Source organism: Dermacentor albipictus, chromosome 5 (genome assembly GCF_038994185.2).
Source record: "Dermacentor albipictus isolate Rhodes 1998 colony chromosome 5, USDA_Dalb.pri_finalv2, whole genome shotgun sequence".
NCBI lineage: Eukaryota > Metazoa > Arthropoda > Arachnida > Ixodida > Ixodidae > Dermacentor > Dermacentor albipictus.
Window position 1 is genome coordinate 76,362,784 of NC_091825.1, and position 144,179 is coordinate 76,506,962.

The 144,179-nt window shown below is 45.5% G+C and overlaps 2 long non-coding RNA genes across 2 annotated transcripts; one reads left to right on the forward strand and one right to left on the reverse strand.

Moving 5' to 3' along the window:
• The first annotated feature begins 25,198 nt into the window (after nucleotides 1–25,198).
• On the forward strand, nucleotides 25,199–96,998 carry LOC139059900 (uncharacterized). Its single transcript, XR_011514492.1, has 5 exons — nucleotides 25,199–25,330; nucleotides 47,033–47,169; nucleotides 66,033–66,124; nucleotides 76,247–76,333; nucleotides 96,793–96,998. It is a non-coding gene; the product is annotated as an uncharacterized lncRNA (long non-coding RNA).
• Nucleotides 96,999–102,003: 5,005 nt separating this feature from the next.
• LOC139060491 (uncharacterized) lies at nucleotides 102,004–105,147 on the reverse strand. The gene is made up of 3 exons (XR_011514871.1): nucleotides 104,661–105,147; nucleotides 103,047–103,260; nucleotides 102,004–102,215 (listed from the first exon to the last, which is right to left on the reverse strand). It is a non-coding gene; the product is annotated as an uncharacterized lncRNA (long non-coding RNA).
• Nucleotides 105,148–144,179: the final 39,032 nt, after the last annotated feature.

A 144,179-nucleotide genomic window follows, 5' to 3' on the forward strand; every position in this document is an offset into this window, starting at 1 on the left:
AGAAAGGGGTTAACCGAGGGGCCCGAAATTCGAAGGTTGTGGGTTCGGTTCCCACCTGCGGCAAGTTGTTTTTTCATCCACTTTTATTTCCATTAATTTATCGTTTCATTATGTAATTTACTAAGCACACGTAATATCCCCCATGTTGTCCTTGGTGCCAGTGTTTGTTGGCTTCTTATGATATGACTATACATTATTGGAAAAGCGGCGGGGTGAATAACGGCGAGCGTCGGCGTATGAGCGAGGAGCAGGGAATGAGCTCCAGTATGGCGGCATCCAGGTGGTGCGGCAGTGGCGGGATACATCACCAATGCAGTGGCAGTGGAAGCAGATCGGTTTGCCGTCTGGGGTTCACAATTCATCAGGATTGTGTTTTCTGGGAGGGAAATACTGGTCATCACAGGTTCTGGACATGGGAATAGATGCCGAAGCAGGTTGGGAGACAGAACAGGCGGTAGGCATGCCAAAGTGTGCAACTTTTTGCCGCAAACTGTTTGAATAACGGCAATAATGGGGCCCGCTTGGTAAAAGGTACCGTCAGGTGGTCGTGGATGAAGGGGGTCCAGACTCGCCCCTTCAATCATACGGCGAACGATACGTGTGACGTTCTCTTGAAATGATCGTGTGACATTGAGAACGGAGCAAGAAGAAGTGGCAGGGGTGTTTGGAAGCTGGGAAAACAGGCTGACAATGCGGCGGTTTTTGCCTACCACGAAGTGCAGCATTCTTTGACAATGGCGTCGACGGTAGAAACGTCGTTATAGTCGAGCAAGTTGAAGGCGCCGTCGGTGATGCCTTTTAGGATATGGCCCACCTTGTCAACCTCGGTCATGTGTTTGTCGACTTTCTGGCAAAAGCACGAGCATTTCCTGTATGTAGGAGATATACGATTCGGTCGACGACTGGAGACGGGTAGCAAGCTCTTTTCGCACAGCCTGTTGGCCGCTTGACGGGTTGCCAAATAGATCGCGAAGCCGCTCTTAGGAAATGTCCCAGCTGGAGACATCGATGTCATGGGTGCAAAACGAAACACGCGGTGTCCCGTCCATATAAAAGATCACAATGGCAAGCATGATGGTAGGGTCCCAGTGGTGGCTTTGGCTAATATGCTCATACATGCTGAGCCAGTCGTCCACGTCAACGTCATTTCGGGCGGAGAATGTTTCAGTGCCCCGGAGACTAGGAACCGTAACGTACGTTGTGCTTGGCGCCGTAGGTGTGGGTGGCGATGAGGTGGTTCCATCGGAAGCCATGGCTCCGTGGCGGAGCTCCGTGGCGAGGACGGGGAACGTTGAACCTCCACCAAAATGTTACGCGAAGCGGATTTTTAACGCTGGCTTAAGTTAGTTGGGACACCCATATATATATATATATATATATATATATATATATATATATATATATATATATATATATATACTATGCACACTATAGTTACACCATTAGGAATTCAAAGGCAGTGGTCACTCGTAGGAACCACCAAGTTTACTTCCAAATGTTTCGGCTGGCGCACTGCCGCATGCATTATACAAATACAAATAAAATACAAAGGCGTCATCAACAGGCAGAGTTTATAAATTGCTTTTTATGACTCCTCTTATTATCCCTGTAAAAATATGCTTCGTTGCTTATAACAAAAGCTATTCCTCCTATTAGGTCACGTGTTAGATCACATTAGATCACGTGTTTACATCAACAAGATTTTTGAGCCCTAGCCGTACGAACTGAAATACTTGCTTGTAATTAGCAAACACACCACAAACCGAAGGACATAGGGCTCACACCAAATTCACATAAGTTACCCTCGAACAATCAAAGTGGGCACGCCTGGTCTACTCAACAATGTACTTTGGAATCCAAGGGAACATATCATGAAGTTATCTGTGCAGAATGAGACTACGACAGAAGAGCGGCAGTTCTCTTTCCGAAAATTACAACAGAATAACTTGTAAACTCGAATGTAAAAAAATGAAGTGAAGGATGTGTCACCATTGAAATCAGTGGCGTTCTTTCTTGGAAATCTACATAACATTCCCGGTACTTTCAATTGTGCACATATCGACAGTGTTGTATACGATTGAATAATTCGCAGTCCTGGTGTGTTCTACTCGTAGCTTCGGTTGCTCGAAAGGCGAGACCTGACGTTTCACCCACAAAGAAAGAAATTCAACAAGATGGGACCCTCGATGAAAAGTGGCAACCGGAAATAAGTTACACTGGTAATAATACCATCCATTAACTACTGAGACCCTTGGAAAATAAGAATGTGAAATGAAGCTAACACATTTTGATTAATTTTTATTCTTCTCCGCTAAACGTGAAAAGTTTCGCATGTAAATGAGCTCATACCTTGTGACATTTCTTGGGTGTCACCTAGTAACAAGCTAACGGCCGGACGTGCCAAATGCATGCCTCATACGCCATACACGCCGCAGAAGCCAGCGAGGTCAGCTGCGCTTGTGAAGTGCGCTGGTTCGGCAACCCATATCTATCTATCTATCTATCTATCTATCTATCTATCTATCTATCTATCTATCTATCTATCTATCTATCTATCTATCTATCTATCTATCTATCTATCTATCTATCTATCTATCTATCTATCTATCTATCTATCTATCTATCTATCTATCTATCTATCTATCTATCTATCTATCTATCTATCTATCTATCTATCTATCTATCTATCTATCTATCTATCTATCCATCCATCTATCTATCTATCTATCTATCTATCTATCTATCTATCTATCTATCTATCTATCTATCTATCAATCTATCTAATCTATCTATCTATCTATGCATCCATCCATCCATCCATCCATCCATACATCGATCCATCCAAGCTGTGCATGGTCTTGGGCCACTACGTATGTGCTCCTTATTCTAATGCCGTCGTGGCCGTCCTACTATTTTCAATCCAGTTTCGTGATCGTACTCTCGTTTTGCAGTTATTATGGCTTCTACTCTGACCTAATTGTCCAAGTTGTGTAATAGCTTGGACCACAAGGCCGAAGTCGTGGTGCAGTCCTAGTTGCTGCATAGTTGTCCCTCAAGCTTTGTCATCCGACTTTTGTCATACCGTCATTATCACGCCATCGTCCTCAAACAGTCGTCGTCATTCCGTCCTCGTCAGGCTGCCATATAATCATTTTCGTTACTTTAATATCACCATACGAACGCGCTATGCATATGTTTTCCTACTGCCTTCATCCGATTAACGTCAATCTTTATTGGCCATTCCATTGTAAACCCACTTTGGTCATAATATCTGGGTTATGCACCCCTTGTCATACCTTCATTGTCAGACAGTCGCTACCATGCCTCGACTGTGAGACCGTCGTCCTATTACTGTAGTGGTCGTGCCATCATCGTCAGCCCCGCTTTGTCACTGAACTCCCGCCCTGCTGTCCCCTTCGCGCCATCATCGTCATACAGGTTACGTAATGCCCTCATTACAGCAGCGTCATTGCCATCATTAACTCGTCGCATTGCCTTCATGAAATCGTCATGCCATTATCGTAACTGTATCATCGTCATACAGTCATAGTGATTTCTTCGTTGCCATACTATCGTCGGGATGCGTCACGGTCATTCAATTGTCTTAATTTCGGCATCCGACTCTCGTCATGCCGTTGTTGTTATACCGTTGTCGCCATGCGTCATGTCTCACACTGTGATTTCGCCATCGTCATCGCTTTAGTATCATCTTCAAATTTTCGCCATACCATCGTCGTCATGTCGTCGTTGATATATTGCGTTCATCAATCCATGGACTTCATATCTTGTCCGTCATTGGATCGTGATTATGCTGTGACCGTCCATTTTGAATTATGCCACTGTTTTCATGCTATCATGATCCTCCAGTCATCATCACATTACCGCTGCCATGCATCCGTTGTCAGACCATCGTAGAAATAGTGTCTTGGTTTTACCATCAGCCTCATTTATGCGTCTTCATCCTGTTGAGTTCATACCATTGTCGTCACATCCTCATCGTCATACAGTTGTCATCCCATTGTCCTCATGTTGCGTCACGTTGTTATGGCTGTGTCATCGTCATAATTAGGAATATACATCATTGTCGTTATGCCGTCATTGTTATATATCTGTAGTTTCATCAGACACTTCTTTTTTTGTCATTTCATGGTAACGGCGTCAGCGCCACACAGTCCTCGTAATTTCCCCATGATAATGGGCCACCTTGGAAAGCAAGTGCTAAAGCAACTTGCTAGTTTACCACTACATTAGCTGTTTCAATTGAAAAGCATCTACGTTGCATATATGGCATGTATTACTATATCGCATACATCTACCTTAATTTATGAGAAACTTCAATGCAACGCGTCGAAAGATCATTGGAGTGTTCATATGCTGGTTATCGCAATAAAATGACCCACGAGGCAAAGGAAATGGACGTATAAATGACTCCTACTGAAAATTTACATATATTTGTGAACCAACAAAATATCCCTAATTCGCACAGCAAACAACAATGACTCTACCTTTAGGCGTGTCTTCTGCTCTTGAAACATTTTACCAGATGTACTCAATTTCCTTTTCATTGGTTCTCTTTTTACCTATTCTACGAAGGATACCTTTAAAACGAAAGACAGTCAAGTGCATTTTGTCGCAACAAGTCTCCGATCATACAAATATATTCCCATCTCTACAATGCCATTGCAATGTGAATATCTGTCGAGCTCATTGCAATTTTTATCTTACTTTGCACCATCTCGCTTCTTGAAAATCCCAACACCGATACTGCGCTACCTCTAGTGGACAAGCCACACTGCTATCGAACTTAATGGGCCACCCACATTTAAGGACGGGCCGTCGGTTTCTCATCTGAGCAGTATCTTCTGTAGAAACGCGCAGCCCTAATTACCTTGTAACAACCTTGACCAGAGTGTTCCAGTATCATGAAGCGTAAAAAATCAGGCAGAACTCATTTGACTGTATTCATCTATCTGTATTGAGCTTAATATGATTACAATTCAAGCAATGTAACGATACAGCTGTATTCCCGAAGATACCTCTATTTAAAAGGTGTCGTCGTCATTCTGAAATATCGGTTGCTACGGCAATATGTGACAAAATCTGTCTCCATGATCGGCACATTTTGCTATTTCATTTGCTCGCCAGCGTGAGCAGTGGCTGTGGTGGAGCGGACGTCACTTCGTCATGGTATTTCAATATATTCTCACCTCGTGCGTCAATGTCAAATAGCACATTTTCTTGCTTATTTTTATCGCTTCCTGACATTCTGATATGTTTATCGCTAAACTTATAGTATTTAGAGCGTGTCATGCTTGTTTGCTATGATTTTTGCAATTACTTGTATCTGTGTTGAGCATTTAAATAAGTATGTAGTTGAGAGTTCGCGCTCATCCTGTTTTCTAGTACTCGTCTGTGTCCCTTAGCGCTGCAAACCAATAATATATTAGCGTACGAACTCGCCGAACTGTCCATCCTTTTACACTTGTGTATATTGCCCTCTTATATACCAAATAGGTAAAGAAGTATGGCAACTCCAATCATGACCAACAGTCACATCTACCGTCACCACAGAGAATGTTCCCCTACGCCAAGCTGGCGGAACGCCCTCCTAGAAAGCAAAGAACCATCACCGTTTTCCTCTTTGTCGCACATATCTCCCTATTGAGTTCCATATTGTTTTGGTGGCTTCACAAGGTTATATTTTTGAACGGACCTATAGGGACGGTTGCTTGTACTTGTCTATTGTATTTTGTTGTATTTTTTTCTATTTAGGCCACGTATCCATGCTCGTCAAGAAAACCTGGCCTTGCAAGACCTTTCTTAATGTCGTGAGGTTGGAATGTATGACGTCTGCTGAACATGACGTCTGCTTCCTTGGGCCGAGTCGAATGCTGATGTTTGACGGCAACGGGGACGTACAACGAATCACCAAGAGGACCCGTCTTCCACGTAGACAAAGGGCAATGACAATAGCTAAGTGTTTGTCAGGAAAACAGCACGGATACGCCCGTCTTAAAATTATGCTTATCTATTACAAAAACTGCGAACAGTCTTCAAGAAGTAGTAAATCAATACCTATATGTAACTGTCATTGCGGTCTTGTAGTTGTAATTTATGTTCCTTGCTCCTCTATATTACTTGAGATAGTTTTTTTTTCCAGATGGAAAATCTTCATGTTGGCCATCTTCGCCGATAGGAGTAAACCCTTTTCTCCCCTTTGTCAAGTGGTATACAATGCGATTCCCGAAGTGAAAATAAAGCAACTCGTTTTTTAAGGAGAAAGCCTTAAGTGGCTCATACTCCCGATCGTTTGCTAAGCGCGGCGTGCGGTACAGAAAGTGATGTGAGCTCGCCTCGTGCAGACGCGTGCTCATGTCACTGTTCGCGCGTTAGTCATCACCCTCTTCCATGTCTAGCTCCGACGACATGTCATTATGTCAAAAAAAGGTAAAGGTAATTAAGATATAGGTAATTCTCGCACTCCAACCCATGACTTGTCGATGATTAATGTACAGTTAATTTAGGTACTCGAACGCAAGACCATTGGTGGTGTTCATTAGGGCGAAGTTAATGAAGTCACAGGTGATTAAGGTAGCGCCAATTATGACACTCGAATTCCCAACCTTTGGTGGGAGAAAACAAATAATAAAAAGTAAGAACCGATTCTACTGAGAATGTCAAGGAACCTAATGAATGTCTCTTAAGCCCGCAGGCTTTCGCTTTCACCCTCTTTGGCGTATACTAAAATAACAAATTTGTTGTATGCCTCCAAAACACTAAATTTCGAAAATTGTCCGGGGGGTTGTAATGTTCTTTAATTGCGCGTATTTATTTCTCTTCTTTATTTGCGCGTATCTCTCTATCTATTGCTGGCTTTCATCGTACACGCATTGAATGTAATCTTATGAGTCTGGCTGTGAAGGAAATAAACAAGTTCTTGTTTGTGAGGGAACCATGTGCGGAATCATGACGTATCCTGTAAGGATGCTAAAAGTATCTCTCTGTGTATTGGTGTTGGATAAGTATCAAGCCACGCTATAATTTGGCATCCGCTATATGCGATAAGTTCAACGGTACTGATGATCATTGTATAGAAAAATGCTTAGGAGACACTGATGAAGTGTTACGGCTATGTCTAGCAAACTGCATTTTATATAAATTGAAACGCTTGGCGTAATTGACAAAATCTGCAAAAAAATGGCAACCGCAGTGGTTGCTTAGTGGCTACGGCGTTGGGCTGCTAAGAACGAGGTTCCCGTATCAAACCCCACCCACGGCGGCTGCTCTTCGATGGGGGCGAAATGCGAAAACACCCGTTTACTTGGATTTAGGTGCACGTTAAAGAACCTCAGGTGGTCTATCTTTCCGAAGACCCCTGCAACTTGCCTCATAATCAGGTCGTGGTTCTGACACGTCCAACCCGATAAGTATTTTAACCTTTACCCTGCCACGAAAACAGTAGAAAAATGTACCAAATTTGCCAGTTTATGGAGTTTTCTTCTCTGAATCAAACGGCAATATTATTTTAGTTCAAAGGGGTTCCTTTATTTTACAAATGTTTTTACAAATTGCATAAAAAAGATAGGCTAAAGAAGGCTTCAATGGATGGCCCTAGTGTCTTGCAAGAAGGCGTTTCGCAGGGCTAGATGTACTATGAAAAAAAAAAACAGAATACGAAGAAAAAAATAACCTAAACATTGTAAAAGCATGCATATGAACAGCGGCTACTTGGCGCAGCTTCGCAAGCAGTTAGCAGGAAACCTTCATATGGTATACTCACAGGCAGCCGCGAGGACCTCCGGGCCATCCATACAATATTCGTCATCAGACTCATCAGATCAAAACAGGTCACTTTCCGCTTTTGAGAAAAACTCTACAGAGTTGTGGTCCTATGTGGAGGCGTCAAAATAATTTATTTTACGTGCGCTTTCAATGCCTCGTTTCGGGAACGCAGCCATGCGTTGCGCGGGGGTTTCAGATGCGGCAATATGATAAAAGACGAGACGCAAATGGAGCAACAAGGACAAGTGTGCCCCCCTACTGTCAGGAATCGCAAATAGATGCAATAGAACGCGCAATAGGTTCAATAGGTGACAAATGTTTGCTAATGAGAACTATAATCGCCATTGGTTACATCGGTAAGAAATTAATGACGACTATACTCGTCAACAGAAGGTAAATGGCTAAATGCAGTGACAATCTATCTTTTAAGAAAGCTTCAATTCATTGCCTCTGCGTAACATAATTACGAGTGCGAGTGGCAACGTGTGTGCCTCACTCAATGCAGCGATATTGTTACCTACAGCTTTTCGAACTCCTGGGCGAATGATGCATTTTTTCTTCTGTTTTCCAGTTCATTGGTTGCTCATGTCCAGCTGTGGGCGCAGATTTCAAGTCAACAACCTATGACGTCACAGCTTGCATTTCTGACTAAAAAACCTCATACCCCGCTGCGATCAACACAACGCAATGACTAGCGCTCCGAGCGCCTGCGTTTCACTAGCATTTATCTAAATCGTTTAGCTTTGCTGGTAACGTCATATTCTTTTGCTTTCCCCGTGACAATCCTGCAAAAACAATTCGTTTGTTGCAGCAGATATTTGTAGTCACTGGGTAACAAATATTTTATAGGGACGCTCGAATGAATAATAGAACAAATCTCATTTAGCGCACAGTGATAAAGACGGGACTCCAGTTCGTGGGAGGGCTAGTCTCAAAATATGAAAGTAATAAGCAATTTACATGCATTTTTCAGCTCTGTCAGGCAAAACAATGCTTTCAATCAAGCAAGGCAACAGTACTTATATGTTGCTGAAGGACGTAATCTAAAAATGTGGCACAGAGATTTCATAAGCCAAAGTTGTATTTGATCTAATACTGTATTACTATAGTATATTATTGCTTTACAATGATTGCCGACTGCAACATTACAAAACTTTTTTATGTTTTTCTAAAAGGCTACGAGCGTCGCAAACGGTACATTTTGGCAAATAAGGTATCGTCGATTTGTCCATACGTTATATGAAAATACATCATCGCCAGTTGCATGAGTTCCACAAGATTACTGAAAATTGAGGGATCAACTATCTATTAAGGCTTTGGAGGTAGATGTATAGGTAATAACTTTGGAGCCAATCGCATTTTAAGGCGCTCCCCTTTTTAAAAGATGTTGAAAATAGTACCTTGTACGACATTTAACGCTCACTCGGGGCAATATACTTATTGAGTGGGCCATGAGCTTAGCAGAGGTGGCCCCGGAAATGCAGCTCAGTAAGTGGGACGCCTCGCTCGGCTGCGACAGTTGCGCGCTTCAAGTGCCACCGCTAGCCACCCACCCGCTTATAAAAGCGGTACACGCCAACCCCCCACCAAGTGTCCTGCTTTCGAGGGGCGCATTGCTTTATAGAGGTTCGTACAGACCGCTATGTGTGCTGCCCAAAGAAGCAAGGCAAAACAACACAAGTAGTCGGAGTCTGAGGTTCTCATGCCACGAACTTGCCATCAGGTAGACAGACGTGGCAAGTTGCGATGCGGCATGTTTTATCTTGAAAGCGTTGGCGTCGACTTGCTCATCACTACTTGCCGTGACAATGCCATCGCTTAATTTTTGTGTAAAAATTTGTCACGGGCCGTTTGCACCTGTCGTAGCTGGGGATTGTGCTGGATCTTTATATTGTCGCGTATACCCTGCTGTTGTATACAAGCTGAATGAAGATACAGGTGGTTGCACTTTACGAAAACACAAGCGGCGACGCGCGATGCCGAGATGAACCTCGTTCTCCTCTTCTTCATTCCGTTGCTGCGCCACAAAATGTGGCATTACCCCCTCTTCAAAAAAAAGAAAGAAGGAAAGCATGCATAGGCTTGACCTGAGAGCACCCAGATGGTCTAGGGCGAACACACAGGCTATAGTCACAATCACTATGGTGTGCGATATATTCACAAGGCCCTTGTGGACGAGCAACAGCAAAAACTAACCGAAGCGACTGAAAACGTCGAATATTAGGGGCTATAGTATGGTTTCAACCGAACAACGTGCACAATCTCAAATTGCGGTTGTCGACGTCGGGGAGGCTGGCTTCCCTCAGGAAGTACTTCGTAATTCACGTCACTTATTCGCTGCAACACTCTTAAGGTACGAAGTAGCGACTCAAAAGCTTCTCGGATAGTCCTTTTCGGCGCACGGTAGTTCAGACCAAAACTTGATCCCAAGGTTAGAACTCGATATGTCAATGGCGCATATAGTAACGGTGCGCATCGATGCTCTGTTGTTGCTTTATGTGCGATCGGGCAAGCTGATGGGCTTCTTACGCGCGTCGCACGAAAAGTTCGGCATCTTGGGCGAGGTCGAGATGACCGATGTTATCGCGCGGTAGCATTGCTTCTAACATAGTCTGCACTTCACGGGCGTGAACAAGGTAAAACGCCGTGAAGCGTATTGTTTCTTGCGTAGCAGTAATAAAGGCAAACGTTACGTAAGGGAGTATATCGTCCCAGGTCTTGTGCTGTACGTCTACGTACATAGACAGCATGTCAGTCATTGTTTTGTTCAGTCTTTCGGTCAAGCCATTTGTCTGCGCATGATAGGCAGTTATCCTTCGATGGGTCGTACAGCTGAGTTTAAAAAACGTCTTCAATGAGCTGTGCCGTAAAGGCTTTGCCTCGGTCTGTGATGACGTGTGATGGGGCGCCATGCCGTAGGACAATGCTGTGTGTGAAAAACTGGGCAACCTCGGGAGTTGTGCCTCGAGGCAGCGCCTTTGTCTCTGCATACCGTGTTAAATATTCCATGGCGACGATTATCCACTTGTTGCCAGATGACAATAGAAACGTGCCCAGAAGATCCATGCCGACCTGGTGGAAAGGTTTGCCAGGTGGATCAATCGGATTCAGCAATCCAGCAGGCTTCAGAGCTGGCGACTTTCGGCGCTGGCATTCACGGCAGGCTTGGACGTACCGCTTAACACACTCAGCAAGCTTCGGCCAGTAGTGAGATTTGGGCACTCTATCAAGCGTTCGCGTAAAACCCAAATGGCCAGACGGAGGCTTCATGACAGGTGAAGAAAACTTCGCCACGGAGGTCTGCTGGAACGACCAAAAGGTAGGTTTGTTGGTGGCAGCGGAGTTCTTCTTGTACAAGATGCCATGTCGGAAACAAAAAGACGACAATCCTCCAGCGATATGCCGGGGGTATTAATGGGTTTCGTTCGTCCAGATGTTCGAATATAGGTCGTAGTGCGTCGTCTGCGCGCTGCCGTGTGGACAAATCAGTAACGATTACGGCCCCAAGGAAAGCGCCACCGTCCTCAATGTCGTGGTCGGAAGTGTCGATAGGGGCGCGCGAGAGTGCGTCAGCGTTTTCGTGTATGCGGCCCGATTGGCGCACGATGGTCACGTCGTACTCCTTCAAACGTAGACTCCACCGTGCCAGTCGTCCAGAAGGATCCCAGGGATTTGCAAGCCAGCATAACGAGTGATGATCAGTTGCCACTTTGAATAGGCGGCCGTAAAGGTAATGTTGAAATTTGGCCAGCACCCATACGACGGCTACACACTCTTTCTCCGTGGTGGTGTTGTTGGTCTCTGCGCGCGAAAGTCTGCGACTTACATTGGCGATCACTCTTTCAATACCTTCCTGCCGTTGTACAAGCACCGCACCAAGACCAACGTTACTGGCGTATGTATGAACTTCTGTGTCCGCCTTCTCGTCAAAGTGGGCCAAAACTGGTGCTGACACCAGACGCTGTCGAAGCTCGGTGAAAGCAGTCTCTTGCTCTGAGGAACGGACGAATGATACAACGTCCCTTGTGAGGCGAGTGAGTGGCTCGACCATCTTAAAAAATTTTCGGTTAAACGCCGGTAGTCTGCGCAAAGGAACAGGAAACGTCGGACACCTATCTTGGGGGCGGTGTTGGAAACGAGGCTACAGCGGCAGTTTTCGCGGGATCGGGGCTAACGCCTTCCGCGCTGACCACGCGTTCGAGAAACATCAGCTCCTTGTAGCCGAAATGACACTTCTGAGGTTTAGGGTGAGGTTAGCCGATCCGATGGCTTCGAGAACATGGCGCAGTCGTCTCAGGTGATCAACAAATGTCACTGAAAAAAAAACCACGTCGTCGAGGTAGACGACGTAGCTTTGCCACTTTAGACCAGCGAGAACGGTGTCCATCATTCGCTGGAAGGTTGCTGGTGCTGAACAGAGACCGAAAGGAAGTACGCTGAATTCGTAAAGGCCATCTGGAGTGACGAAAGCAGTTTTTTCGTGGTCTCATTCTGCGACCTCAATTTGCCAGTAACCACTCTTTAGATCGAGAGACGAAAAATACTTAGCTCGCCGCAACCTGTCTAAAGAGTCATCGATACGTGGTAGTGGGTACACGTCCTTCTTGGTAACATCGTTGATGCGTCGATAATCAACACAGAAATGAAGCGTTCGGTCTTTTTTTCTTGACTAGAACGACCGGGGAGGACCGCGGACTATGCGAAGTCTGAATGACACCATCATCTAGTATTTCCTTGACTTGGGCTTGAATTGTCCCACGTTCCTTCGGCGAAACACAATAAGGCTGTTTGATGGGACGCGCGTCGGCGGATGTTGTTATTCGGTGCTTTGTGATTGGCGTTTGACCCACCTTAGTAGCCCGAGCGAAGCACGCGCGGAATTCGTTCAAGAGTCCCTGCAGAGCGCTCTTTTGGTCGTCTTTAAGCTCGGAGTTTACATCGATGTCTCTGAGCGAACCGTCGTCTGTGTCCACTTCAGAAGCAAAGCACTCGACGATGTCCGTTGATGGTTCAGCGTAGGCGATGGCAGTGCCACGAAAAATGTGCTGGTGCTCAAAAGTGAAGTTGGTAACGAGGACCGTTGTCTGGCTATCACGAAGTTCCACAAGGCTTCGCGCTACAGAAATACCTTGTGCCAGCAACACAGAAATGTTGCCTTCTACAATGGCTTCATTGTCTTGTAGCCCATCAGACTTGACCGGAACCATAACACTCGCACGCAGTGGTATCGTGATGCTCTCGTCCAAAACGCGAAGTTTGGATCTGCGTCCAATGGCGTCGGTCTGTGTTGCCCTTTGTGTCAAGAAAGCGATGCAGCGCTCGCGGAGGTCTATAATGGTGCCATATACCCAGAGAAAGTCTATCCGAAGAATTAAATCGCGAGAACACTCGCGTAGAACAAGACAAGTGGCGAGAAAAGCAGCACCGCGAATTTCTACTCTGGCGGTGCATAGGCTAAGCGGTGTGACGACGTGGCCACCTGCCGTACGAACTGGTGCCGCATTCTAGGGCAAGGTAACTTTTTTTCAGAACGTTCGCCAGATTTGCACAGAGCATGAAGTAATCGGCGCCGGTATCTACAAGTGCACTCATTTTTTCAGCCATTGATCAACTCAGGTATGTCCAGTGAAATCTTGGGCGCTATTACGTAAAACTATTCCAAACTATTCTATTCCAATTTTGCAATCAGCCTTCCGGGATTGGACAAAAACTTTTTGGACCATCCCCCTTTCACGTGTCTGTCACGCGACGTCACGAAAATCGCGATAGCTCCCCGTCTGATACAACGTGTACACACGGATTATGCATGCTTTGACCGAACAAAAGAAATAGAGTAATTTCTGATTCGACGCCTCTTCGCCATTAGCCCTCAGACATTCGTCAGAAGTTTTCGGGCTGCGCCCACTTCATCTGGCTCTCACGCGACGTCACAAAACCGCGAAAACTCACCGAGTCAAAGTGACGTGTACGTGATAAAGATGCAATAATATGCCGAACAAAACTGAATTTTCTTCTTAATAGCCGCAGGCTGCCCCGTTCCGAAAGGAATAAAAGATGGCTGCCGCCGATCTCTCAGGCACTGGCTACTCGCACCTGTCGAAGAGCATGGGTTTGTTTGGGTGCAATAAAACTTTCTACGTGGCCGTGTAACATTTTCGAACGCTTTTGCCCCGTTTACGACCTCGTTCTGCCAATTCTCCTTTGTTGAGGATCCGTTTTAGAGTCATTCTTATGCTTCCTTTGCATGCCGCCGTGATTGTCGACGAGCCCCCGCAAGGTAAATAAGGGGAAGCGGACCAATCGCAGACGCCGGCACCACCCTCTTCATCCGGTTAACGATTTACAGAGCAGTGACTCGGCCCTATCGAACCCCTCTTCATTTGAGCGTGCTCCTCGCCTCTTGTGAGCCAATTAGGTAAGGCAAGCCGCTCAGTGTAGGCAATGTTATTCGTTTTTCAAGCAAACAAAAGTTGCTTCCTATGAACGAGGAGAGCGTTTGATTGGCCTGTTCAGAGAACCCGGCGGGTGACCCCCCGTTGCTTGCGTCGGCGGTTACGGATATTTCGCGTCAGGATTAGGAATAAAAACACATTGGAATAGTTTTACGTTATAGGGCCCCTTGTTCGCGGAAACTGGTTCTGGCGTCATCGTGTTTTCGTTGTTCTGTGGTCGGCACGATACGAGGTCTTGAGCGCGTCGAGCATCAGCCGCCCCTCTTCGGAAGGTCACTGACGTCAGTTTTCCCGGCGTGGACTTGGTGATCGCCCTTGCGTCGTCCTCGAGGTGGTATTGCGAGCCGGGAAATATCGCCGCGGTGAGGGTGAGCGTGATTTCCGCTGCGATGGTCCTGGCCTGCGCTGGTGTTCGAGGAATTCTGCGATGTCGTGTGCCCTTTGGCTGAACCTAGGCCGAGCTGAATCGATAGAAAAACCCCGCAGTCCGAGTAGTCGGTAGGGGCACTCCCGATACACATGACCAGCTTCGCCGCAGTGGTAGCACAGCGGTCGTCGATCGCGTGCTCGCCAAGCCTCTGATTTCCTCACGGGTGTTCGGCGATCGTCGAAGTACGGTAGCGGAGTTGTCGGAGCGGCTTGCGCCGATTGCAACGCGGCTGGCGGCGCCACATGAGTAGGTGCGAAAGCTTGGACGGGGCTCAGTAATCTTTCTGCGTAAGTCTTGCGCTGGGATTCGCTTGGCAGAGGTGGTGCTTCACTGCTGGAAAGAGATGCCTGTAGTGACTTCTGTACTTCCTTGCATACGACGCTGGCGAGGGAGCTGACTGGAGGTGGTGACGTACCGTGGCGCTTCTGCAGCTCATCGGGAACCACTGAGCGAATCAGCTCGCAAAGCAAGGCGATGTCGCGCCCGAAGCCTAACGGCGTATCCGGAGTGCAGGCGGCATTTACTTGTCGGTTGTACAAGTTCGACCGTTGCTGAAGGGTCTTATCCATTGCGGTGGCTTCGGTGCGTAACTCCGCAACAGTCTTGGGCGTATTCCGAACAAGACAGCCAAAGAGCTGCTCCTTTACGCCTCTCATCAGATGACGCACCTTCTTCTTTTCCGACATGCTCGGTTCGGCACGCTGAAAGAGACGCGCCATGTCCTCCACTTACATCGTGACGCTCTCGTTGGGCTTTTGAACGCGTGACTGAAGGTCCCGCTCTGCTTTTTCCCGGCGATCGGGGCTGGAGTAGGTCTCCAGTAGCTTGCGCTGGAACTCAGGCCAGGATGACAGGGCACTCTCGCGGTTCATAAACCACGTGCGAGCACCATCCTGAGGGCTGAAGTAGACGTTCCTGAGTTTGGCGTTGTTGTCCCACTCGTTAAACGCAGCCACGCACTCGAACTCCGCCAGCCAGTCTTCCACAGCTTCAAATGTTTCGCCATGAAAAGCCGTCGGCACTTGGGGGTTCAGCAGCGTTAGGTAAGTCGGTGTCACTCGTTCCGTAGAAGTCGCAGTGGTCGCAGTCATCACTATTTCCTGGATGTTTCCAAATTCTGGGGCGAGGCCTCGGATCGCCGGCTTGTGCGGTGAACTGGAGTCAACTCCAACTGTGAGGCGAGGGCCTTGCTGGCCTGTGGGGTCTCCTGCATAAGTTGAACGTACCCAGCAAGCTCCATGGAATTGTAGGGTATATCCTGCTGGAGTATGCAAGCTGAATGACGATACAGGCGGTTGCACTTTACGAAAACGCAAGCGGCGACGCGCGATGCCGACACGAATCTCGTTCTCCTCTTCTTCAGTTCCTTGCTGCGCCACACCATGTGGCAATATTGCTTGGACTGAGTGTTTGAATTAGATGTTGAATTAGACTTTATTTTCAAGATTTAAAGATATAGCCAAAATTAAAATGTGACTGCCTCAAAATTTACCATTAACCAACTGCCTCCAATGGTCTAAAGAAAACGTATGTAACAGTTATTTGAATAATGAGATTAGTGGTACGTTATTAGCTGCAAAGTATGTTCTCCTGACCGAAGAACTAATTTGCAAGAACGCAATATTTGCACCGGTCATTGTCTTTTATATACACCTTCGATAAGATAGACCAGAAAAATCATGAAACAAAATATGTTTAGGAATAACAGACGGGCCTTTTTATCAACGTTTTCTGATACCGATTCACCCAGCCAAGTTTTGTCTATCGCCATGCGAGACTATGCAATCCCATAGGGAAAATGAGAAATAATTGAAATACGTGGCATATACGGGCGTTCTAGTGAATCTGGTTTCATCAATGTGAACAGTGTTTCAATTTGGCTCATTGTTTACTCATTGTGTGCTTACTGCAAGTGCTATCGTTCTGCTTCTTTTCTGTAACAAAGAAACCAAATCTGGCGTCACGTAGTGGAAATATATCCAATAAGGTGGTATCACCGAAACAGAAAATAATTTTTGTTCATTGTTTATTTTCTCAAGCTAAAAATTATATTGCATTAAAGCATTCGCTGTAATAATTTTTACTAGAAAAACTGATCAAAGACCGCAGAGTGTCAGACCACAAGACGCCCCAAAATACCAAAAACTGAAATTTTAGGTAGTGTTGTTCAAACGGATTCAATCAAACAGCGTGCGTTTATCGCCTTTATCTCCTATATTTAGGCAGGGATGGGTAATTGTCGCGACACACTATTTCTTTTATGTCATTATTTTCTATGGTTCTCATATCAGATTAAAAAAATGAATGCTTGAGTAATTTTTGCAATGCTTTAAATCAAGCCGACAACACGAAAGCTTTTCACACATTGCCCGTACCTAGGTCACCAATTTTAACACCCCCGTTGCAAAGCATGAACTTACTCTAGCATAATGTTATCTCAAGAAATTGGGAAGAACAGCTGATAACGACCGTTGGGCCTCGTGAGCAGTTGCTTATGAATTTTTTGTCACAAAGTTGTACTTACTCCACATGCACTTAACTTCCCACACAGATTTGCCATAACGTTCCCCTAAATTTTCATTAATTTGATTTTGTCGCCATTTGCCGTTCTGTCAGCGAAACGCACTGGATTCTGGCTGCACGTAAAACACTTTTAACGCTCCTATTAAGACTCCACATCTAATTTATTGCAAATGCCGCAATTAAGCCACTCCATTGAACTTTGTCTACTTATTACTTATTGCCCAGTCTTACATTGACCAAATATGAACAAGGCGCCTCATTTTGTTCACTGAGCATGGCGCGGGAGTGCTGTATAAGCCATAAAAATACCAAAATATAATTGCTGTATAATTATTTCTAATGCGTTGTAATAAACCATAAAATTAAGTTTTGGTGCCACCTTGCACATAAGATGGGCCCTATTGCTGCTAAATAACTTTTTTGTTATGAAAATTCTCTCGCGTGCTTTGGTAAAGTACGCAGCATTAGAGTGCGCTTGAAAATTTATTTGCAGACAATGTAATAATCCACACGCATATACCTTCGCATAAGTTTTGACAGCGATTCGCCTAAGTTTTCTAAGATTTATCTGGGTCCTTTTTGTAGTTATGGCTGCGTGCTAAATTTTGTACTGATCCTGAGACTCATACATGTGCGCTATGTAGCGCTCCAATACGTTATTTCTTTTACAGGTCCTAATGAGAGCGAGAACATCAGGTTATGCCTATGCCTAACCAATGACGTAACACTGGCTTCCGTAAAACGTGGACGTAGTGTAAGGTAAAGTTCCCTTTGATCCAGGGGAGACATAGCCTAAGTAAGCCATATAACACCTTTCGAATGCTTCCTCACAAGCTGCTAATTATAGTTGCATTTAAGCCGCAGGCTTTTAACTTCGAACGCAAATTTGCCCTAGCGTTTCCCCACATTCAATAAATTTAGTCGCACTCGCATTTGCAGATGCCTCAGAGCAGCGGGTTAAATATCTATCGGGTCATAAAACACACTCTTAATGCAATGGATCACTTGATTACGTATTTATTCCGCAGTGTGTAATTAATGCAAATATTGAAGGCTGTCTACGAATTACCCATAATGCCGCCCTTATTTTCGCTTCATATAAACAAGGTGATTTGTTTAGCTCACGGAATACAATGGGAAAATCAACTGCAAACCTCGTATGAAACATGAACATAAAGAAAAAAGAATGACGGTTCACTAAATACTTGTAACTCTTCTTAATGCAGCAGGAATTTGAATATTTCGCCTGGCATCTTAATTCACATTTCGCCCATGTTCATCTAGTTGGAAATCGGCCTTTTGAACAGCATTTGTAGGAGTCGGAGAAATATTTTAAATAACGGCGGTAAGACAGTCTAGAACAGCTGAATAAACACCTATCTACACATTCACTTTGTTTATCTGCACAGTTTAAAAGTGTATTTTGCCTGACTCACAGCATTCTACTTAATTCAGCTAAATACAAAAAAGTGCCTCGCATACTTTTGTGAGGAGACAGGAGAAAGCAATTACATGCATGTATAATTTATAAAAATTTGAGGAAGACGACCGTTCAATATATATATTGAAGGGAAATATCAAACTTTCACATTTAATACTTTTATTACAGGCCATCCGTAGAGTAGCTGCTAACTTCTCCATATATGAAATCCGAGCCACTTGCGGTCCTCCCACTGAAGTGTGTGTAGGTGTGAAAACATTTATTGTAATGAGGTCCGGAGGCTGGGCTTCTTAAGCCAAGGCGGCCACTCCCACGTTGGCACTGTCAGGCCAAGCCTTTCAGCAACATCATGGACCCTCTGGACGGCCCTTAGTTGGTCCTGAAAGAACGGGCTTTGAATCCTTTTCTCCCACTGTGTCCATTCTTCAACGAGGTTGGAGAGAGTCGCTGTCGCCAGCATATGTCTGATTCCAATGATGCCATTGCAATCTTGCAATCCATCATAATCTCCCTTCTGGATATATTTTATTAATGGTGTACGGTGTGGGATATGTACCTGTTTGCAATAAGTGCAGTGAGAGTGCCTGAGCCCTGTTCAGTTTTGAATGTGGCAATGGGAATTGCCTGCGTCCTAAATAGTAGTGTTTGGTAATGGCATTGTATGTTATTAAATAATATCGAGATTCCCTGGCTTGATGGTGAGCGGCTCGGTTGTGAGTGTCACGGTTAGCAAGTCCTCGTGCAAAGTCATGAGCAACCTCATTGAGGTTTATCCGAGTGTCGTCCACTTTTCCCATATGCGCAGGAAACCATCGGATTTCAGTTCTCATAATCCCAATGTTTTCAAAAAGTTTAGCTCCAACACCAGCTACGTAGCCTTTATCAAAACACTTTATAACGGATTTCGAATCACTGTAAACGCAGGCCCACTTATTACTCCTGCTGGCTCGAGCAATTGCCACTTTTTCCGCCACCATGGGGTCCTTGGTAAAACTAGTGATAGCACCTTGCAACTTCCCATGATAATTTTAGACAATGGCCGTATATGCTTGTTTACCTTTCACCCAGGCTGCATCAACTATAGCTGCCAATTGGTTCTGCTGTTCTATTTCCTGCAAGAGTGCTTGAGCTCTTGCCTTTCTCCTTTCGACATCATATTCTGGATGCATGCTTCTGGGGAGAGGGTTGGTTCTGATCTTGTTCCTAACGTCAGTCCTTAATTCTACTTCAGCCTCTATTGGGCTCCTTGATGTATTCAGTTCTGCACCTATTGCCTGTAATATGTTCCTGCCAGCTCGTGATTTTGTCAATCTTTCGTGTTGCGCTTGCTGCTGGGCTTCTGCGATTTCTTCCATTGTGTTGTGCACCCCTAGACTCATGAGTTTGTCAGTTGCAGTGTTACTGGGTATCCCTAGGGCTACTTTACCGAGCTTCCTGAGCATCGCATTAAGTTTGTTAAGGTATGCCTGCTTCCATTTGACTAATCCAGCCACATAAGTGAAGTGACAAAGAGCAAAGGCGTGTATTAGCCTCAAAGCGCTGTCTTCTCCTAAGCCTCTGTGTCTATTGGTAATTCTCGTTAGTAACCTAATGATTTCATCTGTTTTGTCGAGATTTATTGTATTGTAACTAGACTGACTGCGGATCCTTCATGAGTGTATAAGCACATCCTTGGCTCATCTTCCGGAATGTAACCTCTTGGTTTGCGACCTTTTCTGCGATGTTTATAGACCAAGAGCGCTGATTTGGCTACCGAGCATTTCAACCCCATGTCTTTCAGTGTGTTCTCTACAACATATAAACTTTCCTGTTCTCTGATCTCTGTCTGAACTACATTCTGTCCTTGGCACTCCATATGGTTATGTCGTCGGCATATACTACATAATGTATACCTTCAATTTTCTCCAGATTTCTTGCAACTTTGCACATTCCTTAATTAAATAGCATGAGTGAGAGCACAGCCCCTTGTGGAGCGCCCCTATTTCCCAAATTCTTAGCTTCTCATTTAAGTTCACTCAGCATGAGTTGTGCAGTTCGATTTCTAACAAAGTCCTTAATCATGTTAAAAACTCTCTTACCTAACCCCATATCCGAGAGGACGCGAAGTATTGCCTTATGCTTTATACGGTCAAAAGCTTTTTCCACATCCAATCCCAAAAGAGCTTTCGTATTCGCTGGGCTGGCCTGTATAAGTTGGTGTTTGATCAGCAGCATAGCATCCTGAGTTGACAGCCCGGGACGAAAGCCGATCAAGTTGTATGGGAGGATGTCGTTCTGCTCAATGTATTTAGTGAGTCGATTTGGAATGACATGTTCCATAGCTTTGCCTAGACATGACGTTAAGGAAATAGGACGGAGGTTTTCCATAGTGAGTTGTTTTCCTGGCTTTGGTATGAGGATAGTATCGGCCACCCTCCGTTCCTTTGAGTATGCCCGTTTTTTCTAACATTAATTGAAATGTTCAGTTAGATAAGAAATTGATTCATCATCCAGATTTCTTAATATCTTGTTAGTTATTCCGTCACGTCCAGCCGCCGATCTACTACTAAGACTGTGAAGAGCCGCCCTCATTTCACTCTCAGTGAGGACCCGGTCAAGTTCCTCACATATGCCTCCCGTATATTCGGTGCTCTCGTCTTCTTCGTTTGGTTGTTTAAGTAGGAGATATTTGGCTGCGAGACTATCCATGATATCCTTCTGTGTTTTATCTTGGCTTTCCTGATGAACCAACTTAGATATAGCTGTTCTTTTGCTTGTCCTTGTTTAATTCTCATGGAGCAAGTGCTTGAGGAGTTTCCAGCTACCTCCATGTTTGAGTCTACCTACAGCCGAATTACAGATCGCATCCCACTGTTGTTTCACAAGAGTCTTCAAGTGATCATCAATTTCTCTGTTTAATTGCGCTATTTTTTCCTTAGCCTTCTGTTAAGTCTCTGCGTTTTCTATCTCTGTAATATAGACTGTTTGGCCTGAAGCAGATGCGCCAGCCTGCGGCCCATAGCGTCAATATTTTCACCTGTTCTGATTTCTTTAGTGGCCTCTTTGACGTCCTCTCTGAGCTGGATGACCCACGCCTGAAGGGGACCCTGCTCGGCATCTAGAGGCCTCACTTTCCTTCTGTTCACCCTGATTTTTCTGAACTGATCCCAATCAGTGAATTTGAAGATTCTAGTTTCCTGTCTCGGTATGGGTATGGTTATGTGTATGATATAGTGATCGCTCTCGAGATCCATGTTTGAATTTTCCCAATTGGCTCCTCTTGAATTGTTTACAAAAGTAAGATCTGGTGTGGAGTCCCTGCTTGTGGACGTGCCACAACGGGTGGGATACGCCGGATCAGTAATCAAGCATAACCCCAGATGCATGGCAAGACTCCATTGCTCATCTCCATTCTTTGTGTTCCAAGTGTATCCCCATGTGTGATAGGGAGCAATAAAGTCCCCTCCAATATTGTGCGGGGAGTTTTTGGCAACCGAAAGCACCTTGTTGAAGAGTGCTCTAAACCTCTGCCTCATGTCGTTAGGACTGCCGTAAATATTCAAACAGAAAATGCTTTGCATCTTAACTCTGTTCCGTTTAAGTATTATCTCAATGACAATAAATTCAAACCTGTAATGTCTAAGATGAATAGCATGCTCATTGTATGGCAACTTTTTGGCAATGAGGGTCGCCAGCCCACTCCCCGTTTCTTTGTCTCTACATATAACTTTGTACCCAGTAAGCATAACTTCGTCCGCCAAGGTTTCCTGCAGCATAATTACATTTGCCTGGCCTCAGATGACCTGATCACCTGTCGCAGTGCTTTCTTTGCGTTGGAACCCGCGACAATTTCATTTCCACACGTTAAATTCATGATTACTGTCCATTGTTATTAGGTGAGGCTGCCTTTCTATTACCTGCTACTTTCCTCTTTGTGATGGCCCCCGACAACCCAGGAATGGACTTTATACTATCCACCTCCGATGGCAGATACTCATCGTCATCATCCCCTCGCATCTCAATTTTCCCAAGTCTTTTCTCCGCCGTTAGCACCCATTTCCACAATTTGTCCACTTTAAGGTTGGTCGTTTCCACTGTCTCTCTTATCGGTATAATTGCATCTTTTATTTCACTGAGGGCTGAGAATGACTCATCCTCGGAACTCACCGCCCGCTTTTGGGGGGCAGGATAGCTCCATTCCCCTAGATTACTGGCTTTGCTTACAGGTCTATCTATCTCTACTCTAGCAGGGCTCGACTGCTCTTCTTTACGAAGCTCTGCTACCTGCCTGGTAAATTCTTCATTAGATTTTCTTAAAGAAGTTACTTCTTGAATTAATTGCTCTATTCTGACATCATTGTCATCACCCACAGCAGCCGAGGCGCCCCCAGCAACTCTCGCCATACCTTTTTCTTTGTCAGACCAAGTGGCTCCTGGCGTCGTCTTCTCTCCAGGTGTTAAGTCTCTTTGCACGAAGCGCACCTGCGCTTCCCTTGACTTTGAGTGCCTTCCCTCCCTAGATAGTGAACGATGCCTGGATCTGGTGCGACTCCTGGAGTGTGTGTGCTCCCTGTCCTCGGGGCAATAGTTGGGCGCCAGCTGTTGCGCTTCCGACTGCACTTTTGTTGACGACCGAGTCCTGTTGCGCTCTCTTCGACGAAGTAAGGAGTTTGAAATCTTTGCTTACAAAACATGTTGCTGGTAGCGTGATCGCCTTCCCAAAATTTACACTTAGGTACACACACATGTTCATCTCCTGGGTTGCGAGTTTCGGATCCCCTGCACTGAACAAAGTCATGTGTTGGACACACATCAGAGTGGTGCCAGTCCCTTCCGCAGGTGAAGCAGACGTTGAATTGCTTCCTGTAGAGGTAGCATCTCACTAGTGCGCATCCCTACCTGACAAAATTGGGCACTTTGAGTCCATCGAAAAGTACAATGACTGATCCCGACGTCTTGATGCGCTTCGCAGCCAGCGCAAGCGGGTTCAAGTCATGCACGATGTTTCTTGTTATCATAGCTTGCGAGTCTCTGATGTCCACTCTTCGGATGACGCCTTTGCATGTGGCATGTGGTGCCGCTTCATATGCATTTGCCTCGTATTCCGCTTCCATAATCTTGAATGACTTGATTCTAACGTACTTCGCAGCATGTTCGGGCTTAGGTGTGCTGACTGCGATGATATTTTGAGTGAAGTTCGGGCAGACAACATCTTCACGGGACTCCTCTTCCGTTAGGCCGGACGCCTCGATGACTGCGGTACCAATCGTGGTGGTGCTCACCTCGTTCAAATTGAGCCCTCGTCGAGGTTGTATAATGATCTTTCTGTGCTCCTCGTGCAGTTGAGGCATCCTCGAAGCTTTTATAATCTGATTCTTGACCATTCCACCAACGGCGGTTCCCTTGACTCCATGCTCTCGCTGATTACGTGGCAATGTGCTCTCCTCATCCACAGCCTTTGTGCTAGCTTGTGATCTTCGGCCAGCCACTACTTGCCAGCCGTAATCATCCTGATCATTGTTTCCTTCATTTCCAGCAAAATCTTAATCTCCCATGTTTATACCCACCATGGCTGCGGTCAGGTGGGCTTACTAGGCCCAACAAAGGCCCTACTCCTCACTAAGGAGCAGCAAACGTTCCGTAAAATTGTGAAGAAACAAACCCCACTTCGAATCTTGGTGTCAGTAGATTCGCCATCGCTTCGCGGATCCTGTGGTATGCTTCTTTTCCTTGCACTCCCAAAATTGGCGAGCGGAGCATGGAAAAAGACACGGAGCCGATGCTTCCACGTCTGCACTGCTCGGCGCTTCTGATTCTTCCCCCCACTGAAGTGGATAAACGTTTTATGCGATTCTATGAACTCATCTGAAAATGGTGGCCCAGCAATTTCTTTCAGTCCTTAAATACCACAGGCTTCAATATCGATCCCCAAACCAACCCTAAAATTACCCACGTATCTCATCATACAATCTTCGTGAGTCATCTAGATTTCGAACCCGCCGGCGCTGCCAAGTAGCTCTAGCATTGCACTGCTAAGCCTGAGGTCGTAGGATAAGATAACGGAAGCGGCAGCTGCATTTCGATGGGGCGAAATTCAAAAGCGCCCATGTACCGTGCATTGCGTGCGCGTTAGAGAACTCCCGGCGGTTAAAATGAATCCGAAATATCCCACTACGGCAGGCCCCATAATTGGGGCCTGCCTGATATCATAATTTCGGCACGTAAATGCCCCGTGTTTGTTTCTTCTGCTGGTCCTTTTACAGAAAACCGCGATAGGTAGCATATAACGGCCTTGAGTGCTTCCAGTTTCATTAACAACTTCACTTTAATTATCCAGCATAGTGCCAGAGACGTTAGGGATACAAAAGAAAACATTGTGGTATCAAAAACAACAGAATATCAAAAACAGAGTTCTGACAAGCGAGAAGGGCAAACCTAGCCCCGTTGGAGGCTGTTTCCAAGTGTGGTATTTGATGACGTCTATGAAAATTCATGTTGCAGCCAATGAACTTATAAGTCATGTACTGCGTCGCACCTGTGTATAAAAGGGCGCATGGAGCCTCTTGCACACAATAATATTTCGTTTGTAGACACCTGCGAACCCATAGTACCGCTAAAATGAATACTATTTTATATGGAACCATAGTCCAGCTCTTCGTTGGCGCCCTTGCCCACTACGATCAGCAAACTACCTACCCAAGAGCCGTGGGAGAACTCCTAACTGTAAGATCACTGATGTATTGAGAGGAACATATATTGTACGGTGTTTTATTATTGATCAATTTGTGAAGAATACTAATTCATGAAACATTTTGTTGCTTGTGCTGGTACTATATATACCTCTCCTCTTGGTAGTTACCGCCTGATGAGGAATAGAAACATAATATTCTTCAGTAGACATGGGTACTGCCAATTGTGCACGAGGAGCTCCTTTTCTTGTAGCTGTCCGAGAAGGATATGCAAGAGGCCTTTCCTCTGCTGTGGTTCACTGCCTCGTCTAATCCGCTGCTGAAAATTTGCGGAATTTAAGGTACGGTTAGCTCACTAAAGCATTTCTGCTAGTTCTTCGCGAGTGTTATGTTATCCCACAGGATATAAAGATGTGCCAGCTGGCACTCTATTCCTGCAACTTGTCTTATTCTCTTAAATATAGCGGACGCAGCTGTAATACCATCTTTCTTTTTTCTTTGCAAAATGGTAGGGACACTGTTGCAAAAAGGTATTTGGGCGTTTTTTTTATATTCTTAAGATAAGGGAGCTTCAAAGTGGGAAAAAGTGTATATGTGAAGGCCATGAATCCGTTCACGTGGTAAAGATAAAGAGAGGATGGGAGAGCCTAGAAGATCCTAAAAGAAAAGGCGGAAGTAAGAAAGGTGTTCGGTGGAATGACCACTTGTTGGGAAACTGAGATCCATTCTGACGCAAAGCAGCAGGGTCTTGCAACTGTGCTCGTGCAGCGCGACTGGCATGAAAGGGAACACATCATCGCTTACGATAGCCGGCACCTGAGCCTCTGAGCGTCATTACCACTCTAACGAGCTCGGGTGTCTAGTGGTGGTCTTAAGTGTCGACTAGTTTAGACCTGTGGTCGCATGCAAGTTAACAATTGTCACAAACAATTCAGCAATCACTTAGACGCTTTTGAAGCAACGCCCGAACAACTAATTCTCACGGTGGATCAACCATCTTCAAGAGCACACGTTCGACGTGCGACCAATTGTAGGTGCTCTGAACCACGCCGCTGGCCCTATTTGCCTGCTGTGTTTGACATAATGAATTCTGGTGGACATCGGTTAGAGTAAACAACCACCTCTCGAAGCTCAATCTAATAGAAATAAACAATAATTTTTACTGAAGCTTATTTCTGGGACGAGCCAAAATTCTTGTATTAGGATCATACATCAGGATGCATTTCAATGGTAGAACGATGTCACTACGCAAAACAGGAAGCATCCTGCTGCAGTTCCACTGTAGAGCCTGAATGATCCTCTTTGAGGACAGTGTTGTAGTAGAAATCACATTCTGCAACTTCCTCGTGTGGAAAATTTTACATGGAGGAAACTTTTTGGACCTATTTGGGGAGAGATAGATGAAGCTTGAATAATTGTCGACTGCCTGCCTTGTTGAACCCCTGCATTGGCATCAATGTATGTGGAAACGTGCGAGCATGTTGTCTCCCAGGATTCGATGAATACTCAGAAGGCTGATGGTTATCCTCTAAGGGAAGCGCAAGACCTCATTTGCATAGCTAACTTCTTTATTAGTTGTTAGTATAGAGGTTTCATGATTCAATACGCGTCTTACCTGTAGAACCTGTGCAATCTAGGTAAAAATCACTTGAGATACACATTAAGAAATGCTCACTAGCGACCACTCTATTGCGGTTGCCGTTGCCATTTCGACAGCGCCGCCAATTATCTGCGAAATGAAGCTTGACGTTCTGTAACGCCAGCGTACCTGCGAGCCCTCTTCGCCACAATCGCAATAACTTCTCTCCTAGAGTACCTCCTTATGTCAATAATTTCTCACACAGGCGTTTTTTCACTGTAGCTGGGCAGTTCGAATAGTCCGTGGGCTGTGATTCATTAAAAAGGCAAGAATTTTCACTTAGGGCAGTACAATCACCGTTAGAATGACTCTCACCAGTTGGGCCGCATCACTCGACCCTATGCATGTGTGGCTCACAGCCTTAGTCGCCTTCTATTTTCAATAGGGTTATTGCGGGGCTTACTTGAATAACCTAGTACGCGATGGTCGTACAAGAATATGCCCTGTGTTCATGCGCCTGCCTTAGTTAGTTTCTTAGCTGTGTTCCTCGAGACTGCGTTAACCGTCGTGTCGGCCAAAGCTCCATGTGATTAATAACTTCTTGGAGAGCTTATACCAGGAAAGGCGGAATGGAAGGATTCATACTTTCTTACGCGTATCACTTACATCTAAAACACATAACGATCCCCAAGAGAAGCGATGAGTTTTTTGGCCAGGATAGCAAAGCCGGGGCAAGGTGACGAAACAAAAGAAAGAAGAAAGGATATATAAAGGAGGTGAGCCAATGGTACATACATGAAATTTTTTTTTTTTTTGAGGTGCGTTTCACGGACACTTGCACCTGTATTTTTGACATGTTGCACAGTATACTGTATTGGTCATTTGGCCAAGCGTGTCGATGTTTGCGTTATAGCGAAAGTGCTAATGCTACGAAAGTGCTCGAGATCCGTTATATGCGTATTTCCATGGTGATCTAAAATAAGAAGACCCTTCCACCACTTTATGCTTAAAGGAATGAGCTAGCGCAAGACAGCGGTAATTGGAGAGCGCAGGGACAGGCCATTGCAGGACCAACCTGATGATAATGACGACCATTATGCTGATGATCATGATAGTCATATTTAAAGGAAAGGTAGCGTATCTTCGGCGTGATGTGAAGGGAAAATTAGATTAGAGCGTAAAAATAAATGGAAATAAAGCTTGCTGAATCCTTGTTTCTGCCAGTTTATAGGCGTTAGGTAAAATGTTTACAAACTTCAGTCACCACCGGGAGAGACCCAAACTTGTCCATAAATTTAATATTTAGTGATAATAATGATGACATTAGTCCCAGTTCGTACCGGAATTCTTAGAAGCATAGGGTGATAACGTGTTTCTATAGGTTCTCTGCGTCCTCATTTTTTCTTGTTTTCATGCGTAACACAGAGCGGATAATTGATTTGCCCTGTGTTATCGGCAAATCAAAGGTGGAACATTGTTTATATCTAGTACAAATACTGTGCATAGAGCTGGTACTGTACCGTATAGTTTTCATCGTGTATGTTATTGCACGCTACGTACAATATGGTTCTTAAAACTTTGTGGAGTTTTATAAGGATATTTTACGAACCACAAAAGAAATTTTCCCAGTATCTTGCGAGAAGTCGTCATGCAAGCCAAGATAAAGTGGCGAGAAATTAAGGAGAACGGCATCGGTGATGCGCGAGCAAAGTTTCAAGAGCGTCAGGTAATGAATCATTTGAGAAATATAATCCAAGCGCTCGGAAGCGTTATACAGGCTTGCACAACTTCACGTGACACCGAGGTCACGTTCGGCGGAACCAGGGGCCAATTTAGGGGCAATGTGTCTAGATTATGCTTTGTTGTTTTATGTGTGTAACTCAAACCTCATCCACCTCCACCTATTTCGTCAGTTAGGTTATCTTGGAGTCCATCACTTACTATCTTCATCTTGGCATGAACATGCCATCAACCCTAAACTAGAATCTGCACATTAGTATCATAATAACAATTCTAACGGCACGCTAGATTATCTAAGTCGAAACTTCCCCTCCGGCTCCTTCCTCCCTCAAACTACTTCTCCACAATATACTAGTCAGAACAACACTTCAATACACGTCTTGCAGATGGGATCCTTCTCCTAACGCTTTCATTACTGCACTTGAACTTGTCCAGAATAACGCCGCTACATGTATCCGTGGCAACTATCATCGCATAGCTGGCATCACTGAAATGAAGAACACACTCGAACTCCCTGCACTTGCTTCTCGCCGCTAACATTCTCGCGTATACTTGTTTCCCAAAATCTGTTATCACATTCCACAGCTACGCTCTCACCTAATGAACCCACCATACTACACGTCTTCACGCATCAACCATGTCAACAAGGTCGGAATCGCGTCGTGTCGTACGAAAACATACCTCGATTCTTTCTTACCGCCTATTTCTAGGGAATTGAATGGCCTTCCTGGATCAATCGCCTGCATTCAAGACCCAGTTAGTTTTCGCGCAATTGTAGCATAAATAGTTCTGACCTTAGCTGTGATTTGAACATGTATTGCTACTTTTCTGTATATACCCTATTAGCTATCATTATATAATAAAAATTCCCTTTTTGCATCGCCTATGTTTCTCATGTAATTTACTCTGTTATTTACCACTCCTCTTTGTGATGCCTTCTGGCCCTAAGTGATGGGGTTTTACTTGCCATACCACATTCTAAATATGAGGCGCGCGGTAGTGGGGGACTCTGGAGGTTTGGACCACATGGGGTTATTTAACATTCGCTTTAATCTAAGTATACGGGTGTTTTCCTATATCACCCCCATTGAAATACGGCCACTATGGCCGCGATTCGAAATCACGACCTCGTGCTTAGTAATCCAACACAACAGCCATTTGCCATGGCAGGTACCTCCGGGCCTCGAGGTACTAACAATATCTAACTAATAAATTAATTAATTATTAATTAATTAATAATAACTGAATTATTATTCGTTAGTATTAACTCATTTAAAAGGTTACACAATAAATGAATATTTTCAGCTTTCCAAAAAGTTACGGAAGCACTGTTCTTTTTTCTAACTTCTCGCTCCTTCCGATGTGCATGTAGTAGGTCTCCTCGGTAGGCTAAACAAGTCACCGTGTTTCAACTTGATGAAAACAAAAATCTTCCTCCATTTCACCCTGTCAAAGTGCATGCACAGTGAAGCTGTTGCTGAGGAAACACACCACCACTACAAGTGACTTACGTCACGCCCGCACACACGTGTCCGGAATGGCAGCATGCATACCCGTTCTTCTAGGCGTCAGCAAAATGAGTAAACGATGATACAAATTATTATACCTCAGAAAAATGCGTGAATTACGACTTACAGACAAGCTGCAGACACAAAAGCTTCGGATTGCTATTCGATAGGGGCGGATCCATCAGCACAGCATGAATCCTCATTCTTGTAAGTACTTCGCCTAGCGCATGTGCGTTATTGAACTTGTTGACTTTCTCAAAGTAAACTGCGCCGGAAAATTCGTAGAACACAACTTATGCATAACATGAACACATGATAGCCCAGGATTGTAATTGAAATATACGCAAAAACATAATCTGTCACGTAGAAACTCCAACACAAAGCCTTCCAGCTGCCGTTTGTTTTTCGTGTGAGGAAAATCGCGCACGTGCACACGAAATATCTCGGACAACTAGAGGCTAACAACTCCGCTGCAAAAGTGATAGGTATGGCATGTGTAAGGGAAAGACAAAATCCTCACATGAATTTTGGTCTATGTGGCTAATTGCGAACACAACAGCTCTGGAGAGTTATAGATGTGCTGCACTAGTTGATAAGAAATTATCCCGCTATAGTCTGATAACCAAAACTGCACTCGTTTCAAATTTGCTTATAATTACGGCAGCGTCAGGGCTGATACCCATGCGTGGACAAATATGTGTCAAGTACAGCCTTTGTAACCCACACAATCGTATCTACGTATCGACTTCACAATTGGTAGAAAAAGCATGACGTTTAGTGTAACGTGCCGCGAAACCCTAATCCTTCATAAATAATTATACACTCTAAAAATAACTACTCAGCACTCGTTTTCTTCCAACTTTATGTGTTATATAGGGCAGCTATGGTGTTGTCCTCACTGATCTAAACCAGGCAGCTTGAGTATATATCGTAGGAACAAGTGGCAGGTACGTATTGGTCATATTGGGACAAAGTAACAAGAGTGTGTGTTCATTACGACTTTGGTAGGGAATTACTTATCTAAGCACTTCAACGCGTTATGCGTTTCAAGAGTGGCGTAGAATATTGCTACTTCTGGGGAAATGACCACAGCTGCCACGTCGAAATTTATCCGGAATTAAAAGATATGGCACGTTGAGCGGGACGCCTTAAAATGGTGTGTATAAACATGGTGATTGACAAGAAAATGTCACTCTAAATTGTTCAGAAATGCACTTCTCCAAAGCGTTAAAGTGGCGTTATCTGTAATTTTTGGAAGCGTTCTGGAGGAGTGTATATGACTCATATTTCTTAGAAGTAAGGCCCATGTTAGAGATAATGTGTGGAGAAAGTTTAATGGTATAAATGTAAACAATACAACCAATTATTGAACGGTCATTTATATATCCTAATTCTGTATGCTCGTTCAAGGCACGGGGTACGTACCCCCGGTGTCCTTCATAATCTAAACCGTATACTATGTACAAATTTTGTGAAAATAATGATGAGGATCTTTTGATAGCCATCAAAATTATGTGGGTAAATTACTGCGTTAGCCACAATTTACCAATGCATGCACTCCGCAACAGGAATGTTTTACGAAAGCCGCACAATTTGGCCCACTGTCCAACAAGAAATACAGATGATTTCTTCCCCTCTTCCCCTTCCCTTACGTAGAGTAGCAGGCCAGATGCTCCATTATCCGGCCGACCTCTCTACAGTTTCCAATCATTAAAATACTTCTTCTTGCAGTTCCGTGGCATGGGCGTCCATTGCATCACGCAGGAGCACTATAGCAATAAAGGGCCCTGTGTCTCGACAGGCCAGTCGCGGAACGGCCACATGGCTGAAAACTCAGCAGATCATTTCTGATGTGCAAGGAAACGAACGTCGACGTCACGTACATTGATTAGGTTGTAAAGAAGCAGTTATTCCGTCGCTCGTAATTATCCTTCTTTGCACCGGTTCTTCTTTGCACCGGTTGCACTATGACATCGTCAGTAAGTGCGTATCAGCATTCCATCGAGCTATTTCATTAATAGCGCAGCAGCTTCTGGGCATAGCACGTTAGTTTCTTCTTCAACAAAGCTATGACGGCCCGAAGTTCGTGATGGGCGTCTCCGGCTCACGTCGCGAGATTTTCTGAAAATTAACTGTTTCACCCGCCGCAATACACTAGAGGTCATGGCGCTTCGCTACTAAGCGCGACATCGCAGTTTGAGCGCGGCCGTTGTGACCGCATTTCGATGAAGGTTAAATTCAGAGAATGGACGTGAACTTCGATTTACGTACGCGTTCAAGAACCCTAGGTGGTAAAAACTATTCCGAAGTTCCCCACTACGGCCTGCAAGTGCATCAGATCGCGGTTTTGGTACGTAAAACCCCATATTTACTTTATTTTTTCGTAAGGTATTTCCCTGTCAGATCGTGTAATTTCTATAAGTGTACTTGACTTATACTATAGTACCTGTGCACCTTATGTGCTCATTAGCTGTGACGTTTCAGTAGCTGTCATTCACTGCTCCATTTACACGCGGTTTCGAAGGCTTGTTACCCAGAGGACTTTCGGGTGACACCTCTATATATATGAAAGTATATGAAGAAAACTTGCCTAATGAAACTTATTATAAAACTGTAATTAGGATTTAATTCTTTGGCAACTAAGTCCAGATCAAGCGAGACTTGAATAGTGAGCCTAAATAAACAACTTTGGGCGTGTGCTGGATTGAGCTGTTCAAACTGCTCTCTAGCTAAAGGTAGGCAGCCTAGCCTATGTTTGGGCATACACGAGATTACAAGCATGTGCGCACATTATACTGATTGCAAGCTCGCTGCGGCGTACTAGCCTGACCAGTGATGTGAATTATTCAATCCCCTCCTGAACATAGTTCTGTGACATTGTGCCAAGCGTATATATATGTTACAATTGGTTTAAAGCTGCTAAAAGCATGTTAGTAGGGGCCCACAGACCCCTCGCTCATTTTAGCAGTAAAATTAAAACTTACGCTGCCACAACACCAATCACACTAAACGAAAGTATTTTTATCCGCCTGTCTTCTAAACTTTATAACTGGTTAGCTTCTCGTTCGTATAATTTCTAGCTAAAGAATGCAGCAGACTCAACAGGTCCTGTAGGAACCTTTGTACATTGAAGCTTTCCGTAAACGCAGGAGTGCACTTCCCATTGATCCTCGTCAATCGCTTATGTTGTGCGCTGGGTTTCACGCTCGCAGTTGAATCGGAGTACATGCTGAGGTTGAGCAGCTCGTTTCACAACATACCTAAGTCGTGCTTGCTCGGAACAGCGCTTCGTTTGTTCCACTTTCTGTTTTTCTGTCGGCTTTAATTTAGGTGGTCTCTTGCCGAACAATGCAATGTATCTTAGAACGCAACCAGCGTTGTCGATTTTGAAAGAGGCAACCTGGTTTTCTGTGCCATTTGTTGGCGGTAGCCAAAAAACGAGACATTCATTTAAGGAATCGCCAGACGTCTGTGCGCAGGAGCGAGTAAGAGCGCGCGCGAGAGAGAAAATTTTGGGGCCCCTTTACTCCTTGAATATCTGACTCTGCGCACTACTTAGGAGGTTTCCTAGCGCGCGTTGTTGGCGTTTTACCCTAGGGGTGCGGCGTTGCGGAGTCAGGTCGAGTTTATTTACGCTCGGACGCTGAATGGTGGCGCGGTAAAATAGGTGCAGCAGCGGGCACTGACGCCAGATTTGGCGACCGCAGTGTCGGACAGACTGTCTCGCACCTGCGGCACTTGTGCTAAGTAAGTCTTAACGGATGATAGCTTTCTCGCTACTTATGGTCATGTACCTTGTAAATAACGCCATATATCTGTCTGTGGTAGCAGTAGCGATCGTAGTAGAACACGGGCCACATATACTGAATATCAAGAAGGCAGAGCGCCTTAGTAACCGCGGTTGAACGCAAGGGGCTCAAAGGCCGGCGAAGACGCTGTCTGACTCAGCAAGCGTCGCAGGCACGAGAAAATCTGTCTGGCGTACCTTCGGAGGCAAAGTTCTGACTGGTGTTGGAGAAGTCGCGGGGTGCGGTAGTGCGGAACGTAGCGTCACAAGTTGGTGGCTGGACGTAAGTGTATTGATTCAATCGTGTGTTTTACTAATTGAAACAGCGTGTCATTATTTCGCATTATTGGCGGCACCTCGAGGACACCCAAGCGGTAACGGGAACACCAAAGCTAGAACCCGGACTGTGCCATAGGTTGGGTACGGCGGAGGCCTGCGCGTGTCAGGAGCGTAGAAGATCGGCTGTCCGCTATCGTGGACAGTCAATGTTTTACGCGACTACCCCCTCGCATGCTTCGGCTTTCGCGGCCCAAACCCCCGGGCCACCCCACTTCCAGCTTTTATCCTCCCGCTACCACTTGGGTACAACGGAGATCCTGCGCCACCTGCATTATAACCCCTGGTGCTCCCCCGAGGCCTCTCTTTGCGGGTTACAAGTGCCCTTCTGGAGCAGTGCTTGTAAAAAATACAATCTATCGCCGTGACGAATAAAGCGACCTGCGACTCATACAACACCAGTTAAAAGCTTGCCCCTCCAGACACAGTGATCACCAAATGGGGCGTCCGTGCCCACTGCCTCACGACGCGGCCAGCCACCGGCGGAGCGTGAAGAAACCCGACCGCACTCCGCAATGCCGGCATGTCTAGGAGACACACGCATGGAACACGCTCTAAGAAACTTCCTCCGTAGTGCCTAGGCAGAGTAATATATTCAAAGAGCAAAAGCCCTCACATTTTCCCTCTCGCGCCTGCTCTTACTCGCGCCTGCGCAAAAACATCTGGTGATACCTCAAATGAACGTCTCGTAGCAATTCGGGGATTCTTTACGAGCAGCAGCACCACCACATCTAGGTGCCAGCCACGATCACTCATAGAGGTATTCGATGAAAACAATGAACATGCAGCGGCAATATAGGGCCAGGAAATACCTCGGGTGAAAAAAATATAAATACCTTGGGAATGGGAAAACAGAATGACCAAGTTCAACGAGATCATCAACCATTACAAGATGCAAAGATGCACTTATCCACCACCCCATTCACAACTCACTCAGTCGCAAGGTGTCCAGTGGCGACAACTGGAAAGAAAATCATACAAGAGTCGGATAGTAATGCACGATATTTATCCAGACATAAGAGCAACATACAGATGGAAAGTGTGTGGCACCAGAGCTACGCTGGAACACATGCTATCGGAATGCCAGAGGCAAATACGGCACAATGAGAGCGAATCCTCCATCAACAGCCTACGCGCGCGATGGCAGGCCGCTGTGCTCACCTCTAACCTGGAAGAGCAACTCTGGGCACTCCAGCGGGCCAAGGAAGCCGCCGAGAGGCAAGAACCTTTGGCTGTAACCTCGGAGGGTGCCCCAGCCCATTAAATTGCCGGATGCGAATCATTCTGATTTGAAATGAAGCTTTCTCGCTCACTCACCTTCGTATATAGATAAACGAAGGCATAAGATATATGGAAACACAGGAAAAAACAATAACAGTAAATGGGAAGAAAAATGCAGCCATAATGAGAAAGAGAGCGCTATGGGGTTACAATAGTACGAAGTGCTCCGGGGTATGTGTAAAGGTGTAACGGTTCCATGACTTTTGCAAATGCAGTTGTTTGCTTGAAATCATGGGTATCAGCAGGACTCGATGGAAACCAAAGGTCAGTAGGACGGCTCGCCCTGGGCGCTCACGGGAAGACTACAAAGGAAGCTGTGCAGGGTGATATGGACTGGACTAGTTTTGAATTGAGGGAAGCTCACAGTAAAACTGATTATGAAGAACGACTGAGGAATATGGAAGGAAGTAAATGGGCTGGGAGAGTGTTGAGGCATCTGTAGAGGAAAAACGTTGATTCGCGTTGGAGGAAAAGAATTAGGAAACTTGCCAGCAAGTATACGGCATGTAGGGTGAGCAACACAGCAACAAAGAAGGTCAAGCGGAAAGTTAAAGAGGCCTAAATAATCACATGGTTGGCGGCGATGGAAAAGAAACGTGCCATGAATGACTACTTAAGAGGAAAAATTGAAATCAGGAAAGAAACAATTAATGATAACTCAAAGGGAAGCTCATTACTTTTCGAAGCGAGTTCAGGGTACCTTAGAAAACGCATTTAAAAGCGAGATATAAGAAGAAAGAAGGAGCATGTGCTTGCTACGGTAAAGCTAGGGAAACGATGGAGCATGTATTATTAGATAGTGAAGACATCAGCCCAGCGGTCGATCTAGGCACCACTCGCCTCCTTGGAGCCCTTGGGTTCCACAAAAGCAGGGGAAAAGGAAACATGTCCGCAACAGAGATGACATAGAGGCGATTGGAAGATTGCTGGAAGAAAAGTAGGGAAACGACAAAAAACAGAGACGTACAACATTAAAGTTCACAATAGGGGTCCATAAATTTGTATGAGGGAGGTCATCGCACGTTTTTTTTTTTTTTGCTTAGGGAGGACGTTAAGCAGTATAGTAGCAAAAACTTGGTGGCGCCTCCCCCCCCCCTTCCAAAGGGGACGCTCACAATACCCATTCATCCAGTGGCGTAGGGCGGTTCGCAAAGAAAGCATCCATTTATTAAAGTCTTGGTGCTGCCGAAGCCTCTGAACATAGTACAAAAACAAGCACCGTACTCTTATAAGCCAATCATAAGCATACATTTCGGCAAGACGGCACCTTTTTCTTGAGCTGTTTTCAGCTGTCCTCTGAGCCAGCGGTAAAAATTTTGTATACGGCCGCCGCCCTAACCCTTCACCGTCTGGCCTACTCCCACCAATAGAAGCAAGCGCGAAGCAGACTAGTAGCACCATCTGGTTTTACCTTCAGGAGGTTCTCGCAGTAAACCTTTCATAAAAGCAACCGAGATAAAGCTTGGTAGAAATGGGCCAGCATTATGGATGACCCGCAATTGGAGTTAAAGGTGTGGACGTAGAGCAAAGCCTTTATTAAGGTTTATTCCCAATAGCTCGAAAGTGTTATATTCGGCCGATGTTTCAAACGAGTTTGACAACAAATAAGTTATCTGCAGGCACCATCCTGAAGTGTCAAATTTATTTCGACGCAAATTAAGACTTGAACACAAGTGCATCAAACAAGCACACTTATTAGAAACCGGGTGGTGATTTTTTCAGCTTGTTCTCTTCTGTTACGGTACCTCGCGCCCGTTGGAATACCATGGCATACAGCCGCGCATACGTTTTGCCACATCCAATGAGCGGCACGTAGAGAAAGACGAAGATCTCGCGCATTCCAGAAGAGAAGACGAGGTCCCGGGCTAATTGTTTTCAGTTTGCATCAAATTAAAGTGCCATGCCCTGTTTTTCCACTTCCTGGCGCTTGTGAATCGTGACACTGGTGGAGGTGCTGGGAGAATCTTTGGGACGCCAGTCAACAGCCCGACATCAAGCCCAGAACATTTTCCGAGTGTCGAAACACCCGTTAACCGCGCCTACTAGCCGTAGGCCTTCTAGTCCTAATCCAAGAGTTTGGTTCCCTACCAGGAAGTAGGCCTGTTACCAAAAGTGCCCAAGACATGGCAGACCCAGGCCCGGCACAGGTGACTCTTTTTACTCCTCGATCTTTGTGAGCTTCCTCGGCAATGCCTACGATGATGCAGAAGGCCGGCTCGAAGAGTACGGGCGTGTTTCGAAGTATAATGAGTGGCATGCTAGACAGATGCTATCCAATGTGTATTTATCTCTCGAGTACGGAGACCGTACGTGGTTCGTAAATCGCGAGGGAATCAGGCGAAGCTCGGATGAGTTCCGCCGCCAGTTCCTCCATACGTTCGGGAGCCCCGAAAAGCTAGACCCCGCGCAGCCTCATCTCGAATCACGGATTGAAAAGCCGAATGAAACTGTTGCAATATTCGCTGAGGACATGGCTCGTCTTTGTCGTCGTGCAGACCCCGATATGTCCCACGCAAAACAAACTCGGCCACCTTATGCGCGGCGTAAAGGAGCAGCTGTTTGCCGGTCTTGTGCGGAACCCGCCGACAAGTATCAATGAATCTATTAAGGAATCGAATGCCATATAGCACGCGTTACAGCTAGGCTGCCGCCAGCATGATCACCTGAAGAGTTTCACACCACAACGACTGGACTATCAACTGAGCTTTATTAGAATCGGTGTAGTTACAGCAAGGCCAGCAGAGCATGCGCCAATGACTGTAATGACCGCCTGCGTGAGCACCACTCCTCCCTGGGGTCAGATAACGGTGCAAACTTGCCTCGCCATTGCAATGAATGTGGTTGTTACCCTTTGTTCAGCAATGTAACAATTCTTGGTAGGGCCAAGGGCAAAGAAGAGCGAGAAATCCTGGAAGCGCCAAACCTCAATTTATCAGGTGACGACTGCGTTAGTACAACCTCGGTGCACTTACTTGAAAAAGAATTTGCATTTCTAGGTCCGTCACGATAGAATTGATTCATGTCTTTTCATGCTCTGTGACTAGCGATGATGCGGTTGCGCATGCTCTGCTGGCCTTGCTGGGATTACACCAATTCTAATAAAGCTCACCTGAAGAGCAATGGCCTGGCAAGCAACGCTGCAGTGACAGTCACAGATAAGGCTTCGTTGCGCCGGCTGATACACGAAGTTGTTCAGGAAGAAATTAAGAAGCTCACTGCCACGCCAAGTGAATGCACAGCTGCGTCGGTGACTGAAGCTGTGCGCCAAGAAATAAGGCAAGCGTTTCCGACGCCCGAGGCACACCCCCAGACGTGGCAGCCTAGCTACGCATACTTTATTCATTTTTTATTATATATTTCTTTATACATACGTACTGCAGCCTCAATGAGGCCATTGTAGAAGTGCGATGAGCGACAAATATACATTTACAAACAAGCTTGCGTGAATTGTTTCAGTGGTAGTGAACGGATGTTGCCCGGTAATGAATTACAGACTTCAAATGTTGATAAAAAAGAACTGTGGAATCAGTGTGGGCAAAAAATGTTGAAATATTTAGAGCTTGGGAACTCTTAGTACATAAGGATTTAGAAAAAGTGAAGTAGTTATGTAGAGAGGAGAGGCGAGCAGAATTCATTAACCTGTGAAGAAATTTTTGTCATTGAAGGTTGCAACGCTCTGCAAGAAGAGTGAGACCAAGTAGCGGGAGATAGACGGTGATAATTCCTTGTCATATCTGCTACAAACAAAACGCACTGCCTTTTTTTGTACTGATTCTAGTTTTTCGACGTCACAGTTATTGTATTAGTTCCATACGACGCAGCCAAATTCGAGGATGGGGTGAATGAGGGTTTATGTGGAAGAAGTTTAGTTTCTTGAGGAGCAAGAGGCAGCGTATGATGTAAGTAACCTAGTATATTAAGTGTCTTGTTACAAATACCATCAATGTGTTTCGACCTCGACAAATCATGTGTTAATAGGACACCTAAACATTTCAATTCGAAGACCCTAACTAAAGTAATATTGTTAAAGGCATAGGCAAAGAAGGAAGGGCATGAGCCTCGGGTAAAAGTCATGGAGGCAGTTTTCGAAAAGTTGATATTAATTTGCTGTGCTTTGTACCAGTTACTGAACTCAGCACAATAATAGATAAGGACAACATGATCATTATGAGATTTATTTGTATGATATAAAACGTAATCATCTGCAAAAAGGCGTATTTTAACTAAGGTGTGTTGGGGGAGGGAGTTCAGTAATATAAAGCAATAATAAAAGAGGACCCAGTACTTAGCCTAGCGGAACCCCTGATGAAACAGGCATCAAGGAAGAGTTAGTAGAGTTCAAACATACATATTGCGAACGCTGGAAATAAAAGTCTGATAGCCAGCCAACCTAAGATGCATTTCTTTAGTAGAGGGAACAGCTTCTGCATATGTTCAGGGTGTGAGACAGTGTCGAAGGCCCCTACAAACCCCATAAAAACACCATCATTCTGACCACCTATATCTAAAGACCTGCTCATATCATGAACGAATTCTGTCAGTTGTCTTCTATTCCTAAGGCCACGTTTAAATGCATGCTGGAAAGGGCATAAAATTTTGTTAGTTGCAGAAAATCCCATAATATGTATGAAGAAAATGTGTTCGAGTAATTAGCATGAGTGTAATTGTCCTGTAGTTCATCATCATCATCATCAGCAGCAGCAGCAGCAGCAGCAGCCTGCATACGCCAACTGCAGGGCAAAGGCCTCTCCCATACTTCTACAACTACCCCGGTCATGTACTAATTGTGGCAATGTTGCCCCTGCAAGCTTCTTAATCTCATCCGCCCACCTAACTTTCTGCCGCCCCCTGCTACGCTTCCCTTCCCTTGGAATCCAGTCGGTAACCCCTAATGACCATCGGTTATCCTCCCTCCATATTACATGTCCTGCCCATGCCCATTTCTTTTTCTTGATTTCAACTCATCATCATCATCATCATCAGCCTGGTTACGCCCACTGCAGGGCAAAGGCCTCTCCCATACTTCTCCAACAACCCCGGTCATGTACTAACTCTGGCCATGCCATCCCTGCAAACTTCTTAATCTCATCCGCCTACCTAACTTTCTGCCGCCCCCTGCTACGCTTCCCTTCTCTTGGAATCCAGTCCATAAACCTTAACGACCATCGGTTATCTTCCCTCCTCATTACAAGTCCTGCCCATGCCCATTTTTTTTCTTGATTTCAACTAAGATGTCATTAACTCGCGTTTGTTCCCTCACCCAATCTCCTCTTTTCTTATCCCTTAACGTTACACCTATCATTCTTCTTTGCATAGCTCGTTGCGTCGTCCTCAATTTGAGTAGAACCCTTTTCGTAAGCCTCCAGGTTTCTGCCCCGGAGGTGAGTACTGGTAAGACACAGCTATTATATAGTTTTCTCTTGAAGGATAATGTCAACCTGCTATTCATGATTTGAGAGTGCCTGCCAAACGCACCCCATGCCATTCTTATTCTGACTATTTCCGTCTCATGATCCGGATCCGCCGTCACTACCTGCCCTAAGTAGATTTATTCCCTTACCACCTCGAGTGCCTCGCTACCTATTGTCAACTGCTGTTCTCTTCCGAGACTCTTAAACATTACTTTAGCTTTCCGAAGATTAATTTTCAGAGCCACCCTTCTGCTTTGCCTCTCCAAGCCAGTGAGCATGCATTGCAGTAAGTCCCCTGAGTTACTAAGCAAGACAATATCATCAGCAAATCGCAAGTTACTAAGGTATTCTCCATTAACTTTTATCCCCAATTCTTCCCAATCCAGGTCTCGGAATACCTCCTGTAAACACGCTGTGAATATTATTGGAGAGATCGTATCTCCCTGCCTGACGCGTTTATTTATTGGGATTTTGTTGCTTTCTTTATGGAGGACTACGGTGGCTGTGGAGCCGCTATAGGTATCTTTCAGTATTTTTGCATACGGCTCGTCTACACCCTGATTCAGTAATGCCTGCATGACTGCTGATATTTCGACAGAATCAAACGCTTTCTCGTAATCAATGAAAGCTATATATAAGGGTTGGTTATATTCCGCACATTTCTCTATCACCTGATTGATAGTGTTAATATGATCTATTGCTGAGTAGCCTTTGGGGAATCCTGCCTGGTCCGTTGCTTCACAGAAGTCTAAGGTGTTCCTTATTCTATTTGCGACTACCTTAGCAACTACTTTGTAGGCAACTGACAGTAAGCTAATCGGTATATCATTTTTCAAGTCTTAGGCGTCCCCTTTCTTATGGATTAGGATTATGTTAGCGTTCTTCCAAGATTCCGGTACGCTCGACGTCATGAGGCATTGCGTATACAGGGTGGCCAGTTCCTCTAGAACCATCTGCCAACCATCTTTCAACAAGTCTGCTGTTACCTGATCCTCCCCAGCTGTCTTCCCCCTTTGCATATCTCCCAAGGGTTTCTTTACTTCTTCCGGCGTTACCTGTGAGATTTCGAATTCCTCTAGACATTTTTCTCTTCCATTATCGTCGTGGGTGCTACTGGTATTGTATAAATCTCTATTGAACTCTTCAGCCGCTTGAACTATCTCATCCGTATTAGTAGTGATATTGCCAGCTTTGTCTCTCAACGCATACATCTGATTCTTGCCTATTGCTAGTTTCTTCTTCACCGTTTTTAGGCTTCCTCCGTTACTGAGAGCATGTTGAATTCTATCCATATTATACTTCCTTATGTCAGCTGTCTTACGCTTGTTGATTAACTTCGAAATTTCTGCCAGTGCTATTCTAGTTGTAGGGATAGAGCCTTTCATAGATTGGCGTTCCTTGATCAGATCTTTCGTCACCTGCGATAGTTTACTGGTACCCTGCCTAACGGAGTTACCACCGACTTCCATTGCACACTCCTTAATGATGGCCACAAGATTGTCGTTCATTGCTTCAATACTAAGGTCTTCTTCCTGAGTTAAAGCCGAATACCTGTTTAGTAGCTTGATCTGGAATTCCTCTATTTTCCCTCTTACCGCTAACTCATTGATCGGCTTCATATGTACGAGTTTCTTCCGTTTCCTCCTCAGGTCTAGGCTAACTCAAGTTATCACCATCCTATGGTAACTGCAGCGCACCTTGCTGAGCACGTCCATATCTTGTAAGATGCCAGGGTTAGCGCAGAGTATTAAGTATATTTCATTTCTAGTCCCGCCGTTCGGCCTCCTCCACGTCCACTTTCGGCTATTCCGCTTGTAGAAGAAGATATTCATTATCCGCATATTATTCTGTTCCGCAAACTCTACTAATAACTCTCTCCTGCTATTCCTAGTGCCTATGCCATATTCCCCCACTGCCTTGTCTCCAGCCTGCTTCTTGCCTACCTTGGCATTAAAGTCGCCCATTAGTATAGTCTATTTTGTTTTCACTCGACACATCACCGATTCCACGTCTTCATAGAAGCTTTCGACTTCCTGGTCATCATGACTGGATGTAGGGGTGTAGACCTGTTAAACCTTCGTCATGTACCTCTTATTAAGTTTCACAACAAGATATGCTACCCTCTTGTTAATGCATAGAATTCCTGTATGTTAACAGCTATATTCTTATTAATCAGGAATTCGACTCCTAGCTCTCGTCTCTCCGCTAAGCCCCGGTAGCACAAGACGTGCCCGCTTTTTCGCACTGTATATGCTTCTTTTGGCCTCCTAACTTCACTGAGCCCTATTATATCCCATTTACTGCCTTTTAATTCCTCCAATAGCACTGCTAGACTCGCCTCACTAGATAACGTTCTAGCGTTAAACGTTGCCAGGTTCAGATTCCTATGGCGGTCTGTCCGAAACCAGGGATGCTAAGCACCCTCTGCTGCGTCGCAGGTCTGACCGCCTGAAAGTTCGATAACAATTAAACACTACCCGACTTAAATAAGGGTAAAATTGAAGGAAGTTTGCAGGAGGGAGGAACCGTGGCGGTTGGGAGAGATTTTCTAAAGATAGTTGTTCGATATCTGCTGCACCAAAGAGAGTATCGAACGAGAAAAATAGTCGGTATACCGTCGGGGCCACATGACTTCTTCATGTTTAAGTTCAGGATTAAGTTAAGTACACCCTCAGCAGACAGCGATATATCGTCGATTAGAGGGTATTGTTAGAAATCAAAAACAGGGGTTGCTGTGTTAACAGTCGTAAAGACGGCGTGGAAGTAGGTGTTAAAAGAAGAAGCTATTGTCGTCGAATCAGAAACTTCACTATTGTTAATTAATAACGTGTCCGATGATGACTAAGGCGGTAGCACATCTTTTCAAAATTTTCGGGGATTATCTAGCAATAAATTCGGCAAGGTTACTTTGTAATAAAATTCTTTCGCAGCAACCATTTTCGAACAGAGTTCCTTTTTAGCACTATGAAATTGCATGAGTTTTGTTGAGTCACCACAGCACTTCAATCGGCGTTATCTGGCCACACGACGGGATAAATTCAACACGTCCCTGTTCATTCAAGGAATTTCAGTTTTTGTATTCTTTGTTGTTAAAGGACTTAAAAGATTGGTACACTCACTGACAAGATTTTGGAAGAAGCCTTGTCAAGGTATTAGTATCAGTAGCGGTACTTAACAGTATAAACGCACTAAAATAATCGCATAGGGCATCTCTTATTGCCAAATCATCCCCGTGGGTAAAGTCAGAAAATGTGCGGTAGATATGGCAAGATTTAGGCACGATTCAAGTCAAATTAACACAGAATTGTGGCTAGATATTCCACCAATAAGATTGCATTCGTAACCGGCACTAAAAAGAGATGTAGTAAGAAAGACATGGTCAAGGATGAAAATTTGTCGAGTGAAATAATCAGCGATCTAGTGAAAGTCACAAGACAATGAAATGTGGAGCAACTCCTGCACGATACCTACTTCGTGTCCGCTTACATTCATGGAAGACCAATCAACAGCAGGTGCCTCAAAATCGCCCATGCAGATAACGTTGGGTGTAGAAGTATTATGACTATGCAGATATTCACATGTATTGTGTAGATGTCCAATATTAGAACCAGGAGGAGGGTAATCGTCCCATATAATCCTAGACATATTTTCGAGTTGAAATTTACACCACAAAGACTCAGTATCAGCTGGGGCAAGGAGTACAGAAAAGTGAAGGTAAGATTGAAGACATAGAGCAACACCACCCCCTCTCCCGAATTTTCTGTCACGCCGAACCATTTTGAAACGCGGGGGGGGGGGGGGAGGGATTCATGAGAACCATGTACACCATCATGAAACCAGGTCTCCGTAACACCGATAATATGTGACGAGTAGGACGAGACATGGAAAGAAATTTAAAGAAATTGCTGACAAAGCTTCTTGCATTACCGGTTAAACGCACATGTTGTCTATCGACCGCAACCTCTTATGCCCGCGCCGCAGTATCACCAGAAGTCAGCACCGGCATCGCTTTGCTACCATAGGAAACAACCGACGACACCACCGCTTGGCAGAACTGACGTTTCGTACCCTTGTGTTCCCACTGTCGGGAAGCAGGACACATTTGACGTCATTGCCCTTGTCGCGTCGTAGGGTACCAAGCATTTCCATCCACTGCTTCTCGTCGGGATTTCGATAGCAGTGGAGCCAACATCGACGTGAATTCGACGAGCTGGCGAGCCGATTCTCCCGGTTACCGGTCACGCTCCCCTTCTCCGGGTCATCATTTTCCATCTGCAGGGCGCACTTACACCAACATCGCCCGAGGGGGATCTCACAGCCCACGCTGGGAAAACTGAAGGCCGCGACTTCAGGGGGAAGGTTGCCACACGTCGAAGTGCACAACTCGACCGCGTCAGAACCCCTCAACAACAGGACTACGACACTCGACGTTACAATGTACGGCACCGACACATCACATATCAGCCAGGTCAGAAAGTGTGTTTGCATTGCCATCTGTCGGCGAGGGCTTTCAGAGAAAGTACTCCGGAGGTGGTTTGGTCGGTACAAGGTTGTAGTTGGACGACGCCTCCGCGCCTTGAACTATAAGGTTATCCCTGACAGTCCAGCTTGCTCCAGGTTGAGGCACCGTCCACGAGAAGTTGTGCACGTTGTGCGCACGAAGTCATATTGTTCGGAATGAGGTGAAGTGCCCACACCTCGTCTGACATATCTTCCATCCATTAGGTGAGCATATAGACGATGCTCTCTCTGAAGGGAGGCAAATGCCACAACCAACACGCGGCACGTAGGCAAAGACGAAAATCTCGCACACTGCAGTAGAGAAGACTAGGTCCCTGCCTAATTGTTTTCAGTTTGCCTTTAGTTAAAGTGTTCGGCCTTGTTTTTCCAGTACCTGCTGCTTGTGAATGGTGAGAATATTTGTGAACTGTGTTTCAAATATTATTACACTCGAAGTGGGTTGGTGCGATTGACAAAACACGAAGTACGTAACACGTTTAGCACGCTGTTTTAATCACCCTTTATCGTCAGTCTTGGGCAATCGAGAGTCGATTCAGTGCGTTACATGCGTCCATGTCTGTGAGAAAGGGCCTGTAGAAATGTGACACCAACAGAAGTGCAACGCATGATAGAGCACCGCGATGAGAATGACGAAGCACCCCCATGAACACGTGCAGTGCCAACTGCACTGACCTATATACGTATCATTATAGACGTATAGACGTATCATTATTTGTGTTGCCGAAAGAACGAGAGAGGAAATTCATGTGGTTCGCGTCATATACCTGCCTACATCTCGCTGCGCGACGATCGCAGAACGGAAGAATCTTTTGAGGCTACCAGAGTAAGCAATGGTTTTGACGTGAACTTCGCAAATGTCATGAGTAGTTAAATATGAAACGCCGTCTCATGCACAACGCACGTCGTCAAACTGCATCGAGAACGAGTAAAACACTTGCACGTCCACTCACGTTGCTGAACATAGGCACATATTCTGGTGTCGGCGAGAGAGAAGGAAGAGGAGAATGGTAGGCGTCAGTTTTAAGCATGCGCCTACAAGTAATTCGTTTTGCAGGCATGGCCTGCAAAGCAGAGATTGCGGTTACTCACACGTGCGACGTCATAGCGAATTTGCTGAAGCAAATATACAATCGCATCGCAATACAGCAAACAATTAATGCATTGGAAACGCTGAACCCTGCCGATCAGAAACTTCAACGACAATTATACGCAGTACTTTCGAAAGCAAATGCTTGCTGCAAGGGTTATTCCCTCACTATCACTGAATTCAGTACCCCTAGCGCTATTTGCTAAGATAGACCGTGTTAGGACAAAGATTTATGCATTTTTGATGCACTTGCCGCCAAATAGCGCTTTCATCGTCTATTTTATTTCAAGAATAATTATTAATGCCTCATTTAAGTTTTGCTATAGGCAAGCAACAAATATTTTACAATAAATTTTGTGCTTTCCTTGTGGCTTAAGTCAATCAAAACTCATTTCCACGCTGATTGATTCATCCCTATTGCGCAAGCGTTTCGATCACCCTCTGAAATGGATGATGCCAACAATTTTTTTTTAATATCTCTTCCAGGCACTTAACACCTCTGCGCCAGTTTGGATGGTCCAGCGCTCCTACAATACATCAAATCATAAATGCGTGTATTCAAAAATGTTGTCTCTTACCAACGAGAACTTCGAATTTATGCAATATTACATGGATAATGGCGCGTAAGTACCAAGATGTTACTCTAACAATGGCATTGTTGGCATTCCGTTCAAGCTGTTATACTTCTTCAAACGGCAAGCTGTTTGGATTTTAAAATGAAAATTTACTCCTTAAATATGGAAGATAAGCACAATCTTCTGATCATTGGATCTCAGGTTGGTATGTAAAGCAGTGATTGATTGCGATGTCCGAAATGGTAAGCAGTGCCAAAAATGCACGTTATATTTCTTTAAAGTAGAAAACATATAATCATTGAAATATTTTCTCGGAATTGCTTTGGTAAGAGAGGTACGGTGCTTTTGCGACTCTAGGTGGTAGTTAGAAAAATGATGGTGCCAATTAAAAAAAAGCTGATTTTGCCAAAAAAAGGCGATTCGACATGTCCTGATGCAAGATTGACGTGTTTATCATTGAAGCTGCAAAATTGTTTAACCTAATAAACTCGTATTTTTCACTGAGAAAACGAAATTCAAATGAAGAAGAGTCGATCAGGGCCTCAGTCAAAGAGAATGAATGGCGGGACCGTTTACGCTTCACCATTGGCTGAGAAAAAGCGATCAGGATGGAGGCTTTAGAGGAAGCCTTAGCTCGGGTGCTCCTATCTAAATATATGTGAAAGGAGAATTCGTTTTTCACAGCAACCACTGCGCCATATTTCGCGAGGATTATTTAATTTAAAAAAAAACAAAATTCAGTGATGGTTGGTTTCGAATTCTGGATTTAGGTCGTCAATTCTTGTAAAAAATTGGCGAAAATTGAGAATCTGAGAAAACGAAGCTATCAAGTTTACAATTTCGCAACTAAGCAAGGCACAATGATGTCACAATTCTATGAATTGCATACGATAGTACATCTAAAACTAACAGAATTATTATGTTACACATGAACCTAAAAAAATGCAATAATATGGATATACAGGTTTTGCAGAACCCTTGTAAACAGTGTAACAAATTCCATTAAGATATATGTTGACATAACGAGTTTGTCCGCTTTGAATGGTCTGATGAATGCCGTTTACAGAACCGCGACACCTGTTCTCGATGCTGAGCTATTAGGTTGTAAACTTCGTGCTTCTATTTTTTTCAAACTCGAATTTTTGAAAACGTTTCAAAAAAATTCAGACCCCAAATCGGAATTCTGCTTCCAACAGTCACAAAATTGTAACTTTCTCTCTAAAATGAACTGAATTTCATTAAAACCCAACCAGGGGTTATTTCAAAAAATCGCTTTTGCGTTTTACATGCATTCGAATAGGCCGCGTCGGAGTTGGGCCTGTGCTAAAGGTTCATCTTAACAAGGATGCGCTCACGTCACATTTTCTTGAAGTGAGGCCTAATCAGTTAGGCAACAAAGGCATAGCGTGAACATCTATTGAATGGGTTATAGTTCAGGTTTTCGACAGCCGAGTTCCTGTTATGTGGGTAAAATGGGCCAGGAAGTATTACAGAACAAAAATTAACAGGGCCATCTTTTTTGGATTTTTCCAAAACAATGATCAATTTTGCGGGTGACGAGAATCAAATCTTGCATAGGGGTAAAATGGCTGGCTCCTTTGGTGAAAAATACAATTTTATAGCTTGCATCATTAGTTTGTTAATTACTACCTGTGCTCAATTCAATATGCAGGTATATGTGTTTGCGATGACGCATAGAAAACAGCTGATCAACTCATACTCCGCACTCTTTAAAGTTATTTCTGGAATGCCACACTTCTGCCTGCCAAATTTTGCACTTTCCTAATAAATAAATGAACGCCGTAATAAGGGAGCTCGAGAACAACAGCTACACAAAAGCAATCTTACACCGTCCTCTGCGCCCATAAAACCGCCAAGGCAGGAAGATGGCTGTTAAATTTCCCCGCCATCAGTCCGGTGTCTCGAAAACGTACTTCCAAGGGATAACTGAGCCACTGGCCTGTGTGTTCCGATGAGTGGGAGTTGACGCCGCTCAGTAGTGTTTTTCAGCAGTTATAGCCTCTACCGTTGTCTGAAAGAGCGTGCTTCCTCCCGAAACTGCAGGGTTATTTTTGCAAATGTACTTGAAATGACTGCGCCGCGTCATGTATTGCCGAAACAAGACTTTCACTGAAAGGTTCTGGCAACAAAAAAAAAGAACTCCTCAACAATGAATACAGTTTCGTGGCAAAACACTGCGAAGTCAGCGACCAGCAGATTAACCCTGAAGACGTCATCGTCTGGTAATTGAAAAAACTGCAGGTGGATTTTGTATTGTCGTGGCACATTGAAAAAACATCGTAAATTGCTCTTCGGGAACTTCTCCCGTCGTCTACTTTGAAGGACTGCACAAGGTCTCCATATGCCACTCCAACTACCAAAAACACATTTATTCCCTGTAGAGGATCCGGGCCTGCATCTAAACGCTAGTTCGACAACCACATCGTTGAAACGGAAAAATAACTGAGATTTATTCACTTATAACGAAACTGAAAACAACCGAAATTTGAAAGACTTTTAGCACAGTCGCACCGACCCTTTTTTTCATAAATCGAGATCGGCGCGTACACTTGCGCAGGCCTCGTCACCAGGTGTCGCTCGTGCACGAAGCCTGAACACATTTTGCCCAAATTCTGTGTTCGTTGTAGGGGCCATCAAATGTATCAGGCTGAAGGAGAACCATACCAATAAGTTTAGAGCTCACTTGGTCATTTTCAAAGCCAAGCAGTGAAATTTATTACATTTAACTTTAATCAGGAAGCTGATACTCCGGTAATTTCATTCATGCGTGTCAGTGGACTAAGGCCTTTATACTCTCGCAACATAAGAAACCTCTTTGACGGCAGTTGATATGATATTCGACGTCGTAACGGCTGCTCACTGTAGCCAAGTAATAAGTAAGTCATACCGGCATCGTGATTAGAGGGGAAATAGCAACGGTATGCCGTGGTTAATGTCTCCTGCTTGTTTTATGGAAAGGATTTTTTTCCACAATGGCCCCTAATGCAGTCTGCTGGTTTGTCACGGATAATGGATGGGGCTTCGTGGTAGCTTGTGCACTGTGGCTGGCTTGCGTGGGCTCCAGAAGTGGCATATTCAATTTGGCAGCAAAATGGCTCTACAAGCTCTCGGCGACAGCAGCGGTAGCAGCAGCAGCAGTCGTGTTCAAGGATATAGCTGCGCCATAGATGTAAATCAATGGCACAGTGCCATCCGACAGCTACAACAAATCGATGTTCACCGACAGAATGCTATAGTATTAAAACCCCCTTTGAGAAAGCCTCATCTCCTCTCTGGTTCAACCACCTCTCATCTAGGCGTTTGTTTCTGTTTAAATAGCTGCACCCAACTGAATGAGCATCTGCCTCGTGGCTCCTCCCTGTTCTGTCCCCTTTTTCTGTTCAACGTGGCCTTGCTCGGACTAACGCCTGCATTAGCTAGCATCCCCAACCTCAAGCATAACCTCTACGCAGACGATATCACCCTGTGGATCACCGGGGGCAACGACGGGTACATCCAGTACACGCTGCAGAAAGCCATCAACGAGGTCGTTGCATACGTAGAACCGCGCGGCCTGGCATGCTTGCCACAGAAATCGGAGCTCCTTCTGTACAAACCTAATTGGGGAGGTCGACGTCCAGACCCTCATCCGCCCGAGATAGAACTCCCCGTTCACCAGCAACGCATACCTACTGTATATAGCATCCGTATCCTTAGCTCACGCATGCAACAAAACGGCAGAAACATGGAGATAATCAAGCAATTAGATACTCATGTACACCAAACCACACGCCTCATTGCACGCATTGCAAATCAACATCACGGCATGAAAGACCTACACCACCCCACACCTACACCATCTACACAACCTACATATAACCTATACCACCCACTTCGGACCAAAAGTACCCATCCCTCCAAACATTCGTGCTCAGCTAGTTATCCCTCCCGTACCTCGCAATATGCACCCTGAACACAATCCGGAGCGATCTGCAAAAAGAGCTAAACAACTACAAAAGCGCTACGACCAAGCCGTTGACGTAGCCTACGTGGACACAGCGCAATACCCCAACCAAAACGCCATGGCGGTCGTCGCAGTCGCAGACTCGAAGTACCGCCTCTCTGCGGCCGCAACAATACTCCCCACGCATCCCGAAGAAGGAAAAGAAATAGCCATCGCTTTGGCCTACGCGGCTACCAATGCACACTGCATCATCAACCATTCAAAAACGGCCATTAGCAATTACACAATAGGACTGATAGCGCGTCAAGCGCAGAAGACACTCTCTGGCACTCCTCCCTCAAGCCAACGCCCCATCCATTTAATCTGGGTCCCTGGTCACTCGAGTCTGGCTGAAAACGAAGCTGCCCACGATGCCACCCGAGCTCTCGCACACTGGGCACATCATCCTTCTCCTGAGTCTCCCGATCCCGACCAGCCCTCTGTTCTGCATCGTGGTCACGCGCGGGACCGAATGATCCCGTTCAGAGAAATTCTCGTCCACTACAGCAGAGAGCGGTTAAGCTAGCCCCAGCACACAAAATACGGCATAAATATAAATCCACCACTTCGCGACTCCTTAAGACGCGAACTTTACCGAACCCAGTGCTTTACAACCACATTTACCCAGATGCATACTCCCCACTCTGCAAAGCGGGCGAAGCCCGCGCTGACATCGATAGCATTATCTGGCAGTGCCCCAAAGCCTCACCCACCAAGAACTACCACACGAACAGACGCATCATAACTACGGCCGAGCCGTTGGAGACCTTGCTGCTCAGCTTGGACCCAGAGGAGCAGCTCTGGGTCGTATGGCCGAAGATGCCACCAGAAAGCAAGGACTGGCCGCCGTCTGGGGAAGGCGCTGACTGGAGGTTAGTCTCCCGACCCCCGCCACCGCTGAACCCGATCAAGGGCATAATAAAGTTATACTTCTTACTCCCTGAAACAAAGTATTCTGAGTACCCGTTGAGAAGACAACGACGATTCCACGCAGACGTGGTTTCCTTGGGTTTCTTGGAAATTGCTCGACAGCAAAGAAAATCTTGCCCTTATCCGGATACGAAGCTCCTCGGAAGCCTATAGGGCCGTGTGGGCTCTGGTGAGGACTCTTCTTTGCCTTGTCCTACTGATCCTGCTCGTCTGATAGACTCAAAACAAGCCCGGCTGGCGCTTAGGCCTAGTGCTGCCGCGTCGCCGCGCTCGCCCGACGAAGAAGTGTTTGTGCCAGATGTGAGCTCCTCATCTGTACCTTCCACTGGACTGCTGCGCGTGACCACATCCATGCCAACCATGCAGCCGAAGTGTGCAACCGATAGCTCGAATCTCCAAGATGCAACACCGAAGCACAGTCCACTTCGTGATGTGAATGTGAACCTATCCGCAATCGTGCCGATGGACAATGATGACCCTATGGACGTTCAGCCCTCTGGCGGTTCGATGAATGCAGCCAAGCGATGTCCCGCTATCAACGTGCTTCAACAAGACGTCATCGCATCGGAGCAACCGGCAAAAAAGGTAAGGGTCACCCCAGACAATTCCTCCACGGCCTCCCCTACGCCCGCTTCCTCTCAGTCTTACCCAACGCCCACCCCTTTTCAATCCTATCGAGTTTTTATACGCCCCCTTTCATGCTACGACATAACTTCAGCAGCCACAAAATATGTCCAAAGGGTAATCGACCAATATCTTGAAACCACTGGATGCATAAGGGTTCGCAGCATATAAATCTACCAACTCGATCACTGTGCACTCGGCATCTCTCAGTGATGTGCAGAAAATGTGCACTTTAACATCTATCCCGCTGTCAGAAGATCAACACCTATCTGTGCAGTGCTACTTTGCATCGGGCCCTACTATACTGAGTTGTGTTGTCTATGGAATTGACCCGGAGACACCCCTGAGATAATATTTCGTGGATTGACCTCCACGACACACAGGGTACTCGCAGCTAGATTCATGGTGTCAAGGACCGCATGACGGATTACAATGAAATCACGAAGGCCTGCCGCCTGGCTCGCAGGACTCTCTCACCCTCGCACCCGAGACTGAGTCGAGCGGAGGCGGTAGTACTGAGACAGCTCCAAACCGGATCACTACCGAGCCCGAGACTGATGAATCGCATGTACCCCGAGATATATCCGACAGATATGTGCAGAGTTTGCCGGAGGGAGACCGCAGACTACACGCACATCTTGTGGGACTGCGTCAAATATCCAGAAGAAGCAAAATCAAGAACGCTCCCACCGCGGCTCGAGGCGCGAAGAGCTACGACCGAGACTATCAGCTCTGGGCCGTCCAGCAGGTCTTCGAGGCGCTCGAAAGGCACGGACCCCGCGAGCCGGCAACGGCGAGCGGAGCCCGCGCCGAGTAACGGCGACTTCGAGGATGACGTAGGCCCTCGTCGGCGCGCGCGAGCGCCCAACTGCATGCATAAATAAAGTGGCCTCCAATCCAATCCAATGGGCAAAAGCCGTACATGCTTAGGGACGGTACAGGGCCCTCAATGTATTCCAGAACGGTTTTATTACTATGGTCGCATATTGTGACCTAAACCCTACCTCCCTCGGGCAATACTCTGCTACCGCTGTTTTCAACGTGGACACATGCCGGCATTTTGCCCACAGCGTACTATTGATCCAGAAAAGCTCACACTAGAAGGCCAACCACAATGTCGATGTGGCTTATGTAAATCTGATGACCACGATATGACAAGCATAAATTGTCCGACTAAACAGAAGGCCACAGTACGGATACGAAAGGCTATACCAAAAACGACTATAGTAACAACACACAATCGTTATGAGGTTCTTGCAGAAAAGCCAGAGATACTCTTGGCAGAAGACGCAAAATCCCCAGGTTCGCAACTGTATTCTTTTGTTCTTAAACGTGGCAAGCAGTCGCAGACAAAGAAACAGAAATTACCGAAACCTCTGTTTCAGTCGGGTGATGACCGTGATGACCTCGACGCTCGGATAGACGCACTGGCCAGAGAGATTGAGCGACTACGCAAGCATAAAAAATTGGTAATTCTGCGTCATCAGAAAACAGGACCAACACGTGACGCATCAACCATTGCGAATGCCACCATTACGTCTGGATCCCGTCCGGCACAACAGGTCAACCAAGCTGTTTGGATAGCAGTTTTAGATCAACTTGCTCAACTAACATTGCTGATTCAGAATTGCCTGGATCATGGCGAATTCTCTGCAGCAGCTGTCACAGGATGGAATTCTACCCTGTAATTGTCGGGGCCTAAGCTCCAAGCTAGGAGAAATTAAAACCAAGCTTCAATACAATAAGCTACATGTATGGGCACTACTTATTCAAGAGCATAATAAGCTATGCTCCCTGTCCAATTTTAATGGGTATCATAACCCATCTATTTGAGATAGACGTTCTACTACAATGGCTTCAGCTCCGGGAAAAGCTGCAGTTTATATACCATCGCATATTGCTCAGGCAGTGATTGATCTGGAGCCATGGTGTTGGGGTAATCAAGAAGTGGTCGGGGTCCTGACACGACCAGTGAAGACTCCTGTCATTCTAGTGTCATTCTACGCCAGACCAGAGCACACATGCTTGAACTTGTGGTGGATAGCCCATCTCCGGCCTACGTACCCGGGAATTCCTATTCTCGTGGGTGGAGACTTCAATGCCCCACATACAGAATGGGGGTACAAGTACAACTCCCGAAGAAGATACCAAGTTAAAAACATCATGAGCGATGGCACTTTTACACTTTGAACCATCACGCTGTGGCTACCTGTGCTGTACCCGCAGTATCGAGAACAAACGCTCCAGAACTCACGTGGTGGTTGGGTTCTGGAATGCTGTAGTGGCGGATTGAACCAGATACATGGGGCAGTGATCATATACCAATAATGATTGGTTAGCACAGAACGTGCATAAAGAAAATTCGACGACCTGTCGCAGTCATGCATTAGGATAAGTTTCGGGAATCATCGAATGATAAAGTACCCTCAGAGCCCTCAGAAATTCTTCCCGCTTCGCAAGAACTGCTACGGAGGGACACCACTGTAACCACAGTTGACGAGGAACAACCCCAACCGGACCTCACCCTTTTGCAACTTTGGGCAAAGCGAAGTCAGGCAGAAGTGTATGCGTCGAGGAATCCCGATGCACCAGGTAGCCGTGCACGTGCTAACCATATAGCGGCGAAGGTGCGTCGGCACACAAAGCAACTTTCTCGACGATGATGGTATGAGTGGTGCGAGAATCTTGGATCGGGCATTGGAAACAGAGCGCTTTGCGTACGTTCCGATCAATGAAACGCAGTCATAAGCAACCTGACCCTGCAGCGAGCGTTAGGTTAGCGATGCAGAGTTCGCCACATCAATTCGCAGAACACGCTGCTAGAGCGTTTTTCCCGAAATACGATCACGCATCACCTATAAACTGCCCCGAAGTTTATGAGTCTGACACAACTTGCAAATCCGAAATATCCAACTCTTTCACATGGCCGAATAGCGGAGATTGAAACTTCGAAGCAACGAGCAACACCTGGTCCCGATAGTATTCCTTATGAGGTTTTCAAGAACATGGACGGAGCAGCTCTCGACGCACTTTTTCACGCTAATAACAAAATATGGGAGACTGGAAACGTTCCACCTGATTGGAAGCACTCAATCGCTGTCGCGATTCCAAAACCAGGAAAGTCTCCAAATAGCCTGCAGTCTTTATGCCCAATTTCACTGTCCTCAACTGTCTGCAAGCTCGCTGAAAAGATGCTCGCCACACGTGTTTCCTGGTGGCTTGAATGCCACGATAAATATTATCCTGCTCAAATTGGATTCCCTTCTTACTTGGGAACTGAAGACGGACTTTCTATCTTATCAGACGATGTTTTACAGGTTTCACCACACAGTCACGCTGTGCGCACGGTAGTAGCAACATACGTAAGGAAAGCTTATGACAATATAGACCATGAAATCATTATAGCCAACCGCATCGACCCGGAACTTCCACCGCGGGTGATAAGATTCATCTACTCATTCCTTCAGAATGGCACATTTGCAATAAGAATAGACGGAAGGCAAGAAACATACTTCACATCGAACAGAGGAGTCCCACAAGGTTCGGTTTTGGCTCCACTTCTCTTCAACGTTTCTGTAATACCTCTAGCCTGTTAACTACATCGGATTGCAAACATGAGGTTCTAATCTATGCGGATGACGTCACTTTGTGGTCCGTGCATGAAGATATATCTATACAAACTCAACAGCTTCAAGAAGCCCTTGATGTTCTGAAGAACTACGCTCAGAAAGCAGAGTTGGACATTTCCGCCCAAAAATCAAGCTATGTTGTAGTATCCAACAAGAAAGGACGCACAAGAATCACGCAGCACCCCTTTACATATAGACTCGGCCCAGTCACAATCCCTGAGGCTTCTGAGGTCCGCATACTTGGTCTCGATATTCACCACTCTGGCAGTGGCGCACACTGGCTCCGTAAAACCAGACAGGGTTCGACAAAAACCCTTCACCTTATTCGTCGCATTGCAGCAAAAGCGGCTGGAGCTCGTACTGACGCAGCTCTGCGGTTGGTGTGTGCAGTCTTGCAGCCACGCATTTTATATCAGCCACAATTTCAACAGCTGGCTTTGGCACAGCTGGCAGAGTTGGAGACGGTTAATCGCAATGCTATGCGCACAATCACAGCACTGCCCCGCATCACTCCGATACCCGCGTTACAGGAACTTGCCCCGCTCAACACAACTGCAGAACTAATTTTGCAACGTGAAAAAGCACGTGAAATAAAGAAGCAACTTGTTCCGGCTGTCGCTGCGTTGCACGCTCATTTTCAGCGCGGCTCTCGGATTGACAATCAGCCCTATCCAATGCCTCCCTGGGAATTCACAAGCATCACTACTAATAAGCCAATGAAGTTATGACGCAGCGATACAACAGGTATTATTGACGAACACAATATCGTCGATGCATCCTGCGCTAACATCTGCAAAGTCTATACGGATGCAGCCATTCTCCCAGACGGCGGAGAAACATCATTCCTGAGTACTAAGCATAATTTCATGAGCAGCCACGAGTGCTATTTATCTACGGAAGCCAGCGCTCTAGTAATGGAACTTCAAGCCATCCACGACGCTGTGCAAGATGCGACATCTAAGCTGCCTACCATCAAGCAACTAGATGTCTTCACTGTTTCGTTAGCGGCTATTCCGGAGCTCAAGAAGGTTCATAAGGCAATGGAAATCTGCGAGACAATACACACTATGAATAGTGAAACAGCTACTTGCGTCAAGTTACACTGGGTTCAGTGCCATTCAGCGAACCCTCACAACATTGCTGCTGACCAGCAGGCACACTGCCCCCCTAATCCTGATCCTCCACCTATTCCCCTCCCACCCCAACCCCGTAACTCGCGCCGAGCCCGTAAAAATGTTCTCCGGCAGGACACACGCGCCTTTATCCCATCATGTGTCTGCTCCCTCCCCCTTCACCTTACTAGGAAGTTGTGCTTAGGAGGGTTCGGGCCGGGGTGACCCTTACACCGCCTGTTGTCTCAAGGTGTAACTGGTCGCATTTACCACTGGGTGCTACGTGTCCATACTGCTCCGTTTCTGTGGCGGAAGCAGATGCATACCACCTAATATGGACATGTACGGGTTTACAATCGGAACGCTCGTGTCTCCTACTGCAAGCCGGCCTCCGCTACAGTGTGACAACCAGCTATGACCCCTGGATACATGACAACAGATTCCACAAAACACTGCTTCAATTCATACACAACACAGGCCTCACAGCACACATATAATACGAATATACACTCCAAGAATTATGCCTTAAGGGCATAACTTTATCGCAACAAAAAGAGTACCCGTTGCCCTCCTTCTTAGTAAGGCAGTTTCTGGCCATCCAACATAAAGGTACGGCTATCCTGATTCTGCACAGAAATGGTTAGATGGTTCTATCTGCCGACCTCAAGCTATGGATACGAAGTGAGTTGTTGTCGTGTGAGTGTCCACGTCATAGCTGTCGGCCCCGTCCAGGTGTATCACGCTAGAGAGACCGGACGCGCCTTATCTTGCCGTGTCTACGTTTAGTTCACATGCAGAAAGCTACCTGCACTTAGGCTGAGGTGCTTTGCGGCGACATGTTTCACCTGTTGAAAAGACCCTGGTCGTTACTGTTACTTCTTTTGAGAAATAAGGACTGCACCTCGAGGTTACGCTTGTGCAACCGACGTTTGATCAGAGTATCTGATTCTTATGAATGACGATGCGCATGATAGGCTCTGTAGAGTTAAGTTATTTTCATTTCTGGGCAGGAGCGTGTTTTCAGGACCACTGAGATTGACAAGGCAACCGTCAGACCCATGCCCTTAACTATATATCAAGGCGAGTATTGGCGCACTAGTGGCCAACAGCGGCATTCGCAATAGGTATGGACAATCCTCTAGTAGAGCTGGAATGATAACTCGCCCCCTGGACACTCGAAGTCATAATTTTCTCTAACAGTATTGAACACTAGCAAGAATGCAGCTGTACTACTGACAGTCGATAGACACCAAGCGGTGCAAAATTGTATCAACTATTTAACAACAGTGTATGCACCAAGACATTGTTTAAATTTTCATAGTAAAAGCAAAGCGACGCCTTTATGTCTTCTGCCTATCAACAACGTAGCAAGTTGAAATAGTCAGCAAAAAAGAAATCCTCACAAATTTGTCATACGCTAAAATGAACGTGTATATAAACAAAAACTATTACACATGCTGTCGTCATTATAAGCAGCATATAGTATAAAGAGGGCATTTCGACTATCAATGTATATTGTAAGGGTCAGCCGAAAATACCACCGCAGGGCGATTACCAACCATTTCCTGACTAATGGCCTGGGAAGGGCGTCCATAAATTTCTGCCAGATATAATGACGGTGCACGTTGATGTCGAACACATGACATGAGAGCCAATTCTTCGCTAAGTGACATTACCCTAGAATATGCAAATGCAAGTGTCAACGCTAAGCAGAGCGTGTTGTCAGGATTGGGGGCTCAATCCCATCTCTCGTAATCAGTTGTCAAGATTGGAGTCGGGTATGATGTTGAAGGTAACTGGCCCATGCCGTCGCCCAACTTATCCACGCTGAGGATGTTGTTGAAGGGAAAGACTGCTTCTCATCGAGAACGAGGAATCTGGGTTTATTTACAATATCTACACCAGGATGTTGCAGTTCATCAGTCTAGCATGACTGCGAGAGAAAGTGCACTGAGCAGCCGCACAACAGCGCTTTATAAACACTCGGTCCACCCTCGATCCCATGGTGAGGGAAACGTTCGACCCGGAGACGAGCCGCCTCATCGGGAATAAACACACACACACACACACACACACACACACACACACACACACACACACACACACACACACACACACACACACACACACACACGCACGCACGCACGCACACACACACACACACACACACACACACACACACAAGTCCCAGAAGTCCCAAAATTAACGAAGGTCTGTTTTCGTGTGCGGCTGAGAAAATTCTCCAACCGTAGCTATTTTCAGCTCGGCCGGCCGTCTCGTGTCCTGGCCGACAATATGGCCCAGATAAGTAACCTGCGAACAGCCAAATCTACACTTTTCCGCTTTCATCGTTAATCCGGCTTCCCTCAACCGTGAAAACACCTGTGTGCGGTGCGATACGTGTTGTTCCCAACTGTCCGAAAAATTGCTACATCATCAAGATATGGCAAGGCAAACTCCTGCTAGTCTTTTAGGACAATATCCACTACCGTAGAGAAGCTAAACGGCGCGTTGTTCAGCCCGAAGCTGAGTGCGAGAGGGCGAAAAGTGCCTGCAGGTGAGATAAATGCGGCCTAGTGGCTGGCACTTTCTGAAAGGGGAACTTGCCAATACCCGCGCACGATATCGATACTTGAAATGGATTTAGCAGCGCTAACTCGTTCAATTCGTTCCTCAATGTCGGGTATCGGGTACAGCTGATCCCTAGTGATGGCATTTAACTTGCTGTAGTCAACACGCGGACGAGGGTCGTTGTTAGGGGCTTCTACCAGTATTAACGGTGACGTATAGTCACTCTCAACGGGGCCAATAACTCCCAACTCCTGCATCCGCTGTATCTCTGCCTCCATAATCTCTCTCTGCCTTGGCGACACCCTGTAAGGCCTTGATCTTACGGGTTCGGTTGATCTCAGCTGTATTTCAACCCTTATTAGTTCGGTTCTACCCGGCCCATCACTGAATCTGTCGAGATATTCCCCTATCACCCCTTTTAGCTCATTTAGCTGGTCGGGTCTAAAAGCATGCGAGCTCACTGAATGCTTTACTACTACTTCTAGGCTGATTTCAGAGTTGGAGGTTGCTCTATACTCCCTAAACTTGGTATTAGTGCCATCGTGCTCTTTGATTGGTATAGTTAACGACTCCACTCCGCTTTATATACGGCTTCGTCAAATTGCAATGGTATATCCTCACCTCCTTCTTGCGACCGGGCATTTTCAGAGCATAGTCAGTATCTGAAAGCTTGTGCAACACTTTAATGGGCCCGTCCCAGTAAACTTCAAGCTTGTTCTTTCTTGAAGGTTTGAGGATAATTACCCGGTCTTTGGCGTTCTTTTGAGCTACTATAATGTTCATTTCGACTAGTTCTTGGGTTGCACTTAGCTGTTCCAGCAGATTTAGCACGTATTCGACCACTGTAGGACTCTCTCCTCTTTCCTCCCACATCTCTCTTAACATTCTTAGTGGAGAATGGAGTGTCCTCCCATACACTAGTTCTGCTGGTGAAAACTCTGTCGCTTCATGTGGAAACATTCGCAAAGCACAGGCAGTTCTCCCAGTCCTCCTTGTGCTCGTAACAGAGCGCACGCAAAACTCGCTTAAGCACTGAATGCCACCTCTCTACACTGTTTGAGGGTGATAGACGGAACTGTGTATTAACTTGACCCCGCACATTTGCAAGAATGGGGAAGTCAATGCGCTGGTGAATGTTGACCCTTGATCCGCCTGAATTTCAGCTGGAAGCCCAACTCGTGCAAACACTGTCAGAAGCGCGTCTACTATTTTGGTAGCTGAGCTCTTTCAGAGGGATTGCTTCTGGAAACTCTGTAGCCGGACATAGCATGGCATACAAGTACCTCTCACCCGACTTTGTTTTTGGTAGTGGCCCTACCGTGTCTATCACAAGTCGTCTGAAAAGTTCTGTTACTTAGGGCACTACCTTTAGTGGACTTTCCATGTCTCCCCTGGTTTACCCGAGCGCTCTCAGGCGTCGTATGATCTCACAAAGTTTCCTACGTCTTTGAAACAGCCAGGTCAGTAGTATTCCATATGCAATCTTTCCGTTGATTTGTTTATGCCTAGGTGGCTGGACCACCCATTTCCATGAGAGAGTCTCAAAAGGCCCTCCCTGTACTTAGTAGGTACGACTAACTGATCTGAAATCCTACCCTTTCGATCTCTGTAGTGGCGATACAACAATCCTCCTCTCTCATGTATCGTCACGTTGCGCCTAGCAATGCCTTCTTTAGCTGTGTGATGTAATTTAGCTAAGCTCTCATCACTCTTTTGCTCGGCTGCCAGTGACTCTCTATCCACACGTAAGAGCTAGTCAAAGTTCTTTGAGGCCGGTGATAATAACGACTCTGTCTCGCTTGCGATCGCGTGAGCTTGCTCTTCCTGCAGGCTTGAACTTTGACACTTTAGTGATGCGCTCTCATTGAGTTGGTCAGCTGGCAGGCTCTCCTCAACTGCTTTTTGTCCCTCAGGCCTAGCTCGGATTCGGGTATTGAAGTTATCCCTTTTTCTGCTTCTGCTGGAGCAGCTTGTGTATTTTCAGCCGAAAGCGACGCGATTTTACGAGCTTGGCCTCGGGTAAATGTCTGTACTATGCTCTCTCCCAGTTTAGGCCCTTTTTCACAAAGTAACCGATTTGAACGCTTCGAAAAAATGAAAGGGTACTGCATTGACAAAAAATTTAGAAAGTGCAGCCTCGGTCACTAGCTACCCTAATGGTCCACTGATTTTAACTTTGACCATGAGCAGACACACGCTCTGTTCTTCTACAACCTGTTTGAACCATGCTACTTCTCCGGTGAAGTAATCTACCGTCACGTAAGACGGATGGACAATGTCCATCGTGGCGGCAGTGTCTCTTAGCACCCGGCATGGTTTGCCATTAACTTGAAGGTCGTGAAGATATGGGCTTAAAAGTTCCATATTCTCGTCTTTTTCATCCACGTAGGAGAAAGCTACGCTAGGCTTCCCGCAGTTTATGGAGATATGTCCCAGTTTGTGGCATTTATAGCAGCGGATTGGTATGAAATATTCGAATTTTTTTTCTGCTCTTTTGGTAATGTTTCCCCGTTTGATTTCTCCTCGCTCTTTTCTGATGGCTTTTCCTCCCCCTCTACAGGCTCCCGTCGTCTAGTCTGCGAACCCTTTTTGAATGGAAATGGTTTCCGCGGTCCATTTCGACTGTCGCAATTACCGTCCTCAGCGTTCAACTTTCCACGCCTTGCGTACTCTTCTGCTAATTCAGCCGCCCTTTCCACAGTGTTTACATTTCCTCTGTCTTTCACCCACAGCTTCACAACTTGGGGCATGCTTTTGTAAAACTGCTCTAGACACATGCATTCAATGATCGTGTCTCTTCTGTCGTACGCTTCCGTGCTTTTCAGCCAGTCGACTAGGTTGGCCTTTAAGCCGTATCCAAACCCCGGATACCCCTCGCTTTCTTTCTTGCCTGTGCTCCTAAACCTTTGCCGAAAAGCTTCTGCTGAAAGGTGGTATTTATCCAGGAGACTAACCTTAACTTTCGCACAATCATATGCATCCTGTGCACTAAGTCTGGCGATTACTTCCGCCGCCTCACACGGCAACCTAGACACCCACCGCTGTGGCCATGTACACTGACCGAAGTTCATCTTCGCGGAAGTCCTTTCAATATTTCTCAGGAACAAGCCTATGTCGGTCCCGACCTCAAATGGCTTTAATAGCCTCTCCATTCGGTATGATTTTGCCTCACTTAATCGTCAGAGCCCCTTCACGTCCTTGAGAGAACCCCAAACGTTTGCTTTCAAGTTCAAGTTGCATTTTTCTTAACTCGTGTTCCCCTCTCTCTGTGTCCCGTTCTTCTCTGTCCCGTTCTTCTCTCTCTCTGTCCCGTTTCTCTCTTTTTTTTTGCAGAAGTTCCAACCCCATTTCAATTTCTTCCTCACTGGCCTGTTCGGAAATTAGCTGCAATAATTCCGATTTTAGCATTTCCTTGCGTACATCTAGGCCCAGTTCCTATACAACAATGAACAATTCGTCTTTCAGCAGTGTCCTTAACTCCATGATTGCTGCTTTACTGCATTGGTCCTGCTCACTAAATCTACCTAGGAAAACACAACCTACCTAACAATCAACAATCTAGCTTCCCTAAAATTCTAAACAGAACAACCACAAAATGAAGCCCAGAGAGTCAAAGCAAGAACCAAGCACTCACCGCAGACACAGCACCACGTCGCAAAGTCCATCTCACCGCTGTCAGCCAGTTGTCAGGATTTGGGCCTCAATCCCATCGCTCGTAATCCGTTGTCAAGATTGGAGTCCGGCGGGAATTAGAAGGTAGCTAGCCCATGCCGTCGTCCAACTTATCTACGCTGAAGACGTTGTTGAAGGAAAGGACTGCTACTCATCGGAACGAGGAATATGGGTTTATTTACAGTATCTACATCAGGATGTTGCAGTGTTGCAGTCTAGCATGAATGCGAGATAAAGTGCACTGAGCAGCCGCACAACAGCGGTTTATAAACACTCGGTCTTCCCTCGATCCAAAGGTGAGGGAAAAGTTCGACCCGGAGACGAGCCTCCTCTTCGCGAGGTATTACACACACACACACCCGCAGAGGTTCATGGTCCCCCCCCCCCCCTCTGAGAGCAGAGGGCCTTCGCACAACTCGTAGCTGACCCCCTCAGTGCGGCCGCCGTGGTGTCCATTGTCTTGCTTCTTGAACGGCGCGTGGGAAGGGGTCTCCGCAGACGTTCCCGCGGCAACTCCCCCACTCATAGCAGACCAGAGCCGCCGTCGCGGGTTCAGGCACAAAGCCTGCTTCGTCAAACTCGGCTCCAGCGAGGGAGAGTCAAGGACGCACGTATTGTTCTCCACACACAGTCGACTTAGTGACGCCGTGGCTAGAGGTTTGCGGTGGCATTCCAATAAAGGTTTGCCACCGCTGTCGCAACTGGCTGGCAAAACTTGCACATTGCCACCTCGACAGGTCATTCCTAACAGCTAAACCTTACATGTCAGCGGACCGTTCTTAAGATTGTGTATTTCAAGAAAGCTGCCGCGTCACACAAATATATGCTGCCGAATGCGATGGGCGATAGCCTCAGCACCAGTGTTATAGTTTCTTCAAGCTTTGGAGGAAGTCTGCTAGCTTACCTACTTTACCAGAATATTCCCAGCGGGCAGCTCATGTTGTGTGTACAAGCATTGAGTTCGCAATTAGAGATGCGCACCTAATGGTCGTACCAGAGTTTCAATACAAGTTCGATGGCGCCAACAACATAAGTAGCCGGTATGTCGTTCTTGAGGCACCTGAAAGACCGTACGATGTACGGGTGGCGTGACTTGAAGTCGCTGCAAACACTAAAACTCAGTTTGAAAATGAAGTGCGTGACGAAATCCTTCATGTATTGCGCCTGAACCGTCAAGATCAGCGTGCAGACTTGACTCTTTATCTCTCATAACATAATATTCTCTCGTTATGCTCTACTTGAACGAAATATGGTAGCAGGAACTATGCAATCTACTTTACAAATTGACCAACGGGCCTGATCTATAAATTGTGCATAAACTGCATAAATTATGTGAATAAACTAGCAACATTTTCAAAGTACAGTGCTAGTGTCGATAAAAGAGTTTTATGGTGCGAGCGCAAATTCAAGTGTTCAGTTCAAGTGTTTTCGTAGATGGCTTAAGACGATGCAGACAAATGAATGACCATGATGTAGATAATGACGGCACAACGACAACTGCAGCTTGACCACGTAGCATAACAACGTTGGGATGGCAACAACTACGCACCTGCGCTTTCTTCTGCGCTTGTTTATTCCGCAGACGTCAGAAACTCCTACGGCACTTTGATTTACGATCTAGGAGATCTAGATCGTACATCTAGATCTACGATCTAGGAGATGGCAGCAGTAGGTTTATGCGATGATAGAGTGCACCGGCCACGCGAGATGGCGCATTTACTAGAAACGGCATGAACTTCAGCGGCGAACGCACCCCTCAACATTCGGACACTACAACATTCGCGCGCGCACGTGCGTGCCTCTGAAACTGCTAGTTAGTGTTCGGCAATGAACGTAACGTACAGACAGCGCGTGCAAGAGCTGTTAATTGTACAAGAGCTGTTAATTGTTACTGTGCTCTCGAAATCTCGCAAAACGTGTAATATTCGAAAGCAAAATGTGATTTCGACCAGCTCACAATTGCTAAAAAAAAACAAGAATTCATTCAGTACTCTAGTTACTGTTGCAATGATTGCTAATTGAATTCACTCCGTCTTTGCAAGCCGTTCAGCACACTTTTTTGTTGACGCGCTCATGATGGCGGTGTCGAAGAAATCTTGGCAGTGTGACGTAACCAGTCGATGCTTCGATGGAAGCAAGGTAGAGAATTTTTTTTATGAAATTATTCCAAAGGAATGCAGTAGGTAACAATATTCATGTTCCGTGATCCTGATTTGTGTAAAATTTCACACCATTATGAGCATTCTGCTTTCAAATAAACAATAGGAGACAAAAAGAGTGCATGTTTCTTTAAGGCCGTTTTGAGAAGTCATATGGGTTGTTGTTGTTGTACATTATGTTGTGTTCATTATCCCCGAATTATAATTTCAGAATGAAACAAAACCCTCTATATTGCAATCTTACCACTGTAAACAATCGAGCAAGTAGTGAGGGGGCTGCGATTATAGTCATGAAAGAAAAGAGTAAGTACGAATGACGACGTGGTTGAACTTCATTACAATTTCCAGAAAATGTGATGCATACCAAGATGTTCTTCATCCGTAGCTTGGAGTGATATTAGACATTTTGATCAGGATATCTTACTTTCAACATGGCAACAGCTAAAACTTATTAACGCGGTAGCGCTAAGGGCCCTGTATCGCGGAAAATCCGGTGTTGGCCCCCGGTGGCGTAGTTGTCGTTGGCGTCCTATGAGCAAAATTTCCCTTTATATATTTAGGTATGGGAAAAAATGGAGCTGGGCAGGCCATGTAGTCAGTAGCACGGTTAACAGGTGGTCCATTAGAGTTACAAAATTTGTGCCAAGGGAAGGAAAGCGCAGTCGAGGGCGGCAGAAAACTATGTCGGGTCATGAAATAAAAAAATGACCTAGTTGAAATTGGAACCAGCTAGCGCAAAGCAGCAGTAATTGTACATCGCAGGGAGAGGCCTTCTTCCGGCAGTAGACCTAAAGATAAGCTGCTGTTGATGATGATTTAAGTATCCGTAAATACCCCGCCTTCCTTTATGTATGCGGTATATGCGCGTTATATTGACAAACCATTCTATCACTAACGTTTCTCATACCTTGTCTTACATTACTTGCATAATTATTCCTGGAAATTTGCAGAAAAACAGCCCACAAGCAAAAGTAAATAAACAAACCGCAGGCGTGAATTCCTCTATTGTTAAATATTCTCATACTGAAACATTATAGGTACCCTGAACCACTTTTTTATCGAAGTGGAGAAATGCAGTTGAAACGAAAATATGCTATTTCAGAAACACTTTACTACAAAAAGTACTTCGAGGCGTTCAGCAGAAGCGGATTTACTGGAAATCAAACACGGCATCCGCTGTGCACCCGTTCCTTCTTCAATGCCTTGCACTGCTAAGCCTACGGCGCAATGAGGCGTGCCCACAACGCTTCGCCTTCAAAATGTCACCGTGACGCACAGTTCAAATTTAATTTTGGATGTTAACGTGGACGCCACGGCTTCCGCCTTTGGCGCCTACGAGGCGCTAAACGTAACACAAATGCGGGTGTCCTCAGCGAGCGGCAGTGCGCTTCGCCAGCGCACTCGTGGCGGCACCCCGCGGTGGCCGCGCTATCTACGCCATGTAGCCAACCGCAGCTTTATGTGAGCTATCGGCCCATAGAAGCTGTCTAAGAAAATGACGAAATAAGGCGTCGAGAAGAGAAGTGAGGATAGGGCCTTTTGTTGAAAAGATAGCGTTTGATCTACAGTTGACTTCGCGATCCGCTAGCGAGCGACAGTAAAACCGCTGAGATGTTCACACGAGCGTATACTGCCCACTGACTATATTATTTCACCAAGCAAGAGGAGTGGTTCAGGGCCCCTTTAAAAGTGCGACACAATAATAGAAGCCTGAAAATGATGTCATTCTTTGATGGGCTGTGCACTAGCGCTGGCATGGGCCCATGCAAGAGGCGGTGTTATTACCAGAAAGCTCGCATTCATGCATAGCGTTCGCCGCTAGCATTTCCCTATAAACGTTATGGTTACATAAGCTGCATTTCCCGGGAAGGGTGGGACGCAGTGAGGCAGCTTTGATTTCCCTGGAAGCATAGCGCGGAAAGGACGATCGAGAAAGACTTCATTGACAAGCGCTAACTTTCAACACGTGTTGAAAGTTAGCGCTTGTCCTGTCGACTCTTTGTCGATCGTCCTCTCCGCGCTATGCTTCCAGTGTAACTATGTATTACCAACCAGCACAAGCCTATACTCCTCTGAAGATCTTTGATTTCTATCGCATGCCACTCTCGAAGGTGAAGCTTAAGCGTCCTACAATTTCTTTTATATGACAATGGCTGCTATCACCTCTAACAGGCCCCCAAGGTAGGACTCAGACACGGAACAATTGCTAACAGTGAGCATTAGCTTGGCGAATCTCATAAGGTAACTGTGCTGGCTTTAGGACAGAGTAAAAAATTCCATATTATTCGGAAAAACCACCTGCAAAAAGTTCGTATACCGAAAAAATGGTCGCGTAGGGTTGTGTAGAGTGGTAACTCGAGTGTACTTACATATGCCTAACGATCAAGAAATGGATAAAGATAGGACCACTCAACAAACTCATAAATGCCGTCTACTCAATTACGTCTAATTTCCATGTCGCAGAAGAAGCCCACGGGGCGTCAATCGGAATAGCGAAGATAGCAATGCCGTAAACGGGCAATCTGCGCGAATGGGGCGTTGCAGAAAGGCGTACACTTGTCCTCACAAGAAACACGATGAAGGTTACGTCACTGAGACGGCTGAGCACCACAAGCGGGCCTGTGTTGCCAGCCCACAATGTTAGGCACAAGCCACGCTTCCACCGCATATGCCCCGTGCGCCAACTGCAGAGGCGCTTCTGTAAACCACCTCGATGGCAGTTTCGGCGTAATGCTCGGAAACGTCGGCGCAGCTGCCTGTCTATTGTTACAGATATGGCTCCTACTTTCGGCAGGTTTTTTCGTTTGTGAAGAGCACAGTGAGATCTTTTTCAGACTCAGTGATTGCGCATGACTGCCCTTCAAATAAATAATTCTTGCGGCTTTACGTACCAGAAGCACGACATAAGTTTATGACGAGCTGTAGTGCGGCATTACGGATAAATTTTAACTGCCTAGGTTCACCCGATACACGGTACACGGACGTTTCTGGGTTTCCTCATATCGAAAGGTTGCCGCCATGGCTGGGATTTTATGTCGTGCCCTCGCGCTTAGCAGCACAACACGAGAGCGCCTACGCCACAATGGCGCTTGAATATGAAAGGCTGGGCCTAACTTTCTTTAACCACATATAACAATAAAGCTCACAGTCGCAAAATTGTCGTTTTTGTACGGCCACGTTTAACACAACGCTCACAGAAGCGGCTTAAGAGACTTGGCTACGATATATGCACTCCTCTCAAATGTTATGTTCTTGATTAATGTAGAGATTCAAAGCAGATAACCTTTCCCTAATGTGCGCTGAACAGTTCATGGCTTTGTTTCCTTGAACTGTGCGGTAGCGCGGTACGGCAAAACGCCACACACTTGCGTCTGGGGCTTTTGTGATTGCTGTGTGTATTGCGAAGAAAAAAAGCTGCGTGAATTTCACAAACGGAAAGGGAGATGCATCTACCCCACTAAGTGATGCCATTCTATAGCTACAGTGCTTCGTCGGAAGCTTGCTAACTATCTTGCCTAAGGGAAAGGACGTTTACTCACGCGAGAGCTTTATAATCCAGTTATACGTCGCGGTCGTTACCAAAGACCAATTAGCACCATCAGGCAAACCTGTTCTAACGTTACATCTTTATAGACTGCGAATTTTAGGTTCTGTGGCAAATAGTCACACTATATGAAGTTTCTCCGCCGTCTTGACCTGCAGTAGGGGAGCGTTTTCTTTGATGAAGTCTAGTGCTTGTAATTCGTCGAGATGCACTACATCGTCTTTCATTGGCCAAAATTTATCTTTAACCTATTCCTACAGTGAATCGGGTCTATATACTCTTGATGGCAAGAAAAAACTCAATCTGCATGCCTTAAGCAAGTTTTCAGCACGCATCAGCAGCTGTGCCGACGTGCGCGCGTTGGCATCTGCGCGCACAGGTGTACAACCATGGTGGCGCACAACGCGTTTGCGCTAAGGCTCCTCTATTCTTCAAACGGTACCGACAACTGCACGCGCGCCCTCACGAGGGGTCCAAGGAGCAGCGCAAGCAGATGATGCGCCGCTCGCTCCCGTGCATTCCGCGGACACCTGAAACCGCGCTCAGTGCGCGCTTGAACGGGTCCATTATTAATATAATAATAATGGCACTGCACCAGTACGAATTTCTCTTCAACTGCGAAGCTTTTGTTTCGAGGAACCCGTATGGGTTTGCTTTGTAGCTCTTAGCTACGTCTGTGTGGATGTCTCATTTTTCCTTTAATATTTATATATGTTGCCTAACCTAATCAGGAAACTTGCAACTGACAGGGTCAATAAATTCAATGAGCCCAGAATACGTTGAAATCAAACGCGTGCGTTTCCGAAGCAGCTCATTCTTCCGAACAGCTTTCCCTAGCGGCGGTCATACACGGAACTTTTTTTCTTCGTTGTTTGCATGCTTTTGGAATTCAGCTTAACTTTAAGCGGAGATAATATTTGATAATAGGCTGGTTGAAGCTTACCGCAACTTTCGGAAACGTCATTGTTCACTGACCGCTATAATAGTGCGCAGTGCATACATAATTCACGCTATTCCTAGTTTCATTGCGTTTGTCAGTGTTCGTCAGTATTCCCATGGTGACACTGTCTCTTTCTCTTCAGGTTATTTTGTTTATATATTACTCTAATATATTTGCGTAGGAGGAAGTTGCACTGCATCCTTGGATAATCAGCAACCAGAGTACTTTCCAAGAACTAGAACATATAGCATACCTACTAGTAGTATTTTTATTTTATCTTAAAGAAATTAGAAACACATTTATTCGAAACCTTCCCACTTTACTACACCTCCGTCCCCCATGTGAACGGGATCTGGGATAGCCTGCATGCACAACACAACTGCAGTAAGTTCACCTGTAGATACTATCGTATTTAAACTTTATAAAAGGGCGCCGACACCTGAAAATCACGTTGTGTAACACGTCCCGGCGCGTTATGCACACAGTAAATGATACGCCTATATGGCTGTTTTAAACAGACGGATCAAAGCAACTAAATGACAACGGGCTGTCTAAAACATTCTTCTAGGCCTCCTGATTTACTATTGATTCAACGCGCAGCGAAGGCACCAGAGGAGGTATTCCTAAGAGTCCACGTTGTGGACATGCCCATTTCGTCTGCTGTTGAAGTTCTGATTGGCTGGGACGCCTGGCTGCTGTAGACATGAAGCCCAGCCAGCAATCAGGACTTCAGCAGCAGACGAAATGGATATGCCCGCAAGGTGAACTCTTACAGAATGCCTCCCCAGCACCTCGCGTCACAATGAGATAAACACACGAACTTGTATTGTAATCCCAAGCTATTTTTGAGAAATGCGGGGCGTGAAAACGCAATGACCATTCCGTACAAATCTACAATATCGAGAATACTGAAACAATGATAGCGTGGCTGAGATAGTGCACACACAACAGCACATGCACGAACAAAAGCACGCCCCCCTAGGCGATAGGCTGCATTGAAGCGTTTACATTATATAAATATTACGAAATTGCTTCGCATAGTCGGGTGTTTTCAGTGGGCCCAAAATCCTTGCGCCCGATTTGGTAGAGCCATGCCTTCCTTCTGGTGGTGTTATTGTCACCGCGCGAAATGGCATCACATAATGCCAGTGTCGGCTAAAGCATCAGGTACATAGGCACTTTTAGGTTTCAACAACAATGGAACAGAGGCGCATGACGTAATTTCTGCTTACCTAAATCGTCCAACTCCACGATCGAAAACACAGATATCCGTAGATTCTGCCGCCACAATGACCACTGCTGGACCCTTAGGACGGGGCGCTAAGGTGAAAAAGTTACGCGTCTCCAACCAGCCTTTCCCAGGGCGCACCAGCTAGATCAAACCCTTTCGCTACTTTTAAAAGATGGAAGGGTTTTAGTCTGCACGAGTGGATCATATGGGCGCTACGATTGGATGGCGTGACGTCTTCTGAGATCTGGCAACTGTTTTGCCGAACAAAGATGTGACATCTGGGCAACTGTCACATATTTTAGTCGATATCGGTTCAAATTTCAGAGTTACACTGAAAGCGCGGCTTTTGTACTGCTGCATTTCGTTCTGAATACACGACCGAATGCTTGGCATGCGATCACAGCACGTGGTATTCCACGTTCTAAACCCTGCGCAGTCATCATATATATCTCACATGTTGAAACAAAACATTCTAACAAATGCTTGCGTATTTCACTGACAATTGCTGCTGGAGGCTGCTGCTGGTTCATAGAAAAGCTCGAATATAGAACTGCCCTCAGATACCGAATCGACTTATGAGTAGCTACTTCTGAGTTACCTTTACAGGTGTGTCGGTGCCTTGCTGTGTTTTTAGGAGGCGATTCCAAAAAAAATGTTTTTGGCAGAAAATATTCCAAATGTGTTTTAAAGCGAAACATTCATGGCCTCTTCCTTCTATTTTCCAACTGGTGCTGCTGCTGCGGCTGCTGTTGTCTGGCACTCCGCGTCGGGGTGTGGTTCAGAGCCTGTGTATACATGAGAGGAGCGCGGAAGAAAGGAAAGGTAATGCGAGGAAATCGTTTGCGCCCCACCACCTCTAATGTACACAATACACTTTAACGCTCTCTGGGCGTCGCCACTTTAGCCTCTTGACAGCTGTAATTATCCGTGACCACCCTCAAAAGCACTGCATAAACTTCAGGCCTTCGCTTTCTGCTAACGTTCGAGTCCAGAAGAGGAGAGGCAGTTTCCATACAGGGGAGGGGGGAGGGTTGTTAAGATGAAGTGAGAAGGCGCGGAAACCATACTACTATACGAAAGCGTTCGCGGGGAAACTGGACCAGATTAAGTTCTAGGTACGGTACAGTACGTTTCTTCTATTTATGAACAATAAACCCTATGCAAATATGTCAAGCGGACAAATTACGCATGGCTGCAGAAGCAGAGCCGGATTAATTTGAGTGCACCGCAGGGTGGCACTTCGGAAGCAGTCGACCGTCAAATCAACACTTCTGTGCCCACCGCGTTAGCTTTGCGGCCATGGCATTGCTCGCGGTCACGGATTTGATCCCGACCGCTGCAGCCGAGTTTCGACGGGGCAAAATAGAAAACGCATGTGCACTTAGATTTTGGGACCCGTTAAAGTGCATCACGGTGCCAAAAATAATTCTGAGCCCAACACTACGGCGTGCCTTATAATGACATTGTGGTTTTAGTAATCCACATAATCCACTTTAAGTTTAATACTTGTGCCACGATACGATGTGCCATATGGGACAATGAGAATGCTCAACCCATTCTGTGGTAATAAGATATGGCTCAAAGCAACGCCTCAAGAAAACACCTATCCCTGTGTGTTCTGTGAACTATTCTCGTGTAAGACTAAACGTGGAATAACTGGAGCAGTTACCGTCTACGTCACCGCTAATTATCGCCAAGCAAAGCAACCAGCATAGGAAGCTTCGCTTACATCTGTTGCCACAGTGCGTGGAATCTGCATATATATATATATATATATATATATATATATATATATATATATATATATATATATATATATATATATATATATATATATATATATATATATATATATGTATATATATATATTTATATTTATATATATATATATACATATATTTATTTATTTATTTATTTATTTCGTTATTTTCCAACTTCGCGCGGCAGCTTAGCACGTGCGCATGGTCGACGGGTGAGGAAATTTGTTACAGCAATTTTATCAAAATTCATTGAAGTCAGCGACTATGGTAAATGCTTTGTGGAAAAAAGAGAGGTTCGATAGCGGCCAGCTGGTGGCGGATCAGGTTAAATTACGCTCTAACTTCATATGCGATACGTTAGACGTGTGGTTCTACTCGGATAAGATCACAAGTGCGTATATGTTTCAAGCAGGCATCAGGAGCTCGCTATAATAGTGATAACTAATAAGCATCCCTTCCAACCTTTTAGAACACATCATATCAACTGAATTTTTCGTAAAATTAACCTAACGTAACTCTAACTCACACAAGTTCTACTCGGACTTAGATTACCCTACGTTCCACTCAATCACGCTAACTCAGAATCAGACACCACAGGATAAAACTATGGCACGTCCACTTAGACTGTTAGGCTAACACCAACTTGGAATCACTCAGATTCTCGGAATTAGGAAAACACTCATACCGACACACCACCTAGACACATTGACGTGCGTACAAATCCCACTCATGGCCTCTCACTTCAGTCAAATTCATAGAATCGCCTACATACTCACTTCATTCAAAACTTGTTTCGTTTGTGACTCGCCTGGACGAGGAGTATACAAAGGGAGAAGGCAGGGATGACAACCATGACAGCGTCTGCTTGGCTGCCTTATGCTATGGGTACGAAAATGTGGATTAAAAAGATGAGACAGAGAGGAAATATTGAAATATGCGGGGAATTCAGACACGTGCGCAGATAACACCATGTTATCAAAGGCGCTCGCACAGGATGGCGCCATCAGAAGCATAAAAGTGATTTTATTATTTTGTAAGCCGACGAGCGATCGGGTTGGTGTTCCAGTAGTGTCTGTACAGACAGCGGCCAACCGTCTAGCCATCGAAATGCGTTGTATAGGGTTTGCATTTGTGATTGTGTAACCGACGGGAATCATGAGCTGAGTGATAGGCTCACTGATTCAGGCGAAGACCAGAGCTCACTTCAAGGTAACGTTCACACTAACACGTAGTCACCTATACCGCCACACACTGACTCACGCACTTGTGTGCTCACACTCACACGTACTCATGCATGATAACAACATGAATTCACACTAATTGATGTTAATTTATGCATAATATTACGCCCATATATACTAAATGGCACTCACTCATGTTCACAATGACGCTTGTCAGCCCTTGCTCACACTGACACTCTTGCGCATTCACGCTCACTCGTATGCATGCGTACATTCTCGCACTTAGACTTACCTGGTAAGCCTAAATCTATTTGAGCTCCACTCCTCTAGCCTTTCACAGTGTGAGTCTGAGTAAGCCTATGCGAGCATGAGTGGATGTGAACTTACTAAGAACACATGAATTGGAGCTATTTCGAATCGTTGACGCTGAATAATTTACCTGGCCTGTGTAAGACATGAGTTTCTGATTTTTGTTTGTTCTTTTTTGTAAGTTTGCGAGAAAAAGTGTGAAGCGGAGTCTAGGTGATTCTCTATAAACACAATTCTGTGTACGCATGAAGGGAGTTCGTTCAATCCTGAAAGCGGGAGTAAGGACATCTGAAGAAAGTGTTTCTGACAGTTGAATAAAAATTGGAAGACTTAAGTTGTCAAGCGGCTAGTTACACTGCCAAACGCCTGCGAAGTATGCTTGACCTAGTAAACTGATTTATATTTCACGCGCTTTTTCCGCCCTGCGGTGTGCAGGTCTATTCCGAGTGAAGTTCTCCAGCACGCACCACTCACGCGACTCGCTCGCCACTTCAGAGTCGACACACTTTTAGGCCTGCGAAACTGTTGCTTTCTACGGCGGGCTTAAATTTTATACTGCGACAGTATTTAGGTGCTCATAACTTGCTTTGACGTTTTATTCCGGACGTCCATTCCGTCACAGTGATGACGACTGTTCCATCAATCGAAAATATTTTGTTGATATCGATTGTTTTTTGTTGGCGCCAGGCGGCCTCCTCCTCATCTCCATCAGCATCGCTATGAAATGCACTGAAAGTACGCAAATTTAACGTTTATGTTGCTCTTTATAAAAGTAAGAACAGCTTATCGTTACGCGATATGGACGAGAAGGCCTCACTTTCACGAACCATCGGCGTTCCTTTTTTTTCATAGATTTGTCATGTGACTGCTCAGCTTTCTTTGTCGCATTATACTTCTATTCTTAAGGCTTAAGAGAACAGAACCGATATTCTCTGCAACAGAATTGGAACATTGCCGGAGAAAATAACGGACCCAGAAGTTAGCTTTCTGCAAAGTAAGGTATGAGTTACATGCTTGGAAAGTTGGCGTGAATATATACGGCACACAGTTCATGAACGTCACGATACCTTTCCATTTGCCTTTCGTCACATTTCGCCAGTTATAAAACTACTTGTGGTACTGGCTGCAATTTCTAACTAATATAGCAAATATAAAGCAATAATCCATAAGTATGGTACTCAAATGCCGACAAGACTGCACTATATTATTTCCTGTAATGAAATGTAGCCGCACAAAACAGGCTAAATATATATATTTTTTTATCGTTCCAGATGGGAAACCTTAAGTTTTTAAATTGTGTCAGCAGACAGTCGGCCAATATACAAGTCCTAGATAGTTTAACTAACCGAATATGCCATGTTTTTTGTTCCTTAACAATCTAACAATTACGGCCTTGTATTCGAAAAAGAAGTGACACAGGATAGAACTTCTCATGATGTATCATAAGCATTGTCTTGCAGATGCCACTTCGGGAACACCTTACCTACTGGTTTTTTGGACTCCTGCTGAAAAATGTGGTACTCTCCACTTTTTTAACAACCGTACAAGTGAGTTCTTATTTCTGAGTATAGCTTGGCACAACGTAATTAGACAGGAATTCAGTAAAGGTAATATATTTTAGAGAACTGTTTGCTATAAACGCATCAGGCAATTCTAACTTTACTGCCAGCCGCTGCGTACATTCTCTAATAAATGCATCTAAAAGCAGTTGTAACATAGTGGACGCTTATTTATAGATTTATAAATTAAGATCTCGAAACACAGGAGGCCCAATACTCCAACACCAACATATACGAGGTTCAGTTTATAATTATTTTATTAGGTGAACCAGAAACAGGGTCGTTTTTCTAAATAACCTTCAATATGGTCAACGCGATTTTCCAACGCTTGCAAGTTTCTTCAATCTCTCTGGAAAAAACATTGTCTACGAGAACTATCATGCGCCGCTTCATTGTCTTTTTTATACGATTGAAGTTCCTCTATTCAATACCTCCTTCAGTGATTCCAACAGTTAATAATCACTCAGGACAAAAATTTGCAGGCCTTGAATGGTCAAAACCCTTGCAATATAAGGATGAGCATTGTCATACCCTGGCGCCCCAACTCAACGTCTTTCACTCGTTTGACTAACCTCTACATTGGTACACATGCGGCTGGAACAAGCATAATAGTTACCATGCATTGATTATTTCTTTAATTTCAAGGTTTTGCTTATTCTGTTAAAAAAACTGATCGAATTCATTCACAGAGGGTGGAGCGGTCATCGATCGACTGAGACACACATCGGCACGCTTCTGCTACCAACATTTGCACTACCAGCAGCAACTTTGCAAACGTACAAGTTAATGACAGAAAATGTTGATTTTTTTTTACTTATTTACTTTTTCAATCGACAAGCCCTAGTATACCGCAGGAATGGTGCAATAATACGAAGCATGTAATCTCGATAATTGTGAAACAAAAAGTCCATGGGATATACGGAAACGATCTGCACTGAGAGAAATTTCTTAGCATAAGACAGTGAAAAGTATTACAGAAATGTAGGTACAAAATTACTAAGAAAAATTTCCTGACTAATCTGGCTGAGACGGTATGATAAACAGCAAATAAAAAAAGCAAAGAAAGAGAAGCTTACACGAAGCTGACCCTTGTGATTAACAAAACGACAGTGGTATGCATGATTTGTCATGTAAAGGAATAACGCAATTTCACCATAAGCGCGAAGCAATGAATGCGATAGCGACATGTTAGAGGGTTATACGAAGTGGAACGCTCGTAGCTGCAGTGGCAGTATGAATTACAATAAACTTAATCTCACTAGGTAAACACGCCTGGCATGACATGTGTAGACACACGAACATAAAAAACTCGATGACCTAGAGCAGCATTGGTCAGAACCACGTGGTCTTGTCGGGGTTGCCGCCTTGGGTCGACCTCGCGTTCCCGAAATGCGACATACTCACGGCAGGCAGCATGTGTGCGTGCACTTCGAGCTTTTGAACTGCAGGGTTTTGTCGACGCTGTCGCTGACCCTCTGCTTCCTGTTCCCGCAGCGCGACATGTGCGCGCCTCCGCATTTGAGCTGCAGCGTACGCCGCGCGCGCCACAGAACATTGTTTCTGCATTTGAAATAAGGAAGTGGTCTTTGCGCGTAGGCGCGTCAGCCTTGCTTCACTACGATTACACCTTTCGCAGTAGCTTCTCGGCCGGCGTTCTGACAACATGTGGGGGCATGTTTGCGCCACGGTAGGAATGCGATGTTTTGCTGCGGAAACTGCGCACCGACAGGTACTATGCTAGCTACCGTACATTAGCTACTACGCTTGACAAAACGCTGGCCGAAGCCGACAGGGCCTCTTTGGTCGGCACAGTCGGCGTAGGTTGTTTTACAGTTTGCTGCAGTAAGCAAAGTTATCTAACTAAAGGTGTTAGAATAAAGCTTCTGTGCTTGTCTCGGCGATTGGAAGACAAAAACGCCTACACACATTTCACAACCGAGCGTTAACATTCTGAATCAAAGGGGATCGCACAGTTAATGTGAGTAACGATTTTCAGGATACGTACGAAAACTAAAGGACTTGACTATTTCTAGATGTAATTATTGATGGCGGTTAAAAATAGCGCTGCGTGTTCATAAAACACGCCAATCGTCTGATCACGCTGGCTTGCACGCATGAAAGGTTTACGCATGTTCCATTTACTGAGGTATGCATCCGTCGCCCAATGGTTAGAGGATCGAGTTGTTATGCTAGGCTCCTCTTTTCGAATCATGGCATCGCATAATTTCATCCATGTTAATAATTGAATACAACGTATTAGGGACAATACCACCGCTTTCCGGATCGGGTATGTTCCAAACCAATTTCGTGGGCCAATCTCGGATATGCACAGCCTGTCACGCTAGTAGAATTACATTAGTTTCAGGTTTTAGCTTTATTATTGCTTCGCGGTTTTAATGTTTATTAGCCCGAAAAGGTTTAAGATAAAAGGCATGCGCTGTCAGTGTTATGTTTCAATAAATCTGTTAGTGGGCAGCAACTCTCAAAATTCTGCGGCATAATTTTGTGCAGGACGTAAGACCTAGTGTGGGCAGTTGTGTAACAGAATAGTGTGGCATTACAACTCTCAGATCCAGCACCTCATATAGCGAGACATGACATAGAGTACACAAATACCTAAATATATACGAATGCACATGGTGACACCAACGACGAAAATTAGCTTGAAATGTCCATACAATTGCTATCCGAATAAAACAGAATGTAGGTCGACGCCTGGCCTTAAGACGAATAACATTGAAAAATAAACTATACAGTGCAGTTACATAGAGGACATGCCTTATTCGATTCATCCGGTCATTCATCGCCAGAAATTAAAACCGCAATTTAGCTGCCAGGATCCCCGCCCGGGAACTGCCGTTAGTCATGTATGACAACATGAAACACATCATCGGAGATGTCTAAGTCATTTTCATGCAGGACTAGACTTTGGGCAGTCAGCGGCATGCACTAGCTATTACTGCAGCTGACTGTAGGCGCTCTCGCGTAACTACAGGCCACTCATTCGTATTGATGGGCTAGTGCCCATCGTCAGCAACTTCCCGTATTTTACCCCATATTGGAAGACTCCAGTGGCTCTTGCATGCCACAGATTTGACTCAGTGTCAACACCACAGTGATATATATATATATATATATATATATATATATATATATATATATATATATATATATATATATATAGATAGATAGATAGATAGATAGATAGACAGATAGATAGATAGATAGATAGATAGATAGATAGATAGATAGATAGATAGATAGATAGATAGATAGATAGATAGATAGATAGATAGATGTATATATTACTAGAGACCCTGGCTATTTAGTCCACGAGAAGAAAGGAAACAGAGGGACTCAATTTTATTAGTCATACCATGAGATGCCAACAAAACAGAGACCAAGAACAGCATAGAGGAAACTACTTGTTCGCAACGGAAATAAAGAAGCGATATATATATATATATACACGCACTGTTCGTATTTGTTGGTACTTTCCCTTGTCACTGTTACATATATGTGAGAGCCCCGTGACATTTTAGTGCGCTACGGGTACTTATAATGTATATATATATATATATATATATATATATATATATATATATATATATATATATATATATATATATATATATATATATATATATATATATATATATATATATATATATATATATTTATGCCGTTTCTTTATTTCAATGGCGGAGCGACAATTTCCCCTCCCCTGTTCTTGGCCTCTGTTTTGCTGGCTTCTCATGGTCTGCCTAATTACATCGGGCACCTCTGTTTCCTTTTTTTCTCGTTTATTATATACCAGAGGTCTCTTATTCACCAGATTTGATGCGGTCAGGTAGCATGTGTTGGTTTATTGACCAATTGCCTTTACCCAAAAAGTCCACCAAAACGTGTGGTCTGCGGCAGGGAATACGTTCCACATCCGTCGCCAAGACTGTGATTGGAGGCGGTGGCTAACACCCGCAGGTTTAGTTACAGTCGATGCAGGAAAATACCTCACAAAGTGCATGGGGAGAACTGCTCCGCTGTAGCTGACTTGGTAGGGATAACGCACGCGTAATGCGAAGGTGTGGGCTCGTAACCTGCCTGCAGCCAGTTGTCTTACAGCGAAGCTGCATGTGACTAGGTTCTGATGAAAAATTTGTGTGAGAGCAAAAGCCATGTAGAATGGCGAGAAACGTACTAACAAAACGTAACTAACGTAAACGTAACTGGAACTCTGTTGTTTATGGACCGCTTTGGCGGTTCGTAATTACTACTGGCGCCTATCTACACGGTCCGTCGTCATCTACACCCTCCTGCTGCGTCGTCCAACTCGAGTTCTTGCGCGGCTTCGCGAGTGCGAGTGCCCCCGCGGCACACGCCGCGTCGGCACGGAGCATCCATGCTGCTGTCCGCTGCGTCGAGGGAGCGCAACATTACCGATAAAACTGCCATCCAAGCCAGGAACGTCTCCTTCGTGGGGACAAGCGCAACGTGTGAAGGCGGTACCCTGAGCATGGATACCACCAACATGGAGCAGAACAGCCCTGCTGTCGTGGCGCACACCTCAGCCAAGAAAACGAAGGAAGCTACTGGCCTTCCATCGGATGAAAATGTAGCTCCAGCAGCCCCGAAAAGACCTCGCTCATCACAAGGCCTACCCGCACGACCGACACGCACGTCTCCGGAGTCGGCAACGACATCGTGGTACAAAGTGGTTACCAAGCCTCGTGCTAGATGTGACATGTCCACTCTGCACAACCGTATCATTCAAGCGGCCCTGGACGCCTGCCTCGAGCCTTCCCGATTTCAAGGTTTTGCTCTACACAAGCACACTAATACGGTCTCAGTATGGGCGTCTGCTATGGCACTGGTTTATAAACTCGAAGAACTGCAACAAATACAAGTCTCGGATGAGTGTGTCCTTCCAGTCCAGGCGTACCTCGCCAGTGGTACAGATTTAAGACGCTACGTGGTTAATGGCGTTCACCTTGACGAAGAACCCGAGAGGCTCCTGCAGGAACTATCGTGTCCCACACACAAGGTCGTGGCTACTCGCTACCCAGGCAGCGTTCGTACGTGCCTAATCACGCTTCAAGGTCCTAATTCCTCACCTGAATGTATCCTGTGTTACGGCTGCGTACTGCGCCCGCGTCCGTTCAAGCCATCCGTTGTGTACTGCTACTCTTGCTTTAGACATGGACACATGAAATCATCCTGCCCCTACCCACCTAAAGACGACACCATGGAGCCTGAACCGTCGGCATCGTTTAGATGCGGCCTATGACAAACAAATGATCATGACATCACTTCCACGACGTGTCCTCCGAAGTTGAAGGCCACTAAGAAGGCTCGGCAACACCATTCTCGACAGCTAGCAAGAACGCCTCGAGATTCATCAATGAAACAAGTCCCTGTGTACAACCGTTACACCATTCTGGCCTCGCTGGAAGAGGACGCTAGCCAGGTGACAAAAGCAAGTACAGCGACAAGTGATGCTGCCGCTCGTACCTATAGCGCAGCTGTTAGGTCGTCCACTGCACGACCGCAACGGGCATCACAACCGATAAAAGACACGCCGCTTCCATTGGCAGACAAAGAGTTCGAAATCGACGCTCGCCTGGCCAAGCTTGCAAAGGAAATCCACCGTCTCAAGGAACGCCGTACACTGCTCCGGCGTCGTCATGACGGAGCATGGCCGTCGCATTCGCCGTAGACGTCTGGTTCTTCTCATATGGCTAACCCGGCATCTGTGTCGAAACCTCTTTCATCCCAAGAACTCATGCGCTTCGTTGCGCAACAGCTCCAGCATCTCACCTCGGTTCTACTGGCCAATCTTAATCTATGATGGCTGCTACGTCTTCAAATGCGCCAGCAGATATCGTACAGTGGAACTGTTGCGGCATCGCGCGGAAGGTCGGAGAGCTGCGTCAGCGTCTCAGATATGGGAAGCTGCGTATTTGGGCTCTACAGATTCAAGAATCCAACGGCCTGCCACCCATTCCAGGATTTGTGGCATACTCATCGCCTTCAATGTTGGATCGTAGGAGTGCTACACCCGATGTCCCTCCAGGAAAGGTTGCAGCGTATGTAAGATGCACTCTTCATCAGACTCGTGTTGATCTTTCATGGTGGTGTACTCTATGGCAAGAAGTCGTGGCCGTATTGGTCCGCCTCCAACGCACGGACGTTATCATCGTTTCATACTATGCCCGCCCTACAGCGTTCGTGCGACACGGTTGTGTCTCGGCTGGCTGGCGCACCTACGACAGAAACATCCTGGTTGCCCCATTATGGTCGCAGGAGATTTTAACGCGCCCCACCCCACATGGGGATACGCTATTTCCAGTGCGCGTGGTACATGTGTGCTGGAGACACTTATGGACGCCCAATTCACTCTGCTTAATAAAGCGTCAGTTCCTACTCGCCGGTGAGATCACCCTCGCGCTCCGCCACACTCACCGGACTTATCTTGGTGGCTAGGAAGGACGACAGTCTCGTGGTTGTGTGAACCCGACTGCCGGGGTATCGACCATCATCCGATTCACCTTGGCTTATCTTCGCGCGGAACTGGCCGCCTCCGCCGACTAAGTCGAGTGGTGAACGGGGATCGATACAGGGTGGTATCAGAAAGTAATGTATCCAACTTCATGGTGGACCCGTCCCATTGCCTTAAGGCGGCATTAGTTGAGGCCACACGTGCGTCGTGGGTTGATGAATCGCGAACCGCTCTTGATTTGCAACTTCTGCGTCTCTGGGCGTCGCGCCGCCAAGCAGAACTTGCATCAGAACATGACCCTGCATCAAATACCCTTCGTTTAGAGGCCCAACGCCTTACTGCAGAAGCTCGGTGCCATGAACACCGCTTAGAACATGGACGCTGGATGGACTGGTGCTCTTCTCTCGGACCTTCGTAGTCCAGTGCCTCAATTTTCCGCACCTTCCGAGTAATGGCACGTGGTCGGCGCCCTCCAGAGCCCGCAGCCTGCGCCCTATTAGCATCGGCCCAGACACCAGCAGTATTCGCAGAAACTGTTGCCCACACCTTTTTTCCGGCTTCAGACACAGCACCACCACCTTTCGTTGTTCAAAACTGCCTTCCGGCGGACGCAGGCACGCCGCCTACGCTCTCTGACATCGAGGGTACACAAGCTGCCTTCACTATGGCGGAATCTTTACCGGCAATCGACCTGTCGAAGCCATCCTGGTGCCTCAAGGCACAATGGGCTCGCCTCGAGGCACCAGGACCGGTTGGCATATCATATTAACTTTATAAAAACACGGAAGGCAAGGTTCTCGAAGTGCTGTTGGGGGCCATAAACGAAGCTTGGGCTACATGAGTCATTCCCGATTCTTGGCGGCATGCAGAAATGGTCACTATTCCCAAACCCGAAAAACCCTAAGATAATATCGCTCATATACGCCCAATAGCACTAACGTCAACGTTAGGCAAGCTGATGGAGCGTATGCTTGCGACACGTATTACATGGTGGCTCGAGCGGTGCTCATGGTACCATCCTGGTCAAATCGGTTTCCGTGCTCATCTAGGCGCAGAGGATGGGTTTGCGTACCTATCTTCTGGGGTTCTCATCGGAGGCCGCTCTCGAAGAATTCTCATGATTCTGGCAATGGATATTCGTAAAGCATACGACCATGTGAGTCACGAAGCAATTGTCGGAATTCTCCATTGACTTCAGTTCCCTAGTCATGTCTGCACATTCGTCGAAGTCTTCCATGTGCGCTCGTGCCTTCTCCATTCGCCTGGCTGGCCAAGTGGCAGGTCAGTTCGTCGCACGTCGGGGTGTCCCACAAGGATATGTGCTCGCACCAGTCATATTCAATATTGCTCTCCTTCCACTAGACTGGAAGCTAGCCACGATACATAACGCACAGTACATAATGTACGCAGGTGATATCACTGTCTGGTCAGTTGATCCTAAAATCTGCCACCAAGGACAAGCACTCCAAGAGGCCCTAAACATGACGCACAACTGGTGTGCTCAGATAGGCCTTGACATTTCCAAGGAGAAGACGACGTACATGTCAGTTGCTAACAAGTATGGGCGCCGTCTACTGGCACTCCGGCCTCTTCAGTTAACTCTGGATCAGCAACCATTGCACGAGGCTTTAACTCTCCGTGTACTCGGCCTTGAAATGGATTCCTCCGGATCTGCGGGACCATGGGTCAAGAATGCAAAGCAACAGGCCACAGAAACCATGCAGTTGATACGTCGGTTTGCGAAGAAATCTGGCGGAGTGAGCACCAACATGGCTTGCCGTCTTGTCCGTTCTGTATTGCAACCACGACTCGTCTACAGAGCCCAGTTTCATCATCTCACGAAGGCACAATGGGCTCGCCTTGCGGCCATTAATAACGAAGCTATGCGGGCCATAACGGGACTACCACGTCTCACTCCGTCGCCAACCCTACAGGCTGAGTCCCAACTCAACACTATTGACGAACTCGTACACCAACGTTGATGCGCGCGCGCCTTAAAGCCATCAGATTTCGGCTCGGCTGCTTCACTGGCCCGGTACATGGGACACGAAGTAGACAATCCATCATCCATGAGACCCGATGTAGCTCCGTGGAAAAGGGTACAATTAAGTGACAATAAGCCTCTTGCTCGCATGTATAGCCCAGTTCCTCGTCAGGCGAATGCCCGTGTTTCCCGCCTTCATCGCGCCGATGACAATCAAGACGATGCGACTCTTGTAGCATACACTGATGCCAGTGTTAATGGCACCATGATTCACAAAGCTCTCGTGTGTCCATTGATACCAGAGGCAGGCTAAACGTGCTCGTATGTTGCCGATCCTGCACCACCGGCCTACCTTGCCGAGCTTGCTGCCATACGAGACGGCTTAGCCGCGTTGCTACCCAGGTGGCACGTCAGGTTGGGCCAACGTTGGAAACATATTGGCTCTTCTTGGCCCAATGACGGCCTAAGATTAACAGCGTGGTTCCAATATTGGCAGTGCCATTCTGTTTCCTGGCCCAATGTTGGCCTAACGTTAACAGCGTGGCGCCAATATTGGCTGTGCCATTCTGATAGAGATCCAACGTTGGCCCACATTACACAGTCAGTAAACAATATTGGCCGTGCCATTCTGATAGAGATCCAATGTTGGCCCACTTTACACAGTCAGTAAACAATATTGGCTGTGCCATTCTGATAGAGATCCAATGTTGGCCCACTTTACACAGTCAGTAAACAATATTGGCTGTGCCATTCTGATAGAGATCCAATGTTGGCCCACTTTACACAGTCAGTAAACAATATTGGCACTGCCGTTGAACAAGGCGGGAATTATTGGATCGACTATCGTATGGATTTGCCAATATGGGTTACTAGTTGGCTTTCTTTGGAGGACATTGGCCCGTAGTAAGCTAATTTTCGCCTTGTCGGCTTTTAGTGCTCTACGACTTGCTGATTTTGAACAACGTGTTTTGAAAACTAACACACTGATCACAGGCAGACTGCGCAGGAACCAAAAATATGTTCTCCCATGTCAATTCCATGAATGGTACACCGCCATTATTGCACTTCTCCTTTACCGAAATGTGTCCCCTAAAGAGAAAAGCTAGTGTACCACGTAGCAAGCAGGGGAAGTCACATAAATTTAGCCGCTGCTTTATTGATCGTGAATAAGAACTTGAGCTTTTCATAAGAAGCAACGGTATTGCGAATTTGCCTGCACATTGTATTTTTTTCATGTACGCTCCGCGGCTTTGGTGGGTCAGGATTCTGAGGAGAATCGAGAATTACAGTGCCTCAGAGCTGATGGAACCGTTTTATATTGCATCGAGATGGAGCGCATATGCATTAGTGAAACTATTGTTTGTTTAGCATGCATGGCATGTTGCGGCGACATAATCATCATGCTCCTATTCTAATATATTTGTTTGTTCGTGCATGTGTAGTAAGCTCCTTGTATGAATGCCCCTGACAGAAAAAAAAATTAATTTCATGTTTTGGCATTTGCGTGTCAACAACCTCTTGTCTTTGCCTTTAGTAGGCACGGCGCATTCCGGATTTTTTTTTCGGCCTAGCTTTCCGTCCTTCAGCCCACCCTTGCCTCTCCCCCACGCACCCAGGTGAGCCTGGTCAATGCTATCAGTCAAGCGTTCAGACAGCCATAAGCTGCTGCGTCGAATTGGGTGCTCTCGGAAGCATGGGCGAAAGCGGCGGGGTCACTATTGTCCTCCTTGTCGCCCTCCATCGCTGCCACCCCAAAACCCGGTCGGGCTAGGTCCAGCCGGGGAAAGTGGCGTTTACGCCGTATTCTTCGTTCAACCTTTCCTTTCACTCTTTCCTTCTATGCGTCGCTAGCACGCCGACTGGGTGCAACACCGCCTGAGTGCTTGCCGTCTTGTCCGTTCTTGCCAGCGCACTCCTCTCGTGAAAAATACTCGCTTGCGGTCGGCATTCCTACTGAGAAGCCTACATCTTGAAATACGCAGCAATGTGGCCACGAATTTTTGTGAGTGTTAGAATTAATATAGGCGAAACAACAATTTGAAAAAAAGTCGGCGCTCGTGGCCACCGTCTTCGATGTGGGATGAACTCGGATACAAAGAAGCATGGATCATACAATGGTGAGTGCATTTGTTTTGCGCATGTTATAAGTTTTATCAGAAGCAATATCACCGAAGCTATATCACCCAAGCAATATCACGCGGTATATATATTACTGAAACAGGCCTGGCTAATGTAGAGTGCCTGTAATTAAATAGCTCTTTTTATTTGCAGCCTTTGAATAGTGCCTGGAGTAGAACCACGTGTAAATCTCTGTGAATTTCACCCAAATTCCAGGACTATGATTTTATCAAGCCACGCGCGCGGCCTGATCCTGCTAGTGATACCGAGGAACCACGCTTCTTCTCACTGGTATAGGTCAAGCATCTTTTCCAGCTGACAGTTTTTCTTTCTTTTCGTATAATAAATGCTTCTTTTACTAGTGTTTCTTGACGGAACTTCTCGGTTTCCACATTAAAAATTTCGCACGAAGGCCGTATTGTGTCTACACAGTCTGAAACTAGGCTTTTTGTGCTGCAGCAGGTTTTGCTGCAATTTTTAATTATAAAGTGCTACGCTGACTAGGTGTGGGCTGTAAACAAAGCGGACGGATCCTGCGCATTTTATGTCTGTTCTAAATATTACGTTACACCTTGTACAAGGTATGCCATATGTGTCGAAATATTAAGAAGTGTTACTTGACAAATCTCTTGCAAGAAAGTTTCTTGATTCACCCCTTCGAACTCTCTGCTCAGACTTATAATATTGTTGCAGTATGGCGATTTTTCAAATGAAAACTCTCCCACATACATTTGTCATATCAACATCTCTGACAATGTTTCTTTTCATTTTACAGTGCAAACATTTCCTCCAAGTAATGGTGAAGTCGCTATGGGATATGGTGGCAATATCAACGAAACCACCGCCTTATCGTGGTCCTCGGGCGCCTGATAAGCCCGCTGTCATCCAAGCACTGACAAACCTGCCTACCGACGTCAGCTCTCTGCGCTGAAACCCCTGGCCAGCCCACCGTCCTCGGCACCTTGCCCAATTCCTATCCTGAGGGCAGTGCCTGTAAATAAACTGTTTGAAGATAACCGAGCGTCACCCATCTAGGTCCACGGAAAATGCCTGTTTGTGAAAATTTATTCGCAAATAAACTGTCATAAACGTCAATTTCAGTATTCCTTTATTATTATTTGCAATCATATATGACTTCTGCTTCTTGACATCTTTTTGTCGAGCTTTCCTAGCTACTATTGAGGAAGACGGTAAGGGGACAATTGCTACAAAAAATGCCGCTAGCAAAATGTTTGCGGTAAGAATATGTGCGTGCTCTAAAGCCAGCATATCTAGAATATTCGTCATGCAAAGGGCATTGGCTCAAAGCAGGCATTAATAATGGCAACGATATGGCTCAACACTGGTCCTACGCTGGCAGCACGATGGCTGCTGCATTGGCATAACATTGGCCCAATCTTGGCTTTAACGCTGGTCCTACGATGGCTGCTGCATTGGCATAACATTGGTCCAATCTTGGCTTTAACGCTGGTCCTACGCTGGCAGCACAATGGCTGCTGCATTGGCATAACGTTGGTCCAATCTTGGCTTTAACGCTGGTCCTACGCTGGCAGCACAATGGCTGCTGCATTGGCATAACATTGGTCCAATCTTGGCTTTAACGCTGGTCCTACGCTGGCAGCACAATGGCTGCTGCATTGGCATAACATTGGTCCAATCTTGGCTTTAACGCTGGGCCAGCATTGGATTGGGTTGCACTTTGCCGATATGCCAATATTGGTCCGACATTGGTACCAATTTCTGCCAGCATTGGGCCATGGTTGGACCAATGCTGGTGTGCTGCCTGGGTACCTACTGTTCAAGATACTCGTTACTCTCAACTCATCATTCGCACAGACTCGACTCAAGCCATCCACGACATACGTAGGGTATCTCGGTCCACTCTATTCTCAGATAGCATTCACCGTCTTGCTGCCACTACGAATATCCTCCCCACAAAACACACAAGCAGCTATTTGATGTCTAAAAGATGTCTTCAACGGCTAATTCAAAAGCCTAGTAGCTGTCTTGATCAAGACATTTTGTAGCCATGGACGTCTAGAAGTACTTCAGTTAGCCCTGCTAACGTTACGCTAAAAGTTGGCTAATGGACAGCTTGACAAGAACAACTGAAGACTTTTATTAGACATTCCCCCACATTTTTGCGGCAGCTCTTACAGTAACACGACGTTTGCCCACAGTTACAATTTATTTTAAACGAGGCATGGACATCAGAAAAAAAAGTTTATATTGTCGGATAGAGTGATGCAGAGGTAGTTTTTCCAGATGTGAACCATGGGAATAGTGTAGTACAGCCTCATTGGTCAATTTGTGCTTTTTAATTAGACCAATCAATTGAATGCCACCTGTCAGAATTATTTTGCAAATCAAACAAGATCTGTATTGTATGCTGATATAATTCCAATGTTCACTCATTGACCTAAACAAGAACGTCTGTGCGTGAAACACGTCATTATTGACAAAACTTCGCCCTGCTGGGTCTCCATCAAATTGAAATAGTTTCTAGCAAAGAAAAATTTTGTCAGTGATGCTGCAGTTCAGGCAAAAATTACATCCTGGTTTCAGCTAAGGGGGCACAATAGCCTTACACCAGTATACGAAACAGAACACTGTGCTGCAATGAGTTAAGAAATAAAGGATAGTACACATCTGGAAAAACACTCTGTGAACCACTCTAACTAGCAATATAAATATATTTTTTCTGATGTCCACGCTTCATTTAAAAGTAAATTGTAATTTACTTTCTGGGTGCCTCTTGTAAGCTAACACCACATGCTTGCACAGCATCACGCAGAAATAATGGCCAGTTCTTCGGCATACCATCCATTAGTGAATTCCTTGTACGTTGCATGTTACAAGAACTGAAAGATAAATCATAATATGCTGTTAATTTTTTTCAGAAATTGTATGATGAGCTTTTCATGCATAAAAGGTGATTGCAAGCGAAAATGCAGCAAGGCATCAACTTCACACCATGTCACATACTCATACTTTATTACCTAATAGATTAGAAAAGATGCAGAAAGTGTAATTAAGAAGAGTGACAAATAGCAGCAAAGGTGATCATCGATCAATCTTGAAGATGATTGCCGCCGCTGCCAGAGTAGGCCAGCCTCCGTAGGAGAGCACTGGCTGCCCACAAAAGCTTGCTGTCACAGGCCACCCGTGACGGTTCTTGTAGATATAGGCAAGCAATACCTGCACAGAACAGGAAAAAAAGGGCAAGGGAGGAAATGGAAATGTTGAAATTGGAACTTCAATTAGCAATATGTGCAAAGTAAGAAGTATTGCTCACATTAAAAATAAATTTAAGTACTCCTTTCTCTTATATTACGGGTATCTTAAGGTATGTATGCAATGATGTTTAAAATGACTGCTATATTTCCTATCATAAGAAGCCAACAAACACTGACACCAAGGACAACATAGGGGAAATTACTTGTGCTTGATAAATTAAATAAAAAACGATAAATTAATGGAAATTAAATTAAACACCTTGCCGCAGGTAGGAACTGAACCCACAACCTTCGCATTTCGTGTGCTATGCTCTACCAATTGAGCTACAGCGGCATCGTTTTCCCATCCACTTTCTTGGGTATTTATGTGTCCTAGTAGAACGCTGGGAGTGTTAGCCAGCGCCTCAACTCAGAGACCTTGTTCCTGGCATATAGTCATTAAGTTTCATAGCAGTCAAAGTCAGCCTTTAAATTATTGTATGGTGTTTTGTGGACACTTATCAACCTGTCAAACAAGTCTGAGAAGCTTCCTGCAAAATATAATTAGTTTAAAACAGTAATTCACTCTGCAGGTAAATGATGTACTAACTTAATTAAAAAGTTAAACAGCGTCTTATATTGTTGAACTAAAAGCAAGTTTGGCATTTTGCGCTGCCTAGCTGTTGCCTTTCTTTCAAACTTAAACATGACACAGTACAGAGTAAGCAGGTAGCATGCAAAGGAGGACTGGTGATAAAGTAGTGTTCCAAAGCAACACTCCTAGCTGGATCAATCACTTTTGTTGATATATCTTCAAGTGACCCTAATTGGCTTCGGGCAATACCTCACACAAATGACGCAACACCTTGGATGATGCGTCATGCAAAGTTGAAAGTATCTTGGAAGTGTTAACATGCTGTTTGCATGAGAAAGTGCAAAGTGATTCGTATAGGTGGCAAATTATCAGTGTATCTATAGCCTCAGGTAATTCTGAGCATCTATGCTGACTTGCAACTGAGAAGCCACTGCACACAAAAAGGTTTATTCAAGTAATGGTCCATGCAGAATAATTGCCCACCTAGTGAAAAGGCAAATGTGGCAGGCTAATGGGCCAGGGCAAATAGACTGATAAATTCTGATAACACCTCCAATGATATTATTGAAATAGGTGATAAAAAACAGCACAGATAAAATTGCAGTCATGACAAAATTTTAAAAGAACCTCTGCAAACTGCTGGAACCCTCAGCATCATGCCTGTTCTACACGCACATATGTTGCAGCGCAATCTTTATCTCAGAGGCAGGCGCCTCCACAGATCACTTTGTGATCTCCTCACAATAAGGTTAAAAAACAGTCTGGCACAAGCTACTTGATGCGATTCATTTTGCAAGCACCAGCCAAGTGCTGATGGTGGTAGAGCAAAATTTGAGTTTGTCCTTGTATGGAAGCCTTGGCCTGTTTTATCAATTCTAGCGACAAATCGCACCTTTTACAGCACACATAAATCTTAAATTAGACTGCTTGCTGATGCTGTACAATAAGTTCCTGTAAAGAAACTAAATCACACAGAAAACATTTAGAATACCAAACTAATCAAATACTGGCTTGAATACATTTGTGCGTTAGGGAAGCAAGGTGTAATGTACACTGTTGTGGAAAATTTTTACTCATGTATGGAATACTTCTATGACACAGCAGAGTTAATTTGCGAGTTCTTACATAGCAATGACTACCTACAGGTAAATTTTGTAAGGCTTAGGGAAACTAATTATTAGTAGAAATGTGTATGTACACTGGCACTGAGAAATTGGTTATAATAGTGGCAGCTTATAATGGACCAGTGCAAAAAAATGGCCGTTGGTGAGACACCAACTAGCTATTTTACCACGAAGCACTCCCTGGCCTTAACCCACATAAAAAGCACTGGGAGGACCAGAGAGGGTACAGTACATTGGCTTACACTGATCATGAGGTCCCGTCATCCAGCTAGCGCCAAGGTACAAGAAGGATGTCCAGCCGTCTATAGAGTGAAAGGGACAAAAGAAGATAGCATCAAGTGAGTTGAAAGGCAGATTTGCAATTACAAATAAGGTGACTCAGTCACAGTCATTCATTAATAAATGCCAAGCTGTCGCGATTTCACTCCCAGATGAAACACCTACTAGGTTAAAGGTTTTGCTGCTTATTTAGAACAAAACAAGTGAAATTTGTACATCAGCAGACGATTTAATTTGAAATTGTATAGATGAAGTAAACATTGCAGTTATATTTTTTGTTTTGCTATAAAGTGGGATAGCTACAAACTGCATAGTCACTGACACGCGCGCACACGTAAGTACAAAAGGACACAAAATAAGGCGAGTTCAGTCTGGCTCAGCATTACAGCCAGCGCGTCGTCTTCGAATGCACTCCTTTCGGTTGGCTCGTGCTACGTTAACCACAGGCTAACAAGCAGGTCAAAGTTCTGGCTGTTGTTGCGGAAGTCGTGGAGCGCGGTAGTGCTGAACGGCTGAACACAAGCAGAACCCTCGTATAAAAGTAATTACGAAAACTCGCAGGGCAGAAGAGCCCATATATCAAGAATTGCCGCGGGTAACACCTAAATATATTCACATTGTTGACGAAAAACGAAGCGCAATGTATTTCACTTACCGGAAAAAGTGTTACCCGAACGTGCGACGTACAAAGGCGCACCGAGACACGAAGGCGGCGAACGCAGATCCCGCCATTGTGGTAGTAAGCCGTCGGCGAAAACACGCAATACAGCCGATGTCACGAAGCACTGATGCAAAACACACGGCACACAGCATCAGCACAGCTAAATGACTCCAGTTAATATCCAGTATAAATGTACAGAACGGCTTAGAATGACGCACAACTGGATAACGAACCCACCACCGAGAAATAGCGGGCGGCAGTGGCCGTTTTTTCAAACTTCCTGCCTCCCAGTGTTTCCAGCACAGAATGAGATGTCCGACAAATTTGGATTGTGCCGCCAAAGTGGTCGCAGCGCGGTGGCTCTGTGACACCGCTGTGCAACACCAGCGTTTCGCTCCTGCTGCTGTAAACACCTGCTGCGCGAGCATAGAATGGTTTCCAGGCGTCGTGTGCGCGTCCCGTATGGAAAACAATAACACGCCCTTGATTGTTGAAGTTCTGGTGTGAAATTATTTAATATTAAAGCCAATTAACTTATGTTGCTTCGAACGAGTTCGATTTGTCTGAGGCGTCTTTTATTCGCTAACGCCGACGGTAACCGCACATTTAACACGTCGTTTGGCATTTTATGCACTTTTAGACAAAAAGATCTAGAAAAGTTCTTGAGTTAGACATTCTGAATGCGTTTACCAAAACAGACTCTAGTGACACCTGTAGTGGGTTTTGCCACCGATAGAATATATACTAGCATATTCCAAGTGCTGAGGTTATGTTTAGAAGAAATTCTATTTTCAGTCTTATCATAGACCAAGACGTCTATAGACGTTTGTAGCCGTTTCAAGAAGTTTTTAAGAGGTTCTGTGTTTCGTGGGTCATAAGCGTCCAGTGAGTGTCTCGAGCACCCCAGCCGTGTCTCCTTGAAGCAGATATGTGAACCCACCCACAAATTACAACATACCCACTTCCACATTCCTGGAGACGCCTGTGGACGACTGATCCGGGAAAAGGAAAACCTCCGACGTACCACGCGAGCTCTCATACCTCCGTGTGTGTCAGACCTCCCTCGTTCGTTAACCCGCCGAGAGGAAGTTACGTTAAGGAGGCTACGTGTCGGAGTCGCCCTCACCCCGTCTGTGACCGCTTTCTGGCCACAACAGTACCATGGTCTCTACGGCTCATCGTGCCCATTTTGCAACACAGGAATCTAAAATGTGACAGTGACACACCTATTATGGACGTGCCCAGGACTTCATCTAAGCCGTCTCCGCCATCTCCGGGCAACAGGCCTTCGGCCTAGCTGCCCACCCGACCTTGAACGTTGGATTCGTGGACCCCATCATCGTTCACTCCTAGATTTTTCGCACGAGTCGAATCCGTTCGTGTATTTCTAACATCTTTTGTATTATGCCTAAGGGCATGCTTTCGAAATAAAAAAAAGAAACAGACGGTCGTCTAACTGCTTCCACGTGATGCTATCAATCACGACGGTCGCTATGAATGTTAACATCTCATAGACCATGTTATGACGCATGACCTTCATGGCTATATATGAAACGTGGGATGCCGGCGATCATTCGCTTCCATTGGAGGGTTGAAAAGTACAATAAAACGTGACAGTGTATCCGCCAGCTGTCGACTTTAACGCCGATTTCGCAGTGATAAATTACTTATATACCCCCTGAAATAAATACAATGTTCACGAAGGATTTGCGTAGGTCCCACTCACATATTAGCATTCTACTTTAGAACTACGTGAAACACATCAATTTTGTCCGCTTCTTTTTTCAAAATTTGCGACATTGAACAAATAATAAAATATTACATCCTCATTAAAAAAAATATGCTTCCAAAGTGCTAGATGTGTGCGCATCTTCAATGAACCTCAGAAGTCTGTGTTATCTGCGCGTTCCTTGTACGCGCAAGCTCTTACCTGCGTTTCATCTGCGCCTCGGTAAGGGAAATCAACCCCCACCAAGCCATGTTGCAGGCCTGTGCACTCTGCTTTATGGTGTCATACTACTTGGACTGAAATTTTCATTGGCAAGCCCGGCGTGACGAAAGCGGTGACCTAAAAATCAACACGGCTTACTCGGGAGCGTCCCCATCACTTTCTACGGCAGTTGCACAAGGCAACATGGCATCACAGATCGAAGTTTACCGAGCTTGCCAAGTGTCTCAATGAGCTCGTGTGCCCGCGAGTAGTTCAATACTCCAAAGACCGCTCAGAGGCGTTCAATGAGACGTTAGTTCTTTCGCATTCACCACAATTAAGAAAGGCTTAGGTGTCCCTATACTTTTTGCTTAGGGCTCACTAGGATTCATACCCACCAAAATTCTACTCTGCCGGGCTCACGCGAACTCATGAAAGCTTGCCTCACGTCGCACAGCAGATATTGTCTTAGCAAAACGAGAGCGAGAAAGTTTCGCCATCAGCTTTCGTGTTCTGTAGAGTTTTGAGACCCCGTTTGACTTGCACCAATTTCTAAAGCCATCTCAGTTCACGCAGAGGACTAGGCTCAGGATTGGGCAATGATGGAAATGAACAGTTTGCAACGCTTTTTCATGAGACATGCGGTAAGTCGTTATGGCAGCGTCGTCTTCTGTCATGGCATCGTCCTCGCAAACAAGGATGCATTGCCGTTGTTGTTGCCACGTCCACCTCTCATTTTCTTTCTGTTGCTATTGCACACAAGTTCGTTCCACACGTTCACACATGTCTGCCCTAACACAGATATGTTGAGCTATCTGGTACTCCCTGCGGAACACTAAACCACTCTAAGTATCCTGATACCTACAAATTTATCCATGTAGCAATAACTCTAGAAGTACCGGTAACCTTCATATTTTTTTTATTTTTGTGCGATTACACGCGAAATAATATCATACATATAATAGGTCTGTAAAAATATCGCTATTTTGACGATATTTCCAGTGGCTGAAAAACATATTTACTAAATATTTCACTTTAGTTTCACATACTGCTCAATATGAAAAATTCAAGGGGCACTTACTCCTTCCTACATGTATTAATCTGAAAGCTTGTGACATAGCAAATGAGAAGGCTTAGGATGATAAAGGTACCCGTTGCTTGTTCAGTAGTTGAGAATAAACTATATTGGTTAACTGTACAATAAATAGCGTCACCTCAATTAAGACGAAAGCTCGAGTGTTTGACTCCCACCAATGATCGTGGGTTTGTAGCCTTCTCGGACCATGACATGGTCACCCCAAAGCCGGCCATGATTAACGTAGAATAAAAGAGAATATAATAGAAAGTTTATTGCTCTTTCGCGCAGTACAAAGCAGTAAAGGGAAGAAGGGACACTGGGAAAAAATCTGCTAAAGGCAGCTTGAGGGGCACACAGTAAACATAAAAGATCGTGGGTTCAACTCCCACCAATAGTGTCGAGTTCGTAGCCTTTTCCGATCATGGCTTGATTATGCCAACACCGGCCTTAATTAACATCAAAGATCGTAGCTTCAACTCCAACCGATCGTGGTGGGTTCGTAGCTTTTTCACACCAAGGCGTGCTCATGCCAACGCGGTTTGACTCCCAACAAAGGTTGTGGGTTCGGATGTCTTAATTAACGCTAACTTAATTACCGTTGCCTCAATTAACCTTGCATTAAGACCAAACGTCAAGGGCTCGACTCCCGCCGGTCATCGTATAGGTTCGTAGCCTTCTGACAGTGGCGTGGTCCCCACCAATGCCAGCCTTAAATACATTCGCCTTAACTAACACCAATGTTCATAGGTTTGACTCCAACGTTCGCCGGCTGGTAGCTATTTCGGACCCTGGCGTGGCCACACCAATACCAAATTTTCCGCTTTCTAGGGCATATAATACGTTCGCATTAAAAAGGTATTGTATGGGCTAGAATATTCAAACATTGTAGTCGCACCGTTCTGGACAGCATTATGTTTACTTTGCTTAAGAGAAGCATAGTCGCCTATTTATTTTCATTTCTTTTCAGATAAATATGAGTGCGAAATGTACGCCTGGGATGAAACTGTGCAAACGCAGCTCACTGAGTGTAAGAAAAATTATGAAGAGTGCTGTACAGGAACAAGCAAGAGAGGGGAGACTGTCTACAATAATCAGTGTACGGAACAGCCAGGTTGCTGAAAGGCTTGCAGTTAGCTGGACAAAGCGACATTTCTTCAAGCTGCTCCAATAAAACTCATATGCCTAATAAAATCTTATTTACCCTTAGGACATATCGCTGCATCGTGGACTTTGAACTCCATGATCCCAGAGTTTCCTTGTCAAAGGTTGAGCGGCGAGGTCGGACGACGTCGTTAAGGTGAAAAATAGGACGGGCGACCTTCTAGTGGTGCACGTTACTGCAACCTTGCGGAGGTAGCGAGTGGCATTGCGATACTGGTGCCTTCAAGGTTGTACGCCTCAAAAGGAGGGTGGGAGTACCGGTATAGTTTAAGTCGGTGAGGCTTAAAGGGGTTACGAGGCTGTCAACAGCGATGACCCACGGTTGTTACAATACCGGGCGACGTGGTCGATGTGGCAGTAGTTGAAACAAAACTCCCGATAATCTGCAGTCCTCCATTCAGGCGGGTTATGAAAGCGTCTTTAGAGCCGTTGATCCTTAGGTGGCGACCTTGGGCGAAAGTCAGCTCTTCGAGGCATAGAAACCATGCAAACACAAATCCAAATTTTTATTGTTCCTGCCGCATGGTAGTTTAATCAAGGTACCGAAGAGATGCATGAATTGCATAGGTCATTCTCGAGAGTTAGTGCTTCAGTTATTATTAGCGTTTACGGGGACTCGGCACTCATGATCGCCACCGAGGAACACTCATCTACCTATTTGCTTTCAGAACCTTGCAACTCTCAATCAACTAGATGCACGATAAACAGAACGCAGGGTAATCTCCCCGAGATATATACCCGAACGCTGCGCCACCTCACCCATAAATAGTCGCGCGGTCATGCTATATCTTCATTGTAATCAAGGGACCCGTACGGGGCGCGAAAAGTCGTGTGTTTTATTTTTATTTTATTCTTGGCGAGTGTATGTTTTCTTTTCTTTCTGTTTTTTCAGCACCGCTTTCATTTTCTCGGTTTGCGATTTGAGAAAGCACTGGTACAGCCAGTGGCGATAGGCGATAGACTTTCATTCTCCTCTTCGTGGAGCCATACTATTACCGTGCCTTTTAGATAAAACGACGCGTTCGGTAGCACGAATGTCAGGTCCGAATGGTTGTGGTCACTCAAGCGCTCATATTCAGGCATTCAATCTTCAACGCCTACGTCAGTCTTATCGAAGTAGGCTCCAGGGTCACGCAGGTGTCCCCGGATGATAATTCAACTTGCTGCCGTTGCTGCTGCTCTTGGTACGAAGCATGAAATCAGCAATGAGGAATGTTATTCGAAAAAGACTGTTGTCAAGAGAAGAGATGCAAACAATAACAACTAAAGTTGAAGCTATCCTTAATAACAGGCCATTGACCTATGTACACAGCGAACCGGATGCGCCTCTAACAGTTACGCCGGCTGATATAATACGTGGAAAGCATAGGATTAAAGACAGAGCCGAAGCTAAAAAAAAAAGGTCAGCATAGAAGAAATGTGGAGAAATAAGCAAAAAATTACGAAAGATTGCTGGAAAAGATGGAACAGGGAGTATCTGAAAGAACTGAGAGAGCAGTGTAACGCAAGAAAGCAAGTAATGATGGTGAACCAAGGAAATATCGTTTTAATCGGAACACGCACTCCTAGATCCTTCTGGAACCTGGGTAAGGTCATTGAAGTATATTCTGGAGTCAACGAAGCTGCACTTCTGTCTCTTAAAAACGAAAAGAAGACTCGTTCGGAGACCAGTACAACATCTTTACACACTTGAAGGCTGCTTCCAATGATGAGAAGAAAGCTTTTCGTGGCCAGAAGCTGTTGAAACTCATAGGAGTGGACAAGAAGAGAAAGAAGATGGCGGGCTCCAGAAGCGCGCGCGCTAAAGAAAAGCAATAAAAAAAAAGACGAATTCGATTTCGTTCGCATCGAACGCAGCTGTCTCGTCTTGTTTCTGCGACTCCAGTGTTATCAGCTGAGAGGCAATACGTTTTCATATCATTCCGCTCATTAAAAACTTGTAAAACGCGGAGTAGTAACATCGTGTTTCGATAATCAACTGACGAAGTCATGTGACCAGAATGTGGAAGCCAGTTTCAGGTATCAGGCCAAGCGCCTGGCCGATTCTGGTTACCCGATGCATATGCTCACCTCTCTCATGGAGGGCTTAAGCAGGAAGTGTAAAAACGCATCAAATTGAAGCAGTGCCAATTCTAAAGCAAAGCAAGTTGCTGTGGTACCATACATTTATTGCATTTCACATAATGTCGGAAGGATAGCGGCGCAATCGGTGGTGGACATGGTTTTCTCTAACCCTGTGCGCCTACAGAAGCTATGCAAACAGATTAATACAGAGAATAACAACACGCACGCATGTTCTACTCAACATAGCAAACAATTTCTAAGCTGCACTCCCAACGTTGTCTATGCCATTCCGCTTTCGTGCAGAAGGACGTATATTGGTCAGACTGGCAGATGCATCAATGAGAGATTGAAAGGACATCAATACAACGTCACTAGTGTAATCTCGGGTCATTTGGGTACTCAGTGCCGTAATTATTTCTGCAAACTCATGTTTGAAGGTACTTCCATTCTGTATAGGGCTCATTGTAGGATGACAAGGGAGATTGTGGAGGCCTACGAAAGTGGAAAATTAGAGGAAAGGTGCGTGAGCAAACCTTCAGTGTCGCTATCTGAAAAGGAGATACGATTCCTCGTCTTATCTTTATAATCATTGCAGTATATTTTTTCGCCATGCCTTGCGCACGTGTACGGTTCATCGAAATGCACCACTGAATGTTCTTTTTTGCTGTCACGTTTGTTTCCGCTCCTAGGGTATATATTGATCGATGCATAAGAAAATAAAGCCTATAGTTGCGTGTGAAGCGCTGTCTCTGTGTATCTGTTTCTTTCTGCGTCCTCGTTCTCTCGCGCTTATACACTCTATCACGGATTCTGACCAACTAGCCCACCAACACGTTTTAGCTTGCGATAACGACTCCCGTAGACCAACGATCAACCCGATCTACAGTACTGTCTTGAATCGTTTAAAGAAACTGTTCTTCGTCGCGCATTATCTAAACATCTTGTACACTTAGTCGTTTGTTGTGCTGTCGTGACGGTAGCCTTCGACATGCAGATGGGAAATCGTTGCGGCCTCTGCATTTGCGGCATTGCTTACCCAGGATTTCTGAAGTGAAGGCGCTAAAATGACGGAGGACAAAGAAGAAGAATCGGTGGCATTTTTTTCCTGATTAAACATTGTTGAAAGTGGCGCCCTGTGTGTGTGTGTGTTTCTTCTTTGTCCTCCGTCATTTTAGCGCCTTCACTTCAGAAATCATGCTTAACCAACACACCCAACTATCTATCAAAATGCTTACCCAGGGCGGGGCAATTTCCACTTTTAGGTTTATCGATTCCACATCTAAAGCAAATGTTAGCTTTTGATTTCACTGCATCTATTCTAGCAGGGCATGCGTCCTGCATTTCATTAAAACGTCCCTTGCCTTGTTCGCTTGCATGGCAGATTTCGACAGTTTTGGTGCAATACGCACTTTCCAATACGTGTCTCTGCTGCAGAATTTTGTCATTCATGCCAAAACTGAATCTGCTATGCAGCCTTCGTTCTTCTAGAGCGTCAGACACGGCATTGTTGTGCAAGCGTCCAAACCTCTGTGAGCCAATGGTTGAACGACTCACCATCTTACTGATTCATGGAGCCAAAGCTAAATTCATTGAATGTGAGGTTGGCTGTTGGCTTGAAGTGCGCCTCAAGTTTTTCGATGAGAATCTTGTTGTTGTGCTTGTTGTCATCATTCTCAAACGTTAAAGTGAAACCTGAAAGATTGTCTTGCTTCTTGACCGATTGCCACTAGGAAGGTTGCCGCTTGAACCTCCTTTGCTTGTTCTTTAAGCTTCGTTGCCATTGCGTACAGGTCGAAGTTTTTCTTCCAGACCGCCCAGCTGCGAAATGCCTCTCCCATTGTGTCCAGCGGTTGCGGCGACGGGATTATTGACAATGCCATGCTTGTCACGATTTCACGGGAGTGCCTGCTGGGGCGTTTGCAACGTGGAAGCCTACGCTGTGAATACGAACGACGGTGCTAAACCGTGTTCGCCACTTCTGACACCATGTAACATGTAGACACGAGGGAACGAGGAATGGATGTATTGCAAAGTGCTCTAGTATTCATATTTTGCGCTTGGGCCGCTCTCTTGGGCTGAGACATGCGCTAGTCGTCTTGTGTGCGCGTGCGGATGACGATGCGTTCTGTTACGCAAGCCTTCAACCTCGAAGAGTGGGCCTACGTGCGCAATGAGCGATGTTTAGAGGCCACAGTGTTGTTCCTGAATGATGGCCGCTTTAAAGAAAAGTTCTCGAGTGAGTCCACCCAGTATTCGCAACCTTGTAAACTACTTGCGCCCTTCGCTAGAGAGAGTCCAAGCGAATAGGCGCGATGTCACTGCGCTTCACATATTAAACTATAACCATCGACGGTGATCGTCAGTACAAGCAAATAGCCCGAAGGAGAGGACGAAGGAACAAGTGAGCGCGCAAGCTCCAGCACCCCTTCATGAATATGGTGCTCTCCCCTTACAAAAAATTTTAGTAACATTTTATAAACCGTCTTTAGACAAATGTTACTAGAACCTATCGACATTCTATAAAACGTCTTTAGACACCGTAACAACTTCCTAGTAACCTCCTACCGACTATTGGCCACCGATATTGAATTGAAAGTATAGATATAAAATGTCGATAGAATTCTTACCGACTGCTTATTATCTTATGTCGTTAGAAAGTGTCAACTGTGAAGCGACTATTTATTGACCACCTTTATACATCCTAAGAACTTGCTAGTAACATCCTGTCGACTATTCGCCACAGATAGTTGACAGGATGTTACTAGGAAGTCGATAGGATGTATAAAGGTGGTTAATAAATAGTCGCTTCACAGTTTTTAGAAAGTACATAAAAATTTTATTCAGAGATAATCAAAGCTTACTTTTGCAATATATAATTGCAAAAGTAAGCTTTGATTATCTCTGAATAAAATTTTTATTTGCTTCCTAAAAACTGTGCAATGACTATTTATTAACCACCTTTATATATCCTAACGACTTGCTAGTAACATCCTGTCAACTATCTGTCTTTGGCGAATAGTGATTGCCAAGTGGCTAGGTGTGGCATGCAACAGAAGACGGGCTTCCATTTGTGCTTGAACACATCCATTTAATATCCCCGGGCTAGTAAGGGGGACGAGTTCTCCAGCTGCACTGGAAGTAGGCTGAAATGTTGCGTTGTGTAGTCTAGAAACGAGAAGAAAAAAGGCAATATATTAGTTTTGCTACAGTGACATTGCAACACACCATGCATCTGTTTCTTAAAAAGGAAGTGCACAAGAGACAAGCTTTCAATCCTGTGAGCTATAAACATCTCCGCCTGTTTTGTGAAAAGTCCTAAAAATGCATGAAATGACTGAATTCGTGCAATAAAGCTGGGAGCGTGATGGATGTGCGTAACACCAACAGATGCACGACACATAAACTCTATCGTACCAATTGTCATCTACAAACAAAAGCTGTAAATCAACTTCAGTTTATTGAACTTCGATATTCGTATTGTGACTAGTACATGGAAGTTTCATGTGTGAATTATCTTAGGAAAGGCAATGTGTCAGTCATAACTATGCTGCAGCTTTGCTTGGGCACAGATACATAGAAGAGTTGATTTTTATATTGCACTTAAGAACCACGAAATGATACAAGCAACATGTAAGCAGTTGAACAGGCATTACGGACGTTCTACAGCAAGATTAGAAAATGCCTTTGTTGTGCAGGCAGACATTGTCAAAATGAGCTTGTTACTAAACATGTTAGCTTTCCACAAGACAGGATATTATATCAGTGCATTCATATGACCAGGGCCTCTATCACAAAAATACATATGCCAACAGTAATGACAATTTTCTAGTTATGGTGGCAAAGCTTGCATTATAATATGCTATTATAATCAGGTTAATAGCTATTTTAGCAGGAAAGAAAGGAGTATACCCTAAGATAGCACTGAAATTTCCATGAAAGGAGTTTTGTTGAAAACTGCACAAAGAATATTAAGATGCTTCTTTGTGACACACATACCTACTATGGTGTTGACCTTCTTGGAATCCAACGTACGGATCCTTCTGTGGAAGGCATTTGACAGCCGCCCAAAGAAGGACCTCCCTTCAACGTCTTCTATTGAAAAAGGAGCTTTAAGGAGGCCCTCCGCGAAGTGAAAGCCTGAGTTGTTAGCATCCAGGCACAGCCTCTTCAGCAGGTCCTTTTCAACGTATACACCGTCACCGATGTCTACCTGTGAAAGAATACAACAACCAAAGATTCATTTTATACGCATTTGATCAAGGAATGGTTAGAAAGTAGGGTAAGGTTTGCAAAAACGGAAGTCGCTGCTTCTTGTTGATTCGGTTTAAAGAACAAAGCAGCCTTACGTATACCATACATGCATTGTACTGAGCTGTGTACTTTTACGTAAGACTAGAAAGTATTGGGAACTTCAATGCGAAAGAAAGACATGCGTCTGCCTAGAACTAAGCAAATGTGTGCCACCCCTTGACACAGAGTGAGATCTGGTGCTGTTTTAGTGATTAGCAGACATTGAAAGCTTCAAGCCTCATCGAGTATAGGGCCAAGCTGTGCTCGATTAGTGGCGCACAAGTGCTCGAGAACTATCAAACAACATGCAATTGTCTTCAAATACAATTCTGTCTTCCCCTTGCAGACATGCACTTTTAAATTTACTGACTGCACTTGGGTGTAAAGATTTTGTCTGACAGAGTGAATAAACAATATACACAAGCAGCATTTTCATAGTTAGCATAGTCTTTAATAGGTACTGATACCTTCAATTTAGAAAACCCTGTATATTGGGCCTCATCAAACTAATTTCACAAAAGGTTTGTCAAGGTAGAAGCATAGAACTTTAGTCATTAGAAGACAGGTGAAAGGAGGTAATTATTGCAATTATTACTGAAAATTAAATTTCAGACAGCTCATCCCAATGAGAAATTGATGCAAGCAGTTTGTACATGCCACATAAGCATTTAGATATCAAAAATAGGGATTAGAGAAAACCTTCCCTTAGAGGTTCATTATTACAAGCAGCCATGCCCATACTTCTTTTTCTGTAGGCAGAAAGAGGCTCGAGTATTTTATTGACACATATATGTGCCCATGCATATATGTCATCTCTGTTGTAAACCTTTTTTTCATGTACATGCAAGGTGTGTTTATACCATCTCATTGTGCACAAAATTTGCGTAATAATTTAAAGACCGCGATTTTGTAGCGATGGTATTCCTTTGCGCTATTCGTTAGTAGGCTGACCGACACCCCGGGCCGTGCTACGTACTGCAGCTGCCAGCCGTTAGCGGTGGGCGAGAAGAGTGATATAGAATCGAGGGGTAAGTATCGCTACAAAATCGCAGTCTTCAAATTATTACGCACTGCCAAACGAACACAAACTTTCAATGTGTTTTCATAATTGTGTGCCCATTCAGGCATAGCAATCAAGGCGGGTAGCAGAATGCAAGTACGCTGTAACATCAGAGGAAGCTTTCGTGAAATTGCTTGCTAAATGTGCACAGCAACATGGCTAACATACGATAGGAAAGCGCTTTGCTCTAGCTAGTTACACAACGCTCATTACGTAAATCATAAGCTTCAAGAATGCGCGCAAGCGCCAAACTTGCTTACCTTTCAGGACTTGGCAAACGCTCCTTCGTCTAACAGGTACAGAAGCACCGACGTTTCTCTGGCGCAAGCACTGTAGAACTGCCGATGAACTCCAGCTCCACAAAAGCACAACCTTCAACAGTCTTCCAAACACTACAATTCGAAGCCCCAGTACCAGACTTTTCACGAGAGCGCGGGCAGGCAGCTCGGCAGAACAAAGGCAGCTCGGACGGGAGCTGTACTAGGGCACTCACTGACGACACTGGTGGATCGCTCGAAACACACGGCGAACTAATGGCGTTACACGAGTCCGGAGGGTTTGGGATGGTCACTGCACACAACAAGGAGCACGTTTTGTCTAGGCACTTCTAAAATTTAACTCAAATACCACCTTACTGCAGGGAGCACTCACGACAACCAACGTGGTGTGTCGACCAAACAAATACTACAGTAGCGCCACTCTGCGGTTTTTTAGAAAAATGTATCTTAAATGAAAAAATTGCGTGTTTTTTCCTAATAACATTTGATAGTCTTTTAATAAATTTATTTGGTCCAGAAGTGTGTACTTTGTACTTTGTGATACGAAATTTAAGGAAATGTATATATAAAAACTAAGCGGATGTTGCCTTCAAGATTCGCAATTGCTTCAGGTGCATGCAGGTTGCAAAAGTACGGCCTTCGAGATCAGACTGTCACTCAAAGGAAGCCGTAGTAGGAGGCGGAGAGGCATTTAGGCCCCAATCATTGGGTTTACAGTGCCTAGGTAGGCTTCTTTATTTATAAAGTGTATACGGGGACTTCAGCCGAACTATGAGCGAGCTATACAGACGCACGCGGTACGATTCGGTGTCCGATCCGACGTGCGGCGCTGCATGCTACGGCATGAGCGGCGCGTAAGCTCCGCCCACATCCAACTCCCCAGCTTGAGTTCATATCCACGTCGAGAAACGCAATATAAACAACTCTGCACAACACTGCTTCGCTTTACGCGAAGGCTGTCGATAAAATTATGCCCCTGTGAGTGACAGAACACTTCACGACGGCGCGTTGTCCACTGACGGCTCCGCTAAAGCCAGCGATAGGGCCGGTAGGCATAGCTAGGCGGACGCTGCAGCCGACGGCGCTTGCGATCCAGTCCGAGCTCGTCGAAGAGTGCTTATTTTTGCCAAAACAATGAACACTGTACACTTAGGTCGGCCGTAATTAAATACAATTGGTTTACTCGACGCAGTCGTTGCGAAGGGCAAATGTGCAAGCGAAGCGAGCGGCCTCGCTCAGACGGTCCGTGTGATGTCTGCTCGCGAAATTCCCTCGCGTCGCGGCTCCCGATCTCACCAGTAGCTTAGTGCTAGTGTACAAGGCGCTGGTTTGCATAACAGGCACACGTTCGAGATAATTTTACTGAACTGGTAACTATTTCATGTCAGAAACAAACTGCAGCAGGCAAGGAAAAAGAATAACTGCGAGACACCGGAAAGCCAGCAGCGCCTCCGTGGAGGGAACGTCAGAGAACGTCACATGCCAGCCGCGCTGCCAATGGCTGCGGCCAGACGACGGTGCAGTTGTCGGACACGTCGAACGATGAAAATCTGCCCAGTTTGTCGCACGCCGGACGTCCGATCCGGCGCTTCGGCACGGCAAAACACCTCGATTCGGGCTGCAGTTTCGGCGCGTCAGACGCCGGATCGGACACCAAATCGGACCGTGTGTCTCCCGCTTTAGTTGGCGAACACGAGCCGATCAGCGCGCCGTCTAGTGCGATGGTGCATGGCCTACGGGCTTCTTTGACACCTACTGAGCACAAATTCATGATCACCGCTAATATACACGCTTCCCATGGCACTAGCTGTCGTGTTTTCGAGAATACGTGCCCACATCATGAATTGGTGAGACCATATTTCCTCTTAGCGTCTGGTATTAGAAGCAATTTTTTTCTATGAACATTCTACTATCATCTGTTACTAGGAAGTTGATTAAAAATTAGGAAAACAGTTACTGTGCAAAAAAACATTTTTTTAATGCAGCCAGTCTTTGCATATTCATTTATAGTTCAGATGCTGTTATATGTTCATTTTTCACTAAATCATTTTTAACAACTTTGAAGTAACCAGGGTTACTAGAAAGTTGATTGCATATTGTGGAAAGTTACACCTGTCCATGAAACAACACTGTCTTGCACCAGCCACGTTCACTGAATAATTATAACCTTATTGAATAATATTCATGCATGTTTTGTAACTTGGGTTATCTACTTTAAGAACATAATTATTTTTATTACCTTCCTATTGAATCGTGTTTCTAAAAAGTTAAAATAGTGTGTCTTAACTTTCTAGTAACTTTCTTTTTACATACTGAAGTTAGAAAAGAAGTAACCAACTTTCTTTTGACAAACGTTACTAAAAAGTAAAAGTCAATAGGATGTTACTAAAGTTGATAGGATGTTGATAAAAGTTCTAAAGAAAGTAAGGAAGCATTTTTGTATGGGTCGGCCAACAGCAATTCTGTTGCCCAAAGCACACACCCTTTTGCTAAGCGTTTTCCCTCACCGTCCCGGAGTTTCTTTGTGGCAGCCATGCAATTGATGCAAACTTCATGTGTTGGCGTCAAGGCCACCGAAGGAAAGCTCGCTAACGTCTACGGAGGGCTGGGTTCCGCTATCGATGCTCATCCAGGATAGGCTCGCTGACACCACGCTGTCGGCGAGACGTGTAACAAATGAGGGAGCGAATGAAGGAGGGGGTGCCAGTGTCTCCTCGACTTGCTTACCCGATATCACGCTACTTTTTCATCTCTTTGTCGCCACAAACCAGAGATGGAGCAACTGAGCAACAATCCGACTCCGTTCCTCTTTTTTCTCCTCACCTCCTTTCTCAATTTAGTAGGCCGAGAGCATGCGCCGTTTCCGTCAGCGCATTTCGCCACCCTCCCGAGCACAAGTCCGACCTACCATCCTCCTACCACCGGTCATTAAAGCAGTTGAAAGAGCTGAAGAAAGCTATTCTCTTGAAATGTGGACGACATCAGCTTATTCAAAGAGTGCTTGGTGGCAAAAACTTTAGCTGTGGCCACCATCTTGGATGGTAACAACAAACAAATGAATCATGTAGAGAGGCTTGTGAAGCGGTCGTTTCGGTCTTTTAAAAAGTCTGGCTCTAGATGCTCCAACCAAATTAGATGCCCGAAAACATTCGGGAATTCGTGGCTCTTCGGGAGCGTCACCCAAACTGTAGGGGCCCACGACGATCGTCATTTCGCGGTGTCACCGCCGGAGCAGCATGTCACTGACTAATATACGTATAGGAGGCGGTGAGTTTATTTCGTCAGTTTGGGAATTCGCCAACGTGCGTAATACATGAAACCGTCCTATGATCAAAGCTTTCTAGAAATGAGCCGAATGCACCGTTTTGCGTACTTGGGTTAAAAAAAAGAAGCGCGTTTCTATATTATCGCGTTGCATAATACTACTTACTAAAGTTATCCTCAGAAAGTGTCTTTCAGGAATTTTATTTGTTTCGTACAATGCACACCGGCGCGCCTTTTCCATGGTTACTAAAACGTAACGGAGAAATTTCTTCTCTGTAAGCTTGCGAGAGAACAAGAAATCTTATGGCAATAAACTGTGAAATAATTCCTGTCATAACAAAGTGTGAGAACCGGACAAAAATGTTGTAGTCCCTTTCAAGGCTCTTGAAGCAGTGAAAAACACGTTCATGATCAAAAACATTCGTCATATGATCGACTGATGTGCTTTGCGGAAACATTTAGTTGCTACAAAATGTGATGATGAACAAGAGGCACATAACTTTATATTTACTTACATGGCATGATACAGATTAAAGCGTTGCAAGAGAAGTCTTAGGTGATTGTAAAAGATACGACCCATGTATGGCAGATCATGGGGAATAATTTGAATGCAAAACTAATGTCTAGCCTTGACGTTGATCAATTGCTCAGCACCTGTATTTCTTAGCACGAGAGCCGCAAGTATTTTACATCAATAAGAGTATCTGTGCTTTTATTGATTCACTCTGAATGCGAATATTGTGTAGGTGCTAAATTTTTGCATATGCAGGATTATTTTCTGGCTGTCATCGAGTACACGTACCGTTTGAGGCATATAGACTTTGGCGCTGCTGTTATGTTAAAAGCAAGCTTTAGCTCAGCCCTAACAGTGACACCGTCGATTGAAATAAATGTGAAACGCATAAGTGCTTTTCTGAGACAACTGGCCGATTTTTTGTGGAGCTTGCGGCATTTGAGTGAAAAAGTTACATTGTCCTTGTGTCAAGCGAAAGCACCTGAATGTTTACTAAAATTACCGAAAACTGGTAAGTTTGAAAATATAGAAGAAGGAAATTTGCAAATCCGCAGCTCTCGCAGTTGCGTTCTCCTACAGTGGGAACGCAAGCCTCATGTTAACGGTGGCAACGCCTAAATATGAGAAAAGAGGGAAGAATACTTTGCACTGTGCTTTCCAAAACGGAAAGGTGGGTTTTATAGAAGCCACGAAATAACCGTCATGAGCACGAAACATTAAATAAAGAAGTCTTATAAGTTTGTTAGTGCCCTTCGGGCTATAGAAAAAAAAATTTAAACATGTCAATTTTAAATGATGAAATGATTTTGTCTTGCACATTCAAAAACACGAAAAATAAAGATCGGTACTTTTGAAACTACTCTTTCTATAGCTTACTGATGGTCTTCCTTAAACAAGTCCAATGGAGGTGCACTTGTGCTTTGCGTATGTACAAAGTATGCATGCACCGTAGCCCGCAAAGAACACGCACTGTATGAAATCCACTTCAACTCAACCTCTCCGTCCATGCTGCAATATATAATACTGAAGTTCCTAAAAAAGTTCATTTGATCGAAAAATGCGTTTGCTTCTTTCAGGTGCCAACGGCTTCAAGCGTTCGCATCTGCTTCCGTTGCTTCATATGAGCTATTCATATTCATCTACCAACTATGGACACTCAGTGTATGGCTGTGCTTGGTGTTCACTACACTGTCGCCCCCATTTGGGCCATCTTTTTGCTTTATGCTAGCAGGCACGCCGCATTTTATTCAAGTTTCTGCAATTTTCATTCAAGTCCCTTGTTTTTATTCAAGACGAGTGTGCCCAGTGCGGCGTGCGTTAGTCGCACAAATGGCATCAACAGATAGTGCGGCAGTAAGTACTGCGCTCCTATGTCATGGGGCAGCGAAGCGCTACGCGGTAAGAAATACAGTTGAGGCCACTCTCACGCTCAGCTCTCTCTCGGATCTGTTGAAGATTAGATTAACACTTCAAAGCCGAAAGTGAAAAACATCAAATGAAGACTTTGTATGCACAGGGAAAAGTGGATCACTGAACGTGGGACGTAGATATAGGAAGGGACGCCGTGAAGAGCACTGGTTCAAGTCGAGCAGTTGTCTCGCGCACTGCGATGGCTATCCTGCTTGCACTGGGGCTGTCCTCCTCACTTTCATCAGAATAGCCCCCACGTAATCAGCATGAGCCATCCCTGTGATCTAAGATGTGGGCGCACGAGGGTCGAAGTAGGACTTGATGAGGTCTTTACGTTAATGATGTCGAGTCTGCGGCTCCGGATATCGACACGCGGAGAACATCGGCAGGCGGCATAAGAGTTTCGGTGAAGACAACAGGAGGTGTGCACTCGACCACGCGGTACAGACTGCCATACTTAGGGAGCAGTTTTGAAGACATATGAGGAGCGTGTTGTGGCACATTTAGCCATAAGACTGTTCTGCGAAGGAAAGTAGCAGCCGGAAGGTGGTCGCTCTGGCATCGATGTTTGGCGTTGTTGGTCGGTCGCAGTCAAACGACTGGCCGATTGACGACATTCTTCGACATATTGGGTAGCTTCCGAAATGGGTGCATACTCGTAGGAATCGGTATAGTCGGAAAGTAACGTATCTATGGCATGACTCTGTTGACGACCTTACAATAGTAAGATTTGAGAAAAACCAGTTTTGACTTGCGTAGCAGTGTTGTAGGTGTAAATAACACAGGAAAAATCCAGCTCCCTGTTTGCCTGATAGGACGCAACATGGGTCACAAGCATGTCACCCAAAATCTGAATAAAAATTTCAGTGAGGCCGTTACTATGGGGGCCGTAGCCCGTGCTGGCATGGTGGGCAATATGGCACTGGTGAAACAGTGATTCAGCTACGTCAGATAGGAAGACACTGCCGCAGTCGCTCAAGAGTTGCCATGGAGGGCCATGTCAAAGGATAAATTGTTTATGAAAGAATGATGCGAGGTCCCGTGCTGTGGCGAAAGGCACAACGGCGGTTTCAGCAATACAATAGGAGTTGGTCAACGGCGAAGGTACCCCCTCCCCCCCCTCATTTGCCTGCAGTAGTAACTACTATCAGGGGCCATACAGGTCAATGCCGACACAATCAAACGGATGGGGAGGACACGGAAGCGGCTTTAAAGAACCGGTCGTTGATTGGTATTTCGTTTTCGTGACGTACGCTCGGGGCAGGTGCGAATAATCTGGCGAATGAATGTGTACAGCCCATGTCAGTAACTTCGGTGCCTCACCCGTTCGAAAGCCTTGAAGACTCCGGCATGGGCAGACTGCGGTTTCGAGTGAGAGATTGAACTGATTTAATAACGCAACGTTCGTGGTATTACTCAAAGTCACTTCCGACAATCTGGTGAATGGTTGCGCTGGCACAGGGGGCTCCACAAATATCGAAGCGCGAAGTTGACGACACAGCATTTCACATATCCGAAGTGGAGTTGTCTCAGAGAACGTCCAGGAGTGAAGCTATCTATAGGTCGTTGCTCTACGCTGAGAAGGTGGCGTCGACGCTCAGTGTGTACTGCATGTGTTAAAATGTGGACAGGGACGAAGCCTCGGCAGGGAGAGGTGACCGGGAAGTGTGTCAGCATCTAAATGCTTGCGGCGACAACGGTATACAACACGGATGTAATAGTCTTGTATGCGAAGAGTCCAACGTCCAAGGCGACGTGATTGCTCCTTCAATGAAGAAAACAAGCACGTTGCGTCGTGGTTTGTGACACTATAGAAGACGCGGCCATGTAAACATGAATGAAACTTATCGAGCGCCGATGAACTCAGGGCAAGCATTCTTTCTCGGTAATACTGTAGTTCAATTAAGCTTTCGTGAGTCTTCGACTGGAATATGCGACGACGTATTCGGGGAAACCAGGTCTCCATTGTGAAAACACTACACTCAGGCCGACACCACTGGCATCCATGCGCCCTTCACTTGCAGCCGTTGGGTCGTAATGACAGAATACAAGGGAAAAGTTAGCAGACGACGGAGATTGGAGAACGCACGGCCGCGCTCAGAATGCTACGACGATATATCGCTGGCATTTCTAAGTAGCTGTGTCATAGGTTGCATGATAGATGCGAAATGACTAACAAACGAACGAAAGTAGAAATTGAGCCCTATGAAGCACCCTAACTCTTTGACTGTCATACTTTTCTAAAAGTCGGCCACAGCACACCCTTGCAAAAATGACTTTAGACTGTCTATAGAAAGTCTATAGACTTCTTATAGACGACCTTTCCTTTCTATAGATTTGGACTTTTGTTGATACAAACTCTGTAGACAGTCCATAGACGAAAGTCGATAAAGTTTCTATTTCTTTTTGTCTATACGCAGTCTATAGACGGTCTATAGAAAAAAGTCGATAAGGTGTTTGCTCTTTTTTGCCTACTTCCCCTCTATGGACTACCTATAGACGAAAGTCGATACAGCTTCTACCTATTTTTGTCCATACTTTGTCTATAGACTTTCTATAGAAGCAAGTCGATAAGGTTCCTATTTCTTTTGTCTACTCGCAGTCTATAGACAGTTTATAGAAAAAAGTCGATAAGGAGTTTGTTTCTTTATTGTATCCTTCCTCTCTAAGGACTACCTATAGACGAAAGTGGATTACGGTCTCTATCTAATTTTGTCCATACTTTGTCTATAAAATTAAATTAAATTATGGGGTTTTACGTGCCAAAACCACTTTCTGATTATGAGGCACGCCGTAGTGGAGGATTCCGGAAATTTCGACCACCTGGGGTTCTTTAACGTGCACCTAAATCTAAGTACACCGGTGTTTTCGCATTTCGCCCCCATCAAAATGCGGCCGCCGTGGCCGGGATTCGATACCGCGACCTCGTGCTCAGCAGCCTAACACCATAGCCACTAAGCAACCACGGCGGGTATACTTTGTCTATAGACTTTCTATAGACGAAAGTCGATAAGGTTTCTATTTCTTTTTGTCTACTCGCAGTCTATAGACAGTCTATAGAAAAAAAGTCGATGAGGTGTTTGTTTTTTATTGTATCCTTCCCCTCATTGGACTACCTATAGAAGAAAGTGGGTACGGTCTCTATCTATTTTTGTCCATATACTCTGTCTATAGACTTTCTATAGAGGAAAGTCAATAAGGTTTTTATTTCTTTTTGTCTACGCGCAGTCTATAGACGGTCTATAGAAAAAATTCCGTAAAGTGTTTGTTTCTTTTTTGTCTGCTTCGCCTCTATATGGACTACCTATAGACGAAAGCCGATACAGTCTCTATTTATTTTTGTCCATACTCTGTCTATAGACTCTCTATATTAGACAGTTAATAATAATAGTCGGCTAAGGTTTCTATTTCTTTTTCTCTCCTGGTGTATTGAATGTCTATATAAGAAAGTCGATAATATGTAATGCCGAGTTCCCATACTCCCCGCCCTCTGCGAAGGCCATGATATGACACTGGTTCATGCGCGACCGGCACCGCGTGCAACCCCGGCGCGGCGGGCAAACCGTGCAGTCTGCTAGTCGTCATTCGGTGCAGCTGCACCGAACGAGGATCGCGGCGGAACAGGCAACGTCCGAGTCACAAAGGTCTTCCAGGCACCCGAAGGCCCTAAACCTGGCTGCTTCCCGGACGTACACTTCGCGAGACCAGCTGGTGAAAGTCAGATGGTGATGATGTGGCAAAGGTGGTGAATAAGTCGCGAAAGCCGGCAGACCAGGTGGTGAATTCACCACCTGGTCTGTCTCTGAGTTGTCGTGGTATTGCATGTCTATAGATTAACAATAGACAAACATCGTTAATCTGGGCCCAACCCGTGTACGCTGTAACCAAGCGCAGGTACCGGTGGATAATACGTAGCTGCGTTTGATATAAGCCACTGAAGTTGTATACTGCTGAGATTGCTGTAGAGCCTATTTGTAGACATTAGTATACACATAGTGTATACCTCCGCATTTGTTGACCACATGATATGATCTACGTAGTCGGTCTCGGCAATCCCAAGACAGTCTTCACAGTTGTCGCATCACTTTTGCGGCAGTAGAATAAAGAAAGCAAAACGCCGATCCAATTGTTATAATAGTTGTTATGAACGCCAGCTTCAGCTACAAGTGGATTCCAAACAGGCATCGAGCTAACAGCAAGGACACTCGTAATGTTTGTAGCTGACAACGCGGACTTTGTGAATGTGCGATGAACCTATGTCGCGCATGTGGTGTTCGCGTTGTGTGTCGTCCGATTCTCGGATACTTTTCACATTTTTTCATACCTCGGCTGCGTCACTAACATAGGGCGGTTTTTTGTTGACTGATATCCTGCACTATAAACCCATCAAATTTTCTCATTCACTTAAAATAGGTGCCAAATCATCAGAGCTCACTAAGTATTTCGCCGGCGGTATGCCTGGGCAGCCACGCATATGAGTACCTCAATGATGTACTGATTGCTTTGACCTATCACCGGAACAGAAAATTAGCACTAACATACGTGCGGGCATCACATTTGGTGGTACGCTGGAAGATATGCTACAAGTACGCTGTATTACTAATCGAGGCTGGCAATAATGCGTCTGAAACGTTTGAAGGGCCCTGTAATGGCTTTTATAAACAGCGCATTCAAGTTAGCGTTCCAGTCTCATACGATAGCCCACAGCGTTTGTCATACAACCTGCCAGCGCATTTCCTTCGTCCACGAAAAAAGATGAATAATGGTGATAAAGATGAATAAGCCACCCGTTCCGCCGCGCATGGCGCGCAGAGAGAGAGCGAAAAAAAAATGAAGGAGGAAAAGGCGCTCACACTCCTCCGAGCGCGCGCGCCCTCGCGCGCGGAGCTCCTGCGCATGGTCAGAGATCTTGCGCATGCGCGGCGGTGCGCCATCTCAACGAGTGCGCCGGGCACGTAAACTGTTGTACCGGTGTGCGGTGTCCGCCTGAACGTTGGTGTCTGTGTATGCGTGTCATCTTTGTGGCATCACACGTCAACTACACTGAACGGTAAGCTTTAGCAAAGATGTTTTGCGTCAATAGCTCATGATTATGTGAGCGCATTTCGTAGCGCGAAGCGGCTCCATGTAGCGCTGGCGACTCGGGTATAGTGTCGGTTTGTCGTTGACATGGTGTCATAACGCGCTCTTGTTCTCGCTTCTACTATATGGAATGTTTTACGGCGAGTGATCGCTCGGGCTTGTTGATTTTAGTATAATAGTTTAGGTGCGTAAAGAAGGAAGCTACACCATGTTTTAACTTGATATTGAGCTACCACTAAGCGGATTGTGTATGTTGGGCAACCAGTGTGGTAGATCTCATTTCGTGGCGCTTGATCCGGCCGCGATGAATGCGGCGCTGCATGTGTAGTGAAATTCTCGTGACACGCTTTACGTATATATTTCGAAATTGTGTTAGCATCAAGAATGTTCTGACAGACACGTATAGTTGAATAACTGCTAACGTACTCGGATGAAAGGCCGTGTTTGCGGGGCATGCATCAGCAGTGTGTGCACTGCCGTTTTCGCATTGTTTAAAAGTAGCAGTATTTTTAAGGTTTCTGGCAACCAATCTAAATAATTTTGGGAAGTTACCGCAAGCAAAACACGAGACTTGAAGAAATGTCAAGCGAAAATCTCTAGATTCACCCAATCTATTTATATGCAACCACAAACGCTTTTGGAGCATGAAACCTGCGATAAGCTCAGTCACTCGCAGCTTCGCAACTTAGCCGAAAAAATTGGAGCACAATAAATTAGTCACTCCGGGAAGCACCTTTACACGTTTCAGACTGAAGGCATTGCGTTTGACGGTAGTTGGAAGATTTGTTTTTTGTTTCTTTTTTAAACAGTTTAGCAGCAGAAGTTATCTTTCGAGCTATATGAAAAGCGTTAAGCGCCTTTCGATGCTTCGGGGTTATGCAGTTTACGTGCTCTTAATCTCTAGGCAGCTGCTGGCGCAGATTCGCATTGTGCCAGTCGTGCACGGTATGAAGCCCTTGTCGTGCGCAATAGGTGTTCCGGTTTTCATTACTGTTGCATGTAGTGCCATCGTCTTGGACAGACTGCATACTATATGCGCTGTACAAAAGAAAAAAGAGTCAGATTATCAATTTGGTGGTCTTTTCTTAGTAGATAACGCACAGATTATTCAAATAATTCAGTGGACATTGCATTTGTTCTACCCTTATTAACACACCTAAGAGATCGTAAGATGTTTTAGTTGATAAGTAACCTGATCAGTACGCCCCCATTCATGTGCATTCTACTGAAAGTGTGGCAAATGTATTCATCTCGAAGTATGAGAAAAGAGACAATGCAGACTGTTCTAAGCGGAAATAAATTGCAAATGTTAACGTGATTGTTCAAAACTGCAGTCAGTATGCTGAGCAGGTTCGATCGGCACGGGCACACTGCATTAACACCTGAAAAATGTGCACAGTCCAGCAGGGTATCTTTGTTTCAACAATTATTATTATAGGAATCGTTTGGGATTCTCACATTTCTTTTATTTTTATGAGTACACTGTGTGTCACATGAACCTGTCTTGAAACGAAACGTACCGTTGCTAACACCGGCGACCATTATGGTTGTCTAACTGCTTATCATACTGTAATATAACGAAACATCATAATGGTACTGATTAATATTGCCATGTAGTCTTTAGTCATAGGTAAACAAAGTTAACTAGAGGCATAAGTGGTGAGAGCAAATTATATAGAAAACTACTATTGAACCGTAGAAATAACTCATTGTATAGTTTTCCCTCACATTGTTGCATTTGTTTTACGCGTGTCTCTGTGTCTTCCGTGCTGTACTCGTGTGGCCATCAATTACGAACTTGCCGAAGCCCTTGTCAGCTTTATTAAACAAGGGATTCAAGTCAGTTGCATCTAATACTACATGTTAAGTGACTGACGTGTTATTCGTTTTATCTAAATATTATGGACTGGCACTACTTGGCAAGCATTAAACCATAGTATTTTTTATTGCACTTAAGCTGCAGGCGTCATAGATTGCCAGAAAATTTTCATGAAAACAGCCAGGAAAGGCTTGGAAAAAGATCGGGAAACTTTAAATTGGCCACATAGGTATGCTGTCTTGTTACATGTCAAAGTTTCCAGAGAGTCTCTGTGTTAAATATATTTTTAAAACGTTTCACTTCATAAAAATTGAGGGAAATTGGTTCTATTTATTGAAAAAAAAAGAAAGTCAAGCAGACTGACAAGGCATTTCTTACTCAATATGTTTTTTTTTGCGTTAACTAAACGTCCTGAACCTCGATAGCCTAGAAAAAATTTTCATCTTTCAAAGCACCTTAAATAATTTACTGTGATAGAATTCATTCGAACTATACTATCAGTTCTGTTTCCTAGGAGGTGCATATCTGTCGTGCCATGACACAAAGTGCTCGTGTGGTATTTCGGGTGCTCATGTGGTATACCTAACTTGGAAACCTGTTAGCATGCCCAAGAGGCCTCGTTACCTGCAAGAAATTAATGTACCATATCAATACAATCAACCCATCTGCCATCTGTTGAAGTTATGGCCAATGACCCATTCATTTAAAAGTATGAGAAATACATTTCAATGTGTACTAAGCAAAATAAATTACAATCTTAGGCATGATACTGGGAATATTCCAGTCACGTCTTCTGAAAACATCCCTCTGCACGGGCATACTTAACTGCCAGCCAAAAAAACTGTACAGACAGCCCAACTGGGTAACGTTTCCGCAATAAATATAGGGACCATTTGGTATAAGTACATTAATGCATCATATATGAACTTGTCATAAAAGGGAACATACTGTTGCTGACACGAGCAGCTGTTGTGACTGTTTAATTGTTCACCATCCCATGCAATAGAACATTGCATAAAGGTACTGATTTGTATTGACAAGCAGCCATTAGTCATAGTTAAACCGCATTAAGTATTGACTTAGATGGTTTGAGTAAATATATTCAGCTGCTTAATGAACATACAAAGAATACACATCTGTTATTTTTGCCTCATATTGCTGCATGTACTTATTTGCAGCATACACCTGCAGCACCTTTGGGAGTAATGGCACAAAGGTCAAGGCCAGCCTGGCGACCATGCTTTCCAAGGAGTAGTGTAAATATTTAATCTGTTTCCATAATAGCATAAGACAAGAATTTAAGGAACTCATGTATTATATCGAGCAATAAAAACGGTTAATGCATTGCCGGTGCATTTGTTTTATTTTTTGCACTGCATGATTCAGCACTATATAAATTCTTTCTGTTTATGCAACATATATGAAAGTACAACTGGTTCAGGAGCTTTATTAATCTACTAACGGTAATGCATAAGTGCAGATGAAAAGGAACAGGTGCACATGCATAATATCTGCATTCCATGCATTTCCATGCATCTCATATCTGTAAAATGAAATGAAATACATTCAAAACGTTTTGCTACCGCATGTAATGAAAAATGTAAACTAACTTGTAGATAGCCGCTATGGAGTTATGGCCTTACACACTCTTTGTAGACTTGTCTATAAAATGTCTGTGTCTATAGAGTGTCTATAAATTAATGAAAATGCATGTTTGTTGGCAAGTGTATGCAGAATGTGTATGCAGAAGTGTATGCAGAACTTTTGGCAGCGGCGGTTGCGGTCGCGAGCAAGTCGCTAATCTACTTCTACTTTTGCCACAGCATATGCGGAACAATCTACGAGCCGAAGCAAGGAAAGGCTATCACCTCTACACGTGCGGTGCCCAGCTGACCACCTCGTCACGACAGTGACTGGTCTGCTGCGTCTGCCCTCTACCGGCCAAGCTCCCACATATAAGGAGGCATCGTTGACGCTGTCGCTCACTTTTGGCAGCGGCGGTTGCGGTCGCGAGCAAGTCGCTAATCTACTTCTATTTTTGCCACAGGTTGGTCTTTTTTTTCCTTTGCTTTCCAACCATATTTTTCTCTGTGCATACCGCTGCCGCTGCTGCCAAATTTCGTGCTGCTTACACAATGCCGACCAATGCTGAGTTGTCAAAAGAAATGGACGCTTTACGGGCTGAGGTTGCTGTGATGCGTGACAGCCTGAACATATTTAATGAACTTTTCGAGACGGTTAAGAAGCAGAATATAGATCTTGCTGTTGAAAACAGGGCTTTGAAAGATGAAAATGTCGACTTGGCGCGCAGGGTTTCTGAACTGGAACAGTACTCCCGACTAAATAACGTAGAAATAAAAGGTGTCCCTGCAACTAAAGGTGAAAGCTGTCTTGCGGTTGTTCAGTCTATGGGTGATGCTATAGGATGCAAAATCGCTCCTGAGGATGTCGATACTGCACATCGTGTACCAGCTAAAAAGGAAACAAATATTATTGCACGCTTTTGCTCCCGAGAAAAAAACTGAGTTCGTGAAAAAGGCACGCAAGGCTCGCTTGACCACTGTGAACCTTGGGTTTCCACAAAAGGATCAGAAGCCTTTATACGTAAATGAACATCTTACACAAGAAAGAAAGCGGCTGTTTGCACAAGCTCTTGAGCTGAAAAAGGCAAGAGGCTGGAAACACCTCTGGACAGACCACTGCGTAATCAAGGCGCGAAAGACAGATGACAGCCGTGTGTACCGGATCTCTAGTGCGGGTGATCTTACTGTTTTCACCTAGCTTACTAGTGTTTGCGGCTGCATATCTTAAACCTGCGCAAGAATGTTTTCTTGTCAGGATCTTAAAAACGTTTCAGTGATGAAACTTCCAAGTTATCGCTAATACATTTCAATATTCGTAGTCTACGAAAAAACTATGACAGCCTCATAGCATTTCTTTCCATAATTAATCACAACTTCTCTTTTATCTGTCTATCTGAGACATGGTTGTCACCGGACGATAGAAATTTATATGCGCTACCAGAGTACAATGCAGAGTACTGCTATCGTGCTACGCCACGTGGCGGCGGATCTGCCATATTTATTAAATCATCATTGCCATACAAACGCCGCAATGATCTTGCCTTTTGTAATCTGATCTGCGAATCTATATGGTTAGAATTTGATCAGAGTGTTTTTTCAATTGATGGCCGGAACACAGTGTTAGCGTGCATTTATCGCTCACCATCATCGTCATACTCTGAGTTTTGTCTGCAGTTTGAAAAATTGTTGCACACTGTTGCGAACGAAAACAAAAATGTCATTATCTGCGGAGACATCAACATAAACATTATCGACCCTAATAGTCCATCATGTTCTGATTATCTTGCGTCTTTTCTTAGCTATGGCCTTGCTTCTCTAATCACTTCTCCAACTAGATGTGACATGACAGGATCTAATACGTTAATTGATCACATACTAACCAACTTTACTACAGATCATACGGCAGGAGTCATCGAGCACAGCATAACCGACCACTACCCTGTATTTTTGACTTTAGCTGGAGAAAATTCTAAAGCGACTGAAAAGAAAGAGAAAGTACATTTCGACTCTCAAAAATTTATTTCTATGATACAGTCAAATGACTGGACCGCAGTACTCTGTGAATCTTCCGCGGAAGAGGCTTATCAGTTGTTCTTGGCTGAAGTTACACGCTGCATTCATGAATGCACTACTACATCTATCCTAACTCGTTTCTTCAGTTCCCCTCGAAAACCTTGGGTCACGAAAGCGCTACTTCGATGTATATTGAAGAAAAATCGGCTCCACAAAAAGGTAATTTGTCAACTATTTAACTGTGAACTTAAATCTCGTTTCAAAAAATATTCTAACACGCTTGCAGCAGCACTTAAATGTGCTAAACGAGATTACTTTCAGAACAAGATTTCGAATAATGCCAATAATACGAGGCGCAACTGGCAGGTCATTAACGAATTCTTAAATAATAAATGCCGTGAGCATGTAACAAAAATAAAAACTGAGACACATACATACTGCCACCCAGCTGATATCGCGAATGCCTTCAGCGAGTATTTTAGCAGTACTTGCGATTCTCAAACAGATCCCCCATTACCGACATTGCCTCGTCATCTTCATTCTTTTTAGTTGCGACCTACGAATGCAAAGGAAGTTCTTCATGTTATATCTTCGCTTAGGTCTACTGGACCTGGCCTAGACTGTTCACCCATCACGTATCAAGTTAGTTTCTAATGAACTGTCTCCTATCATAGTCGATATTGTTAACAAAATGTTTAAAGCAGGCATATTTCCCAGTTCTCTGAAAGTTGGTAAAACAACACCTGTTCACAAAAAAGGCAATCGTGAACTTCTGAATAACTACAGGCCTATTTGTATTCTTTCATTTTTCAGTAAAATCATTGAACGACTAGTTCATACACGTTTATCATCCTACCTAGCAAAATTTAATCTACTATCACCTAAACAGTATGGCTTTCGGCAGGGATGCTCAACTGAGCTTGCGCTTTTAACCTTTGCCGACAAAGTCAAGAAGGCAATCGACCAAGGCCTGCTGGTTGGAAGTGTATTCATAGATTTAACAAAAGCCTTTGACACCATTAATCACAAAATTCTAATACATAAACTTGAATCTTACGGCATAACTGGCCCAGCACTTCAGCTTATTTCTAGCTACCTAACTAATCGTACTCAAGTTGTTCAGATTGACGGCAAACTCTCATCTGCTAAGAACATATATCAAGGCGTTCCTCAGGGCTCGATCCTTGGCCCGCTGCTGTTTCTGCTATTTATCAACGACCTACCTAATGTTCTAACCACTACAGACTGTATATTATATGCAGACGACACCACTAATTTTACTTGTGCTAACGATGTCGACGAGCTACAGCAAAATGTTAACGTTGATCTGCATAACATAACTTCCTGGTGTCAAAAGAACATGTTGTGCATCAATCCTCTAAAAACGGTTTTTATGGTTTTTCATTCCTCCCCGACACTAATTTCGAACTCTATATCGGTGCGTCTTGAAAACAACTTAATACCTATATCTGTTAGCACTAAGTTTCTTGGCGTAGTTTTAGACAGGCATCTGAAATTCAATCTTCATGCGCAGTCACTTGTCCGTAAGATATCGTTTGGAATACGCGCCATAATCAAAACCCGCTCATACTTTCAGCCACACATTATCCATTCCCTTTATCATGCACACATTCACAGCCATTTATCTTACTGCATATCAGCCTGGGGAAACACATACCTCGCTCACCTCAGCCAACTTCAACGCATGCAGATCAGGCGATTCGCCTCATGTCTTTCAGCCATTTCCTATCGAATGCAACACCACTTTATGGCAGTTTAAACATTCATCCTCTTCATCAGCTCTTTCAGTTAAAGTTAACAATCGTGATCTATAAGTTATTTCGTAATATTGCACACATAGATGGCTTTGTTACTGAAACTTTTGTAAATACTAACACTAATAGGTTCTCTGAACTCGATAATCGTCTTTTGCCTAAAGTGCGCACAAACTATGGTAAGTTCACTACCACATTTGCGGGAATAAAACTATGGGATTCTATTCCACATACCATAAAATCATCCCCCACAGAGCACATATTCAAGAATCAGGTTAAGAAATACTTTATGCAGCAACTCTCTTCATCCTAACCACTGCCTTTGTGATTGTAATCTTAATTGACTTAGCTATTGTACTACACGTTTATTACTCATATTTTTATTGTATTTTACATTTGCATTGCTTGTTCACTGCAGAAGTCTTCTTCGCAATTTTTTGCCTTACTAAGCAGTTTTGAGTTCTTCTTTTTTCGCGCTGTTTCTTATTTAGTCTGTAATGCCACCGTAACCAATGTTTGATCTGTGTTGTCTTTTTTATTTTTTCATGTATGGGAGTCCCCCTGACAGTTTGTAACTTTGGGACTCCCTGTGTAGTGCTCATTTTGCATACAATTCTTGTAAATCTGACATCATTGATGAATAAACTTGAACTTGAACTTGAATGTCATAGAAAAAAGTGTATTGGATTATAAAGTTATGTTTTTGTAGACTGAAGTCTATAGAATGTGTATAGTATATATACATTTGCCTGTAGACATTCCATAGACTTCAGTCTACAAAAGTAGAACTGTAAGCCTATACACTTGCCCATAGACATTATGCAGACAACTGTCTACAAACATGAATTTTCATTAATCCATAGACACTCTAGACTCAGACTTTTTATAGACTAGTCCATAAAAAGTGTATGGTCATAAGTCTATAGACGGTCTATAGACAGTCTATAGACTCAGACTTCTTATAGACTAGTCTATAAAAAGTGTATGGCCATAAGTCTATCGAAAGTCTATAGACAATCTATAGACTCAGACTTTTTGTAGACTAGTCTATAAAAAGTGTATGGCCATAAGTCTACAGACAGTCTATAGACAGTGTATAGACAGTCTATAGACTGTCTATAGACTAGTCTAAAGAAATATCTATAGACAGTCTATAAACTCAGACTTTTTATAGACCAGTCTATAAACAATGTATGGCCATAAATCTATAGACTGTCTATAGACCAGTCTAAAGAAATGTCTATAGACAGTCTATAGACTTCATAGACAAATGTCTATGGACTATCTATGGACTTTCTACAAAAATTTTTGTAAGGGCTGCAGAGTCTAGCTTAGTCGGGAAATATAGCGTCCTTGGACACAACATGGCCGAAATTTGTCAGCTAAGCGGCATTTCCTGAGCTTGAGTTGGAGCTTAGCATGTTTTAGACATCTCAGGACGTAATTGAGCCACTCGAGGTGCGGTGCTAAATCTAGAACAATGCCGACCATGCAGTCCCAGTAACAAATACACATGTGCTGCGTCAACACATGCAGCACCGATTCGATCATGCGCACGAAGGTGGTGGGAGCATTGCAGTGGCCAAAAGGCATGACAGTGAATTCATATACCCCGTCAGATGTAACGTTCTTTGTGAGATCGACGTCTGCCACTGGTATCTACCAATAACCCGAGCGCTGATGTTAACATGAGAATTACTTGGAGCCGTGTAAGCAATCAAGGGGCCCTACAACGTAAAACTATTGCAATATAATTTTTTTTCCAATCTTTTGACATCAAGTTTGCGTAACCGCCGATGCAAGGATCGGGCGGTAACCTGCAGGGTTGTCTGAATAGACCAATCAAACGCTCTCATCGTTCATAGGAGCTCCCCATTGTTTGCTTCAAAAAGGAATAACGTTGCCTACACTCAGCGGCTTGTCTTATCTAATTGGCTGACAAAAGGCAAGGAGCATGCTCAAGTGGAGAGGGATTCGATGGGGCCGAGAAACTGCACTGAAAATCGACAACCGGATCAAGAGGGTGGTGCAGGCTTCTGCGGTTGGTCCGCTTTTTCTTACTAGCTTGCGGTGGCTCGTCGAAAATCGTGGCGGCATGCAACGGAAGCTTAAAAATGACGCTGAAACGGATCCTCGGCAATGAAGTGTTGGCAGAACGAGGTTGTGAACGTTCCGAAGTTGCTCGAAAACGTTACGCAGCCCCGCAAAAAGTTTAGTTACACGCAAATAAACCCATGCTCTCCGGCAGGTGAGAGTCGCCAGTGCCTGAGCTATCGGCGGCAGCCTTCTTTTATTCCTTTCGGAACGGGGCAGCCTGTGGGTGTTCCGAAGAAAATTTAATTTTGTTCAGCATATTAATGCATCTTTATTGCGTACACGTCACTTTGACGCGGTGACTTTTTGCAGTTTTGTGACGTCGCGTGACAGCACGTGAAGTGGGTGCAGCCCGAAAACGTTTGACCGATAGCAGAGGGCTAATGGCGAAAAGGGGTCGAATCAGAAATAAGTATGTTTTTGTTCGATCAAACCCTGCATAATCAGTGTGTACACGTCGTATCAGATGGGGAGCTATCACGGTTTTCGTGACGTCGCGTAACAGACTGCTTAAGTGGGGGTGGTCCAAAAAAGTTTTTGCCCAATCCTGGAGGGCTGATTGCAGAATTGGAACAGAAAAGTTTTTAATAGTTTCACGTTATAGCGCCCAACGGCAATGTCGACCCGTGCCATGGGATATACACTCCTTCGGGAGATCTTATTAGGGCTCCGGTGACCCACGCTAAAGCGTATAGAACCACCTTTTTCTGTAGAAGAACCACTGGAGAGGCCCATGGACTACGTGGCGGTCGAATGCCGTGTCGTGGTAGCATGTTGTCGAACTACTCTGTAATAAAGCGGCGCTCTGCGGTGGAAACACGATACAGCCACTAACACAGGGGAGAGTTAGAGCCAGTGTCCGTGTATTGACCGACAGTTCAGTTGCGGCCAAGAGCTGGCTGAGCATCGTCCAAGGAATTGCGGAACTGCAACAGCAGATGGAGAAGTTCGGAGCGTTGAAGGGGAGACAATCCGTCGGCCATACATGACGTGAACAGGTCCTTAGCTGAGGAGTATGAAATGTTGAGCGCACTATGCCTGTCGACATCAGCTCCAGAAGGCTTGTTCGTCACGCTGGAAATGTCCCAGGAATCAACCTGTTGCACGCATCGAATACATTCACCTGCAAGCAGCTTGACGGGAAAAGGAAGCGGAGTGGTTACAAGAGAGTGCTGGAACTGGTAGGAACGGCTAGGGTGGCATAAGGGAGAACAGCTTTCCGAATCAGAAAAACAGCAACTGCCACGGTTGAACAGTATCCATGTCTACCTTGACGACAAGTTTGCTTAGATACTAATTGGCGCCTTTGTTGGGCGCTTCATGCAGCGGAAACTGCTAATGTTCAGCGCAGGCGCTGTTGATTGTGGCGTTGTTACGCGAGAAAATGTCCAAGGCAAGTATGATGTCGGGAGAGGAGGATGCAAGGATGATGAATTCAGCGATATAGGGAACGAGCTCAATAACGACGGGGAGTGCAAGCAGCTAGAGGCTGAAGACATATGGCATAGAGTTGCGTCAATAACGCAAGCAGCTCCACCAGTGTCTACAAGGCCACATATACAGGCACCACTGCAACCATCTGTGCAAGCGCCTGAGTCCGATGTCTAGCGTTACTGACCGGAGCCCATTGTGATGCGATGGCAGTGTCGTTCACTGCGTGAAGCCGGCACGCGGACTTGCCCGGTTGGCAATCTTCGGCCGTGACACAAGCGATACTCAGATCAGCCCCGCTGTCGACGAGGAGGCGGGTGCGAGTAACGTGATAGACTACGAACAATAGTCGGCATGCACAAAGGCCGTTTACGTAGGCCACTGTTAGCGACTGGCCGGTGCGTTTCCCATCCCCGAACAGGGCGGGGTGCAGCGAATTGCTTGTGCGCGAAAGTGATGGTGGTACCCTCACCACTGTCGCGGCGAGTCTCCCGGTGCGTTGTGAGACTGTGAAGGCGAACGGTCGCGCCGAAATTGGCCGCCAATGTTGCCACCCATTGTCAGCTTCTCCAGTGCACTGGAAAAGCGGTCATCTGTTTCCGCAATGTGCGAGAGTCGGTCTCCTGGCTCTGAGACCCTCTGAGTGGCCATAAATGGCTGTACCGCAGTCGTGCAGTCGCCTATGCGGTCTGCAAGTGCAGCTAGCCGATCCCGCGAGCACCCGCGAGCACCATGCGTACTCGCGAGTGCCATGGGTGCGAGCACCATGCGAGCACCATGCATGTGGACTGCGGGAGGCGCTGCAAGAACAGCTCGCGCGAAATTGGAAGATGGCTCTCGTCGGCGCAGTGGGCACGCGGCAACGGACGCAACCGGTGCAGGAGTGTTGATGGACGTTGGTCGCCGAGCCCCTCGGAGAGGAGCTGTTGAAGCCTAGCTGTTGAAGCCCACTCGAGGCGCGGCAGGACCATTCGTTTTAGGTCGTGGTATGCTGTGGCCGAAGGCGTACGCTCTAGCAAGTCGTCTATGTCAGCGGCGATGTCGTAGGGTAGCGCGGCGACGACGTGCAGGTACGTTGCTGTCTGAAGGGATGCGCCTTAGTTGAAAACGGGCCTCTACTCACATAAACGAAACTCGAGATTTATTTGCCAAAAGCTGGGAAGCTATAGCTCTACGGCGATGACACGAAACGTAATTATGAGCAGCGTCACCCATAGCAGTGGTCGAAGGAAAGAAACCTGAATGTCCTAGGTCATCACTTGTTCGGAGCTCGGCTTAGCGGAGCCAATAAATACACGATTTTACAGGTTAATAACGGACAGTCGAGTGCCTTTGTTCCGCAGTTAAAGCAGGTTTGCCTAGTGGTTGTGTTGGCGCCCCACTCGGGCGACCACCTCACTTACCAGAAAGAGCAGCGGGAATGACCTCCACGAGGAGACCACGCGAGGTAATTGGATTTGCCAGAAGCAAGGGACAATATATAGTGAAAGACGGTCGCTACAAGTATTATTATTATTATTATTATTATTATTATTATTATTATTATTATTATTATTGTTGTTGTTGTTGTTGTTGTTGTTGTTGTTGTTGTCGTCGTCGTCGTTGTGGTTGTTGTTAGTACATTTCTTTTCATTTTTGTTGTGTATTCCTTGTTGTGCCGTCATCAATTATTATTAGCAGTCTGAATAATTCCGTACTTACGCGTCGCTTCAAAACTCGTGGCCACATTTTTCCCGCCTTTAAATGCGGCGCCTAAATAAATTCCGCCAACCTTTTTCTGGTATTTCAAGGCCTTAGGAATTCGCTTCTCACAGCATATATTTCTGCACAAAGAATGATCGCTTTGCGAAATATCACGCTTTCTTTCTTGCCGCCCAACGAACACCAAGTCTGCAAGCTTTATCAAGCAAGATTCCACGCTCGTTACGCAAAGGGGACGAGTTTATGCTTTGCAGTGTGATTGAGTAAATCATTTGACGTAGTGTTAGGATCGGCCTGCAGCTATTTCAGCCCGCTGCACGCGCTTCATAGAACTTCAGAGAACTACGGATAACCGGCAGCCACGTGGCGAGGGGTCAGCTCAGGGGAGTTCTCGAGGGCATGTGATTGGCGGAACCTCCCAATGCGCTTTACGAGACACCAGAGAATGTGTTACCCGGGCGAGCCACCCGGGACGGCTCCGAGTTCGACGAAGTAGGCTTTGTGCGCAACACGACAACGCCGCCCTGTTCTGCTATGAGTGGGAGAGTAGCCGCGGAAACGCCGACGAGGGCTCCTTCCCGCGTTCCGACTAAGACGCAAGACAATGCGTCTTGGTCGGAACGTGCTACCCGGGCACGCTACCCGAACGGCTCAGAGTTCTACGAAGCCCCTCTGACGTCGGCTCCGGACCATTACACCTATGTGTGTGTGTGTGTGTGTGTGTGTGTGTGTGTGTGTGTGTGTGCGGCACGTGCATGTGAGCCCTCCTCCTCCTCCAAAACGGCGGGTCATCTTCAATGACGTCGAACTATGATGTCGAGCAGAGTGCTTATAAGCAGCGATTGTCGGCTGCTAGAGGGTGCTCGTTGTCGTGCTCGAAATGTACTCGGGAGCTGTGTGCTAGTAAGCTGTTTGCTGTATGCTCGTCTTGCGGGCTACATTTGGGGGTCACGCCAGACTGTCGATGTATCTCATATTCAACTGTAAATAACATGTAAATAAATTCTGCTCTCCTAAGTCCCTACGAAGAGTCAAGCTCATTCCTACAGCTACGACTGCCAAATCTTACATCTGAATGACAGCGGTGAGATCGGCCTACAGCTCGTAGATCGTCCGACAGCTCTAACAAATGGTGGCAGCGGTGAGAACGTCCGACGAATCTTACATCTGGTTGGCAGTGGTGAGATCGGCCTACGGCTCATAGATCAGCCTACAACTCGGTGACAGCAACGGCAGCTTACGGACGTTGGCACATGGTGACCGACCTGTATCCTGATCAAGTTGGAGGCGACTTGGGATTGACCACCTTTTGCAACTGACTGGATGCAGCGGAGAAGGCCTGGTGATATGGTGCTACTTCAGTGCGTAAGCGTTTGGTTTTGGCTGTAAGATTTACCAGGCTTCAATTTCTCTGTGTTTTTGGATTTGATTCACTCGGATCTTTTACTTGTATTCGGATTTGCGTGGGTATCGCAGCAAGTATTGTGTGACAGCAGAGCCAAAGCTTAAAGTAGCGACCATGGTCCTAATTTGTTTGACGAGAGCAGACCTGTTGTGGTTGTGTGAAGATATCGAGGTAGACGTAGAGGAGGACTTGACGGAAGCAGAGATTCGTAAGACAATTCTAGAAAGTGACAATGATTTGAAATTCATCGAAAATCTGGGGAACCAAATTCTTGGCAAAAAAGAGGAACAGGAAGCAATTAGGCAAGAACAGGAAGGATTTAGGCAAAAACAGGAAGAAGCTAGGCAGAAACTGAAAGGGGCTTCGCAGGAAGAAGGCCTAACAGAAGTAACGAGGCAGTACGTTGCTGCATTGAACAATGAGATTCAAGGTTTAGAGCAGGCAATCGAAATAAGTCAACAGCGGCTGGAGAAATCTGTAGGCTGGACGCAGCGAAAGTGGGAGGAAGTAGACAGAAGATTTTAGCCTAAAGCCGAGAAAAGTAGGAGCACCTGCGAGATTAGCAGCACGTTCAGAAGTGAACTCAAAGTGTTAGCCGCTAACGATGCCTTAGTGGCAGCAGAGGCCGTTAAAGGCCAGAGTGAAAGCGACGAGGTGCTGTGCCAACAGAGGACTGTAGAGCCAGCTAAGCCAGCTGCGAACAAATTGACACAGTTACCGCGCGTGGGCGTCGCATCTCATGGTATCGAGGTCGTTAGCGAGGTACAGGGTACTGTTGGCCCGACAGACACGAGCACCCAGGTCGAGTCAGGTCTGCGTGCCGAAGTGCAGTGCGAGCTGGACGATGCAGTTGTGGGTAGTTCGCAGGATTGCGAGCTCCGTAGCTCAAGAGAAGGCAACTGCATTGTTCAGGGATCGGTGCAGCTCTCCGCCAGTCTAGGTAGCCACGAGAGAAATGATTTAGTTAAGAATCATTCAGACTGTGCGGGTAAGAGACCGATCCGGGCCGACGAAAAGTGTACCGGCCAGCACGAGGTACCAGAGGATGGCATGAAAGAGACTTCAAAGAGAAAGCACCGTAAAAAGAAGTGCGATAAAGACCGAAAGATGGTGACTAATGTAGCGTAGCCAAAGACGGCGAGAGACCCAAAAGGGCAGGGCGCGAAGAGAAGAAAGGTGCGGTCGTCGTTGACAACGTGTACGTATCAAGCACGTTCGAGCCACCGTTCAAAGAGGGACCGAGAAGCATGTTCTGCACGGATACGCAGACAAAGGGCACGGGGAAAGTAAATTGCTCGTCGTTCCGTCGTTCTTCTCGAAGCTCAGCATGTATGGCAAGGGAGCGCAAGGAGGCAAGACGAAACCAGGTGGTAGGGAATCGCGACGCGGTCACTCGAGTTTGTGAGGAAAGAGGGGCGCCAGGACGCAACTTGGCGGGAGACTGTAATGTTTTGGAGGAGCTGATAGTGAGTCAGCCCTTTTTATTGTTCCTGGGTAGCCAGAATAGCTTTTGGACCACGACCACCTCGAGCACGACTCAAAAGCATGAGTCAGACGTAAACATTTAGAACGGGAGGCCATGAGAGCTTCCGTAGAAGTGAAACGTAGTGTGCTTTTTTTACCATTTGAAAATTTCGCGATTTGAGACTAGAATTTCTTTTAATATTTAAGGTATGAGTTTTGTGTTTTGTTCGAGAAGTTCTGAGATTTGAAAGATCCATGTAGAGTTGAGATTTAGTTTCGCGAGTGCTAATGAAAGAGTAGATAGGCTTTTCTTGTGTGTGTGCGTCAGTAACCTGAAAAGGAAGGTTATCGTTGAGAGGCCTATCGTAACGCGCGTGTGTATAGTGAACCTTCATTTTTTATGCGTTTTTCATTTTATAAGGTTAAGCGCGTAGGTTTTCAGTAAGTACGTGATTTGCACTGAGAAGAGCACTTAGGTCCTTCAGCGCGTGCCCTGTGCAAACGGAAAGAAGGAGATTTTTGACTGGGTTGCTCGTGTCTGTTGAGGGCAGCCGTATTCTGACTTCGCTAGTGAGCGCGCATAGAACTAGTTGTTAGAAGACGCGTTTGTTATTACATGCCTGTAGAGTTGGCCAGACGGTTCAGTGGCAACAATACATCAGATAAATACGCCGCTGCGATAGGATAAGAACAGACTGTTCGTGAACTTAGGCTGCTTAAGTTATGTTTTGATATTGGTGTTTGAGAGCCCTCGGTTTATTTCTGCGTAAACCTTTGCTCTTGTGCAGCAGGACAGTCAGGTTTCGTCGAACTCAAGGGGAACGTGAACGCTCGCTCTGGCGGCACAAAATTTTTGGGCAAAATTTGGGATTCCCAGTTGAGTGACTTGCATTGAAATTTTGACAGAAAGCCTGGTGGGTTAACAGCTGATTCCGGGCGTTTGCACGCTGAGTGGTATTGTGTTGCTTGGTCGACTCTTCTGTGCCAGTTGCTGTGAGATGGTTGAAGGCATTCCAAGTGCGCAGGGGCTGCAGAGAGCAAAGCCATCGTCTTCCTCGCCAGCCATTCTCTTCCTGCCCAGTGGTTGCCGGCACTGGTCAGGCGAGATTTTCCGGGCCATAAAGGAGCTGTTAGGATCGGCCTGCAGCTATTTCAGCTCGCTGCACGTGTTCCGATCTAACCGGGACGGTGGCGCACTTCAGAGAACTGCGGATAACCGGCAGCCACGTGGCGAAGGGTGAGCTCAGGGGAGTTCTCAAGGGGAGGTAATTGGCGGAACCTCCATGCGCTTTTCGAGACACCAGACAATGTGTTACCCGGGCAAGCCACCCGGAACGGCTCCGAGTTCGACGAAGCAGGCTTTGTGCGCAACACGACAACGCCGCTCTGTTCTGCTATGAGTGGGGGAGTTGCCGCGGGAACGCCGACGAGGGCTCCTTCCCGCGTTCCGACCAAGACGCAAGACAATGTGCTGCCCGGGCGTGCTACCCGGGGTGGCTCAGAGTTCTACGAAGCCCCTCGGACATCGGCTGCGGACCATTACACCTGTGCGTGTGTGCGGCACGTGTATGTGAGCCCTCCTCCTGCTCGAAAAGGGCGGGTCATCTTCAATGACCTCGAACTATGACGTCAAGCAGAGTGCTTATAAGCAGCGATTGTCGGCTGCTAGAGGGTGCTCGTTATCGTGCTCGAAATGTACTCGTGAGCTGTGTGCTCGTAAGCTGTTTGGTGTATGCTCGTCTTGCGGGCTCCATTTGGGAGTCACGCTAGACTGTCGGTGTATCTCATGTTCAACTGTAAATAACATATAAATAAATTCTGCTCTACTAAGTCACTACGAAGGGTCAAGCTCCTTCCTACAGCTATGACTGCCAAATCTTACATCTGAATGGCAGCGGTGAGATCGGCCTACAGCTCGTAGATCGTCCGACAACTCTAACAAATGGTGGCAGCGGCAAAATCGTCCGACGAATGTTACAGTAGTGCAATTTTCCCTACTGCTAGAGAAGCTTGATCACTATGGTGTTGCAGGTGCTAGTGCAGCTCTACTGCGCAGCTACTTCCTCGATAGGTTCTGTTAGTCAGCATTATTAATCAATCCTAATGTCTTTACTAAATGTAGTGGGGTCCCTCAGGTACCGTCTTAGGTATGTTTCGCCTCCTGATTTTGATTATTAAGCTTTCCTCTGTAGGATAGAACAAATAATTTCTTGATTACGCCGATGGCATCAGAATATATAAGGCGATACGTAGTATTGCAGCCCGACGTGTACTGATTTGCTGAATTGTGCCAATTAAATCCCTTTTGAAACCATCTTTTGCTATCTTCGAATAAAAGCCATATTGTCGTAACAGTGTTGTGAACTGACTAGGGTTGTTGAAATACGTGATCTTTGTTTACTTATGGATAATATTGTAACGCGGAGAGAAAACGCATTCGAAGCAGGAGAAGACGAGGATGGTGCCTAAGGCGAGCGATAGTATTTCAGCGGCTATCTCTAGTATTCAAATCTTGTTTTGCTGTACTTCTAAGCATACAAAAAACCCCCAGCTTCTTGACCCATCCCCCATGATGGGTATGCCCACTGTTTAGCATACAAGACAGGATAAGACAAGGCTATCTTCCCGATCGATCATTTCTACAAGCCTTCTTCTGCAGATAAACATACAATCATCCGTAACAGTTTTAGTGGACATGCGGGGCACCTCGTCCATGCCACTACAATTCCACAAGTGCCTCATAGTCGCCCAAATCGCCGCTTCGCTGTTATTCCTCCACAATGGCTGGTGATCGAGATGTCACGCAGTGAAAATGGAGCCCGTACTCTAACAACTCCAGTGGCTTCTTCGGAATCAGTTTAGGTAGCAGCCGGTTGCTGAAATGGACAGAATCTGACAGAGCTTTAGTTTTTTCCAAGGCAGGTCCCGCGAGGACATGGACGAGTGGTTCACCCACTACAAACAGGCAAGCAACTACTACCATTGAGTTGGAGTAAGTCAGCTCTCAAACGCTGTTTTTCTGAACGGACGTGGTGTATTTGTAGTTCGTTAAACACCATTATACGCTTACCGCATGGGGTCGCTTCGTGTGTGAAGGTAAACAACGTTTTGGGGATTCCGTTTCTAAGGAGAAACCGGCAGCGAAGATGCTGTTTCAAAGTGCCCATGTACCAGGCAAGACGTGCACAACATACATAGAAGCAGCATCCAAGCTCTGTGGAACAGCTAATCCGCGCAAGATAGAGTAGGACAAATTTGGCTACTTGTGAAAGGGAGTTGCCGATGATGTTTATAACTTACTCATCGGCAAGGATAGCTTCAACTCAGTGACCGATGCTATACGTCATTGCCGCATTTAAGAGACCTTCAAATCGCCGCGCATCACATCGAAGTTTGGCCGGCTCGCAAATGTTACGACTGTTGCTGGCGTAAGCGACTGTCAATCACTCAGTTTGACATTAACTAATAAGCCAAAATATGTAATTACCGCCAGGTGTCTAGTTACGACCGCACTGCCGGATATCCTTGTCACTTGCCCACTGCGTACCCTGAACAGAATGAGCCATCTTATCGGCCCGATCGTCCTAACGTCTCTTATCTAGAGTACAACGTCGATCACGAGAAACATGTGTGTCGCAGCTGCCGGACCTTGCTCTCGTTTCCATCGCCAGCGTTTCCAAACAGCAAGGTGGTATGAACTATCACCGATGTCATCTTGGACGAAGAGTGCAAACTTCAATCATCCCTGTTCTCTAGCATCATTTGCGACGACCCAGGACACCAACCCACCAACAACGTTACATGACGCAATCACCGCAGTGATTCTCCTGTTTCCAACCACAGCCTGACGCCGCGATGTTCACGCCAGCGTCACCCTCCCTTGCCACGTCACAATCCTGTTTTGCGACGACGTTCTTTGATACCACATCAGGGAAACTTGCTGGCACGACAGTTGTAGGTGAGATTGGCGGAAACGACACAACACAGATGCTTGCACCGGCTACAACTACGTGAATCAAAGTGCAAATGTTAATTGATGGCACGCCTGCAATGACTTTGGTGGACACTGGGTCTATGATATCTGTTATGAGCTATTACTTCATGAACTTCCATCATCATAACTTATCTTTCTTTTGGATGCGTCATACTTGACTCCGTTGTACCAGTGGCGCGATGCTTCGACCGCTTGCTGTTTGTGCAGCGAATGTGTTACTGGCAGAGAAGTGCTGCTTAACTCAACTTGTGATTCTTGAATGGTGCACGTATGATGATGTCCTGCACGTTGATTTTTTACGAACATGGGGCATATGTCGATTGCGGTACCATGGAGTTTTATGTCACCGGTGCCTGTGTCTCAGAAATTGTTGCCGAACAACCGCGTCAACAAAACACATTTTTGCTGATGATATGACACTGCCTTTATCATAACTAGCGTCTGCTCCTGTCATCGCTTCTGTTGATAGTGGTGGTTCCTTTGATATCATGGTTCAACCTCCCAGCGCTTTCTGTGCTAAGAAGGACATACTGGTGAATGGTAACGTTGGTTCCGTGACCTATGGAACCACGTCATTTGGCCGTGCCCGTGCTACTTCCCAAACACATGAAGCTCGCTGCCTTCGACGACATGTGCAGTTTCATCACTGTGGTCAGTGATGAGGCGAATTCCCCGAATAAACAAACTATGTCCCCCTTGAACTACGAATTCAGAGCATGACAGTGACAGTGACAAGAACTTTATTAGTATGTCCTGGGGAACTCGATTAGGGGACCAAATGCTCCTCGATCAAGTTGGTGGCTCCGCCCACGACGGAACAGGGAGGTGGTGACTCTCCGCGACGTCACGGGCCCTCTGGACGGCCTGTAGTTGGTTTGTGAAATCCGAGCACTTCAGCAAGGCGTCCCACTTGGACTTGTTATGAAAGTCGGAGCCCGCATTGTACGGGCACAGCCAGAGCATGTGGTCGAAGGAGCAGCACGCGTGACCGCATTTGGAGCACGATTGCAGGAAGTTCGGGTCTATCCAACTCAGCGCTCTTGGGGTGAGGTAGAATCTCATCTGTAAAAGCCTGAAAGTAACAGCCTGAGCCCTGTTCCTTTTCAGGCTGGGGGGAGGGAATTTTCTCCTGCTGTGTCTGTAATGTGATGTAATTTCATGAAAGGTCGTAAGATTATCTTTGAAGGGGCAATCCTGCGGGAGAGCCGGACCGTTAGCTCGGGTGCGGTTCGTGAATTCACGCGCTAGGCAGTTGGTCCGCTCGTTAGGGTTGCAACCCGCTTGGTTAGTTACATCGTTCATGTGCGCTGGGAACCACGCTAATGTATGGCCTCCAATGTCTTCTCGCGTAGTAATACGAAAGGATCTGTTGACGATGTCGGCTGCGTGTTTACAAACTAGAGCGGACGAGAAAACCCTGACCGCCGTGCGCGAGTCGGAGAAAATGGACACCGGGCCTTTTGCGGCTTGAAGAGCCAAGGCTATCGCGGTTTCCTCCGCCTCGTTCGCGTGTTTAGCGTAAATTGATGCGGCGCTGATAAGTGTTCCGCGCGCGTCAACGACCGTGATTGCAAACCTGTCTTCGCTGCCATATTTGGCGGCGTCGACGAAGAATGCCTCTGCCCCGTAAGGATCGATTCGGTGAAGGATGATTCTAGCCCGCGCTCTTCTGCGACCTTCGTTGTATATTGGGTGGATGTTCCTCGGCATTATACCTTCACGGGCTAATTTATACAGGGGGTGTCTGTCGAGCGGTGCCTGTATAGGAAGTTGACCAGCTTCATCGAGAATTTTGATTCCCGGCTTAGTTGACGAAAGCCTGGAGATCTGTGCAATAAACTGCGCTTCGATTAATTCGTCTGTGGTATTGTGAATTCCGAGTTGAAGTAGTTTTACTGTGCTAGCGGATTGTGGAATACCGAGTATTATTTTGATGCCGGACCTGATGAGCGTGTCGAGTTTGTTCTTTTCAATTTTGCTCCATTTGAGGTATGGTGCCGTGTAAGTAATGTGACTGATGAAGAAAGTTTGGAAGACCCTGAGGAGGTTGTCCTCCTTGAGTCCCCCCCTTTTGATTGCGATTCTAGTTATGAGTCTCAGTATGTTTTTCACCTGCGCACCCAGCTTGTTTAGAGCTTCTGCATTACAGCCTTTGGCGTTGATTAGAAGTCCTAAAATTTTGATGGAGTTCACCCTCGGAACGGGGTGCCCATCTCGTGTTGTAGTTTCGATTGGAAACGTTTCCAGAGGCTCGAGGTTCCTAACGCCCAGCCTCGACTGTCTGTAGAGGAGGAGTTCGGATTTGGTCGGTGACAGCTTGAGACCGGTGCTTGTAAGAAATTCTTCCGTTACATCTATGGCCGCCTGGAGAGATTGCTCTAGATCGGCCAGAGATCCCCCGGGGACCAGATTGCAATATCGTCTGCATAGATTGCGTGGCCTATATCGGGAGTGTGGCCAGCCTTTCGGAGAGTTTATGCATGGCGATATTAAAGAGCAGCGGAGATAGGACCGAGCCCTGAGGGGTTCCGCAGTTGCCCAGTTCGTAAGGACCACCCGAGATCGTGCCCAGTCGAAGGAACGCTTTCCTTTCCGATAGAAACGAGAGAGTGAAATTAAAGAATTTCCGCCCTAGGTTGAGATTGGAAATTTCGGTCAAGATATGTTTGTGAGCCACCCTATCAAAGTCCTTAGCGAGGTCGAGTGCAATGATACCTCGTACGTCCTGCGTCTCGTTATCGAAAATAGATCTTTTAAGGAGGAGCATTGCGTCCTGTGTGGAGAGTCCCTTTCTAAAACCCATTCGATTATGCCTAAATAGTTCGTGGTTTTCTTCGTGTTCGACGATTCGATTGTGCACTGCATGTTCTGCCACTTTGCAAATGCACGATGGTAGAGAGATGGGACGCAGGTTATTTGTGTGTGGAGGTTTCCCCGGTTTGGGGATGAGCACCACCTTGGCGGTGCGCCATTCCGACGGGACCTGCCCCGAGCTCCGCACCTCGTTTATCTCTGCCGTTAGGATTTCGATGGCCTTGTCGTTCAGGTTCCGGAGGAGCTTGTTGGTGACCCCGTCTGGCCCCGGGGCCGTTCTTCCATTTAGGGTGAAGAGTACGTCTCTGATTTCTGAAATCGTAAAAGGTTCGTGTCATTGTGGCCTGTCTAGTCCCGTGTATATCGCTCTCGCACTTATGCTTTGCGAATCTCCTTCTTTGACGGGTAGGTAAGTTCGCACCAGGTCGTTGACAATTGCATCGTTTGTTAGGCCCGAGGTGACCTGTTTATGTATGAGCCTATCGACGGCGAGATTTCGCGCATTACGGGACTGTTTGTCGCTTAGGAGGCTTTTAAGCAGATTCCATTTACTACCTCTTCTCATGCGACCGTCCGTTTTGTTGCACGTTTCGCCCCACTGTTGCAGGGCCAGTTGCTTGGAATAGCACTCTATTTCCTTGTTTAGTGACGTTAGTTTTGCTCGCAGCCGGCGATTTAATTTCTGTATTTTCCACCTCTCTCTAAGAGCGTGTCTAGCATCCAGGAGATGCACTAACCGCGAGTCCATTTTGGGGACTTCAAGTTCTGTGCTAATATCTTTGGTCGCGTTTTTGACGGCCTGTTTAAGATTGGTAATGAGTTTTTTTGTAAGATTCGCTTGAGGGGGCCGTTTCGGCTCGAATTTTCCGGAAAAGATCCCAATCGACGTATTCGTATTTGACCGGAGGTTTGGCTTTGACCCGCACCACGATATCAAGAACGTAGTGGTAACTACACAAGTCCTCTTGGAGATTATCCCACGTGCCCTCTATATTTCGGAAGAATGTGAGGTCTGGAGTTGTGTCTCGACTGACCGAATTACCCCTTCTAGTGGGAAACCTAAGATCTGTAACAAGCGTGAGGTTAAAATAGGCTGCACATCCGGCTAAGTTAGCGCCCTTCTTGCAGTTAAACCCGTATCCCCATTCCGTGTTCGGAGCGTTGAAGTCCCCCGCAATTAAGAGGGGCGCGTCTCTGGCTGCCCTGATTGCGGAATGGAATAGTGCATTAAAGTCACTGTTTTTATCTGCAGGCGAACTGTAGACGTTAAGAATAAAGACGTTCGCGTTGCTCGATCTACTGGGCACGAGCTCGATCAGTTGTGCTTCTACTCCACTGCGATATTTTGGAACGGTGTGCTCCAGAAAAGTAACGCTCTTTTTAACTAAGGCGGCGATGCCTCTCCCCGTTTCGCCTTTGTACGCTACTGCACGATACCCCGACAGAGTGCTTTCGTGCTACTCTTCTTCCATGGTGAAAAGCGTACCAATGTTGCATCTTCGCGCGCTCGCCATGGTTTTCGTTTGGAAGCGAGAAAAAGAGGCTGAATGAGCCTGAACTTCACGTCAGGTAGAATTAGCAGCTAGAGGCGAAATTATTGGCAAGTGCCTTGCCTTACGCTAATTATCACCATCTATGTAATCAGCCATAATCTTAACTAATTGTCTGTCTGCCTGTTCTTCACTAACCATACCCAAATTGCCAGAGACACTAAAAAATTTTATTCTCTTCTCCGGTGTTATTTAGGTCTCGTTCGTTTATTGTGCGTACCAGGCCACAAAGGTCTACCCTTAAACCAATATGCAGGTACACTCGCAGTAGTATCCCACAATGGTCCTATATTCCCCATTTTGCCTTCGTCAGCTTTCATCACTGCGGCGCGATGCAGAAAATGTACTACACAAATAAGTTCGCGCAATCATCATTGACAACATCCGATTTCCAGAATCTCAGTTTTCCTTGGGACAACAAAAAGAGCTCCGCGAGAAAGATTGAAGTAACGATTACAAGACTACAGGGCCGAGTCCCCCCTCTGAACTATTGCCTCCACAGGTCTGGTCTGGTTATATCGTCCTTCGTGCAATGACAGTAAACCTCGGGAACGCTTCTATTTGACATGCCGCCGTTTCAGTATTCAACGGAAAACATATTTAGAAGGACCCTTCCAGAAACTTGGCTTGAATTTGACTCCTCCTGTAACTCCTTCCTTTGGGGTCACCGTACTGCATCACAGCCAGGGGAACCTTTGGGGAGCCCTCTGTATCTTTCTGCGTGAAAAAAAAACGAATGACGTGTTGCAATACTTCTAAATATATAAAATGTTGGCAAAATTCACAAAATATTTTGATAATATATTGTTCATACTTTTAACACTAGCCACTTTAAATACCATTTGCAGCTAAAGTTTTGAGTGCCAAATTCATGTTTCATTCATGTTTCTCAAGCGGGAACCCTAATTTGTAAAGAAAGCAGTAAGTTCTTATGTGTCATTTTTAAATCTTGCTGCCGAGCGCTCTCTGAGATAGTTCTATGGAAAAATTCAAATTTCAAATTTCAAACTTCAAATTTTTACATGGACAAAAAGTGCGCATGAGTAGCATAAGCGGGACGGAAAATATGGACATATATGCTACAGCATAGGAAATAGTTCCAAATAAATAAAACCAAAATAAAAATAAGACATCCTGCGTAATAATCGAAAATAAAATTGAACTTGTAGCCAAACGATTGATGCGAGAAAAATACTAAGCGTCAGGACATGTGAGGTGTAGTTTTCACTGAACATAATAATGTGTGCATAATGTCTACAAACACAAATGAGTAGCAAGTGGAATAAAGTTGTGTAAATATTTAGCCTATTTAGCAAGCTGCAATAAGTAATATGTCGATAAACTAATCCACTAATGATAACGAGATCCTACTTTTGTGAACACGTACACTCAATGCATACCTGACACGTCAATCCACATTACACGGCGCGCTGCTGCAGCCATGGCCACGGGTTATGTGGACACTGTAGGGGGTCATGGCTTCACCACTAAAAAAGAATTATGTGTTAACTCATATCTATGGCACAACAAGACTGTCACATCGGGAACACAGGCAAGGAGCATGTAAGAACAGTCATGAAAACAATGCCTGCACTGGTGCTTGATGGCAACAGAGCACGAAGTCGAAGCCACTGATGAATGTCACAACAGGGACCCCTTCAACAAAGCAAACTTTCGTACATGCACGTAGCAGCAGCAACGCATTACATTAATGTTTGTTTACATAATAATTCTAGATATTCTTTCATGGCTTTAAGAAACTTTCTCCTGCAACGTTTAGTTACGTCAAAGTTGTGGCAACACCCCTTGAAAACAAGCCTGTACCTGCAGTACGCTGCGATTGCTTACATATTTTGCCCTAATACTGCTCGTAAACCGAAAACTTTGTAAGCAGAGATTATTTACAACATCGAATCATTTATAAGCGAGGAAGCGTCATTGCAGTACACTCTTAAAAAAAAAGAGAGTCAAAAGAGGGTCACGACTACCTCGACTATCTTTTCTCAGTTGCTGACCACCTTTTTTTCCAATGGCAGTCACAAAACGAAGTCACGAATTACGCATGAAATGGAGGACTGCCATGGTGCTTTAAGGGAGTCAGTGAAAGGCACATATGATGTTATAGGTTGCAACGAATGTGGATTCGTCGGTTCACGAAATGAAATAACTCATTGAATATACCAAAGAAAACAGCATAATATGTAACTACCCGAGTTCAACTCTACAGCCGCAAAAAGTAAAATGCGCTTCATGCAGTGCTGCATTACTGCATAATCAGCGTAGCAGGAAATGCAAATAGTTTTTAATTATTAAGTAAGAAATAATAAAAGCAGGATGGTACAACGCCAAACTCCAAAAGTGATAACACTGGTTAGTATATATATGCAACACACTGTACATTAATATATACTTTGTATATAAAGATACCTTAAGGGGGGGGGGAGTGCATGAATATTGATTGACCGTGCACAGAATGGAAAAAAGAAGGAAAAAAATATAACACAAATATACACACAACGTCAGCAGAACACAAACTGTGAAGTACACGACGTAGAGTTCATGGCATAAAGTTAAGAAATATTGCTATTTCTATGAAACAACACTAATTCACGTCTGGGTACCACTTCCCCTGCCAGATAACGATCTAGGAACTCTGGTAATACCTCATCTTCTGGCTGCGCCGCACAGACTACATTGCGTTTAGGTACCTTAAATGCTTGTCGATGTCTCCTGAATTCAACAAGTCCTATCTTGTCTAACAGGAACAGAACCTCATCCTGAAGCGCAAAAATACCTGCAATCTGTGGAAATTGTGGATCGTCTCTCTTACCCGCTGTGGTTGCTCAGTGGCCATGGTGTTGGGCTGCTTAGCAAGAGGTCACGGGATCGAATCCCGCGACCTCGTGGCGTCGCGACCTCGTGCCGTCGCGACCTCGTGCCGTTTCGATGGCAGCGAAATGCGAAAGCACCCGTGTACTTAGATTTAGGCGCACATTAAAAAACCCCAGGTGGTCGACATTTCCGGAGTCCTCCACTACAACGTGCCTCATAATCGGAAAGTGGTTTTGGCACGTAAAACCCCATTAGCCAATTTCGTCTCCCTTGGCCATTAAAAGCCCATCTCCTACATGGTATGTCATTTGCGGCATAGTGACTGACTTTGCCTGCCATACGTTGCCTGCAGGCAGATGCTACTCAATGCACGTATGTAAAACAGATCTTCGCACAGGTTTCAGGTCTGACATGGTGTGGCGTCGGTTGGAGACAATCTCACGGAATTCACAGCTTTGCGAAGGTTGGTGAAGCTCGGCAAAAGTCTTACATATGTTTTTGAAGTTTTTCACCTTTGATGGCGCATTCTTAAAGTACTGGTGATTAGCCCCGAACCTCATACGCCAGATTTGTTTGAGTGGTCCGAAAAAAGAGATCATGCGTGGCTAGTGCACAAGGTAATGTCATTTAGGGATTATCCAGGCTTCTGGGTAGCGGATAACGAATAAAGGGAGAAATTCTTGAATTTTAGCCTCCATAAAAACAAGAGACTCTGAGGGAAGCTCATCAGACAAAAGCATGCCTACAACTTCTCTTAATAGGAGGTAAACCTCCTAGCCTTCGTTTCCCTCTACAGTTTTAGAAGTGAAAATCTGAGGCAAAATTCTGAAAAGGCACTACTGTGAAGCAGTGCCCTTTAGAGGGGTATTGCCTGGTACGAAGACTTCAGTGGGTTCTGGTGGTCTGTCAACGTTTTAGATTTAGAATCTAGGAACGTTGTGGTCTGCTTGTACAATCATTGCGGCCACAATGGAATGTGCAAACTTCGTAGACTGTCCTGCAAACCCCTGTGCAAAGAACGTGCAAACCGCTGCTCTGTTCTTGCGCAAATTTTGTAGGGCGATCGCATTTTGGCGTCGTCTTTACACTTGGGACTGTTAAGTGCTTTGTTTGTAAGAAAAAAAAAACGCAAGTTTGGCTGCGCTCATGGGGATGCAAACAGCTGCTGCGACAGCGCAAGCATAAGCTTGTGTCGCCGCCTGTCGTCGGCTTTAAAAAGCAGCGTCTTACGGAGGACTGTCGCCTGATACAGGAGCAGGCAACATGTGGCAGCGCTCCCTGAAGTGCTGCTTTCAGCAGCTGACGGCAGGCGGCGATACAAGTTTATGCTTGCACCGTCGTGGCAGCAGCTCGCATTCTCATCATCATCATCATCATCATCATCATCGTCATCATCATCATCAGCCTGGTTACGCCCCCTGCAGGGCAAAGGCCTCTCCCATACTTCTCCAACAACCCCGGTCATGTACTAATTGTGGCCATGCCGTCCCTGCAAACTTCTCATAAGCGCCGGTAAGTTTGCAGTTAAAAAACCTCAGGCAATTAACTGTGCCAAGTGTTTTACTAAACGAAGAATACGCCAAAATGTGGTCGCTCTGCCAAATTTGAGCAAGGATAGTGCAGCGGTGAGCGAAAAATCTTTTGCGAACGCGCGCAGCGAAATGTTCAGGACCCAGCACATGACTTATGGCTTCCGTTTTTACTTTGACTTTGGATTGGCAACTATGAGAAGCGCGGCAATGGCTATGATGGCACCTGGCGATCTACGGCGGTAAACGAGCATCTAAACGCGAGTGGCATTCTTCTCTTGCTTGCGTTGCGCCTGTGAAGCCTGACTGCGGTGGCAGCATGTCGTCCGATCCGCCTTTAATTGAACGCTCGCCGACTGATGCGGAAGGAGTGGTTTGCCTCTTCCTTGCGTTGCGCCTGTGAAACCTTACAGCGGTGGCAGCATGTCGTCCGATCCGCCTTTAATTGAACGCTCACCGACTGATGCGTAAGGAGTGATTTGCCTCTTGCTTACGTTGCGCCTGTGAAACCTTACAGCGGTGGCAGCATGTCGTCCGATCCGCCTTTAACTGAACGCTCGCCGACTGATGCGGAAGGAGTGGTTTGCCTCTTGCTTGCGTTGCGCCTGTGAAACCTTGCAGTGGTGGCAGCATGTCGTCCGATCCGCCTTTAACTGAACGCTCGCCGAATGATGCGGAAGGAGTGGTTTGCCTCTGGCTTGCGTTACGCCTGTGAAACCTTGCAGTGGTGGCAGCATGTCGTCCGATCCGCCTTTAACTAAACGCTCGCCGACTGATGCGGAAGGAGTGGTTTGCCTCTTGCTTGCGTTGGGCCTGTGAAACCTTACAGTGGTGGCAGCATGGCGTCCGATCCGCCTTTAAGTGAACGCTCGCCGACTGATGCGGAAGGAGTGGTTTGCCTCTTGCTTGCGTTGCGCCTGTGAAACCTTACAGCGGTGGCAGCATGTCGTCCAATCCGCCTTTAACTGAACGCTCGCCGACTGATGCGGAAGGGGTGGTTTGCCTCTTGCTTGCGTTGCGCCTGTGAAACCTTACAGTGGTGGCAGCATGTCGTCCGATCCGCCTTTAACTGAACGCTCGCCGACTGATGCGGACGGAGTGGTTTGCCTCTTGCTTGCGTTGCGCCTGTGAAACCTTGCAGTGGTGGCAGCATGTCGTCCGATCCGCCTTTAACTGAACGCTCGCCGAATGATGCGGAAGGAGTGGTTTGCCTCTTGCTTGCGTTGC